General features: G+C 38.5%; 1 protein-coding gene across 7 annotated transcripts; it reads right to left on the reverse strand.

The window, feature by feature from the left end:
* Window positions 1-32,282: 32,282 nt before the first annotated feature.
* On the reverse strand, window positions 32,283-100,248 carry RNASEH2B (ribonuclease H2 subunit B). Of its 7 annotated transcripts, XM_054586298.1 has the most exons (13): window positions 99,944-100,243; window positions 98,427-98,548; window positions 97,123-97,255; window positions 73,457-73,528; window positions 71,331-71,438; window positions 69,715-69,791; window positions 65,364-65,478; window positions 51,197-51,261; window positions 49,327-49,432; window positions 47,683-47,764; window positions 45,640-45,682; window positions 34,815-34,895; window positions 32,283-32,708 (listed from the first exon to the last, which is right to left on the reverse strand). In XM_054586298.1, the coding sequence occupies exons 4-13, from the start codon at window positions 73,500-73,502 to the stop codon at window positions 32,610-32,612; spliced, it is 822 nt and encodes a 273-aa protein (XP_054442273.1). In that variant the 5' UTR covers window positions 73,503-73,528; window positions 97,123-97,255; window positions 98,427-98,548; window positions 99,944-100,243; the 3' UTR covers window positions 32,283-32,609. The 7 variants fall into 7 exon arrangements, with proteins under 7 accessions (XP_054442273.1, XP_054442274.1, XP_054442272.1 ...); XM_054586299.1 differs by lacking the exon at window positions 98,427-98,548 and having other exon boundaries at window positions 97,123-97,252; XM_054586297.1 differs by lacking the exon at window positions 98,427-98,548.
* Between the last annotated feature and the right edge of the window lie 43,931 nt (window positions 100,249-144,179).

Below are 144,179 nucleotides of genomic sequence, written 5' to 3' on the forward strand. Positions count from 1 at the left end.
GAGCCCTCATTGTAGCTGAGAAGCAGTCTCCTTAACCTTTGGTGGTTCCCGCCCTCACCTGGCTCAGGCTTGAAACAGTGTAGGAAAAACAGCCCTAAGTCAGATATGGCGGGTCCCAGGGTAATCAGGCCTAAAATTAAATTCTTTAGAGTGTGCTCTGTTCCTCCCTCAGATCTCTGGTCAACTCTTGCTGAGAAGGACCTTTATTTACACCCCTTACCTGGTATCGTTAAGACATTTACTTTATTTACACCTTTTACCCTATATCTTTAAGTCTGCTTTCCCCTTATCTATAGTCTCTATTGTTGATTCTAGTCTCCTCTGGGACCCACGTAAATCAGCTTACTCCTGTCACTTGTCTTGTTAAAAGCATCATATATTCACTGTGAAACTTATCATACTGATGTAATGAGATAACATACGCATTCCTGTTACATACCCCACTGATAAGATTTCCAATAAAATCCTTGGAACAAAGGACAACGGGGCCATCCCCATTAAAGGGATGTGGCACGACCTTCTCTGGTAAGAGGGAAATGCCCCATCTGCTCTCCCGGCAAACAGGGAAGTGTTTGCGATGTTTTGTGTTTATTCCCCTTCGTCCGTGACAACCCCAGGATGGGTTTTGCGGGTTTTAGAGCCCTGCTGCCACCTCAGCTGGCCCCAGCTGGTTTGCCTCAGGTTTCAGGGAGGGCTGTGCTCTCTGCGGTGCTCCTCTGCGGAGGCATGCTCCCTATAGTCGCCGCACAATGTGACACATGAGCAAAGTGGGGGATTGCTGGAGGGAATGGGGGTACTGGGTGGAGGTGGGCAAAGGAGGAAAAATTGGGACAACTGTAATAGCATAATGAATAAAATATATTTGAAAAAATAAACAATTACTTGATTACTTGCAGTATTTGGTAAGCATTCACTTGAATACTAATCTTGGAATAGTAAAACATAGATTCTTCCTCCAAGAAACTTACTAAATGAGATGTAAGATTTTTTTAAATTATACTTTACAGAAAAACATTTTAAAAATGGTAAAAATTAATTGAGTATATTTATGGTTATTGTTTTTGTATTAATGGTAATGTGTTTATCATGGAAGAATTCTAACATGAGAGAGAGAGACAGAAGAGGGTCAAGACATAGTTGATAAATGGAGCCTACAGAAGATGCAGGATTGTTCCAACCACACTTTCTCAAATTGGCAAAGCCACACACATGTGGAAGCACAGTACTCACACAGAGGTTTCCCAGAGGTAAGTCCTTCTGGAGGAGGGAAAGATGAGGGACGGCTATCACACTAGCCAGTTCTCTTGCTGAGAGGCTAACCAGTTAGCTTAAGGACATACAACATACACAGCAGGAAAACTCCAGTGTTGGCAGTTGCTTTGGGCCAAAATATAAGCAGTGACCTAGAAGGGCAGCGTTTGGAATTGTACAAGGCAGAATAAGCCAAATTTTAACTCCACAACTGTATATTGAACTATGTATCAGGCCAAATGGCCTAGATTTCAAACAGATAATTCACATGGAGTGCTATGCAGAATTCCACAGCTGACTTCTGACAACTGGGTTTTAGAAAGGAGAATTCACTTATCAGCTACAGAAGCACAGAATGTTAAAATTCCTTCCTAACTGATAAAAATGTCCATGTGAAGTGAGGCGTGTAAAAAATTAAGAGTACTTTCCAAAACGAGGTTCTACTTAGCTGTGGTGTTAGAGAATCAGAAACAAAATTATTTCCTGAAGAAGAGGTTGGGGATCCTTTCTGAATGTAGGAAGATCACCTAAGAACCTTCTACTCTATTCCTTTTGCATGTCAAGTGTATGAGCCAGTTCAAACCCCTGGACATTTTTGCACAAAACCCCTTAAAATATGTTCACTATGTTTCAGAATGCCCCACATTAAATTACTTTTTGGCATCTATTTCCAACTTTCCCCCATATCTTATGCCCTCACTCTAAAAAATGATACACATACTGGACAAATCTTTAAAATACGAAGCAATGTTTATAACTCCAGTACATCATAAAATGCACATACTCAGGTATTATTATGAATTAGAAGCAGCCATTTAAAATAAAAAAAAAAGGGGGGTAGAAAATCAGTTCACCAAAGCTTTTAGTGTAGAATATAATACTTAAAATCACCACCTGGTCACCACATACCTAACACATGCTTGCTTAAACCCAGGAATACAGAACAGCTCACTTGGTCATACTTACAAGACAACCTGAATTCCACAATAAGCCTTCTCCTCCCAATGTTTTGAAATCTGAAAACACTCTCCTGTAAAAATCCATATCTTTATGGTGCTAGGCCTGGAGCAGAGGGATGATATGGCTTGAATTCCTCAGGTTCACACTCTGAGGGTGCATTCAAGTTCCATGACAGAATCTCCTCCAGGGAGATAGGCCGCTGGCCACCACACCAGTGCAAGTGATCAAAAACAACGAGCATTTGTAGTTAGTTCTTTAATATACATCTTTTGGCATTGGGTGATTTTCCAGAAAGTACAGAAGTAAAAGCCACAGCCCTTTGGGAGAGTCTTAAATTACATGAGAAGCAACCAAGCCTTGAGTGGACCAGCTGTCATGCGTTTCTTTTCTGTCTTTGTGCTCCCACCTAAGGAAAAAAGGAAAAAATATTGTAACCTGCAGAAGAGGAGTCACCTGAAATGCCAAGCATCATCTATACCTTCTGGAACAGAAAAGCGATGCTGGTTGGTTTAGTGCTCTGAGGATCAGCAGCTGTGCATTTTTGCTTCTGAGAGAAGACCTCTGGTGAAGCAAAGGGTTTTGGTGGTGGCTATTCTTAGAGACCTTATTCTAGGCTCCTGGAGAATGCATGGGGAAGAAGCATATTTTCTTTCTAGTGTTCAAAGGGAGTGAAATACAAAATAATGCTAAAGTTGCCCAAACTTATGGAATGGAAACCATAATCTGAGAAAAAAATGAAAATACATAAAAAAAAACCAAGGGTCTAACATATGTAATTCTTAAACCATTTTTTTCTTTTAAAAGTGAATCATTTTTTTAAAAGTAGGAAGCCTTATGCAGACTTCCAATGTATTAAAAACAGAAAATAGATAAATAAGAGATTTGCTGGTGGAAGTAGTCCCTAATATCCTTTTGAAGAATGTTACTGAACAAGGTTAACCATTATAAGCTGGTTTCTTACTGAGTTCAAAGTCAATTACACTTTATTCTGGAGCTATAAGTTACCAGGAAAAAAGGTGATGGAAATCAGATTTCTATTCCATATTGTGGATAAGATATGACAGAGGTTGGACCCTCCCTCACCACCCACCTGCCTAGGTAGACAGAGTACACCTTCCTGGCCCAGCTTTTCCTACAGCTCCCAGTGCTACCTGGCATGTCTATCTGCTCCATAGGACAGAAACTTATTGAGGGCAAATATTTTGTGTGACATGTTGATAGCTGCATTTCTAGTGCCTAGAACAACATTTGGCACATAGCAGGTGTTCTAAGGAATAAATGAATCTAGGCTTCTTCCTTGGCTTCTTTTTTATTTTGAAAGAACTAGTAACATGTCTAATTTTAATTTTTCACATATTCTGATTAAAACATGTGTATGGGAGCAATTCTTTTAACGTCTGTGAAGAAGCTATTTCCTCTGTGAATCACATTTGGTGCTCTTCCCCTTCTCAAATAGACTTGATTAGTGTGAAGCCATCAAAATAACATTTATTTACAGAAGTACAGTAAATACAAAAATGCTGACAGCTGAATTAAAGACCTGGCATGCAAATATGCCAGCCAAGTAGAAGCTTTACTTAAATTCTCACCACTGCTAAGGATAAGTTGACCTGCCATATTCATTGTGAATAGAGTAAGATAAAACAAAATAAATCTGATTTTTCCTTTCTTATATAAAATTAAAAATTAAACTAGATTACTGAAGGGTAAAGAACCATAAAGCCACACAAGCAATGGTATGGATAAGAATCTTGGGGAGGCAAAAAGAAAGAGGCCAGGGCTTGAAGAGGATGAACAACACTGCTCTGCCACCTTGAATGTGTGCAACCTCACTTTGACTATCTGTAAACAGAATACCACTTTCTGGTCTGCCTTAGGGGTTGTTGTGAAGAGTAATTTAACTGCTGATATGGGACTGCTATTGACACTATAAAGTACTACTAGACACAAGAAAACCTTTTTTTTTTCAGTTGACCCTGAGGAGTATGTAAATGTAATCATTTCTTCCCATTATATAGACATGGTCAAGCATGTGGTCATCTTCCAAAAACACTAAGGAAATAACCCTGCACTTTTCGTCTTCTAGACAGGGAGCTCTTTGTCTTCCATGGAGCGGTTTGATGTAGTTCATTCTGGAGATCTCCAAATTTTGGATTAGTCCTGGAGAAAAAGGGCTATTTGGAAGAAAATATGTGATACATGACAACTATTCAAGTGAGATCAACCTTAAGAACAGAGAAAGTCAAACCTAACCTACATGAAGAAGCTGTCTTTCAAATCTGGTGAGGGCTGACTTCCCAGGATATAAGCAATTCAGTTAGAGCCTCTGAAAAAAACAGAATTTCACTCAGAGACTCTGGGAGTCTGAGGTCCTGAGTTTAAGTACTGGCTCATTTCTTTATTAGCTTTGTGACCTTGGGCACATAAGCTGACTTTACCTTTTCAACTACAAAATAAACTAAGTGTGCCATATGGTTTCTGGAAATATTAAACACATAAATTCATGGGAAAATGTCTTAAACACTGTAAAGCATTGTCAGTCTTTATTACTTTCCAATAATTGTGCTGTTTGCATTTGTTTCTTCTGCAAAGTAATATAATGTATGGGAAATGAAGAAAAAATTACATATACCCTGAAAACCACAAGAGGCAGTATGAGTATGTTGGTGTATTTCCTTCCAGACTTTCTCCCAGAGAAACAGATGAAATAATCCATCTAGAGTTAGTGGAGTACCTACCTGATGCATAGGAAGCACTGGATGAATGCTAACTCTAAAAGTATTTTCCTCACAGGTATAAAGAAGATGAGGCTCCCAGGCAGCAGTGAACTGGGAAGGACATAAACAATTCAGTGGTCTAGTGTCATCTCACACAGAAGACGTGATTGTGGGCCAGCAGTGCTGGTGATCTGTCCATGGATCACAGAACTAAGGCAGGACTGGGACTACCATGAGGTATAATCCAACTACTTTATATTGATCTTTTTAAACCAATTACTTTTACTTTTTAAAGGTAAAATTTTTAGGTTGGTTTGAAACATTATTGGTCATTTTTCTCAACTTACATTTTTAAAGATTAGGATATCCATTTACTGTTATTGTCATAATTTGCATACAATATTGACAACACTGTATATTTAGTAAGTAAATGGGTACATTTTAGTTTACTTCCAAATTGCCTTTCTGCTTTGCTAAGGCCCCCAAGTCAGAGAAGTAAGATCTCAGGAATGGGCTGTAGCATATTAGAAATAGATCCTGACCAACAAAACACAATTCCACTTAACACTCGCATTAAACCTGATGGGGGAGTATGTCCTTGGGAGTGTGGAAGTGTAAATCTTTGAAGATGAAGGAACCTGACCCAAAATATAAAATAAAATTATATGTTTCACGTGTAAAGTTCTATAATACGTCATTTGTATATTGTAATGCATGTTCGTCACCCCAAGTCAAGTCTCCTTCCATCACCATTTATCCTTCCTTTACCGTCTTCTACCTACCCCTACCCTTCTTTCCTTCTGGTAATCAATATACTGTTGTCTGTGCCTATGAGGGTGTTTTGTTTTTGTTTTGTTTTGTTTGTTTTTTGCTTAATCTCTTCACATTTTGAAAGACCAAGGCAGATCAAGGTCCTGACTTTGACCCTTGTGAAAAAAGTTAAGTCTCAACTAGTGAAGACACCAGTCAGATTATTTCAACCTACCCGCCTAGCATGTACTCAACATTTATCAATTGTACATTTTGTGTCCAGTACTGGGTAAGACCCAAAATTGAATAGCACAGAGTTCCTGTTGTTAAATAGCTTACCTTAAATACTGGTGATAATTCAAATGTTTAATTAGCTGTTCTTTTCATCCTTTGCCCTTTTGGTTGGATGTCACTACCCTGGCTCTTACAGCATATACTGCTCTAAAACTATAGCTGTTTTGGAAATTAAATGAGTTTTTATATGTAAAGAGCTCATAATGGTGCCAAACATATAAATGCAATATAGTGTTTGTTGTTAGTAGTATCATTTGTTACTGATATCATGAAATCACATGAAAAATAGGAAATTAGCATAGTTTCAAAGTATCTTAAAAACTGAGGAGCATTTTACAAAATAACTCGCCTGTGCACTCAAAATGTGAAGGTCATTTAAAGACAAAGAAAGATTAATAGACTCTTACACAATTATTAAAAAACAAAGGAGACATGACAAATAAATGCAATATAGGGTAAGGGATTAGATTATGGAACAGAAAAATAATGTTAATGTAAAAACAAGTGAAACTCATATAAGGTGGTATCTTAAATAATATTGTATTATTGTAAATTTCCTGTTTTGATCATTGTACTATGGTTATGTAAGGTGTTAATGTTAAAGGAAGCTGGATGAAGGGTTTATGTAAACTCTAAATTGTTTTTGCAACTGTTCTGTTAAGTCTAAAAATATTTCAAAATGAAAAAGTAAAGAAAGAAAAGAGAGAAATAGACCCAGAAATCATAGAGATGATAAAACTAGCAGACAAGGACATTTAAGCAGCTGCTATAGCTACAGTGAAGTATTTAAAAGAAAACATGAAAGAGAGAAGATGGTGGTGACGACGATGGGAGCTGAGCCCATTTGCTCATACACCCAACTGGGACATTTAGCTCATCTTTTGAAACCCGAAGTGAACAGCCAACAGTTCTTGGCTGATAGGAAGTTTGGAAGCCAAAGTGTGTAGAGGATGCTTCAAAATGGGTGGTAAGGAGGTTTTGTAGGAGGACGGGGAAGGATCCTGGGTGTGGCACCAGAAACCACAGCTGCCATGAGGACATCAGAGGAGACGCAGGTCAGTGACAGCAGTCTAGTGGCTCCTTCTCATCCCAGGGCAGGGAAATCCCAGACCCACACCATGAGGAGACTTGAATGTGTTAAGTCACTGGAGGAAAAAAAAAAAAAAGGCAGCAAGTGGATGCACAGTGGTGGCATATCCAAGCTGGGCGGCAGTCATCAGCCAGAACAGTGCCAGGGAGTGGGAGTGATCCTGGCAGTACCTAGGGCTGGGAGAAGATGTGGGCTGCTACTGGCTGTGACCCAGATAGACTCTGGCCTTGTCAGAGAGTTGGAGGGTGTGGAAAGCTGGGCAGTGGCCTGGAGTGGCAGCAGTGCCCAAGTGACTTTTTTCAAAGGAGAACAGAGACGCACAGTGCAGAGACCTCCCATGGTCAGGGCCTGGCTATCAAAAAGGGAGAAGAGTGCATGAGCTTTGCTCACACTCAGCACACTTCAAGACTGATCAAAGGGGTACAAAGTGAGGTGGCTTATTGGCACTGGCCTGGGGCAAATGCGCAGAGTAGACAGTGCAGGCCACGCAGTGCTCTGAGGGCGAGGGCTAGAAATTGGGCACCTGTGACTACTGAAGCCCAGGCTGAGCCCACATCCTTACCCAACCACAGAAAAGAAAAAACAAAGCCCAGTCTCCCACTTCCTGAGGAAACCAGGAATATCTGCAAAACTTGCTGGGCATGCGTAACAATCAGCAGGTGGCTTCCCCCGCCCTTCCCCAAAGTGAGACAGTAAGACCAGGAGCTGAGAAAAAAACAGAGAACAGAGACAGATCTGGAAAGAAGTCAGAAGGCAAACACCAACACCTGAAACAAATTTCACTTTGCTTTTCATTAGAACTTGCATTTTTTTGAATTTAATTTTCTTTCATTTACTTAGCTTTTTTTAGTTTGCTTGTTTGTTTTGTTTTGCTTTTTTCTCTTCTCTCTTTCATACTGCATTTTAATTTTTCTTCTTTCATTTCACTCGTATTCTAAATAACTCACTACTCTTGGTCTTTTACTTTTTATTATTTTTATTCAGATTATATATTTCTTATAGCAGCATTGTTATTCTCCCACACAGCAACCTTCCCTGGTCTTAATCCATTTTGCCATCTTCCTGAGCTTTATTACTGTTGTTGTAAACTTTAATTTTCTCTTACACTGCCAAGTTTCTATCCCTTACTCTCGCTATTTCTCCTCCATCAAACCTCACATAAGCACTCTTCTTTCTTAGTCAGCTCATATTCTTTTCCCCTCTTGTAAGAGTCTTATTTCTTTTCCACTTTTATAAACAGTGGCTAGTTGGGCAAAATACCAGGGTTATTGCTGTACTTCTCCAATGGAACTACTATTTGTAGTTTAAATCCCATTGAATAGTCTCCCCCTGTCTTACTCCATTTCACTTTCCCCCTCACCTGATCAGCTGAGTGAGGGACTTTATTTCATTGTTTTCTCTTTGTTTCTTTTTTTGCCCCTCTCTCAACCTGGGCTTTACTCCTTACTCTTATTAGTTTGCTTCCCCCATCCTCTCAAAGTCATTTTTTTTTTTTTACTGTAGCCATATTTACTTTTCACTTCGGTAGAATATCCTTATTCCCATTCCACCTTTATTAAACTTCATTCAGCTGTCATTCCTATTGGCCTGCTGCAGTTTTTCTCTTTGCACTTGATACCTTTTCAATTTTAATTCAAACCTCAGAGTATACTCTTCCCTTTTCTTACCCTATTGTTCCCCTTGCTCTTTCACGTTTTATTCATGTTTCAAATTTTGTTCTCTCACATTCTTTGCTCAGTTCTGTTCCAACTGTTATCAATCCTCCTCTCACTTACTACTCAATGAAATTTTCCCTGCTTTTAGTCATCTCATATTCCTGTTGTCAAATCTCATAATATCCATAATCTCCCTTCTCTTTTATTAATCTTAGCACAACTGCGGTTGAGATTGATGATGTGGTAGCGTTCTTTTTGCTGGCCCAGGTTTGGTTATATGGTAATATTCCTTTGTTAATGAACACCAGTACAACAGCATACAAAACGAAGTGGGAGGTGTGATTACCAGTGAGCCCACTGAAGGGAAGAAGCCACCAACAAGTAAAGCCAAAGTACAACAAGAGAGCGCACACCAATGGAATAAAGGGCAACTCTAGAGAATCCAGACAAGGAGATCAAAAAGACTGCACCACTGAGTCCCACAGAACTGCTATCACAGAAGTCCACCCCATGAAGACAGCTGGCAAAGCAGAGCACCCTGAAATGCAGAAGCAAACAAAAAGAATCACTTCAAATAGAGAGACAAAGAACCACCAATCGAAAGGAATAGAAGAACCCCCAGTAAAAGACCTAAATGAAATGGAGGCAAGCAAACTAACAAAGAATTCAAAAGAATGATTATAAGGATGCTAAAGGAGCTCAGTGACAACCAAAAGGAACTCAGTGAGAACTACAACAGTATGAAAAGAGAAATAGAAACTATACACAAGAACCAGGAAGAAATAAAGAATTCAGTATCTGAAATAAAAAATACACTAGAAGGAATTACAAAGAGGCTGGATGAAGCAGAGGACCAAATTAGTGAGCCAGAAGACATGTACGTAGAAAGAAATAGCCAGGTAGAGCAGCTGCACAAAAAATGACTAAAAAAATATAAGGATAGCTTAAGGGAACTTCTGGAAACATGAAACACAACTACATCAAATCAGGAATACCAGAGGGAGAAGAAAAGAGAAAGGGATAGAAAACCTATCTGAAAAATAATGACAAAAACATTCCCTAACCTGGAGAGGGGAAAGCCATTCAAGATCAGGAAGCACAGAGGGTCCCAATAAAGATGAACGAAAAGAGGACTACCCAAAGACATGTCATAATTAAAATGTCAAATTTGAAATACAAAGAGATAATCTTAAAAAGCAGCAAGGGAGAAACAGATAACACACAAGGGAGCTCTGATAAGGCTAGCAGCTGATTTCTCAACAGAAACACTACAAGCCAGATGGAATGGCAAGAAGTATTCCAAGTAATAAAAGGCAAAGGCCTGCAACCAAGATTACTCTACCCAGCAAGGCTCTAACTTGAAACAGAAGGCTAAATAAGGAGTTCTCAAGACAAAAGAAGACTGAAAGAATATACTTCCACCAAACCAGCATTACAGAACATGCTAAAGGAAAGAATCTATCAAGAAGATAGAAGAATTGTAAACATATATGCACCATACATAGGAGCACCCAAATATATGAGGAAAATCTTGGAGGACTTCAAGAAAGAGATAGACAGCAAAATACTTATAATAGGTGATTTTAACACTCCCTGTCAACGATGGTTAGAGATTTCAAACAAAATGTCAAGAAGGATATTGTAGCACAGAAGGACACACTAAGATCAAATGGACTGATACATATAGACCTTTCATTCCAAAGAAGCAAAATACACATTCTTTTCAAATGCATATGGAGCATTTTCAAAGATAGGCCACATGATAGGACATAAAATGAGCTTCCATAAAATCAAGAAAATTGAAATCATAGCAAGCTTTTTCTTGGAGGAAAAGGGCTTGAAACTAGAAACCAACCTCAAGGAAAAAAAATTAAAAACCTTCAAATTCATGGAGACTGAATAGCATTTTATTCATTAAACAATGAATGGGTTAATAACAAGATCAAGCAAGTAATCAAAAGGTTTCTGGAAACAAATGAAAGTGAACATTTTGTCCAAAACCTAAGGGACCCAGTGAAGGCAGTCCTGAGAAGGAAGTTCATAGCAATACAGGCCTACGAAAAAAGACAGAAACATGTCAAATGAACAACTTAACACTACAATTACAAGAAATGGAGGAACAACAAACAAAGCCCAGGTGAGAAGAAGGAAGGAAATAATCAAGATGAGAGCAGAATTAAATGACCTACAAACTAAAAGAACAATTCAAAATATCAATAAATCCAGGAGTTGCTTCTTTGAAATGATAAAATCCACAAACCTTTAACCAGGCTCATTGAGAAGAAAAAAGAGAGGGCTCAAATAAATAAAATCAGAAATGAAAGAGGAAAAATTACAGCTGATACCACAGAAATACAAAGGATTGTAAGAAATTACTACACCAAGGCCAAGAAATTTGAATACCTGAATGAGACAGACAAATTTATAGACACATATAATCTTCCAAAGCTGATTCAGGATGAAGCAGAAAATCTGAACAGACTGACAACAGCTGGTGAAATTGAACCAGTAATCAAAAAACTCCTGATAAACAAAAGCCCTCAACCAAAACATTTAAGGAAAAGCTAACCTCTACCCTTCTCAGACTATTCCAAAAAATCCGAGAAGAGGGAAGCCTCCCAAATTCTTTTCATGAGGCCAGCATCATCCTAATCCCAAAACCAGATAAAGATACAAGAAAGAAAGAAAAATACAGGGCAATATTACTCATGAACAAAGATGCTAAAATCCTCAACAAAATATTGGTAAATGGCATCCAGCAATACATTAAAAAGATCATCCACCATGATCAAGCAGGATTCATCCCAGGGATGCTAGGATGGTACAATATTTGTAAATCAATAAATGTAATATGTCACATAAACAAAGAAAAGACAAAAATCACATGATCATATCAGCAGATGGGAAAAAAGCATTTGATACGGTACAGCACCCAGTTATAATAAAAACACTCAGCAAAGTGGGATAGAGGAAAAATGCCTCAACATAATAAAGGCCATATATGAGAAACCTATCACCATCATCATACTCAAGGGGAAAAGCTGAAAGATTTACCAGTAAGATCAGGAACAAGACAAGGCTGTCAGCTTTCACCACTCATATTCAACATAGTATTGGAAGTACTAGCCACAGCGTTCACACAAGAAAAGAAAATAAAAGGCAACCAAACTGAATAGGAGAAAGTAAAAGTCTTTGTTTGCAGATGACATGATAGTGTACATAGAAAACCCTGTAGACTCCACCAAAAAAATATTCAACCTAATAAATGAATTTGGCAAAATAGCAAGATATAAAGTCAATATTCAGAAATCAAAGATATTTTTGTACACTAGCAACAAAATACCAGAAACAAAAATTAGGGGAAAAAAATCTCACTTGCTATAGCAACAGCAAAAATAAAGTGCCTAGGAATAAACCTAATGTAGGAGATGAAAGACTGGTACTCAGAGAACTATACAACACTGAAGAAATAAATTAAGGAAGGCACAAGTAAATGGTAGCATAATCCATGTTCATGGATTGGAAGAATTAGTATCATCAAAAAGTCCATACTACCCAAAGCAATTTACAGATTCAACACAATCCCTATTAAAACACCAATGGCGTATTTCACAGATATAGAACAAATATTTCAAAAATTTATATAGAACCATAAATGACCCTTAATAGTCTCATCAATTATGATAAAAAAGAACAAAGTAGGAGGGATCACAACACCTGATATCAAATTATATTACAAGGCCAATTATAATTTGATATACAAATTATATATCAAAGCAGTCTGGTACTGTCACATAGAGACACATGTGACAGTACAAGAACAGACACATAGATCAATGGATAAGAATAGAGAGCTCAAAAATAAACCCATGACTCTATGGCCAATTAATATTCAACAAAGGGGGCCAATTAAAAAATGGCAAAGGACCTGAATAGACACTTCTCCAAGGAGGTCATACGCAGGGCCCAGAGACATATGAAAGGATGCTCATCATCACTAGCTATCAGAGAATTGCAACTCAAAACCACAAGGTACCACTTCACACTGGTTAGAATGGCCACCATAAACAAATCGGCAAACAACAAGTGTTGATGAGGCTGTAGAGAAAAAGGAACCTTAGTATACTGTTGGTGGGAATTCATCCTGGTGCAGCCACTGTGGAAAAAGAGTATGAAATTGCCTCAGAAAACTAAAAATGGAACTAACTTTTGACCCAGCAATTTCACTGCTGGGATTATACCCTAAGAATGCTGAAACACCAATTCAAAAGAATCTATACACCCCAATGTTCATAGCAGTGCTATTTACAATAGCCAAGTGCTGGAAACAGCCTAAGTGTCATCAGTATGAGTGGATCAAAACACTATGCCTTTGATCTTGCCCTGGATGGTGTGGCTCAGTTCACTGAGCACCAGACTGCGAACCAAAGTGTTGCTGGTTTGATTCCCAGTCAGGGCACATGCTGAGGTTGTGAGCCAAGTCTCCAGTAGGGGGCACAAGAAGGACAACCACACATTGATATATCTCTCACCCTTTTTCTCCCTCTGTTTCCCTCTGTCTAAAAATAAGTAAATACAATCTTTTAAAAAACCCTATGGTACATTTACACAATGTAATACTATACAGCAGAAAGAACGAACTCCTGCACTTCATGACAGCATGGATCAAACTAGAGAGTATTATGCTAAGTGAAATAAGCAAGGAGGTGAAAGACAAATATCATATGATCTCACCTATAAGTAGAACCTAATCAACAAAACAAAGAAGGGAGCAAAATAGAACCAGAGACATTAAAAGAAAGAACACATTGACAGTAATCAGAGGGGAGGGGGGAGGCGGTTAACGGGGTAAAGAGGTGGAAGGCTCAAGTCAAGGAACATGTGTAAATGTCCAAAGGACAAAGACAACAAGGGGCACGAATTGAATTTGGGCATTGGGGGGTGGGTACAGCAGGGAAAATAATGGGGGGAAAATGAGAACAACTGTAATTGAACAACAATAAAAAAAGAGATGTGTATAATAAGAAGTAGGAAGAGAGGAAAAAAAAACAACATAACACCTAGAAATTAAAATTATGACTTTTGAAATAAAATTCACTGAGGTTAACAAAAGATAAAACATTATGAAACAAAGTAACCTAAGTATCCATCGACAGATGAATGGATAAAGACGAGTGTTATAAATATACAATGGAATACTACACAGGCATAAAAATGATTAAATATTGGCATTTGCAAGAACATTGGATGAATCTTAAGGGTATTCTGCTAAGTGAAATAAGTCAGATGGGAAAGTACAAAAAAATACGATTCACTCATATGTGGAATATCAAACAAAATGCAGTAACAAAAGAAACAAAACAAACTAACAGATACTGGCAACAGAATGGTGATTACCAGAGGGAAATGGGGCTGGGGGGGGGTGTATAAATTGAGTAGCGGACATCAAATACATGGTGACAGATGGAGACTGGACATTTGGTGGTAACATGCAATAGACTATACAGATATTGCAATATAATGTACAACTTAAATTTATAATGTTATTAACCACTGTTACCTCAATAAATTAAAGCAAAGCAAAAGGAAATGACATCAATAAGAAAATAAACTTGAATATATAGCAAGAGAAACTGTTTAGAATGGAATAGAAAAATAAAGACAGAAAGTCAGTGAAAGAACATGTGGGACATCAAGTGGTGTAGGGTACGTGTAACTTAAGTCCCAGAAGCAGAGGGGGTGAGGAAAAAAGAGGGAGAGAACAGGAAAATATTTAAAGACTATGGTCAGAAATTTTCTAAATTTTATGAAAATTATAAACTGAAACATTCAAGAAGCTCAACAGATCCACAAACCAGATAAGCACAAAGAAAACCACATTGAGAAATCATAATCATCTTGCTAGACATTAATAATAAAGAAAAACTTTAAAGAAACCAGAGAGGGGACATATTATACAAACTGGAAGAAATATCACAGATACCTCATGGGATATTATACAAGCCAGAAGACAATGATTCTTTAAAAGCGTCAAAGAAATTAATATATCTTTAGCTGGATTAATTAAAAAAAAAAAAGGAAGACCCCAATGACCATTATCAGATATAAAAGAGAGAACTTTACTATAGAGCCACATACTACAGAGCCACAGATAATAAAAGGACATTAAAAATAGAAGGAACAACTCATGGCAATAAATTTGACAATCTAAATGAAACAGACTTATTTTTTGGAAGTTACTAAAACTGGAATAAGAAAAAGAAGAAAATTAGAATAGTTCAGTATATATTTAAAAGTTGAAGTATTAATTAAAAAATTTCCCAGAAAAAAAATTCCAGGCTCAAATAGCTTCACTGGTGAATTAATTACACCATAAAAGGAAGAAATAACACCAATCTCCCACAAACTTTCAGAAAAGAGTTGCTGAGGGAATACTTCCCAGGTCATTTTATGAGGTTAATTTTACTTTGATACCACAACTAACAAAGCATTAAAAGTAAGGAAAATTATAGACCAATATATCCCTTGTAAACAGGTGTGAAAACCCTTAACAAAATAGTAGAAAATAAAACACAATACCATATAAGAAAATAATACACTGTGAACAAGTAGGGTTTATCTCAGGAATGTAAAGTTAGTTTCACATTCAAAAATCAATAATTAGACTGTGCATATTAAAATATATTCCTTTATTAAAACTACATTATCATCTCAATGGATGGAAAAAAATTATTTGACAAAATTCAATATCCATTCATGATAAATATTCTCAGTGACTGGGGAACAGAACTGCCTTAACATGATAAAAGAAAATCTATAAAAACCCACATATAGAGATCAATAGTACCAATGAGCAAACCTAGGCTTTGGTTTCTAAATACCATTCTCTACCAAAAGCAAACCTGGCTTCTCAGAAAAAGGCAATTCAAGGGTTTGGGCAGGGAACATACAAGAGGAGCCTAAAACAACCTGTTACAGAACAAGTAAGGGAGTATTAAAGAATATTAAAAAAATACCAAAAAGATACAGGAGTCAACTTGAAGAGGCCCCACTGGCCCTTTTTGGACAATAAAAACATCAAAATAAGTAACAAAATAATGTAATGTAACTCACTAGGTAAAATAAAAATTTCAAGTCCATATTGATATAAGTTTGTATTTGAACAAATAAATGGAGAAGGGAAAACTCTCCCTTACAGAAAAAGATGACAAATGATCAGTAAACATGAATATACAAGAAATAAAAATAGAAGAAATGATCAAAAAGTCATCAGTAGATTCTAAAACATGTAAGTGAATGTTTGATGAAGAATAATTCTTCCAAATTAAAGACTACAACATCAACAAAAACAATGAGAAGGCTTAGTGCTAAATAATTTTACCACTTAAATTCTTTAAAACTTTCCAGAAATTATTACTATGAAATATTATTTCTTCGAGGACACTGGGGAAGATGGACACATAGAATAGTTCTGATGCTAAAACCTAACAGCAATATTGCTTTTCAATATAGATGAAAAAAATCCTAAATAAAAGTCTTGAAAAGCAGATTTGACAATGACTAAACCAAATAGGGAACATCTATGCTGTCCTTTATCTATTGTCAGGTACAAACTCAGGTACAATTTAACAGTGATAAATACTCCATCGTCCTAGGTACCAAAGAAAGAACTGATATAACACACGCACACCAATGACCAATTTAAACTATAAACTGTAAGTATGAAAGGAAGTATTTTAAAAATTGGTATTTTTATCACCTTAATAATAATTAGGGTCAGAATGAACGGTAAACTGCATTTAAAAAATCCAAATTAGGAGATTGGAAAGATGACGGAGGAGTGAAAGGGAGTCACGCTGACCTCCTCCCAAAACCAAACTGGAATTGCAACTAAATAATGGAGTAATCACCTGGAAAGCAGTGGAGCGACAGTGGGAGAGGAGCCTTGGTGCCGCGGACAGTGGATTCTACTCTCACACATCCCAATGGGTGAGAATTGCGGTGGAGGCTCAAGAGGGTGGGCTGGGTGCACACGGGCGCTGGCACCAGAGGGACATTGAAATGGCCATTTAGCGTTCCCCCCGAGAAAAACGGGGTCTGAATCATAAACAGGAACCCCTAAACTACAGCAGCTAAAGCCGAGAAAATACAGACAAAACACAACCCCAAAAAGCTTAGGGGTGCTCTCTGCCAGAGACAGGTGGCTGGGGATGCAAAAAGACATTTAAAGGGCAAACGCAAAAGTTGCAGTGGCAGCCACCCTCCTTGATCGCTGGGTAGAGGCGGCAGCAGGGTGGGCTGGTGCCTGGGAAAAGACTGGTGAGGAAAACTTTGTGAAGAGAACTGACACGGTGGCCGGTGGAGCCCGGGTGATAACGCACTTCCCACTCTGCAGCTACCATCTCGCTCAGGCATAAGGGAATCAACTAACCTGCCTTTTGTGCGCTCCACACACAGCTTGTACGCGTGTGAGCTACGGGGCTGAGTGCAGACTGGCTGGGAGAGCCTTGAGGAGAGACTGGAGACAGAGGCGTTGGGGAAAGAACGGGAGGAGGAACCGGGGAGTCCCGACTCCCTCCCCGTTCTGTAGTCTCCACTGTGGGCTGGAAAGGCGCGACCCCAAAGAGGCAGAAGCGGGACGCGCATGAACCAGACTGCCTGCGATTGAAACGCAGTCCGCACAGGGGTTGGATCCCTGGCCGAAGGGGTCAAAGAACTGCCCGGAGGCCCCTGAGGGGATACTAAAAAAGGAGGCATTGGGAAAAGAACGGGAGGAGGAACGGGGGAGTCCCAACTCCTTCTCCTTGCCATAGTCTCCATTGCGCGGGAAGAGGCCACAACCCCAAAGAGCCAAAAGCTGAAAAGTAAACATAGACACCCCCAAAACACCCAGAGAAGGCGCGCACACTTGCGCCGAGTGACCAGCGAGGGTTGGGGAGCGTGTGTGTGACCCACGCTGGCTGGCGAACGCTTGCACCTGCCAGCAAGGCCTCACACAGACTGGCACCCATACGGCCTGTGAGGGAGTGCACAGAGGGGCAAGGGCAGGCGTAAACTGACCTACCCACCGCGATTGCGGAGCGGCCCACTAAATAAGTAGAGCTGCCCAGATTCCCTGGAGGAGAGACCAGAAACAGGATTAACCGGAGAGTCCTAGAGCTGATTTCCTCCCATTTCCGTAGTCCCCATTTGGCAAGGGCAAGCAACGCACCCAAAGAGCCAAAACCGGGGAAAACACACAATAGAAGACCCTAAACTGACCAGTGCCGCGAAGCTCGCGTGCCAGGGAGGCCAGATGAGTACGGGAGGTCACGAATAAGCCCCCTGGTCTGGGGCAAGCACATGTGAGCCCAGGCAGGTGGGGGACCCTGCCGCGCTGGGAACGCGCTCAAGGAGCCCACGTGAGAGTGCAGAGAGATCCCAAAAAATAGCTCGGCCCTGACCGAAGGGGTCACAGAGCTGCTCCAAGCAGGAGTCAGACACAGGCATTAGACTCCTGAAAGATTCAAACAAACAACCCAAGGCTGTATAGGGTCAACAACTGACATCATCAGAGGCAAGCCCAGAAAGAAAATAAAGGACAAAAATACTTAACAGACTCTCATAAAAATGGAAAGAAAAAGAAGTTCCCCTCAAATGAGTGGAAAGGGGACTCCCCACAGAGAGAGCTAAATGAAATAGAGGCAAGGGAATTATCAGATATGGAATTCAAAACAATAGTTCTAAGGAAGCTCAATGAGCTCAGCCAGCTCAAAGAGAACTATGAGAAACTGCAGAGAAACTATCAGGATCTTACAGCAAACTATATCAGCCTGGAAAAGGACATAGAAACTATCAAGAAGACACAAGAGGATATGAAGAATACCATTTCTGAATTGAAGAACACAGTAGAAGGAATCCAAAGCAGGCTGGATGAAGCTGAGGATCGAATCAGTGAGATGGAGGACAAGGTAGAAAAAAGCTCCCAGAAAGAACAAGAAATGGAAAAACGACTCAAAAAGAATGAAGAAGCATTTAGGGAAATGTAGGACAACCTGAAACGCAATAATATCCATATAATAGGGATACCAGAAGGAGGAGAAGATGAGAAAGGAATAGAGAACCTCCTCGAAAAAGTAATGATGGAAAATTTCCCTAATTTGAGGAGAGAAAGGCTCTCATCGATCCAGGAGGCACAGAGGACCCCACTCAAGAGTGACCCAAGGAAGTCCACTCCAAGACACATCATCATTAAAATGGCAAATGTCAAAGACAAAGAGAGAATCCTCAAGGCAGCAAGGGAGAAGGAGAAAGTAACATACAAGGGGGCCCCGATACGCCTAGGAGCTGACTTCTCAACAGAAACACTACAAGCCAGAAGGGAATGGCAACAAATATTCCAAGCCATGAAAAGCAAGGGCCTACAGCCAAGGATGCTCTACCCAGCTAGGCTCTCCATTAAAATAGAAGGAGAAATACGGAGTTTCCGAGACAAAAGAAAGCTAAAAGAATACATCTCTACCAAACCAGCACTCCAAGATATGCTAAGGGGACTGGTTTAAGCAGATGAAGGAAAAGAATGAGACAGAGAGGAACACAAGTACAAGAGAAAAGATGAGTAACTTTCTATCAGTAATATCTCTCAATGAGAATGGACTAAATGCCCCAATCAAAAGACACAGGGTAGCTGAATGGATAAGAAAACAGGACCCACACATATGCTGCCTACAAGAGACACACCTCAGAGCAAAAGACCTACATAGATTGAAATTAAAGGGATGGAAAATAATATTCCAAGCAAATGGACATGAGAAAAAGGCTAGCGTTGCCATACTTGTATCAGACAAAGTAGATTTCAAAACAAAGGCCATAAAGAGAGACCCAGAGGGGCACTTTATCATACTTAAAGGAAGAATCTATCAAGAAGACATCAACATTGTAAACCTATATGCTCCCAATATAGGAGCCCCCAAGTTTATAAGGAAATTGTTGGATGACTTCAAAAAAGATATAGACAGCAACACACTGATAGTAGGGGATTTCAACACCCCACTGTCAAAAATGGACAGATCTTCCAAACAAAACATTAATAAACATATCATGGCGCTGAATGAAACATTGAATCAAGGAGACTTAACTGACATATATAGAACCTTACATCCCAAAGAAGAAAAATACACATTCTTTTCAAATGCTCATGGCAGTTTTTCAAAGATAGACCACATGATAGGACACAAAGCAAGCCTCAGCAAATTCAGGGAAATTGAAATAATACCAAACTTTTTCTCAGACCACAAGGGCTTGAAACTCGAAATCAACCTCAAAGAGAAACTTCAAAAGCTTGCAAACTCATGGAGACTGAACAGTACACTATTAAACAATGAATCGGTCAATAATGAGATAAGAGAAGAAATCAAAAAATTTCTGGAATCAAATGAAAATGAACAGACAACTGTCCAAAACCTATGGGACACAGCAAAGGCGGTCCTGAGAGGGAAGTTCATAGCAATACAGGCTTACCTTAAAAAGACAGAAACATTTCAAGTAAAAGACCTAACACTACAACTTGAAGAACTGGAGAAACAACAACAAATAAATCCCAGAGCAAGTAGAAGGAAGGAAATAGTCAAGATTAGAGCAGAACTGAATGACATAGAGACAAAAAGAACAATTCAGAGGATCAACCAATTCAGAAGCTGGTTCTTTGAAAAGATTAATAAAATTGACAAGCCATTAAGCAGAATCATCAAGACAAAAAGGGAGAGGACCGAAATTAATAATATCAGAAGTGAGAGAGGAGAATTAACAACTGATACCACAGAAATACAAATGATCATCAGAAACTATTATGAACAATTATATGCCAAGAAATTTGAAAATCTTGATGAAATGGACAAATTTTTAGAAAAGTATAATCTTCCAACACTGAAGGAGGAAGAAACAGAAAGCTTGAACACACCAATAACAGCTGGGGAAATTGAAGCAGTCATCAAGAAACTCCCAGCACACAAAAGCCCAGGGCCAGATGGTTTCCCAGGAGAATTTTACAAAACATTTCAGGAAGAGCTACCCCCTGTCCTTCTCAGACTATTCCAAAAAATCCAAGAGGAGGGAAGACTCCCAGACTCCTTCTATGAGGCCAGCATCACCCTGATCCCAAAACCAGATAAAGACCCTACAAAGAAAGAAAACTACAGGCCAATTTCGCTGATGAACATGGATGCTAAAATCCTCAACAAAATATTGACAAACGGCATCCAGCAATACATTCAAAAGATTATCCACCACGATAAAGTGGGATTCATCCCAGGGATGCAGGGATGGTTCAATATACGCAAATCAGTAAACGTGATACAGCACATCAATAAAAGACAAGACAAAAACCACATGATCATCTCGATAGATGCAGAAAAAGCATTTGACAAGGTACAGCACCCATTTATGATCAAAACACTCAGCAAAATGGGAATAAATGGGGCATTCCTCAACATAATAAAGGCCATATATGAAAAACCTACAGCTAGTATCATACTCAATGGGCAAAAACTGAAAGCTTTCCCACTAAGATCGGGAACACGACAAGGATGTCCGCTCTCACCGCTTCTTTTCAACATCGTATTGGAAGTCCTAGCCACAGCAGTCAGACAAGAGAAAGAGATAAAAGGCATCCAAATAGGAAAGGAGGAAGTAAAGCTATCATTGTTTGCAGATGACATGATAGTGTACATGAGAACCCTGTAGACTCTACCAAAAAACTCCTCAACCTAATAAGTGAATTTGGCAAAACAGCAGGATACAAAGTCAACATTCAGAAATCAAAGGCGTTTTTGTACACCAGCAATGCAATAGAAGAAGAAGAAATCAGGAAAAATATACCATTTGATATAGCACGAAAAAAGATAAAGTACCTAGGGATAAATTTAACCAAAGACACAAAAGACCTGTATGCAGAAAACTATACAACATTGAAAAAAGAAATTAAGGAAGACACAAATAAATGGAAGCATATACCGTGCTCATGGATTGGAAGAATTAATATCCTCAAAATGTCCATACTACCCAAAGCAATTGATAGATTCAATGCAATCCCTATTAAGATACCAATGACGTATTTCACAGAAATAGAACAGACATTTCAAAAATTTATATGGAACCATAAACGACCCTGAATAGCCACAGCAATTTTGAGAAAGAAACACAAAGTAGGAGGGATCACAATACCAGGCATCAAACTCTACTACAAAGCCACCATACTGAAAACAATCTGGTACTGGCACAAGAACAGACCCATAGACCAGTGGAACAGAATAGAAAGCCCAGAAATAAGCCCAGGTCTCTATGGACATCTCATATTTGACAAAGGGGGCAGAAGCATAAAATGGAGCAATAACAGCCTCTTCAACAAATGGTGTTGGGAGAGCTGGACGGCTACAAGCAAAAAATTGAAATTGGATCATCAGCTGACACCATACACAAAAATAAACTCAAGATGGATAAAAGACTTAAATATAAGTCGCAACACCATCAAAGTCCTAGAGGAGAACATTGGCAGGAAACTCTCAGATATCCCACGCAGCAATTTTTTCACTGATATGTCTCCTAAGGCAAGGGACATAAAGGAAAGAATAAACAAGTGGGACCTCATCAAAATAAGAAGCTTCTGCACGGCAAAAGAAAACATCAGCAAACTGAAAAGGGAGCCAACCGTATGGGAAAATATATTTGCTAATGATACATCAGATAGAGGTTTGATCTCCAAGATATATAAAGAACTCACTCGACTCTACTCCAAGAAGACAAACGATCCAATCAAAAAATGGGCAAAGGACCTGGGCAGATGCTTTTCCAAGGAGGAGATACAGAGGGCCCAGAGGCATTTGAAAGGATGCTCAGCATCACTAGCCATCAGAGAAATGCCGATCAAAACCACCATGAGGTACCACCTCACACCGGTCAGAATGGCCATCATAAACAGATCCACAAACAACAGGTGCTGGCGAGGCTGTGGAGAAAAGGGAACCCTAGTCTACTGTTGGTGGGAATGCAGACTGGTGCAGCCACTATGGAAAGCAGTGTGGGATTTCCTCAGAAAGCTGAAAATGGAACTGCCTTTTGATCCAGTGATTCCCCTGCTGGGACTATACCCTGAGAACACCAAAACGCCAATACAAAAGAACCTATGCACCCCAATGTTCATAGCAGCACAATTTACAATAGCCAAGTCTTGGAAGCAACCTAAATGCCCATTAGTAGATGATTGGATCAAAAAATTATGGTACATATACACAATGGAGTACTACGCAGCAGAAAGAGAAAAAGAAGTACTAAACTTTGCGACAGCATGGATGGAACTGGAGAGCATTATGCTAAGCGAAATAAGCCAGGGGGCGAAAGACAAATACCATATGATCTTACCTATAAGCGGAACCTAACCAACAGTGCAAAGATGCAAGGAAAATATGACCAGCAACACTGAAAGGAAAAGAAATCAACAGAGACAAGAGAGAAGGGGGCGGTAGGGAAAGGGAAGGGAAGGGGAAAGTCAAGGAACATATAGCAAGGACTCATGGACAAAACCAAAGGGGAAGGGCTGAGGGAGGGAAGGTGGGAGGGGGCAAGGGAAAGAGGTGGGGGGGGGAGGCAGAGACAAATGTATTTAAAAAGTAAATAAATAAAAAAAAATCCAAATTAGACAGAGATGACCAATATTATTACTCTACAACACTATTATAGATATTCTTGTCTGTGGTAATTAAAGAGTGGAATATTGTAACCCACCCACCCATTCTTTTGACGTTGTTTCTGTAAGGGCTGACTCTAATATGTAGTGTGTAGATGAAGAATCATTTTTTTATAAGAATCCTAGGAACTAACGTCAGAAGATACAGACCCCAACCTTCAGGCATCTCAGCTCCGGGAGACTTGCTGACCTTCAACCATGTAGCAGGATGACATGAAGGTGGGATAACTAAACTAGGGTGATGCCCACTGAATCATCACTTTCCTTATCAGCATACGCTGTGCTCGTCTGCATGTAGAGAATTTTGCAACCCTCTCCCTTGATCTCTTTGCTCTGTTCTCCTCTCCTTCCTTATAAAAAAACCTGTCTCCAATGAGAGGTGGAGAGCGGCTTTGTGACACAAGTCCCCTAACTTCCCAGAGACGGGCTTTGAGACCTAAGTCCCCCATCTTTCAGATAGCCTGCGTCTGCAAATAAACCACTTTCTTTTATATCAGCACCTGCCTCTTCAGTATTCCAAGCAGCAGGCAGCTGGATGTGCATTAGGTTACAGTAATATGATATAAAACACATAAAAGAGGTAACGATTAGAAGGAATTGCACACTTTTTCAGAGTACGATTACATACCTTATTATGTATTGCAAACCCAATATGAATATGAAAATATTTAGATTAAAAGTTTAGTAAATTATTTAAAATGTAAATATTTAAAAATCGAACACTTAACCACCAAATAGCCAGTTAGAAGAACTAAAAAAGTCAATTATAGCAATAAAAATACCCAGAAAAAAGAAGTATCTAGAACCTATATGAAGAACCAAATGTTTGTGAAAGGTATGATTAGAGTTTTAGTAAATATAGAGAAATAATATAGTCCTAAATGAGAACACTGAATTTAGTAAAGATGTCTTTTTTCCCCAAAATTTTATGGAACTAACAATAATATCAATGAAAATCCAATTGGAATTTACTCTTAGAAACTGACAAAATAATCCTACAGAACTAATGGAAAACTAAACAGGTAAGAAAATAACAAAATTAGATCTTTTCTCACAGCCTATTTAAATATAAATTTTCTAGATGAATTATTAAGTGTAAAACAAAAATTAACTTAAAAAATTGGAAGATTATGTTACAAGTAATCTTCCTTGTACAGGAAAGTATCTAAGTAAGACAGGATAGTAAGAAGCCAAGAAAATCCCTTGGCAAGTGAAGCAGGAAAACTGAGACAGACAACTGAACACAATGGCTAAGCAATTTACAGCCATATACAAAAGGTCACCTCCCGAGTAAAAATTGACAATCAAGATGGCGGAGGAGCGAGTGGAAATCACACTGACCTCCTCCCGGGACCAGTCTGGAATTACAACTAAATTGTGGAGAAATCACTTGGAACAAATTACTAAACACTAACAAGAGAGGAGCCTTATAACCTCAGACAGACAGAAGAATCAGCTTCAGCACAACCTAACTGGTAAGGAGTGTGGAGGAGACTCCAGAAGGAGGGTGGGGTGCCCACGGGTGGCAGCACCAGAAGTATATTGAAACAGCCAGCCGGATCCCTCTGAGAGGGGCGGGGTCTAAACCACAATCCAGGGTCTCCAGACTATAGCATCAGAGCCCAAAAAGTACATAGATAACAACCATCTGTAAAAAGCAGCAGGGTTGCTCTCTACCAGAGAGGTGGCTGGACACACAAAGAGCCGTTTAAAGGGCCAACACATACATTTTTATTTGCAGCCACTTACCCTGGTCTCTGGCAAAAGCAGGGGCAAAGAGGGCTGGAGGCACTTTGCGGGAGACTGGGTAAGGAAGCTTTGAGGAGAGGACTGTGAGAGTGGCTGGCGGGATCCGAGAGCTGACTCCTGCCCCATGCAGCAGCAGCAATCTTGATCAGGCAGAACACACCCCTGAGTAGCAACAGCATGAGGACACAATAGCCCCACACCCAGGAGGGGCTTGGTCCTGGCCTGGTAGTATTAAAGCCTGAGAGCTGAGTACCAAGTGGCAGCCACAGATAGATCCCAGGCTAAAGGGGGCACAGAGTGGTCTAGGGACACTTGAGGAGAGACTAGAGACAGAGGCTTTGGGGAGAGAACAGAGGGAGTAGCTGGTGGGATCCCGGTGCTTACTCCTCCCCCTTGCCACAGCAGCCATCTGGCTCAAGCAGAACCCTCCTGAGAGGCAGCAGAGAGGACCCAATAGCCCAGCCCCCAGGAGGGACTCTGCCCCACCCTGTGGTGTCCAAGCCAGCCTGCTGAATGCAGTGTGGCTAGATTAACAGCTGAAGGAGACAACACAAAGAGCAGATTCCTGGAAGCCTCAAACAGACTGCCTAAGGTCTGACAGGGTCAACATCTGACATCGTCAGAGCAGATCCACAAAGAAAAAAAGTGGCCACCTACCATAGATGTTCAGGAAGGCCACACCATAAAGTCAGGAAATCAAGACAGATCAATTTAAGAAGCAGAAGCAAAAAAGAAGTGTCTCACAAATAATGGGAAGACAAAGAAACACCACTCCAGTCAAAAAGAAAGGAGAAATCCCCACAAAGAGAACTAAATGAAATAGAGGCAAGTAATCTATCAGACATTGAGTTCAAAACAATGGTTTTAGGGAAGCTCAGTGAGCTCAGTGAGCTCAGACAGAATTACAAAAAAAAAAAAAAAAAAAAAAAAACTACAGGGAAACTACAAAGAACTTACTGCAAAAATATCAGCATGAAAAAGGACATAGAAACTATCAGTAAGAGACAAGAGGAAATGAAGAATACAATTTATGAATTGAAGAACATAGTACAAGGGATCTAAAGCAGGCTAGATGAAGCAGAGAAACAAAATCAACGAACTGGAGGGTAAGATTAAAAAAGCTCCCAGAAAGAGAAAATGAAAAAAGGCTCAAAAAGAATGAAGAGATGTTTAGGGAAATGCAGGACAACCTGAAAAGTAGTAATATCTGTATAATAGGGATACCAGAAGGAGAAGAGGATGAGGAAGGTATAGAGAACCTGTTTGAAAAAGTCACACAATTCCAGGAAGCACACAGAGTCCCATTCAAGAGGAACCCAATGAGGCCCACTCCAAGATGCATCATCATTAAAATGGTAAATATCAAGGACAAAAAGAGAATCCTAAAGGAAGCAAGGGACAAAGAGACAGTAACATATAAGGGAGCCCCATTATGGCTAGCTGCTGACTTCTCAACAAAAACACTACAAGCCAGAAGGGAATTGCAAGAACTATTCCAAGGGATGAAAGCAAAGGCCTGAAACCAAGACTGTTCTACCCAGCAAGGCTCTCAATTAAAATGGAAGGTGTAATGAGGAGTTTCTCAGACAAAAGAAGGCCAGAAGAATACACTTCTACCATACCAGCATTGCAAGATATGTTAAAGGGACTACTTCAAGAAGATTAAAAAGAAGAGTTTATGAATACTCAGTTCCTCTCACAGTCACCGATACTTGATATTGCCAATATTTTTAATACTTATTAATCTGATTGTCACAATGATGTTATCTTACTTTATTTGTTGAAACTAAAACTGTTTTTGTGTATGTCTTGCCTATTTCTATTAGTTTTAAAAAGCTTAAATGACTTTTTGGTATTCTTCATCCACTTTTTGATTAAATGTTTGTAGAATTTTTCCCTACCAAAAATACAAAATAATGATAAACCCTTTTTCAGATATGTTGCAAATCCTTTCCTATTTTATTACTTGTTCTTTTTATTATATGTATATTACTACATAGTCTTAAGTGTTTAATAAGTCCTATAGTCAATATTTTACTTCATAGTTTCTCGGTCTGAATATTTTACTTCAGGGTAAGAAAAATATTATTTTGTATTTTCTCCCAAAACTCCTTAAACTTTACATATTGAATTTTAAATCACCTGAATATTTTTTGTCTAATGTGTGAAACAGGGTTCTATATTTGTTTCAAGTAATAGTGGTCCATGCACCTTATCTGTTGAATAAGCCTTATTTTCCCCCTCGATTTGAAATATCAATTTAATCATATATTATTGTTGGACAGATACATACATTTGTTTCTACTATGCTCATTTTATTGCATTGATCTACTTAATTATCTGTGCTGGTATCATGTTTTTTTAATTGCTGAGATTTTATAATGGATTTAAACTTTTTAATATTTTATAATGGATTTTGATAACAAAATAAGTAAAAAAATCTGCACTTAAAAAAAAGGAACTCTTCCTTTTTGCAACAACATGAATGGAACTGGAGAATACTGTGCTACGTGAAATAAGCCAGTTGTGAAAAACAAATACCATATGATCTCACCTATAAGCAGAATCTATTCAACAAAATAAACTAACGAACAAAATAAACCACAGGCATGGAAACATGGAGCAGACTGAAAGTGACCATAGGGGATGGGGAAAGAGGACAATGGTAGAAAGGAGAAGGTACTAAACAAAGAACATGTATGAATAACCCATGTACATACACAACAGAGTAGGAACTGACTGTGGGAGCAGGGTGCAGGGTGGGATAGGTGGAGGGAAAAGGGGGAAAAATTGAGACAACTGTAATAGAATAAATATGATTTAAAAAAATGGTCACCTCCCTAGAGATAACATCTAGGCCTCATTTGTATTTCAGTTCAAGGCCTAGAAAAGCAGCAAAACCAGGTGGGATAATCAGAACTAACTGACCAATCACTGGAGACCATGGCCTTGAAAGGGCTCACAATGGTGAATATTCTACTGAAACCCTCCCCTGAGATCTACCCTAAGATTCCTGCCTGCAAGAGATAACATCCTCAAGACCAAGGATCCAGTACTGTGTTACCCTCTGGGGAACAGCCTGGACTATTCCATTTCCCTTCTTCTACCCCACCCCACTTCTTCACCCACAGGCCTAAGTCTTCTAAACTCTACAGGTCCCCACGACACTTGCAATTAGGTGAGCAATGGACAGTGGCAGCTGGTCCCAGGTAATCCCCTGAACCTGTCTCCAAAGCCCCCTTTTCTCTGACTTCCCAGTGAGCTAAGGGCACCCAGCATAGGCTCTTCTATTGCTTCTTCTATGCAAAGCCCTTCCTGTTTTGTTGTGCCCGGCTTTAATAAATGTACTCTTGTCACCTGGACTTGTGTTGTGAAGTCTTTCCTACAAAGTCAAGAACCAACACCTTACCAACAGGCCCTGCGTATACCTACTCAGATGCAGGCTCTGGTCCAGTAACATAAGTATAACACTGGAAGATTGTGGAAGAAAAGGGGCCACATATTAACCAGACCAACTCAGGGGAGGCCAGCAAGGCAGCCTTACAAAAACTTAAGAGACCTGAAGTAACCACAAAAGATGGTCTAAAATTAAAACTGTATTTTACAATGTATAATGAGCTTCTGTGTATACTACACACCCGTTTTTGGCCCAAACTTTCAGGAAGAAAATCTTATTCCAGTTATTTATTTATTTATTGAAACAAAACTGATTATTGTATTCCAGGGTATTATTTTGCATTCGGATATCACTATTGCTTTCTAGAATTACACTTTTAATACATAAGCGTAAATAAAAGAATTTTAAACATTTATATACAGAATTGTAATGCGGTGTAGCCAGGACCCCCGGGGGTATTTGTGATGGGGTCCTGAGATTGGGGTGTCCAAGAAAAATATGTTCTCCCCACACCAGGGCGGACATCATGGGTGATGGGAGCCTTGAGCAGGGCCATTGAGTCACTTTACATGTCAATAACAGGATAGTTTCATTCCTCATATGCAAAGAGGGTTATTGTGCAAATCACCAAGGCTAATCAGGAAGGTTTGAAAGACTTAATGCAGAATGTAACTGGGAGAGGAAGGAGAGACAGGGGCCTGTAGGAGAGACAAAGAGACACGGACTCAGGAACAGTGTGAAGACCACGTGGGAAGAAAGAGGGGAGAAAGGACTCTTGCTAGTGCACCATGAGAATGTGCCACATGGGTATGGATTAAGAGCTGGAGATCGTGGCAAAGCAGCGGATGGTGCTGAAAACTGCGAGAGGCCTGCCTAGCTGAGCCCTGGACTTCTGTTCTTTTTCTTCTGAAGGATGGTATCCCTGACAGGCCTGACTGGCCTGGTTGGGCAAAGTGGGGAAGGCAGGACTGTGTGTGTGCTGGTGGTTGTTTTAAGGGGATTCTGAGATTTAGGAGCGACATTTAGCCATTAATTAAACCTGTATAACTTTTGCATAAATAGTTCCTTTCCTTTTCACCAAATTCTGCCATTCAGAGTCATAATTCCAAGGGCGGCGGGCAAAGGACCCACAACCGAGGGACCCCAGGGAAGGGGAGGTTGTTGTTTCAGTAATAGCATCTGGGCAATGCTCCCCCATGGGTCCATTTGTTCGGTAACAGAATTAGTACTACCCATGGATAATGCACATCCTTATTTTTCCCTCAAAAATTCACACAAAAAAGTGCACATTATAAATGGCAAAATAGGGTATTAACTAAAAGCAGTTCATGATGGGTAGTCCTGTCCTAGGTCAGTGTTTTTCCCTAACAAAGGTCAATCTTTACCTTAACTGAGCCTGTCTACTGTCTTTTTGCATCTATGATAATACACCTTTGGAGTATCAAAGCAACTTCTCTTTTTCCCAAACCCCTTTGGGCACACCCTGAGACCACCAATCCCATCACTGTTATTGTTATGTTCATTGTTGACTGTTAACTATCCCTTACGCACCTGCACCTACGTAAAAAAAATGTCTATCATTTTACCTTTTATCCAACCCTAGAGATATCCCCCACTTAGCTTTCTCCTGCCTCCCTAATCTATCAACAATGGACTTCTTACAACCCTCTTATGGATCCTTCCTTTGATTCTAATGCATACAATAAGGTGCTAAACTGCCATCCAACTGAGCATTTCTCAATCTGATGAGATATCGCTTCCCGGCCGTTGTCGTCAGTTTGGCTCAATTAACTCACCAAAAATTCTCTATAGGTTTGAATGTTTATGTTGGCAAGATACTTTTAGAGTCAATCAGAAAAATTCTGGCACTCCAACAATTTAATACAGGGGTGTAAACAGATAATTCTATGAGATGATAAATGATCAGTAAACATGAAAAAACATTTACTGTTGTTATCATTAATTGTTGGGAAATGCCCGGCCTGGTTTGAGGACTGTAACCCAGCCAACAAGCTGGAGGGCCCCAAGGCTGGAAATATCCAGGAGGCCCTGGGAAAGCAGGTTCCCGAGGAAACTTGGCCTGTCCTCCCCTGGCAGGGGCGTAGTCCCTGCCTCTCTGCTTTATCATGGATGATCAATGGCCAGAGACGGGTAAGTTACCTCGTGCTGAGGTATACGACCTGAGACAGGTATTGGCCAATATTGGCAGCAGACCAGAAATTGGGGGACACAGAGAAGGGGCAAAAAGGCCCCTGCACCTCTCGGCTTAGCTTGGACATGGCCGGAGTCCTCATTGTAGCTGAGAAGCAGTGTCCTTAACCCTTGGTGGCTGGGTTAGGCTTGGCTCAACCTTCCTGCCTGGCTCAGGCTTGAAACAGTGCAGGAGAAACAGCCTTAATTCAGATCTGGCGGGTCCTGGGGTAATCAGGCCTAAAGGTAAATTCTTTGGAGTGTGCTCTGTTCCTCCCTCAAATCTCTGGTCACCTCATGCTGCAAAGGACCTTTATTTACATCCCTTACCTTGTTAAGACATTTGCTTTATTTACACATTTTACCCTATATCTTTAAGGTGCCTTTAAGTCTACTTTCCTCGTATCTATAGTCTCTATTGTTGATTCTAGCCTCCTCTTGGACCCATGTAAATCAGTGTACTCCTGTCACTTGTCTTGTTAAAAGCATCATATATTCACTGTGAAACTTACCATACTGATGTAATGAGATAACGTTTGCATTCCTGTTACATACCCCACTGATAAGATTTTCAATAAAAGCCTTGGCACAAAGGACAATGGGGCCTTCCCCATTAGGGGGATGTGCCACGGCCTTCTCTAGTAAGAGGGAAGTGCCCCCGTCTGCTCTCCTGGCAAACAGAGAAGTGTTTGAGATGTTTTGTGTTTGTCCCCCTCATCCGTGACAACCCGGGACGGGCTCTGCAGGTTTTAGAGCCCTGCTCCCACTTTAGCTGGCCCCAGACGGTTTCCCTCAAGTTTCAGGGAGCGCTATGCTCTCTGCGGCACTCCCCTGTGGCTGCGTGCCCCCTATAGCCGCTGTGCAGTGCGACAATTAATCAGAAAATATGAATTAAAACTACAATAAAATGCTTTTTCCCACTTATTTGAAAACACAACACTTAAAATGAACATAGTGGCATTTACTAAGAATTCACGCTACCATTTGTTAGAGTGCAAGATATTATAAACTTTCTGTGAAATATATTCCAATAAATATATATTTGGAGAATTTAGTTATGAACCAGAAAGCCTACATCTAAAGATCCGTTCTAAGAAAAGAATAAAAGATGTGGACAAATATTTATATATAATCTGATTCTTCAAATAATGAATACTTGAAAATAATCTAACCCAAAACAGGGTCATGGTTATTAAATAATATCCAAATAATTAAAAATTATTGTCATTAAAAAAGTATATTGTCTGGATAAATGCTCACAAAATGATGTTGTCAAGAAAAAAAAGGTTATAAAATTATAATTCTTTTTAAAAATTATAAAATGCACATTATCTCTGGATAATGAAAAGTTGGGAGACTACAATTTTTATTATACTTTTCTCTATTTCCTACAAAACATCTATTCATAAAAAAGAAAAAAAACTGAAGTCAAAACTCTCTCAGCATATTGAAAACCATATTGCTATAGTTACCATTTGGTTGCACAAAATAACACGCATACACTCACATATTGTCACATGTCAGTTTATTGAGGAAATTGAGATGCTAGAGGTTAATTCTAGTCACTTGATTACTTTTCAGTATGTCAAAGATGACTCCAAAGTCCACAAGTCATTTAGTTACACAATTACTTTCCCATATTTTGTTTAGGAACATAAAATTCAAGTATAACAAAATGTTCAAGTGAATCTAAAAACTGCCTTCCCCACCCTCCCCAAAGAGTAGTGACTGAGGGTCAGAAAGTACGGTGATATGGAGGAAGGACAAAACTATAACATGTAAAAGACAAATATTTTTGCTGGATTTCATTTTCAAAGTTCCAAATCTTTCCAATTTTTTAAAAAAGTTTTGCCCCAAAAAAGGAATCAATGCTTTTCATTCCAGTCTTGTCAACTTTAGCCAAAGCCTTTTGAGCTGCAGTCATTTTGCTATTTTTCTGTTAATGAAAATAAGAGAAAATTTGTTTCAAATGCAACATTTATAAATCACACATGCAAATCAAACCAGACCATGCAAGTCTCAAAAGTTCTTTAAGGGAGGTAAACATTTGCTAACATGCTTCATTAGGGAGTGATTATTTAAAAAAAGTTCTGATTTCTATTCAGAATTCAGACCTAAGAGACAAAAATATGTTAAAAGAGGGAGGAGACAAATTGCTGCCTTCTAAGAAAGGATATTTTACAAACAAGGGTTTACTTTAGGGGGAAATAATCCTGGAGTGTACATTAAGTGCTATAACACAAACAATGGAACTGACACAGCCAGCAATTGTCAGAGGGAGGAATTACAGCCTCATGCATGATGAATAATTCACAGTGACAGTCTCTGAGGTAAGTCATCCCCTGCATTTAACTGACATCTTGGTCCAGCCCCTTACCTTAATGGTGCTGTGCCCAAGGAGATATAATGGGCAGTTAGAAGGGTGTGGCAGAATTACTTCTCACAGAGAAACTCAAAAGTGCCCCTGCTTACAGAAACCATAGAGATAACTAGCTATTTAGTCACATCTCTAGTTGGATTATCTCCTGATATCACATGCCCAGATAAATTACATATAGATTAAAGAATGAAATGTATTTAAAAACTTTGAACTATAAGGGGAGTAAATGTTGTTAAAATCTAAGTGGAAATTAAATCATCTTGGGATGTGCAAGGTCCTTCTAAGCATAAAAATGAGAAAATCGAGAAAAGAACAAATTCTATAATCCTCAGAAAAACTTAAAACAATGTATCAAATGAAAAGTTTAAACAAAATTGGAAAATTCTTTGTGGCTTGTATGTCATGAAAAGTGTTAACAGCCCTAGCTGGTGTGATTCAGTGGATTGAACTCTGACCTGCGAACCAAATGGTCACCGGTTTGATTCCCAGTGTAGGGCACATGCTTGGGTTGCAGGCCAGGTCTCCAGCAGGTGGTGCATAAAATGTAACCACACACTAATGTTCCTCTCCCTCTCTTTCTCCCTCTCTTTCCCTCTCTAGAAATAAAAAAAACTTTTTTTAAAAAAGAAAAGTGTTAATATCCTTATTTTAAAATGAGCTCTTACAAATCAACAAGAAAAACATTACTATCCCAATATAAAAACAGGAGATATGAACGGAGAATTTGCCAAAATGCAAATGGCTGATAAGCATTTGAAAAACAACTAACTGCAGTTAAAGGAATGTAGCCTAATTACACAGGCAAACATTTTGAAGAATAAATAATACTAAAGTTGTCAAAGATGTAAGATTAATACTCACTAAGAATAATGGTTGAGAGTATACATTTCTTCTACATTTCTGGAAAGCATTTTATATGTACATATCAATAATTATGGAAGGAGATCATGTTTTCTAAGCTTTTACTCTTAATTCTAAATTCTGTCTAATGAAATAATCAGAGATGCAGACTATAAATGTGTATCATTTCATAAAAACAAAAGTTAAGCTGTGTCAAAAATAAGGGAATGATTCAATAAATTATATTTCATATGGTGAAATAACATGAATGAATACAATAAAAAGTTAATATATTTTCAAAGAATGTTCAATGACATATGAACATTTTCACAATATAGTGATGAAAAGGGCAGAACCACACACACACCCGCACACACACACACATCCACCAATGCCAATTTAAAAACAGATATAAATTTATAATGCATGTATAAGATAAAACTTAGTAAGAAATGTTACAAAATTATTTGTTGGAGTGATTAGTAAATTGTGGGGTTATTAACAATTATAATTTCTGGGAAGCTTCTGGGCCACAAAGTTGGAAAAACATTACCCGTGGCAGCTCCCTCCCTCTGTCCCAAACTATCACTCTGAACATAGACAAAGTTTAAGCACACTCTTGCTAAGTATATTGCTTTTCTTTGATTCCTAAAGGCTTCCTAGAGTGACATTTTCACTGTCATTCACAATTTGTCACAAGTTAATAATTCTTCATGGTTAAAACTGTAAAATTACAATCAAGCATGCAATCATTTTTGTATGTCCCCAGGCAACACACCCACTGAGTCTTAAGAGCATGCCACTACATCTGGACACACGTACCTTTTCAGTCTTCAAATCTTTAGTATTAAACTTAGTGTAATCTTCTTTTGCTTCTATAGGTTCATCTGATAACTTTACTTTCTGCAATGTTAGAGCAGTAAAGCAGTATAAACGTCAACTTGACATATCAATCCATTAGAAAGAACCAATATGAAATCTGGACCTACAATGAGTCCAAATGAAGCAGCTGACCCTGCAGAGCACTTATTTTTTACAAGTTCCTTTACATTTTGCTGATTTTCTAGGGAACTAAGCCACACAGCCCTTTGAGGCAAGTCCCACCCCCAGCCTCTCGGCAGTCTAGTAGTACTGAAAACATACTTTGCATGCACAGGGACAGTGACTGCTGACTTTTAGGACAGTTTAAAGGGGTCAATGTAGGGGAAAAAAAGCAAAGATGAGAATTTCCTTTCAGGGGGCCAGCTGTCCAGCCAGAACCTCCTCTTCATTCACCTTATGGGCAAGTGTAATGTCCATTTAGGAATAGCACTTATTATTGTCTTTGTATAGCTTCATGTTGTTATATCCTTTCAATTCAATAATCTCATTTCATCCACATAAGAACAACTTTGCAAAAGCAAGCAGGCAGCAGGAAAAGGAAGGACAGAGATGTTAAGCAAATAACTTAAGGCCGCCTAGGAGAAGATTTAGAGAGAGATATCAATTTTTGTACAAACACTCTTTCTATTAGGCCCAATACAACTAAGTTAACCTTTACTTCATATTTTCACCTTTCACATAAGCATTTTGCATCCATGTACGTGGGAATCTTGTCAAGAAGTAGACTTAACCTCAATATTCCCATTAGAGAAGGAACTGTGCCACGTTTATGATGTAAAAGGCACAGAGCAGGGCAGATATAAATAGAGCACTGACTACACACTGATCCCAACTGGAATTTTGCAGATTTTCAAGCTCTTTGTGGATACCAGAGTGACAAGACCCAATATGAAGTTACCCTGGGAAACAGAGATTTGTTCCCAGCTTCAACTCTCCATACCCAAGCTTTTGCCAAACAAAAAACTGGTAGAGTTGGTACTAAAAAGATGCCACAGCACATGTATAACAAGAGATAAAACAACATGTCTTGAAATTCTTCACTGAACAAACAGAAGGGAAACTGGGGCTATATCACATAATGGGGAAAACCTCTTGGCCACAGAGCAACCTCCAGCAAATCAGTCTTCAAAAGAAAAAGACTACTTTATCATGTATGAACTATGTACCAGCAAAATGAATTTAGGTGAACAACCAACTTTCTTAAGACCACATGTTTCTACTAAAATTAAGAAAAGTGCTTAGATGATACATATTTTTTACTAGGAAAGTATCTTCAACAGGGAGAGGAGAACTCAAAGGCAATGATGAAGACTGTAATAGTTTCACACTGCAAAACGCTTTAAGTTATGGGGATAGTTGCCTTCCTCCTGTGGAAAAATGCTCTAATACAGGTGTCACAGTAAAAACATAGGCATAGTCACTTTTCACTGAGAAGTAAAATTAAAAAATGTTAATGACAAGAGCTTAAGAAAAAAGATGTTACTTATAAATATTAAACATTTAATAAGATGACTGACCAGTTCAAGTGCTTTACTGGCTCACTATCAAACAAGAGACCAATTATAAAGTACTTGCAAAAAAGAAAATGATTGTAGTTGCTTCTGTACATAACTAGGCTTTATGTTATTTCAAGCCTGCTGTTTGGATATGTTGGAAGAAAAACATAATTGTTCGGTGGAGAGAAGATGGCGGAGGAGTGAATGGGAGTCACGCTGATCTCCTCCCAAAACCAAACTGGAACTGCAACTAAATAATGGAGTAATCACCTGGAAAGCAGTGGAGCGATAGTGGGAGAGGAGCCTCGGTGCCGCGGACAGTGGATTCTACTCTCACACATCCCAACGGGTGAGAATTGTGGTGGAGGCTCGAGAGGGTGGGCTGGGTGCGCACGGGCACTGGCACCAGAGGGACATTGAAACGGCCAGTTAGTGTCCCCCCGAGAAGAACGGGGTCTGAATCATAAACAGGAACCCCTAAACTACAGCAGCTAAAGCCGAGAAAATACAGACAAAACGCAACCCCAAAAAGCTTAGGGGTGCTCTCTGCCACAGACAGGTGGCTGGGGATGCAAAAAGACATTTAAAGGGCAAACGCAAAAGTTGCAGCGGCAGCCACCCTCCTTGATCGCTGGGTAGAGGCGGCAGCAGGGTGGGCTGGTGCCTGGGAAAAGACTGGTGAGGAAAACTTTGTGAAGAGAACTGACACGGCGGCCGGTGGAGCCCAGGTGATGGCGCGCCTCCCACTCTGCAGATACCATCTCGCTCTGGCATAAGGGAATCAATCAACCTGCCTTTTGTGCGCTCCGCACACAGCTTGTATGCGTGTGAGCTACGGGGCTGAGTGCAGACTGGCTGGGAGAGCCTTGAGGAGAGACTGGAGACGGAGGTGTTGGGGAAAGAACTGGAAGAGGAACTGGGGAGTCCCGACTCCCTCCCCGTTCTGTAGTCTCCACTGTGGGCTGGAAAGGCGCGACCCCAAAGAGGCAGAAGCGGGGCACGCATGAAACAGACTGCCTGCGATTGAAATGCAGTCCGCACAGGGGGTGGATCCTTGGCCAAAGGGGTCACAGAACTGCCCAGAGACCCCTGAGGAGAGACTAGAAACGGAGGCGTTGGGGAAAGAACGTGAGGAGTAACCGGGGAGTCCGACTCCTTCTCCTTGTCGTAGTCTCCATTGCACGGGAAGAGGCCACATCCCCAAAGAGCCAATTGCTGAAAAGCACACACAGACACCCCCAATACCCCTAGAGCAGTCGCGCACACTTGCGCCAAGTCACCCGCGAGGGCTGGCGAGCGTGTGTGTGACCCGCGCGGACTGGCCAACGCTTGCACCACGCGGACTGGCGAACGCTTGCACCGGCTGGCAAGGCCTCCCACAGACAGGCACCGATAAGGCCTGCGAGGGAGTGCAGAGAGCAGCAAGGGCAGGCGTAAATTGACCTCCCGCCCGTGATTGCGGAGCAGCCCACAAAAATAGTAGAGCTGCCCAGAATGCCCAGAGGAGAGACCAGAGACAGGATTAACCAGAGAGTCCTAGAGCTGACTTCCTCCCATTTCCGTATTCCCCAATTGGCGAAGGCAAGCAACGCACCCAAAGAGCCAAAAGTGGGGACTCTATGCAATAGAAGACCCTAAACTGACCAGTGCTGGGGAGCTGGCAGGCCAGCGGGGCCAGATGAGTACGAGAAGTCGAGAATAAGCCCCCTGGTCTGGGGCAAGCACATGCGAGCCCAGGGAGGCGGGGGACCCTGCCGCGCTGGGAGCACACTCAAGGACCCCACGTGAGAGTGCAGAGAGATCCCAAAAAATAGCCCAGCCCTGACCGAAGGGGTCACAGAGCTGCTCCAAGCAGGAGTCAGACACAGGCATTAGACTCCTGAAAGGCTCAAACAAACAACCCAAGGACCTATAGGGTCAACAACTGAACCTTACTGTTTCTGGCAGGCCCAGAAAGAAAAGTAAAGACAAAAATACTTAACAGACTCTCACAAAAATGGGAAGAAAAAGAAGTTCCCCCCAAATGAGTGGAAAAGGAGACTGCCCACAGACAGAGCTAAATGAAATAGAGGCAAGGGAACTATCAGATACTGAATTCAAAACAATGGTTCTAAGGAAGCTCAATGAGCTTAGCCAGCTCAAAGAGAACTATGAGAAACTGCAGAGAAACTATCAGGATCTTACAGCAAACTATATCAGCCTGGAAAAGGACATAGAAACTATCAAGAAGACACAAGAGGATATGAAGAATACCGTTTCTGAATTGAAGAACACAGTAGAAGGAATTCAAAGCAGGTTGGATGAAGCCGGGGATCGAATCAGTGAGATGTAGGAGAAGGTAGAAAGAAGCTCCCAGAAAGAACAAGAAATGGAAAAAAGACTCACAAAGAATGAAGAGGCATTTAGGGAAATGCAGGACAACCTAAAATGCAAAAATATCCGTATAATAGGGGTACCAGAAGGAGAAGAAGAGGAGCAAGGGATAGAGAATATCCTCGAAAAAGTAATGATGGAAAATTTCCCTAATTTGAGGAGAGAAAGGCTCTCATGGATCCAGGTGGCACAGAGGACCCCACTCAAGAGGGACCCAAGGAAGTCCACTCCAAGACACATCATCATTAAAATGGCAAATGTCAAAGACAAAGAGAGAATCCTCAAGGCAGCAAGGGAGAAGGAGAAAGTAACATACAAGGGGGCCCCAATACGCCTAGGAGCTGACTTCTCAACAGAAACACTACAAGCCAGAAGGGAATGGCAACAAATATTCCAAGCCATGAAAAGCAAGGGCCTACAGCCAAGGCTGCTCTACCCAGCTAGGCTCTCCATTAAAATAGAAGCGGAAATACGGAGTTTCCCAGACAAGAGAAGACTAAAAGAATACATCTCTACCAAACCAGCACTCCAAGATATGCTAAGGGGACTGGTTTAAGCAGATGAAGGAAAAAAATGAGACAGAGAGGAACACAAGTACAAAGAGAAAAGATGAGTAACTTTCTATCAATAATATCTCTCAATGTGAATGGACTAAATGCCCCAATCAAAAGACACAGGGTAGCTGAATGGATAAGAAAACATGACCCACACATATGCTGCCTACAAGAGACCCACCTCAGAGCAAGAGACCTACACAGATTGAAAGTAAAGGGATGGAAAAACCTATTCCAAGCAAATGGGCATGAGAAAAAGGCCAGGATTGCCATACTTCTAACAGACAAAGTAGATTTCAAGCAAAGGCCATAAAGAGAGACCCAGAGGGGCACTTTATACTAGTTAAAGGAAGAATCTATCAAGAAGACATCAACATTGTAAACTTATATGCTCCCAATATAGGAGCCCCCAAGTTTATAAGGAAATTGTTGGATGACTTCAAAAAAGATATAGACAGCAACACACTGATAGTAGGGGATTTTCAACACCCCACTGTCAAAAATGGACAGATCTTCCAAACAAAACATTAATAAACATATTATGGCACTGAATGACACACTGAATCAAAGAGACTTAACTGACATTATAGAACCTTACATCCCAAAGAAGAAAAATACACATACTTTTCAAATGCTCATGGCAGTTTTTCAAGGATAGACCCCATGATAGGACACAAAGCAAGCCTCAGCAAATTCAGGAAAACTGAAATACTACCAAACTTTTTCTCGGACCACAAGGCCTTGAAACTGGAAGTCAACCTCAAAGAGAAACTTCAAAAGCTTGCAAACTCATGGAGACTGAACAGTACACTATTAAACAATGAATCGGTCAATAATGAGATAAGAGAAGAAATCAAAAAATTTCTAGAAACAAATAAAAACGAAGAGACAATGGTCCGAAACCTATCGGACACAGCAAAGGCGGTCCTGAGAGGGAAGTTCATAGCAATACAGGCTTACCTAAATATGATAGAAACTTTTCAAATAAAAGACCTAACACTACAACTTCAAGAACTGCAGAAACAACAACAAATAAATCCCAGAGCAAGGAGAGGGAAGGAAATAGTCATGATTAGAGCAGAACTGAATGACATAGAGACAAAAAGAACAATTCAGAGGATCAACCAATCCAGAAGCTGGTTCTTTGAAAAGATAAATTGACAAGCCTTTAAGCAGACTCATCAAGAAAAAAAGGGAGAGGACCGAAATTAATAATATCAGAAATGAAAGAGGAGAAATAACAACTGATACCACAGAAATACAAAGGATCATCAGAAACTATTATGAACAATTATATGCCAAGAAATTTGAAAATCTTGATGAAATGGACAAATTTTTAGAAAAGTATAATCTTCCAACACTGAAGGAGGAAGAAACAGAAAGCTTGAACAGACCGATAACAGTTGGGGAAATTGAAGCAGTCATCAAGAAACTCCTGGCACACCAAAGCCCAGGGCCGGATGGTTTCCCAGGAGAATTATACAAAAAATTTAAGGAAGAGCTAACCCCTGTCCTTCTCAGACTATTCCAAAAAATCCAAGAGGAGGGAAGACTCCCAGACTCCTTCTAAGAGGCCAGCATCACCCTGATCCCAAAACCAGATAAAGACCCTACAAAGAAAGAAAACTACAGGCCAATTTCGCTGATGAACATAGATGCTAAAATCCTCAACAAAATATTGACAAACCACATCCAGCAATACATTCAAAAGATTATCCACCACGATCAAGTGGGATTCATCCCAGGGATGCAGGGGTGGTTCAATATACGCAAATCAGTAAACGTGATACATCGCATAAACAAAAGAAAAGACAAAAACCACATGATCATCTCGATAGATGCAGAAAAAGCATTCGAATAAGGTGCAGCACACATTTATGATCAAAACACTCAGCAAAATGGGAATCAATGGGGCATTCCTCAACATAGTAAAGGCCATACATGAAAAACCTACAGCCAATATCATACTCAACGGGCAAAAACTGAAAGCTTTCCCAGTAAGATCGGGAACAAGACAAGGATGTCCGCTCTCACCACTTCTTTTCAACATCGTATTGGAAGTCCTAGCCACAGTGTCAGACAAGAGAAAGAGATAAAAGACATCCAAAAAGGAAAGGAGGAAGTAAAGCTATCATTGTTTGCAGATGACATGATAGTGTACATAGACCACCCTGTAGACTCTACCAAAAAACTCCTCAACCTAATAAGTGCATTTGGCAAAACAGCAGGATACAAAGTCAACATTCAGAAATCAAAGGCATTTTTGTACACCAGCAATGCAACAGAAGAAGAAGAAATCAGAGAAAAAATACCATTCAATATAGCAAGGAGAAAAATAAAGTACCTAGGCATAAATTTAACCAAAGACGTAAAAGACCTGCACGCAGAAAACTATACAACATTGAAAAAGAAATTAAGGAAGACACAAATACATGGAAGTATATACCATGCTCATGGATTGGAAGAATTAATATCATCAAAATGTCCCTACTACCCAAAGCAATTTATAGATTCAACGCAATCCGTATTAAGATACCAATGACGTACTTCTCAGAAACAGAACAGACATTTCAAAAATTTATATGGAACCATAAAAGACCCCGAGTAGCCGCAGCAATTTTGAGAAAGAAAAACAAAGTAAGAGGGATCACAATACCAGACATCAAACTCTACTACAAAGCCACTATACTCAAAACAATCCGGTACTGGCACAAGAACAGACCCATAGACCAGTGGAACAGAATAGAAAGCCCAGAAATAAGCCCAGGTCTCTATGGGAATCTAGTATTTGACAAAGGGGGCACAATCCTAAAATGGAGCAATAATAGCCTCTTCAACAAATGGTGTTGGGAGAGCTGGACGGCTACAAGCAAAAAATTGAAATTGGATCATCAGCTGACACCATACACAAAAATAAACTCAAGATGGATAAAAGACTTAAATATAAGTCGCAACACCATCAAAGTCCTAGAGGAGAACATTGGCATGAAACTCTCAGATATCCCACGCAGCATTTTTTCACTGATATGTCTCCTAAAGCAAGGGACGTAAAGGAAATAATAAACAAGTGGCACCTCATCAAAATAAGAAGCTTCTGCACGGCAAAAGAAAACATCAGCAAACTGAAAAGGGAGCCAACCATATGGGAAAATATATTCGCTAATGATACATCAGATAGAGGTTTGATCTCCAAAATATATAAAGAACTCACTGGACTCCACTCCAAGAAGACAAATGATCCAATCAAAAAATGGGCAAAGGTCCTGGGCAGACGCTTTTCCAAGGAGGAGTACAGAGGGCCCAGAGGCATTTGAAAGGATGCTCAGCATCACTAGCCATCAGAGAAATGCAGATCAAAACCACCATGAGGTACCACCTCACACCAGTCAGAATGGCCATCATAAACAGATCAACAAACAACAGGTGCTGGCGAGGCTGTGGAGAAAAGGGAATACTAGTTGGTGGGAATGCAGACTGGTGCAGCCACTATGGAAAGCAGTGTGGAATTTCCTCAAAAAGCTGAGAATGGAACTGCCTTTTGATCCAGTGATTCCCCTGCTGGGACTATACCCTAAGAACACCAAAACGCCAATACAATAGAATCTATGCACCCCAATGTTCATAGCAGCACAATTTACAATAGCCAAGTGTTGGAAGCAACCTAAATGCTCATCAGTAGATGCTTGGATCAAAAAATTATGGTATATATACACAGTGGAATACTACGCAGCAAAAAGAAAAAAAGAACTACTAAACTCGCAACAGCATGGATGGAACTGGAGAGCATCATGCTAAGCGAAATAAGCTAGGGGGCAAAAGAGAAATATCATATGATCTCACGTATAAGTGGAACCTAACCAACAATACAAAGATGCAAGGAAAATAAGACCAGCAACACTGAAAGGAAAAGAAATCAACAGAGACAAGAGGGAAGTAGGGAGGGGGTGGCAGGGAAAGGGAAGGGAAAAGGAACGTCAAGGAACATATAGCAGGGACTCATGGACAAAAACCAAAGGGGAAGATCTGAGGGAGGGAAGGAGGGAGAGGGCAAGGGAAAGTGGTGGGGGCTAGGCAGAGACAAATGCATTTGAAAAAATAAATAAATTTAAAAAAATAAAAGGAAAACATAATTGTTATATTTACTTATATTTTTTGTTATAATAAACTGAATCACTATGGATTTGAGGACTCGTTTCAGAAGAAATAGAAATGTGGTTCAAAAAGACATTAACAAAGGGTATGACTAAATGGCTATAGTTCTGGAAAGAGAAGACTAAATGACAGAGTAACAACGGAATTAATGCTGGGATGGATTGGTCTTATAATTCTTACAAATGATTTACAAGAACAAATTCAGGAACATCTCCAAATCCATTGACTGCATTCAGCTCTGCTGACAGTCATAAATTCAAAAGATGGAAGGGTGTGAGGGTTAGATGCTGAGTTTCAACTTAGGCAAACATATGATAGTAAGAAAATAATTCAGAATGTATTAAGGATGCCAGGCTCCATACTATCAATTACAACACAGATACAAAGATGAGCCACTGGAATGTACTTCCTAAAAACAGTCAACTAAATATTGTAAAAATCAATCAAATCCTGGACACAGACAGGAAAGCTAGCAAAAGTCACTGTCCTATGCTCATTTAAACTGTGGTACATCATCTAGTGCAGTTTGCAATGTGTACACTGGAGCTCCAGGAAGACACAGTAGAATAGGAGACCCTGAAAAGCAACTAAAATAATCCAGGGGGCAAGGCTGAGATTTAGGAGAACAAGATGCTGAGATTTAAATCAGGACTTGGCAAACAACTGTCCATGGACCAAATCCAGTTGGTCGCCTACTTTCATAAATGAAGTTTTTCTGGAACACAGCTGCACAGGTGCATTTATAAGTTGTTTGTGGTAGTCTTTGCATTACAACAGTGGATTTGAGTAGTTGTGACAGAGACCATCTACTTCAAGAAGCCTAAAGTATTTGCTATCTAGCCTTTACAAAATAATTTTGTTCAGCCCTCATCTAAATCATAAATGAAGAAATCACAAACAACTGAAAGTTTGGAAATGAAAATAAGAAAACAGAAAACTGGGTCCCAGAAAAAAAACCTTCAAAACAGGTTTAGATCCATTCATGAATGACCCTTAAGTTGTGTAGGAAGACAGATATTTGAGAGGAAGAAACATGGTTTCTGGAGAGAAATAAGTAAGGATCAAATATGCCTATCCTCTTAGACAATTATGTCTCTGTCCTCTAGTGCCACTCTCAGAGGCAGGAGACTACTTGGACTGGAAGAAGTGTGGGCCTGACTTCCTGGCCCAGTGCTATTCCTCCAGAGAGTGCAGATGAACCTCCTTTGACAATCAGCTGAAGATGGCCCACAGCTCACGCTGATGTACTGAAAATTTTCCATCTTTTTCTAGAGGTCAATGTAATAAATTTTTTTGGAGTTACCACCACCTCCAAATAGGACATAACACACACACACACACACACAGACACACACACACACACACACACAGACACAGACACACACACACACACACACACACACACCCACCCCCCCCCCCAAGAATAGTGGCCAACTTGAAGTCAGGAAAAAAAAGAAGTTGTTTAACATCCATAACATGTCCACCTCGCATTCTAAGGCTTCTATTATTTTCCTGGCAGGAGAATGACCTCACTGACAAACTGGTACATGTATTTATTTCTCTGTCTCGGAGGTCAAGCCTGGACTGAGGGACACTATACTTTATGCCTGGCTTCTCTACTCTTGGGAGTAGAACTGGGAGACAAACACAAGACGCAAGCCCATGGCACAGAGGAGCTACTGGTGGCTGTTTGAGAACATCTGAAAGAAGAAAAGGCTTTCCACTCATAGATAAATATTGTATACAAATTGTGTCGATCACTTCAAGTCAGAAAAAAAGTGTGGCTATCCTTGCTCAAAGGATTCCTTGTGTTACAAAAACCATGCTCTATGTATCTCTGTGCCAGTGACAACTAGATTTAGCAAAATGTTAATATTCCTGGAGATTAATAAAGTTAATTACAGGGGCTGGCTAACAAGAATATTTAACTATAATTCTATATCTATTATATTTTTATACAGTTATCTGGCTAACCAACTCTTACTGGGTTTTCACCGTATTTTATTATTCAGGTAAAATCTACAAAAATAAAAAATATTGATGGAGAGCCCATTACAACCTCTATTCCATTTAGCATCACTCCATGCAATGTGGATTAAGTGTGCTTTAAAATACACTTCAACAAACTAATGTGGTAAAAGTGTAACATTTTTCCAGGTCCCCCAAGATATCTTAGTCACTGCTTCTTACCTTTGATGGAGGGTTTGGCAATGAAGCTGAAGGTTCTGGAAGCCTACAGAGTAAAAAAATAAAAATTACAGTCACAGTTTTTCCATACATAAGCAAACAGAAAGGCTGGGCCAACTTAAGACTCAGTAAGCCCTACTTTTTCCTGACAGCTTTAATCATCTCAGTGTAAATAATAAAATTTAACTAAATGAATAAATCTTCATTTCACTACTTAATAGCTTGTATTGGAATTGTGTGAACTAAAAAACAAAATTAAAACTCATTTGTTGAAATTGAATTGCTTTTCTTTAGCCTCTATAAATGTGTGTTTTGGCATTGTAGTATTTTTTCTTCATAAATAATTACTCTAGCATATATTTAAAAGTTAAAATTATGGAAGGAGGGGGACCAAAGAAACCCAGAATTATCTTGGAGGGCAAGTGTCTTGTAGTACAGGCTTCCCCAACAGGTGAGTGTTCTAGTGATCATCTGAATCAGTATACCAGCTGGTGGTGTTGCGAGAGGCTGTGTTCGGCTTCAGTGAATTTTTTTCAAGGCTCAATCAACACATTTGCCCATTTCATGATGGGTGATTTAACGAGGCCACCTGCCCACACTGTGCTGAGTATTCAGAAGTTTTTGACCAAAAATGGCATGACCCCTATGCCCACCCTCCCTACTCACACAATCTTGCCCCGAGAAAGTTCCCTATCACACCCCACCCCCAATGAAAAAAATTCTCAAAGGAAAACATTTTGCTGATGTGGAAGAAGTGAAACAAAAAATGGCAGAATCACTAAAAGTTACCAAAATCAACAAGTTCAAAAACTGTTGTGAGCAGTGGGAAAAAATGTCTCAATAGGTATGCTGCATCAAATGGAGAGTAATTTCAAGGTGATTGAAGTTTAAACAATAAATACACAATTTTTATAAATTCCATTTTTTTGGAGTCCCTCCTCAGATTATCCCTCCTCCTATTAACCGTTGACAAAAAGCCACACAAAATTTACTTTCTTCCATCAGAGAGAAGTTTAATTGATATGTCTTTCTCCCCAGATATTTAACCAAAACTTAAACCAGTTTATGCTGGTTATTTTTTAAAAGACCTAAGCAATTTGCTAAAAACAGCAATTACATCTATTAAAAAGTCATTTTATCTTCATGTACCAGAGCAAAAAATTTCTAAGGATAAGGAAGGCTACTAAATCATCACTCATATAAATTCTGAACATTTACTAAAATCTAGAAGAAACATTTTTTTTCAGCCTAAGGTAAAATCTTTATATCGTATCAAAGATCTTTACGAAGGAACAAAAATCAAGTCATTCTTAAACCCTTCTGCCCTCAAAGACACAGACTGTGTTTTTTCTTTTCTTGAATTCCAAGTTCTGGATGTAATAAAAGTACTTAGTGCATATCTGTCCTGGCTGCTGTGGCTCAGTGGATTAAGTGCCAGCCTGTAAACCAAAAGCTCGCCTGTAAAACAATCTGGTTGGATTCCCAGTGAGGGCACATGCCTGGGTTGTAGACCAGGTCCCCAGTAGGGGGGCGCTTGAGAGGCAACCACACACTGATGTTTCCCTCCCTCTTTTTCTCCCTTCTTTAACCCTCTCTAAAAATAAAAATTATAAAACTTTATAAAAAGTACTTAGTGAATACCTAATAACAGTGAAAATGGTACAAAACTTTTAAATATAACTTTCAAAAATATTCTACATGCCATCCACTCTTTCTTTTCCACCCTCATTCATTTGGGTCTAAAAGAAAGACCCAAATTTGTTAAGTCTAACTTGGGATAAAATTTTAACATAGTTTACTGTCTAAAACCATACCAACCCATAATTAGTATCCTAACACAAGTGCCTGCAATCACTATCCACTACATCAATTCATTTCAATCAATGAATGTCCACTAAAGATCACCTCCAAACTATAGTCTATTACATAACTCAAAAATAATTTATCAGAAACAGTGATATGACAAGCCATAAAGAAACCTTATTGCTAGAACATAGGAATTAAAAAGGTACTTATTAATTATGACTGAAGATGAACAATACTTACTTTAAATATTTAGATAAGTCATCATTTAATTCTTTAGGGATGTAATCAGATATCAGACCACAGGCATAACAAATATAGTCCTCTGAAATAGAATAAAGAATGAAGGAAAAAATAGTAATAATTATGACAGATTTAGAGTCAACCAAAGTTCAGATTCTGGCTCTATCTTGCCTTGGAAACTCAAGCTTCTCATCCATTTGCTCATTTATAAAATGGGGATGCTAATATTACCAAAGTATTGAAGTGATATGATAGATGACAATATGAGACTATCAAAGATATGATCATATAATACAACACAGTAGATGACCACTAAATGATAGTTAAAACCAAAAATGCAGGGTTCTTTTCTTAGTTGAGGCCCTTGAATACAAATAAAGTTCAAAAACCAGCTGTAACAATCTGAGATATTCATGTCCTTTGAAAAAGACTAATTGTTTCTAGGACTGTTTCAAAATAGAAAAAATCTAATTATCAAATAATAATGAATATGCTCATTTAGGAGAAATAATGCCTATCAAGTTCTTGCTATACCATGTCCTGAACATTATATATATCCAAACTAATAAAATGCTTTAATATGTAAAAAATTAAACTCAGTAGAGTGTATAATCACTAATTCAAAAGCATCTGGATCCTTAGTACTGAGTATTAATTAAACACAGTTATATAAAACAATGATCTGTTTTAAATCCCTGTTCCTTAATTCAGTATTTTAGGCAGAATAGTAGGAGATAATCAAATTTAATCATAAAATGAGATAATCACATGAGATTATAAAGTATCAATAATAACAATCCCAGGTTTGTTGCTGGGATATTTATTTGTTTCTCTTTTTTTCTTCCTCTTCTGCCTTCAAGTTAAGATAACAATTTGCCTCAGTATTTTTTTTTTTTTTAAAGACTTATTTTTGCCTTGGCTGGGTAGCTCAGTTGGCTGGAGAACCCTCCCATGCACCAGGAGGTTGCAGGTTTCATTTCTGGAAAGGGCACATATGTAGGTTGCATGTTCGAGCCCCCATTGTGGCCTTATGGGAGGCAAGCAATCTCTCTCTCTCTCTCTAAAATCAATGAACATATCCTCAGGTGAGGATTAAAAATGAAAGAAGGCAGGAAGGAAGAAAAGAAAAAAGGGAGGGAGGAAAGAAAAGACAGAAAAGGAAAAAAGAAAAGAAAGGGAAGGGAAGGAAGTAAGCAAGGAAGGCAGGGAGGGAGGGAAGGAGGAAGGGAGGAAGAAGCTTAGTTTTACCATTTACTAGTGGTGAGAGTTTGAACACAACCTCAAGAATCTCATTGTAAAATGAGATTCACTGGGGTCAGGTGAGATAATGTGTGTACACTCACAGTTTTTAGTAAAAGGCTTGGCACACAACATACCCTCACAAATGAAAGCCAGAGTTCTTACTCTTGTTATTATTAGTGCAAAATAAATATTTGCTCAATGAATGGTTTAACTATCAATTAGTGACAGAAGTGACAGAAATATTACTTGGTTCGGAAAAAAATGCACACCTGCCACAAGGCGAGAAGACAATGACAACAATGTGAGGCTTCTGAGACATTAAGATTTTAAAATAATATAACAGGCATTTATACATAAGCAACATACTCTAGACAAAAATCACTTAAGAGATTATTCACTTACCTTCTTTGTCACTGGAAATCTGGTGCCTGGGGAAAAAAGCAGCTGACTGTACCCGACAGTGCACATTTATGTTGTTGGTTTTTAATGCTGCCATAGTCTGATTAACCTATGAAATAACCAAAAGGGAATTATTAGGCTATTTTAAACTAACCCTACAAATCCACAACTTTCCAGAGAGTCCTCAATGCATTTAATATTCAGGAAGAATTATTTCTTCAGCAGATATCAGAAGATGACAGGTGGCTGCACATTTGGATAAAGTCTGAGCAGCAGCTATAGCATTTCTGGATAATCTCAACACACGGACTTCCTAATGGCTACACAATTTGAGAGTACTGACTCTGGAATTGGTCTGCTTGGATTTGCTCTGTGACCATGGGCTAATTACTTAACCTCTCAGTGAAATGGGGATAAAAATGCTACCTACCTCAGAGGATTGTATGAAGATTACATGAGTTAATATACAAGGTGGGACAAAAGTAGGTTTACAGTTGATCATATGGAAAATGTTACAGTAATAATAATACAAGAATAAACTCTGTGTTTTGTGTACTCACAACTGTAAACCTACTTTTCCCCCATCCTATAATATAAGGCCCTTAGAACAGAACCTGGCATAAAGTTTATATGTAATAATTTTCTAAACAAAATAATGTAAATTTACCAAATCCTAGAGATTTAAGAAAGAAAACCCAATAAACGTAAACTTCACTTTGCTATTCATGTCATTATCATTTGCTAAGGGTAAAAACTAAATGTCAGTATTCTGTTCAGTACATACACTCATTCTTCGCCTACAAAGACTAATACTAAGGTGAATGAAAAGTGAAACATGGGGTCCCTTTTAAAGTCTTTTCACTACTGTGTACAGTAGGAGCTTAATTCTACAAGGTTCGTTTCCATGCTCCCAGGCTTCTAATGTGCCCAGTAACATATGACATACAAACACATTTTTCATAAAATTAAATAAGAGAATCCTAGAAATCAGTAGCGTAGCTACTGGTATCACTGATTTGCAAAAACTTTTGTCAGCTATATACCTCTCCTAGTGAGAGTCTTAATCAATGTGAAAATACTATATCCTTAGACCAATGGTTTTCAAAGTATTCTTTGTGTTGTTCTTTTTTTAGCTACAGTCCACAGTAAGAAATATAGAGCAAGTCAATACTGAAACATATATAAAGATGTTTTACAGAGCCATACTTAATACTTGCTCTTCCTCTGTTAAATTTTCATATATCCTATCCTATCCTATCCTATCCTATCCTATTCTATCCATCATATCCTGTTCAATCTCATTAAAAGATAAATACTATTTGTAACTTACTAAATCAATTTGAAAACACCGCCAGAACTTATATACAGTCTACTTCTTAGGGTCACTAAGGTACAGGATGTGCCTGGAAGATGATCTCTCTTCAGTATCCAGACACAGAGTAGGACACACTGCCTCTAAGCCTGAATCCAGTCTGTCTCAGGCCCTTGCCTGGCTGTGTGTGAGCAACATTCAACTGTGAGACACCTGCAGGACCAACCACAGCAAATGCACATCAAGCCTGGAAAATTCAAATGTACACCAACAAAGAGTAAGGACTTCCTTCATTCAGTGGTAAAGACCACAAGGAAATGAGGATGCAGGTCAAAAAAAAAAAAAAGAAAAAGAAAAACTATATCTAGCAAACTCCAGAGACACACAAATTTAGGATGATGAAAAGGAAAAGGTTTCTTTTTGTATCGGGTATCTTTATACAGTTTTCCTCCCTTAGTTGGAAATACAAGATAGTCTCTGGATTAAGACTTAACAAATTCTTTAGAATTTTAAAAAGGAACATTGAAATTTTTTGCCATAGGCACTGGAGAGGTACTATACCTTTTTTCCCAGCCACTTTAATGTCTTCTCTTTGCTGTACTTGTAATATTTCTTTTTGTCTATTTCTGGATTAAATGAAAAGAAAGAAAAAGACTGAGCTCAGTAAGCTCATAAGGTTATACCATATACAAGATAATTTTAAAATTTTAAATATTTTAAATTGAAAAACTTAAAGTGTAAACCTGAGAGTACACTTGAGACATTAACAAATTCAAAAACAGAATTTGGGTACCTCAGGTTTCACCTAACCATTAAATGAGTGGGAATTTAAGCAAATCATCAGATTATACAAACAAACATGTAGAAAAGGTAATTTTTAAATAGAAAATTAACAAGCAAAGAAAATTTCATTTTTCTACATAACTTTAAGCTCACCTCAATGTTTTCAATGAAAGACTACTTTTCTAAAATAAAAATGAAAATTCCAGAAAAGAAAATTGAAATTAAATGTAGATGCCTAAGAACTTCATACCATAAAATATATATATTTAACTACTCAGTGCTGTCATGGTGGGATTAGTGAAGAAAAAAGATAGGCTTTATACATAAGCAATATACTCCATACAGAAATCATTTCTGATGAAATTATTTACTTTTTTTTCTTTCACAGTATTATAGTATAACCATTACTATTTCAGGGTAATAGATTTATGATATACTCAACCTGGCCCTTTTATAGGGATAAAAATTTCATAAATTATGAATTATGAATTCATACTTATAAATTATACTTCCTATTCTCAAAATCCTCCTACTATGTCAATGAACCACTTTCCTCAGTTAACACTTCATTCAGGGGGTTTCTTGGTTTCTGTACAATCACTGGAGGTGGCACTTCCACTACCAGCTTCCTATTTCCACACAGGAGTTATCCTGTAACCACTGGAAATCCTAAAGGCAGATGCAAACACTCACATATGACTCTGTGAGCCATCCTAGATTATACAGAATGACATTTTCTCTTTCTCCCTTCTGTAATAGTAGTGGGAAATGGAAACAGCTTATTCAGGGATCATTTCTCTGCAGTCTGTTAAACTGTTGAGTTCACTAAATGGTTTGCATGGAAGAGAGGCTGACAGGTCCCTGACCCTATCCTCTGTACATTTCCTCCCCATTTCAGCCTGTGGCTGTCAACGTTGTGGGCAATGGAAGGTAAGTTGGAGTGATTGCTGGACCTATGCACCTCATTCATCAGGACCTGCCACTAAATAACAAAAAGGAGACACTTTTGCAAATGGCATCCTGTCAGAAGTTTGAGAATTCCAAGGTGCGAGGTCTGCTATCTCTTGGACTGCCTAGGCAAACAGCCTGCTGCAGAACATGGCAGAGGAAACTGGACTCAAAATCCCTGGAGACAATGTCCCACTCCACATACATCTGGGGAATTCTAAGAGCATTCAGCAATCACTCAAAAAAAATGTACACTGTTCAATGGATTTTTATAAGTGCTGTTCACTGAATGGGCAAAGGACCTGAGTAGACACTTTTCCAAGGAGGACATCAGATGGCCCATAGACATACGAAAAGATACTCAGCATCACTAGCCATCAGAGAGGTGCAAATTAAAACCACAATGAGACACCACCACACACCTGTCAGAATGGCTATCATTAATCAATCAACAAACATCAGGTGCTGGAGAGGCTGTGGAGAAAAGAGAATCCTACTACACTGTTGGCGGCATGTAGACTGGTGCAGCTAACTGTGGAAAACAGTATGGAATTTCTTCAAATAACTAAAATCAAACTGCCTTTTGACCCAGCAATTCCACTGCTGGGAATGTACCCTAAGAATCCTGAAACACCAGTTCAATAGGACTTACACACCCCTATGTTCACAGCAGCACTACTTATCATAGCCAAGTGTTGGAAAAAGCCAAAGTGCCCACCACTAGGTGAGTGGATCAAAAAACTGTGGTACATTTACACAATGGAATACTACGCAGCAGAGAGAAAAAAGGAACTCCTACCTTTTGCGAAAGCATGGACGGAACTGGGGGATATGCTAAGTGAAATAAGCCAGTTGCTGAAAGACAAGTATCATATGCTCTCACTTAAAAGAGGAATCTAATGAACAAAATAAACTAACAAGCCAAATAGGACCAGAGACACAGAAACATTGAACAGACTGACAGAGGGGAGGGAGGAGGATAATAATGGTAGAAAGAAGGCAGAGCCTAGTCAAAGAACATGTATAAATGACCCATGGACATGGACAAAGGTGTGGGGATTGACTGTGGGAATGGGGGGGTGGGTTGGGAAGAGGAGGGCAAAGGTGGAAAAACTGGGACAACTGTAATAGAATAACAATAAAAAAATTTAAAAAATAAAAGAAGTGCTGTTCATTACCTAAGACAAATAATCTCCAAAGGAGCTCAGATCTCTCCTAGGAAATCCTGCCTTGACTACTCACTTCCCTCTTGTCTCTACCTCTAAATTCCCTGAAATAACATTCTATAGTCTGCCAGTTTCCTTCTCTCCCACTCCCTGAGCTTCTTGCAAGCTACTCCTTTCCCTCTTGAAAATACTCTGTCAGAAGAAGAGACACAGGCTTTGAACCACACTTCTTTGATTCCTATATACACACAGTGTATGATGTCACCTTGGGAAGTCACTATTAAATGGGATGATCGATACAAATCCGATAGCATGACACCACGATACCTGGCACATTACAAATACTTAGTTAAGAAGAAATGAGAATGAACATGTTTACAATAATAGCATCAGAAACTAATACACTTTCAGGCTTGTGCTACATTCTTTATACACATTTTCTCACTGAATGTTCATAATGAATGGCTGATGAAAAGCATTATCTGTTGCCATCCTAAAGGACTGGGTGTGAGTAAAGTTCAATAAATTGTCCAAAGTCACTGTGCTAGTAAATAGGATCAGTGGGATTCCTTCTCAGGCTGATTGCAAAGCTGTGGATCTGATGTTCATTTTACGAAAGTTAATTAGCTATTCATCTGCCTCAGTACTTCTGACTCTGTTATTTGTGGGTAAAATGTCTCCTCCATGGTTTGGTAAAACCTTTCTCTCAGTTTTCCTGTATCTCTAATGACTTTCTCAGAGTTCTTTCTAGCTCTACCTTTTCCTCCTCTGCGGCCAATCCTATGTTTCTCCTGGGGTGACTTCATCCTGTCTCAACAAGACTAAAGAAATCCAATTAAGAAGCCCACAGCCCTGAGGCAAGGGCCTCTGTGCCTAAAGCCAAACTTTTCACCTCCTCCCAAACTGCCCTCTTAGATGCCCAGGCCTAAATCTAAGAGTCATTACTCACTCCTGCCTTGCTCCCCATATTCCATTGCTGGACTCCACATGAGATGGGGAAGGGCCAACATCATCTTGTAGGGGACAATGTGGGAGGAAAAAAAGCAAATAAATCTGTGTCAGAAATCAGGAGGCTTATATTTTTGTGATGGAAAAGTAACCAGTTCACTTTTTTAATCAAGTTTATTTAGTAATAATGTTCATATGATAAACCCTTATTTAGTGTACAATTTTCAGAGTATGGACAAATGTATACTCATGTAACCACTGCCCAGAAAGTTCCTTAAGCCCTTTTGGCGTCGATTCTCCCATCCCTACCTAGACCTCAGGGGACCACTGATCTGCTATCATTACAGCTTAGTTTTTACTTTATTCTAGAACTTCATAGAAATGGAATCACACAGTGTATACTTTTTTGTGACCACCCTTCTTTGCTCAACATCATTTCTTTGAGATTCTTCCATTCTGTTGCAGTTAGCAATAGTTTCTTACTTTGTATTATGGAGTAATATCCTGTGTATGTATTCCCACATTTTGTTTACCCACACACCTACTAAAAAACATTTAGGTTGTTTCCAGTTTTTAGTTATTTTGAAAAAGTTGCTCTGAAATCAAAAGGCTGTTCTGAGTATTCTTGTGTAAGTCTTTGCACAGATCTATGTTGTAAGTCCTGTATAAATATCTAGGAAGACAATTACTGAGTCATAAAAATTTTCCAAGTAGTATATCATTTTATGCTTCCACTAGCCACGTAGGGGAGTCTCAACTGTTCCACAACTTATCATCTGCCACTTTCTTCTAGCCACTCTTATGGATACTAATGATATTTCCTTGTGGTTTTAATTTACATCTCCCTGGTGACTAATTATATTGAACAGCTTTTCATGGGCTTATTGAACTATTCATAATCTTTCCGGAAGTGTCTGTTCCAACTGCTTGCTGATTTTTTACTGGGTTGTATAGCATCTTATTATTGTGTTAACGGAGTTCTTTATATATTTGAGATACATATCTTTTATCAGATATAAGCCATGTAAATATTTTCTTCCAACGGTGGCTTTAACTTCTTTTTTTCTTAATGGTGTCTTTTAAAAAACAGAAGCTATTAATTTTGATGAAATGCAATTTATATATATTTTTTCATTTTATTTTGTATTGGCTTCAGGTGTACAGCTTAGTTGTTAAGACAATCATATACTTTACAGTGTTCCCCTCGATATTCGCAGATTCCAACTGGTACCATACGTAGTTACCGCAATGTTATATAGACTACAGAATTTTTTTTATGGTTAGTAGTTTTAGTGCCCTAAGAAACCTTTGCCTATCAACACAAAGATTTTCTGTTTTCTTTTTTAGAAGTTTAAGTTTTCATTTTTTCATCTGAGTTAGTGATCCATTTTGAGTTAATTCTTCTTCATGAATGTGAACAGAGGGGAGAGTCAACGTTAACTGTTTTTCATACAGAGATTCAATTTTTCCAGGCCATTTGTTGAAAAGACTATCCTTTTGCTCACTGAATTATCTTGATATTTTAAGTGTGGCTCTGCTTCTGGATTCTCTATTCTGTTCCATTTTTCTATAAATTTGTCCTTATATCAATGATATGCTTTCTTAATTATTTTAGCTTTAAAGTTAAAATCAGGTTGTGTAAGTTCTCCAACCTCTTTCTTCTTCAAAATTGTTTTGGCTAGTGTAAGTCCAATTTCTGCTAGGAGAAATGAATGTCATAACAATGTTGAGTTGCTTAATTCATAAATATGGTATATCTATTTTTTTAATTCTTCTTTAATTTCTCTCAGCAATGTTTTGTGATGTTCAGTGAACTGGTCCTACACATATTGTGTTATATTTATTCCTGGAACTTCATGATTTTTGATGACATTATAAATGGTATGTTTTTATTCCATCGTCCAATTATTCACTGCTAGTATATAGAAATACAATTAATTTTTGCATATTGCCCTTGTATCCCGGGACCTTGTCTGTTAGTTCTAATGATCTTTTCTGTAGATTCTTTTGAGTTTTTTATATACATGAACATACTGTTTATGAGTAAATGCTTCATTATTTACTTTCCAACCTGTACACCTTTTATATTTCTTCTCTTATTGGAACTGTTAGGACTTCCACTTCAATTGTGAAGAGAAGGGGTAGGAGCAGACAGTCTTACCTTGTCCCCAATCTGAGGGGAAAAGTGTATTGTTTTTTATAATGAAGTATGATGTTAGCTTAGGCTTGTCATAGATGTCCCTTATCAGACTGAGGAAGCTCCCTTCTATTTCTAAGTTGCTGAGAATTGATATTATGACTGAATTTTGTCAAATGCTTTTTTCTGCATCTACTGAGATGCTCAGGTTTCCTTTTACAATGTGTAAATATGGTGAGTTGTACTGATTTTTCTAATATTTAACCAACTTTTCATTATTGTGATAAACTCAATTTTTTTGTTTTTAAAAAAATTATAGACATATAGCTGTAGATATAAATACATAAAACAGACACACCACAAGCAGACATTGCTGTGTGCTTGTTCTCAGGTCCCCGGTACAAGGCAGAATTCTGATCCCCACCCCACGTGTTTCCCAGAGACCCCGTCTCCGCATGCCTTGGGGTAGGGAACCTCATTTGGCAAGTAAAGAACTCCTGGTCTCAGAGGCCAATGTCTGCTACCATTCACCCCCATTGCTTTCCACAAGGGAATAATGCAGAGGTTTAGGCTTTAACAATAGCAAGTTTCCCAGTTGTGGAGGGGGGCAGGGGTGTACAGCATTGTCTGAGCTTGGTTATAATGCTATTATCCTTTTATATGTTTCATTTATTAATATTTTGTTAATTATTTTGGATCTATTATTGTAAGGAATATTGGCCTAATTTTCTTTGTGTAATAATTCTGATTTTGGTATGGGGTAATTCTGGCTTCATAAAATTAAATAGGTGGAAAATATTCCTGCTTCATCTAATTTCTGAAAGAGTTTAAATATCTTACTTTTTTTGTGAGCATTATTTCTTCCTCAAAGAATAGCAGAATTCACAAACGAAACCAGCTGGGCGTGGTGTATGTGTTTTTTTTTCCCCTAGCGAGTTTTTAAATTAAAATTTATTGTAAATGAAACATTCCCTGGACAAGGCAATCATTAAGAAATATTAAACTTGAATATCCCATAATGTTACACAGAGGAAGAACAAGTGTCTAAACTACTGCTAAACTTTAAGATTTACAAATCTTTATAAGTAAGCAGATTTAAAATACTGATGAAGGCTACATATTCCTCATAATTATGAAAAATATAAAACATGTTCATCCATGTCCTAAATGTAGTATTTGCAAGTTAGTGAGTTAGATAATATGCACACATGCTGGAAAGTTTTCTGTCTCCAACGTGTCTAGTGCCTATGAAACTGGTTTCAAACATCTGGAGAGATTGGGTTTACAAAACAGAGATGGAATAAAAGTGAGTCCACAATTAAATAGTATGTTCAGTAACTAAATAATGTTTACAAAATTGTATTTCCCTGATGGATTGTTGAACAAACAGCTTAGAGCATATTTTCACATCTACTTTCTCAATATTTTCCACAACTGAGAAATTCATGTTATCTTTTTTTCTTTGCCTCCTGGGAACAGAAACTTGGTAAATATATTTGGGACATTTTAATCAGGTAAGTTCTCCTGGCTCTTCCAGTTAATCACACTAGACAGCACAACATAAGTTTTTGCTTGCAATATGAAACACAGTGTTACACTCAAGTGAAGTTCATAACCATTTTTCAGTCCTTTCTCCTGTCATCCTTCCACTAAATGAACTTCTCTGGCAAGAAACATTCTGAGCCCCACAGCTATCAAACAAAGACACATCATTTCCTTCACTACTAAAGTTGTCAGTGCTAAGGTCGCCACCATCATTATTCAGGATAGCCATGCAGTGCTGTTTAGCCATGGCTGGGTTTACTTGGTGGTAAGAAAACAAGGGGGGTAAAGTTTTCATAAACCTAGCAGGCTTTAATGCCATAGATTTTTAAGACATCTGGAGTCTAATATCGAAATAGCTGGCTGGGAAATTAGAGAGTATACGAGGTTTTACTCTATCTGCACCATTCCTGTGGAGGAGATGGAAGTTAAAAAGTAGCAGCTTTCTTCTTTATCTTTGTTTCCTGTCATTGATAGTACATGACCACTCTTTAACAATCTTCTTTGTTTCTTATTTAAAAATCCTAGCAATAAAATATAAAGAATGGAACCAAATGCTAAATTATAAATGGACAATAATACCAAATCAAATAAGCAGCCAGCACCCATGGCAATCACTAAAACAGGATAATACAGTGCCTGGAAAACAGGAAAGTTCATTGCCAGGATGAGAAAAATTGCCTTTCCTTAGGCTGTTGAAATTGTCTCATTTCCTGTCCCTTTCTTTTCGCCTCACAAAGGGAAAAATTATTAAGAGGTAATATAAGATTTTTTTTTAAATCCTTACCCAAGGACATGTTTATTGGTTTTAGAGGGAGGAGAGGGCGGGGGGTGAGAGAGAGACACACACTGATGTAAGAGAGAAACACTGAGCAGCTACCTCTCATATGCACTTTGACCAGGGACAGAACCTGCAACCTAGGTATGTGCCCTGACTGGGAATTGATGCTATGACTTTTCCGATTATGGAATGATGCTCCAGCCAATGGAACCACAAAGCCAGGGCAAGATTATTAAAAAGTTTCAATTTTTACATGTGACATGTGTTACAGTTGTAAGAAGGAAAGAAAAGAATAGCTATCAGAGAGACAGACATGAGTTCAAATCTTGATTCTACCCGTTCAAGTTCTTTGATGTTAGTTAACTTAAACTCTTTGAGCCTGTTTCCTCATTTAAAAAAAATGCAGGTTAGAGTGTTAGCCAGGTTGATGTAGTGTCAGACATGGCACCAGTTTGCTGGCTCTTGTGTGGGTGGCGGGGGGTGGGGGGTTTAGAAAATGGACAATGACTTCTGCTCACCTTGATGCCAGACACTTTAGTTTCTTCCTGTATACCACTGGTGCCTTTCAAGCTGCTACCCCAGTGCTGGAGCTCAGATGGAGTAAGTCTGAGTAGAATGTAAAGAGAGCGTGGTGTAAAGAAGTTCATTTTGATGACTAAAGATTTGTGTGACCAGGCTATAGGGAAGACACTTATAATACCACATATAAAATTCTAGAACTTCCAGCCAAGATGGAGACATAGGTAGATACACTTCACCCTGTTGTACAACCAAAAGAAGGGTAACAACAAATTTAAAAACAAAAAACCACAACTGCCAGAAAATCAAACTGTATGGAAGTCCGACAGCCAAGGACTTAAAGAAGAAACATTCGTTCAGACTGGTAGGAGGGGCAGAGATGGGCAGCCGGGGTGGAGATGACACAAGGCAAGGTGATGGCTGGAGACTGGACAGGCAAGGAGGTGGTTGGCAGACTGGGTGGCCTCACATTTGCTTGTGGATAAAACCAGGAAGAACAAATGGGGAACAAGACAGACCTTGCAACCCACGGTTACAGCGAAGGGAAATAAGGCTCTAAAACTTCTGGTTGTAAAAACTTGTGGGGGTTGCGGTGGTGGGAGAAACTCCCAGCCTCTCAGGAGAGTTCACTGGAGAGACCCACAGGATCCTAGAATGTACACAAACCCACTCACCTGGGAATCAGCACAGGAAGGGTCCAATTTGCTTATGGGTATCAGGGGAAGTGACTGAAAGCCGGCAGAGAGTCAAGCAAGTGCCATTTTCCCCCCTCTCTGACCCCACCCACATATACAGTGTCACTACGCAGAGATGTGATTTGCCCCAACCAGGTGAATACCTAAGGTTCTGCCCCTCACAAAGTAAGAGGGGCTCTGAGACCAAAAAAAAAAAAATTAATTACACGTGCGCGCGCGCGCACACACACACACATATACATACATACACACATATATACACTCCAAATGAAAGAATAGATCAAAAGTTCCAAAAACAAAACTAAGTGACGAAAAGATAGCCAACCTATCAGATGCACAGTTCAAAACACTGGTAATCAGGATGCTCGCAGAAATGGTTGAGTATAGTTGCAAAATGGAGGAAAAAGTGAAGGCTATGCAAATTGAGATAAAGAAAAATAACAGAGAACCAACAGTAAAGGGAAGGAAACTGGGACTCAAATCAACGATTTGGAGCAGAAGGAAGAGATAAACATTCAACAAGAACAGAATGAAGAAACAAGAATTCAAAAACATGAGGAGAGGTTTAGGAACCTCTGGGACAACTTTTAAACATTCCAATATCTGAATCATAGGAGTGCCAGAAGGAGAAGAAGAGCAAAAAATTGAAAACTTATTTGAAAAAACAATGAAGGAGAACTTCCCCAAGCTGACAAAGGAAACAGACTTCTAGAAAGTCCAGGAAGCTGAGAGAGTCCCAAGGAATTTGGACTCAAGGAAGTACACACCAAGACACATCATAATTTCATTACCCAAGTCGAAAGATAAGGAGAGAATCTTAAAAGCAGCAAGAAAAAAGAAGACAGTTGCCTACGAAGGAGTTCCCATAAGACTATCAGCTGATTCCTGAAGAGAAACTTTGCAGGCAAGAAGGGGCTGGAAAGAAGTAGTCAAAGTCAGGAAAGGCAAGGACCTACGTCCAAGATTCTTCTCTCCAGCAAAGCTATCATTTAGAGTGGTAGGGCAAATAAGCTAAAGTTAAAGGGGTTCATCATCACCAAGCCCTTATGTGAAATGTTAAAGGGACTTATTTAAGAAAAAGTAGTTCAAAAACTATGAACAGTAAAATGACAACAAACACAATTAGCAACAACTGAACCAAAAACAAACACACAAAACAAACTAAGCACAACTGGAACAAGAACAGAATCACAGAAATGGAGATCACATGGATGGTTATCAGTTGGGAGGGGGTAGGGGAGGCTGGGGAAAAAGGTACAGGGAATAAAAAGCATAAATTATAGGCACAAAATAGACAGGGGGAGGTTAAGAGCAGTTTAGGAAATGAAGCAGCCAAAGAACTCATTGTGTATGACCCATGGATATGAACTAAGGCGGTGGGGAGGGGAATGCTAGAGGGAGGGGTGGGAGGGGAATGCTAGTGGGTACAGGGTGGAGGGGAACAAAGGGGAGAAAAATATGGGAAAACTGTAACAGCATAATCAATAAAATATATATTTAAAAAATGCAGGTTATAATAACAATGAAAAGAAATTCAACTGCCAGGATTCAACAATATATGTAAAACAGTAAGTATAGAGATGATGTAGAACAGCTTCTCAATATACAGAAGATAGTTTTATTATCTGATTATCTACACTCTCCTGTAAACCACTTGAATATATATTAATAAATGGACCATCAAAGAAATGCATATTAGTCACCACTGTGTACCTAATACTTAAACATCAGCAAATAATTAAAAATTTCTAATTTAGAAGCCTTAAGAGTACTAACATTTACTGAGCATTTACTATATACCCAGCACTTTCTAGGCATCAATTTACTTGTATTATTTCATTTAATTCCTGAATCATCTCTTTGTAGTAGATTCTAAATACTATTAATTGCAACACTTAAATAATGTTCAGATGCTGGTCATTCAGAAATCCCAACATCATGAAGCTAACAGAATGAAAGTTTTATGAGTTAGAAGAACTTTGTAGAATATTAATTATAATGTTTGACAAGATATAGGGCATACTTTCAACCCTTCAAACTCTTCATCTGACAGATAAAGGATGCTGAAAAGTTTGATTTGGCCAAAACCATATAGCAAATACATTTTTAATTTTCCTTGCAGACTATCAGATCCTGAGATCAGATTACCAGACTGTCCTTAAAGAATTTCTTTCGCCAAAAGAAATATGAAGCAAATATAACAAAATATTAAAATTTTTTATTATTGAGGTTGGTACAAATAATAGTTGTAGTTTTTTCCTCTGAGTTTTCCTCTACGGTTTTTCTGTACCTTTATATTTTTAATTTAAAAATTGCTTTATCTGCTTATGTACTTTCATTTTCAAAGTAGATGTATTATCAACCTTTATATACAAGGTTTCTAAATACTCTAGGTTTATATTTTTCTTTCTTTCTTTTTTAATGATAGTATGGTGAAGTGCAAAGTAATTTGGATTAAATCTCACACAGTAAAGTATGTATGTAATTCTCTAGAAGTTTTGGCAGTTTTCTTCATAATCAAATTCTTCCCCTAATGAAGTACAGTCTGTAAATCTTAAAATAATGGAAGATTTAAACACAATATCAAAACAATAAAGTATCATTTTGCACACCTCATTCTCAAAAAGGCTTCTTTATCAAAATACACACAAGCAATTCCACATTACTTGCTTCACCCCTTGACCCAAAACACAAATATGTACACTGTTTTTCTTTATGTCAATTCTATATACAAGCAAAGGATGAAGCTCCAAGGGAAATGCACAGTATTTTGAAGTGTATTACTGGTTATTTAGAGCCAAACGAAGTAAGTATAGTGTATGTAGTTCTAGTACAGCAGAACTTCAGAAACTAGGCAATGCTGAGAAGTGAAAAAGATTAAGACAGGAATTCAGATGACTCAATAAGAGATCAGGGCCCTGGCTAGTGTGGCTCAGTGGCCTGAGTGCCAGCCTGTGAAACAAAGGGTCGCTGGTTCAATTACCAGTCAGGGCACATGTCTGGGTTGCGGGCCAGGTCCCAAGCAGGGGGCACATGAGAGGCAACCACACATTGATGTTTTCCTCCCTCTCTTTCTCCCTTCCTCTCTCTCTAAAAATAAATAAAATCTTAAAAAAAAAAAAGAGGTCGGGGATTTGGTGTGCGAGGAGGAAGAAATGAGGGAGGGGGAAGCTCTGGCTTTGAACCTGAGGCTGCAAGCTAAGAAATGCCAATGTATTAACACCGGTTCTGATTCGTCCCTGGGTTTGTGTTTAACTGTTCTTATACAGCTAATTTAAGAATTTTGAAAATGAGTTAATTGCATTTTCAACTGTGTTAACTTGACAATTAAAATGAATTATAATTATTCCTCATTAGTTTAGCTTTCAGAAATGGTTATGAGCTACTCACTCATTTGTCACCAGAAAAAGATAGCTTACTCCTGCCAAGCTCAGCATCAGGGAATACCTTTAATGGACTGTTTTGATAAAACCTTGACACCACGCACCCTTTAGATACAAAATGGGGCATTACGTGTAGCCAAGTGTGAATTTAGTACACCCCTCAAATGTAAAATGCAATCATGAGGTTCTCCCCTTTCCCACTATAAGCTTATACTTCCCGGAATCGCCACTTGCTTGGTCACAGAACTGTCATAGTTGGCCAAACTGTGTGTAATCCTGAACAACCACAACTTATTAGCCTATTGTTTTGATTCCAGCACTGTTTCCATTTTAACCCTGAAACTACTTGGATGATTTTTTGAGACACTGATGCTAAGTTTGTTTAGTGCTTCTAACTGGTCAAAATATAATCACACATACTGCCTCACTTCCTCCTCTCAAAATTCAAAGGAGTAACATCTAATATTCATCTCTTTTTTACCCTCAATCTGTTCTTCTCACTCATGTTTCCTGTCTCCAGGATGCTACCACTACAGATACTATTGGTCAAAGCACAAGCCCAGAACTCCTCCTTCTCAATTACCATCCAATCACTAAACGAGACTGGTTCTACCTCCAAATCACTACTTCGTCCTAGTTGCATCTCCTAAGGTCATTTCCTGCTTAAACCACTGCTACAGCTCTGGGAATCTGGCCTCAGCTTCTCCAACATACTCCACACTATCGACTTTTCTGCTTAAACCTTTGCTGACATTCCAGTATCATTAGGTGAAGTCCAGACAAAAATAATGTTCTTCAGCCCTGGCTGGTGTGGCTTAGTGGATTGAGTGCTGGCTTGGGAACCAATGGGTCACCAGTTCAATTCCCAGTCAGGGCACATGCCTGGGTTGCGGGCCAGGTCCCCAGTAGGCAAGAGGCAACCACACATTGACGTTTCTCTCCTCTCTTTCTCCCTCCCTTCCCCATGTCTAAAAATAAATAAATAAAATCTTAAAAAAAAAAAAAAAAAACCCCGTCCACCATCCAAACCGTTGCCCAGCATTCTTGTCATTTTTCTTCCTACAAACTTAAATCCATCCCTGGCATCCTATATTTGGGCCACACTGAACTCCTTGGAATTTCTTAACGTGACAAACTTTTCCACACATCCAAACCTCTGTGATGCTGCTACTCTGATGTCTTTTCAGGACTCCACTTAGAGGTCATTTCCCTCTAAAGAGAGCAAAACAATACTGACTGACTTGTACTTCCATTCAACCCAGGTCAGGTTATAAACCTGTCCCGTGCAGCCCCAGAAAACCCTGAGTTCATTTCTATTAGTCTCTATTGTTTGTTTGCCCTAATTGTCATTTGTTCCTATTCGACTCAAAGTTAAGTGAGAGAAAAGAATGACTTATTTATATAAGCAGTGCCAAAACCTAGCACTAGTGCTCAAAATATGCTTCTTAGTAGCCACTCAGTAAGTGCTTCTTTAATCAATAAAGGTATAGATTTTATGTAATCTTACAAATGAGAAATCTGAGGCAGAAAGCAGTTAAAGTCATGGACTAATTCAAAGAAGAAGTGAGACTAAAGCCCGAGACTTGTGGACCCTTGCGCTGCTGGGTTCACAAACTACCACATTTCACTGGCTGGAATGTCAAAGACTGAACAACTCAAAACAGAGAACTAGAATTGACAAGAGGGAGCAAAATCAGAACTACTGTTTCCCCAATGACCCACGAAGAATAAGTATGACATTCAGCAGCCTTCAAGCAGCTGCATTCTCAGACAGATGCTCAGCCTTTGCAGCAGCCGTCAGCCTGATTTCAAATGCTGTATACTACCTTTTTCCTCTGTCACGTGTCGAAGTAACTTCTCAAGTTCAGGAAGTTTCAGCAACAAGATGCAATTTGGAAACATGTCATCCACCACGACCTGATCTAGAGGCTGAAACTTTCCCTGAAAAAAAACACTTTAGTCAGTCAGAAAGCAAGCATGACAGTCAACAAACTGATATATTTTAAAAAGAGAGAAAAAGATACATTACCTCATAGCTGGAGTTTTTAATTAAGTTCAGAGCCACTTGTTCCACCTAAGGAATCCCCAAACTGAGATACTCTCTAGAACTGACTCTCAGCTGGATTCCAACTTCAGGAGTACAGTTATGGGATAAAATAACACAGCAAAATTCTGGGAAAGCATTGGAAGTTATGGAAACTTTCAAAGATGGGTAAGATTGCCTAGGGCTGATCCAATCCATTTAATTTGAAAAAGAACCAGCTGAGGTCACAGGAGTCCTGACCATCACCCAGGAATAAGACTAATCAAGCCCACAGTGTACATCTCCTCTTCCCTTCTCACTGTTCCAGGCTTTCAAACACCACAAGAAAAAGAAAAATGTCAAAAGTGAATCTATTCTTGTTGGAGCTAATAATGCTTCCAAATTTAGACTATAATAAAATAAAAGATGGTTAGGAAGATAAGTACAATGAAGCTGCAGATACATTAAATCATGCTAAGCTAGATAAACGTATATGGCCTCGTGGCCATTGGCCAGAAGTGCAGAACACAGAAATTCAGGACATTCTTCTTCTCAGTTAGGTTTAGTTTTTTTTTAACTTTAACAGTAGTGTGGAAATACCTGAATTTGCAAAGGTGTATAGTTTTGCCCATGTCCCACTTCTAGCTCTCTCTACTTTTCTGTTAGTGACAATTCCATTTGAAGACAGGAAACTTGAGTCTGATCAGTTTTCTCTCTGTAAATACAGCTTTGTTTGTTTTCAGAGTGAAATCTTAATCATTCATTCAGTAGCATGCGTGACAACTTGCCACACTGTCTGTCAGTTTAATAAGTGGCAAGAAATGCCTCAAATTAAATATTCTCTTTTTGCTTGAGATAGTAAAAACAGATTTCCCAAATCTTATTATCTTTAGATTTCTACCTTAATCTATATTCTTCCATGATCAACCAATATTTTAAATATTTACTTTTGAAACAATATTCTACATAAATATATATATATAAATAAAAAGGACTACCACACAATTGTAATAATGTAATTTCATAATTAACATTTTATTTTTGATTTCTTTACCATATATACATAAAAAGAAAATGTAATAAGCAACTTGCTTTGAATCTAGTTAATAACTGTTGGGGTTGCGAGAATAAAAATTTATTTCTTCTGATGTTAAAAATAAACCTTATGATTAAAAAAGAATAAGTCAACATTTCAAAGGTATGTACTAATATACTTTTTAACTAAATAGGAAAAGATAATGTCTAAAATGTAGGGAAGGAAATACATAAACATCTCATTGGTTATTTTAAAGGGCATTTTTAGTATCTGAGAAGAGAAAGATGGTTTACAATGAAAGACAACTACCACCTTGATTTCTGCTTTACTCTGTATCTGTTAACATGAATGAGCTATAGCATCCTCAGAGATTCCCAGAAAATCAGGGTGAGAGTTAATTCACCAGTCATTGTCTTAATGCAAAATAGGGAAACATTGCCAAAGCATGGGGGTGGAGGGCTTTAAATGTCCATCAATGCAGGTACTAAGGCTGGTTGGTGGCTTTCTCCTTGTTAATGTATAGTAGAAAACAAATGAGAGCCAACTGAGGTTTTCAGCCTCGTTGTTGAATACTGCCAGCCCTTCCTGGTGGTGACTAAAACCAAATGTATTCACCAGAGACCCATGGGTTACTAGCCTCATTGCTGGTATGCTCTAATTATATTGTCTACAAAGGTAGCTTACAGATAATGTGAAACAATTAAACTGAGGAATAAAATTTCATTAATCCACACAAAAAGACAGAGGATATAGGAAAGAAGGAAAATAAAAGAAGTTAAGCTGCATCAGGAGAAAGCATGACTTAAAAGTTTAGTCACTTTCATTACTTTCAGTATTTATAGGAAACTCAACTGATATTCCCACAAAACAGAAGTTTTAGAAATTTGGTATAAGAAGTAAATGAAATGAGACAAACTGGTATTTAAATTACATGTAAATATTAGAGCGCAAAATAACAGATTTTTCTGAGCAGTTTAAGTAAAACTTATCCCTTAAATTTGTTCAAAGATTTTTAAACTGTGGTTGGTAGATCCCTAGGAGTCCTCAATATCCTTGCAGGGCCCATAAGCTCGAAACTAGTTTTATAATAATGCTAATATGCTATTTGCATGTCCACTGTGTTCACATTTGCACTAAAGCTTCCAAAAAACAGGTGGGTAGAACCATTGGCTCCTCAGCATCCATTGGTCAGAACCGTGACAACAAACTGTCCTGGTAGCCACTGAATTCTTCACTACCATGCACAGTTAAAAAAAAAAAAACTGGCCTGTTTCACTTAAGGATATGCTTGATCAAAATTAGGAGCAATTACTTTTATTTAAATCTTGACTCTTCGAGTGTGACTCTTTTAAATACTCTGTGCGACGAAAGTCAAGTGTTGCTAAAGTGCTTCTGCCACCTGTGAAGGCAGAGGACTGTCTCAAGAAAAACTTTTGTGTTGAGTTGCAACCTGAACTAGCTGCTTTTTCCATAGATGCCATTTTTACCTGAAGAAAAAAAAGAAAAAACAAAAAACGCTATGAACTGTGGTGATTCAGATATGGATATGTGGCAGAACATAAATAAAGTGAACCTGTCCCTTCAAGGGAAAGACTGACAGTACTTGTAGCCAATAATAAAATTTTAACTTTCAAGCAAATATTAAAATTGTAGAAAATTTGTATATGCCATTATGACAGCTCTCCAATACTTAATGAGTTTTCTGATAAGAGATGATATCAACAAAGGTCAGTGTGTATGTTTATGTAATGAGGTGTGTCAACATTTAGAAAATCAGCATAATTCAGTGAAACAGTACTTTCCAAAGTTACACCTGGATAAAAGATCCATTCTCAGTGTAAGATAGATAAATAGATTTTAATGTAACAGAGCATGGAGAGTTCATTAACAAACAGGGTTTCAGATACCACACTGCAACTGAATTTTAAGAAACTATGCCTTGTTGACTTTTCAACTACTATCAAAAAATAGTATCTATAATTGCCTGAAAAGGATACTATACTATTCCTCCCTTTTCTGACTATATATTGCATATTCTTCATACATTTGCACCAAAATATATGGAAACAGACTGAATGGAGCAGCAGATATGAGAAGCCAGTTGTTAAGTCACACATCAAGAAGACTTTTTATTGTTTCACTGAAAATGTGTTATTTATGGTAGTATGTACTGTGCTTGTTATTTTTATTTTAAAATAAATTAATAAAATTATTTCCTAAATTTCTCAGTTTTAATTTCTAATGCGGTAAATATTGATAAAGCCCATAGGAACAAAAAACTCTTTGGGGTCCTTCATAATTTTCAGGAGTGTAAAGGTATCCTGAGACCAAAATGTTTCAGAACCTCTGTTGAAATTATCACTATTAATAAAGTGTCTTTATATTACAAAGAAAATTTTTATCGACCTGGAGTTCATTAAGACTCAACTTGAGCTTCCTCATTAATGAGCTTTTTACTAGATGTGCCCCCAGTTTACTTATTTTATGGTCTCTCACCAATAAGAAAATTTAAAAAAATATTATCTTCTTTCTTCTCTTAAAACCTGAGGTCAATTTCTTAAAGTACGTATTGTATTTCAAAACCAATGAGTACTTAATGATAAAACCTTTCATTGCAAGGTTGTGTCAAATTAGCAAAGAACATAGACAGAATAGAGGGTTAGATAATTTTCAGGCATCACAAGTAAAATAGTCCACAATTCAGGTGTTAGTTCTCAGGTCTCACTAATCCATACCAGCTCATCTGACACAGGTGTTCTATACCAACCAATTAAAATCTGAATTGTGGGGAATCTACATTTGGATCACTGAAAGGAGATAGAAGAGATCAAGCAAAAACCAACATATTCTGGTTCTTCACAGTTATTATCCCAAACTAGGAAACTCACCCCTTTTAAAAAAAGAATTTTGAAAATATGTTTACTGATTTGAGAGAGGAAAAGAGGGAAAAACATCAATGTGAGAAACATTTATTAGTTGCCTCCCATATGTGCCCCAACTGGAGATGGAACCTGCAACCTAGGTATGTGCCCTGACTGGGAACTGAATCTGTAACTTTTTGGTATATGGAGACAATTCTCCAACCAGCTGAGCCATACCAGCCAGGGTAGAAACTCACCTCTTTGTCAGCCTTTATAAGGTAGTGAAGGAGCAGAAAAACAGGGTCCATGGGTGTGGCGAAGAGGAGAAGACCTCCTACAAATTAAAAGGAGAACAAAGGGAATTAACGTCTGAAAAGACAATTTAGTCATCTCATCTTAGTCCCAATGTAGAAACAATCTGTTGAAAACTATGCGAATTTTCAAATATGGAAGTTCTTCTTACACAGGCCCAAGCTTCTATGTGATTATCCAGGGACAGAATCCACAACCTATGTGTGTACCCTGACTAGTAATCAAACCTGCAACCTTTCATGGGATGATGCTCCAACCCACTGAATCACAAGAGCCAGGGTGACTCTTTTTTTTAAAGTAGAAGAGAAGTGTATAAAAACAACCTGTTAGGTTGTCTAAGTTAATTTTATATAAGGCATCCATTACATTCAGAAATTAGAATAGGTTTCTAGGTTTGAAAACAATATCCTGGTGGTCATTCTTAAAAACAGCTCTTTAAGGTTAAATTTTACAAAAAGACAATAATTAAAAAAGCCGGTACCTTTGCTGTGAACCTAAAACTACTCTCCAAAAAAAAAAAAAAAAAAAAAAAAAAACCACCAAAAAAGCAGGTATCTACACAGTCTAGTCCAGGAGAGATGATCAATATTTTCCAGTTCCATCTGGATATTACTATGTTTTTCTACCTAGACCCAACTACAAGTGTACATATTACATTAAAAGTTGGAACTCATATACTGCCAAACAAGCAAGCATAATAGCAATAACAGAAGGGAATACCAGATTATACCTAGACTACCACTGCACTTTGGCAACTAAACACCACTTTAATTCTTCTCATACACACAGGTATAAAAAATGTATCAGTAGTCTGAAACCCTTCTTCTGGAATGTCTTAGAAGAAAGGCAAAGCGACCTTTGTACTTTAGCACAAAGTAGCCAAATACACAGTCAAAGGAAAACAGCATCCTCTGGAAACAGTGAGAACAGTAATAGGGAATGCAGAGTACCTCAACTATCCCATGACACCTACCCTCACCTCAACACCCTCTCCTTCAGAACCATCAGAAAAACATGTGGTATTCTTTTTCCACTACTCCATAATTTGGAGTCAACACTACTCCAAATTAAAGGGATATTAAAAGAAATAAAACTTCAGTGTTGGGAGGGTGTTTGGGGAGAGGACAGCAGCATTAATTTATATAACAAAACATTAAAAACCTGTGTCATATTCTATTTTAGAAGCTATATCAGTATCTATTTTAAAGGAAATAAGATGTTAAAAACTTGAAAATCCTCAAACGCAGCTAATAGAAGAGCAAAGAGTTTCTACTCAAGACAATGGGCATTTCATGGTACAAAGATCACCTGCCTTCTGAAAACAATGTTCAGTGTTGAAAGTCATTAGTTAAAAATTTCCTACTATCTAAGATACATAGGTATTGATATAAACTTGCTCAAATTATCTTTCCTTTCTCCTTGATTAAACCCTGCAGTGATTCCAAGGAAGAAAAAACCATTGTCCAGGCTCCAAACCAGGAGAAGACTGGTATGCCTGCGAAGGATGGAAAAGCTAGAGTATGTTGTTCAGTTAATGGAAATATATACACTAGTCACTTACCTGATTGAATTGATTGATTTATAAACCAAGAATGGTGTTTTTCCTTGAAAACTTTTATTTCAAACAGCTGCTGTAGACACATATTGAACAAGTAAAGGGCTCCTTCCCCTGTTAAGACAAATCTGTTTTTTATTTGTAAGTTTTCATACACAAAAAATCAAAACGCTATCCAATAGTTCTGAGGAATGCTCCAAATACAAACATTAATATACATAGATATATATTCTATACAAACTGACTTCAACAAAAACTCACAGCTATTATATTACAGATGCTTGTTTTCCAGCTCTATAATAAAGGGGAAATTACTTATCTTAACTGTTTGAAAGCCTCTTACTGAATCCTTCAGCAGACCAGGAGGGATAACACATTTTTAAACTACCCAAACCTAATGGTTCAGCCAGATGAATTGAGGTGGCATGATGATCCCAGACTCCATGATAGTATGTGGCTACCCACACACAGGGACCAAGATAGAGACAGAGCCTAAAGACCCTAAAGGCCAATTCAGAGTGAGAAAGGCAAGGGCTCTAACGCATGAAATATTTTTTCTAAACATAGAGAAATCAAGGACTTTGAATTTATCTCTACCACACGCTGGGCTTATGCCCTTGGGGAAGTTATATAACCCTTTCTGTATCTGTTTTCATATCTGTAAAATGGAAGCAACAGTGAACCTACTTCCTGTTCATGGGGTTTTTGTAAGGATTAAAGAGAATACCTGCAAAGTTCTTAAAACAGTATTTGGCATAATGTAAATGCAAATATTAGTCTATTTTTTCCACAGTTAATGTAGCAAATACAAACATTTGTTTGAACTTCTGTTGTCCATGGACATTTAGATAAAAAAGACATTTTCAAAAACCCTGAAATCTCTGTACTTTTACTTTTGTTAAATGCTTTAGACCCTTGGCTGCTACCTAAAACTTGCCTTGAAGAAACATTTCTCATCTCAACTTAGTCTTACGTATAAGTAGGAGCTCCACATAATATAGTGGACAAATCACATTTAATTATATTTTGAGAACAAGAAAACTAGAGGAAGCTGAATTTTTTTCCCTTTTGCTACTTCTATTGTATATGTTTCCTAACAACCAGAACAAGCAGGCACCATCCACTAGCTTCGTCTTGCTTTTACTATTCAGCATTAGTCACTAGGAGAATGCTCTAATTTTCTAAATATCTACTCAAAACCTTATAAAACTAACAAAAACCTTTTAACATAAATCTTATAAAATAATTTAATGAAAAAACAATTCCATATTCAGATAAATATTACTAATATTGCTACATATTTATACTATATTTTAATAATTCTTGCCTATAACTTAGAAGACATAACAGAAAATACAGTGAATATAAAGTTAAAATAAAATTACTTCTGAAAAAATATCTCCTTAATATACAATGCTTTTAATACAAAAAAAAATTTCATCCCTTGACAGGAAAAAAACTACTATTTTTTGGTTAGCTAAAAGGCACAGCTAAAAATGAAACCACTCATAATCTTGGCATCTCATATAAAAGCCTTCTTTATTTTTCTTTTACTCCCCTGTCACTGTTTATATTACTTTATAGGAGGCTAACTACTCTAAGAAAAGTTGGGTTAAGTAAGCTAAAGAAAGTTAATGTTTTCAGAGAGAAATCAAACATGCTACTTTGCTTTGCCATCATTTCTGTTGAATAAGCAGGTCTATGGATTAAAATTATAAGAATAAATAGAAAATGTTTAGGTCAAGTGAATCAGCTGAGATGATCAGTAACGTCATTAGCTTACTTTTGTCACCTTTTAATACCATTTTACATTTATTTATCTTATTTTTTATTTAATTTTCATTGTATTTTTTTTTACATTACCTTTTAGTCCCCTTATACCTCCTCCCCTCAGCAATCACCACACTGTTGTCCATGTCCATGAGTCCCTTTTCCTTTTTGCACAATCCCTCCACCCCCAACCTCCCACCTGCCCCACTAGCTGTCATCCTGCTCTCCCTCTATGTATCTGTCCCCATTTTCAAAGTTATTCAGTCAGAACAAACATACAAAGGTAAATTAGCCACAGCATTCCAAAAATGTTCAAGTTACTATTACCAGAAGGGAGGGAAGAGGAGTGGAAAACAGCTTACCTGAACATGGGTTAACTAATTTTAAAAACATAAGCCCAGTTTTCATTTTCTTTGAAGCATCTTTTAAATATTCTGAAAGAAAATGATGAATTTGTAAAATTAAGACATTTGCTTTGTTTTTCTCCTAATTTATCCCGATTTTTTTTCTTCTATTTATATGATTTTTCTTCCTAAAATTTTTAACTCAATTCTATTGCACAGGAGCTGTGTAATTTGGAGCAAATTAGCAGTTTCTCTGTAAAGTGCAGTGGGGTTTTAGGTCATTTTAATTTATTTCTTTGAGAAGTGATGAGGAACAGAACTCTATGGCCTGAGTTATAACTTTGGTTCAATCAACTATTTGGCAGTTTTGTTGCCTTGGGCAAGGTTCTTCATGTCCTGTCTCAGTTGTCACATTAATAAAATGATGGTAACATATATACTTGCCTTTCAAAGGATTAAGTTAGCTAATTGCTGAAAGCTCTTAGACAATGGGGGGGTGGAGGAGAGTGGTGGGAAGAGAATGGAGACAATTTTACTTGAACAATTTTTTTTAAAAGTACAAAAAAAAATTTTTAAATAAAAAATAGAGCAGCACTGACAAATCCAAGGAAAAGAGAAACATTAATATAGTTACAATTACTAGTATTATATTATCATCACTGAAATAGAATATTTTAAAAACAAATATTTCTCATTTATATTTTTGCCCCTAATTGTGATGATCTAACCTTGCCCCCTCCCCATATTTTAGTGGGATATTCACTTTCTCTTACTACTTTATGAGGAGTCTTTCTACAGTAACAATATGAATTCTGTGCCATACTTAGAAAGGCCTTCTCTTTCTCAATATTATATTTTCTTCTAATACCTTTAGATTTTATCTTTAACCTATCTGGAATATGTGTGGGTATAATATAAGGATAAGATCCAACTTTAATTTTTTTTCAGTGAGCTGTCTATCCAGTGGTACCAACACCATCTACTACATGACTCATTAAAATAATTCCTTTATGCTAAATGTTTAAAATACATTTATAAGTCTGTCAATGGACATTCTATTTTGATCCATTTATATCTACATTAACATTAGTACTTCAATATTTTAATTATAGCTTTAAAATACATTTTAATATATTATCAGGTAAATCCCTTCATAATGTTTCCTCTATAATATTCCACTGGCAAAATTTTAATCATATACTTTAAAACATAAAGACCATGACAATTTTATTTATAACATCCTCTATACATTTTGAGTGGCACATTCATATAACTCATTTAAAGAATGTCTCTCGAAAGAAACTGGGGACTTTGACAAATAAGGGAAGAGAACAACAACCTACCAAAGAGCAAATCAAAGCTTCTGGAAAGGAAGAGAATTTTTAGTCACTTTTATTTTCTATGGCCCCCACTCTCTTCTCCCCACTTCAGATCTTCTTAAACTTATTTATATAGTGCAAGCATGTTTAGAAATTGGCTTACTTATAAATGGTTAAAATACAACTTTTTCCCTGAAAAGAGTGACATTAAATATATAAAGAAACATACCATAATTTTAAGTTCCTACTTGCAGTCAAGTGGAATAACAGGAACCTAATTTACCCTCCCACCCAATGCAACTAAAAATAAAAAGACAAAAATATACGAAACAACTCCTAGACAATGGACATTAAGCCATGCAGAACAGTGATCTCTGAGAGATGGAAAACAAAACAGGTAAGCCCTGTGGCCATGGAGTTGAATGGGAGAATCCAGGTGAAGCCTGGCAGATTCCTTGAGTTGAACACAAGCTGAGAGTTCTGAGACACCATGGCTAGAGTTCACAGGTTAGCATAAAAGAAAGGAGAGAGATACAAAGAAAGAAAACTCCAGAGATCTGCAACAGGTATATCAGTGCATGGATATGATAAAACTTCCTGAAGCTGGGAGAAAATCCATCTGAACATATTATATAGAACAGTACCTCAAATTCACTCAGGATCTTGAATTGGGCCTATTCACAGACATACTGGAAAACTTCATAATTCAGAGGTATTGGGTTAAGTCCTAAGAAAGGGTCTTGTCTCAATAATAGGAACAAATAATTCTATACTAAAAGCTGCTCTGATTCCACTGAACTAATTTTAAAAGTAAGACCTAAAAGGATCAGGCTATGTCTTAGTACCTTCACTGTGTCCCAGAAAGAAGCTCAAGATTACTTATAGGAATACAAAAATATTCATCAGCCTAAGTAAAATTCACAATGCCTGGCATCCAATCAATTATTACTAGGCATTCAAAGAAGCAATAAAAGATGGCCTATAATAGGAAAAATAAATCAATTATTGAGAAACAGATATTGATATTAGACATACATGTTAGAATGAACAGATTAAGAGCATTAAAAACAGTGTTCCTCATATACAAAAAGTTAAGTAGAAAAACAACATTTTTTCAAAAGACCCATGTTGAGATGGGATTAATGGCAGAAGATTAATGAATTTGAAGGCACAGCAACAGAAACTTTCTAAAATGAAAACACATTTAAATTAAAAATAAAAATAAAAGAGTGAACTGTGGGACTTAAGCTTCCTAATAATGTATATGTAACTGGAGTTTCTGAAAGACAGAGACAGGGAAAGAAAATATATTTGAAGGAAAGCATAGATGAATATTTTCATATTTGATGAAAGCTGTATACCCACACATCCAGGGAAGTTCAATACACCCAAAGAAACAGGAATAAAACTATACATCAGAATTAATAGTTCAAAACCATCAATAAAGAGAAAATCTTAAAAATGAAGTGGAAAAAAAGACATTATGTATGAGGCACAAGGCTAAAAATGACAGTAAATTTCTTGTTGGAAACAATGCAAATCAGAAAACAACAGAAAAACATCTGTAAAGTACTGAAAGAAAACATGATGAACACAGAGAAATTACCCTTTAAAAATGAAGGTGATAAATAAATTTTTTTCAGACATATAAGAGCTGAAAGAAAGGATATCAATAGACTTACATTACAAGGAATGTTAAGGGAAGCCTTCCAGCAGAAGCAACATGACATCAGATGAAAATATGAATCTAAACACAGGAATGAGGAACACTGGTAATGGTGACTGAAGGAATAAATAAATAAGAATTTTATTATTATTTAAGTCTCTTCAAAGATCAAAGACTAAACAAAAATAGCAATAATTTAGTGGTTTTATAACATATGTATAAATAAAATATATGACAACAATAGTATAAAAGCCAGGAGGAATGAAATAAAAGCATTTTAAGTTTCTAATGCAATATGTGAAATGATGTATAATCACTTGAAGGTAGATGTGATTTAAATATGCATAAAATAAACCCTACAACAGCCACTAAAATTACAAAACAAAAAAATTCTGTCACTAACAAGACAACAAAGGAGATGTAATACAATCATAAAAAATATGTAATCCAAAAGAAAGCAGAAAGGGGGTAGCATAAGTACAAAATAATGATGAAACAAATAGAAAACAACCTGCAAGATAACAGAATCAGGATGTGAGGGTCATCTGGCTGCAACATCTGTCACCCCATTTATCACCAGGGTTGATCTGGGTGATCTGGCTGACTAGACGGGTGTCTCCTTCCTCCCTCACCAATCAGAGTGCATCCCTCCCAAAGCTGCAGGCTTGGTCAAGAGGATGATCTTCCCAGCTAAAGGAGAGGCTTTGTCTCTGGTCAAGGGTATACCAACAGCTGTGTCCCCCTGCTAGAGCCTCCAAACAAGCTCTCAAGATAACAGAATCAAACCTATCCATGTCAATGAACACCCATTGTCCTGTACACCCAATTAAAAGGCAGTTATTGGCCCTGGCCAGGTAGCTCAGTTGGATGTATACCCCAAAGTTGCAGGTTTGATCCTAGTCAGGGTACATACAAGAAGCAAACAATAAATGCATAAATAAGTGGAACAACAAGTCAGTGTTTCTCTCTCTCTCAAATCAATAAATAATTTTTCTTAAAGCAGTAACTGTCAGATGTGATAAAAAAGGAAAAATGTTTAAAAGATAAAACTACACAGTAGGGCAAAAGTAGGTTTACAGTTGTTCCTATAGAAAGTTCCTATAGTAATTGAAGAATAAACTGTGTACTCACAACTATAAACCTACTTTTGCCCAGCCCTGTTTATTCTGCCTATAAGAAACGCACTTTGAATATAAAGATTAAAAGTAAAATGAAGTAACAAGATATGTTGTGCTTCTCATGCTAACACTAATTAAAAGAAAGATGAAATTACTATTAATAACAAAGAGTATTTGCAGGGATAAAGAAAGTCATTTCATAATGATAGAAGGCTCAAGAAGAAATAATCCTAAATGTTTATGCTCACAAATACAGAGCTTCAAGATGTACAAAGTTAAAACTGATAGAACCCTTTGCTCCATGGCTAGCCTCTGGCAACCACTAATCTGTTCTACATCTCTGTAACTGTCAACTTGAGAATGTAATAAATCATACAGATTCAATTTTAAGACTGTTCTAAGACTTCCATTCCTGCAACTTGTAAGAAAATGTAAAGGATAAAGTTTAACACTGTTAAGGACTTTCCCCCCAAATTAAAACAGGTTACGGTTTTCTCTCCCTTTCTCCTTAGCTGTTTTTTACTTTTCCGGCATCACATAGCTTCACCATTCAAATCTTTTAACTTTAAACTGGTAAATTATTGATCTTTTTTTTGTTTCCTATTACTTATTTCTGTAGAAAACCTGCCAGTTCTCCTTTAGCATTCCCATTCCTCTGGAGCTTAAAATAATTAAAATTTACAAACAGCAAGTCTAAAAAAAATTTATAATAACAAGGAAAACAGTGTTTGCACTTTTTCCAGGAACAGCAGCAAATCAAGATTAGATATAGCCTAAAATATCAAATTATAAGAACTTTGTAATTACTAAGTACAAATAAATACTGACATTAATGTGTTCTGTTGTAAATGCCAGTGTTCTCTGAAATACACTTTGAGACATATCAGTGTAGGTAACATTGAAATATCAATTTAGTAGGGGGAAAAAGTCATCTTTTCTCACACTGCCAACAAAAGAACTTGCTTTGGACTGATTCTTTCAACACAGAATTCCTAGTGAGATACTATACTCAAGTTTGTTTGGCCTCTCTTTCTTCCTTTTTTTTAAAATTATTGATTTTTTATAGATAGGCAGGGACGGGGAGAGAGAGATTGATTTGTTGCTCCACCTATTTGTGCATTCATCAGTTGTTTCTTTTATGTGTCCTGACCAGTGATCAAACCCACAGCCCTACTATATCAGGATGATGCTCTGGCTCACTTTAACTACAGAATGCATTTCAAAATTAACCTCCCCTGCTTACTTTGTTCATTTATTAATTACTAATTAAAAAATGTAGATCCGGCCATTACCCATGCGGAGCTTTTGGATATTCCAGACTCAGATACTGAATCAAATAATCACACAAATGTAGACTAAAAATGCAACAACTGCTATAAGAAGAAATACATGAAATATAAGACCTTCAGTTAGAGACTATAACTTACATAAGAAAGTCTGGAAATGCTCCCTATGCCTACCATTGGTTCTTTGTTTCGATGGTTAAGGATTCAAAGGAATTATGCATTCATTTCACTCCTGAGCCAAACCCAGTCGTTTAAGTATACTTTATTGATTATGCTATTAGAGTTTTCCAATTTTTCTCTCCCCTTTCTCCCCCTCAACCCTGCAACCCCTTCCCACCAGCATTCCCCCCAAACTTAGTTTATGTCCGTGGGTCATACATGTAAGTTCTTTGGCTTCTCCATTTTCTATACTATTCCTAACCTCCCCCTGTCTCTTTTGTACCTACAATTTATGCTTCTTATTCCCTGTACCTTTCCCCCCATCCTCTCCTCTCTCCGTCCTCTCTGATAACCCTCCATGTGATCTCCATTTCTATGATTACTGTTCTAGTTGTTTGCTTAGTTTGTTTGTTTGTTTTAAGACACAGTTGTTGCTAGTTGTCAGTTTGCTGTCATTTTACTGTTCATAGTTTTAATTTTTTTCTTGAATAAGTCCCTTTAACAATTCACATAAGAGCATGGTGATGATGAACTCTTTTAACTTGACCTTATATGAGAAGCATTTTATCTGCCGTTCCATTCTAAATGATAGTTCTGCTGGAGAGAATAATCCTGGATGTAGGTCCTACTCTTTCATGACTTTAAATACTTCTTTCTAGCATGTTCTTGCCTGTAATGGAGGCGAATGTAGATACACTTTGCTTCCTTGCACAACCAAAAGAAGGAAAACAACAAACTTAAAAAACAACCAGAACTGCCAGAAAATTGAACTGTATGGAAATCCAACGACCAAGGAGTTAAAGAAGAAACATTCATCCAAACTGGAAGGAGGGGCGGAAACCGGAAGTGAGGGCAGAGAGGCTGCACAGCAAGGCAAGGGCTGGCAGACTGGACTTTCCCACATTTGTGTGCGGATAAGCTGGGAGGAACGACTGAGGGGTGAGACAGACCACGCAACCCATGGTTCCAGCACCAGAAACTAAAACCTCAAAACCTCTGGCTGTTAAAACCTGTGAGGGTTGCTTTGGCAGAAGAAACTCCCAGTCTCACAGGAGAGTCTGTTGGAGGAGTCTACCAGATCCTAGAACGGACACAAGTCCACCCACACAGGAATCAGCGCCTGAAAGGGCATAGTGCCCTTGTGGGAAGCAAGGGAAATGAGTGAAAGCAAGGTCAAGAGCCCAGCAAGTGGCACTGTTTCCTCTCTTACCCGTCCCCCACACACAGCACCACAAAGTAGCAAAATGGATTGCCCCGCTCTGGCAAATACCTAATGCCTTGCCCCTTATAAGTTAACAAGTGCACCAAGACAAAGAAATAGGACCCAAATGAAAGAACAGGTCAAAATACCAGGAAAAGAACTAAGCGAAAAGGAGATAGCCAGTCTACCAGATGCAGATTTCAAAACATTGATAATCAGAATGCTCACAGAAATGACGGACTATGTACTCAAAATAGAGGAAGAAGTCAAGGCTATGCAAAGTGAAATAAAAACATACAGGGAACCAACAGAGAAGAGAAGGAAACAGGGACTCAAATCAACAATCTGAATGAAAGGAAGAAATAAACATTTGACTGGAACAGAATGAAAAAACAAGAGTTCAAAAACATTAAGAGAGGCTAAGGAACTTCTAGGACAACTTTAAACGTTCCAACATCCAAATTATATGAGTGCAAAAAGGAGAATAGGAAGAGAAAGAAATTGAAAACTTATCTGAAAAAATAATGAAGGAGAACTTTCCCAATCTGGCAAGGAAACAGACTTCCAGGCAGTCCAGTAAGCTCAGAGAGCCCCCAAAGAAACTGGACCCAACGAGGAAGACATCTAGACAAGTCATAATTAAACTACCCAAGATTAAAGATAAGGAGAAAATGTTAAAAGCAGCAAGAGGAAAGGACACATTACCTACAAAGGAGTTCTCATAAGACTATCAGATGAAAAGCATATTTTTAAAATCTGAATTAGGCACCAATATTTGAAAATCAGGTGATTTTATATAAAGTGCAGCCTTCAAGTATATTTCCCTAAATATGAAAATCAACTAGGTAGAGACTGTGCTTGAACTATCAAAACACCTAGCAACAACAAACCAACAAACTCACTTTGTCAGACTGCAACTACCACTCTCTAGTTGCTCTTAGACCTCTGCAGTATTTTGTACACGCATCTTATGGTTGGATGATTATCAAATGCCATGTCTGTCCTTTGTAAACTGCCTTCTCACTTGCTAAATTTTATGTACCCAGAGCAGGATCTAAGAAATACTAGGTGCTAAATAAATAACCATTTAGTAATAAACAACACCCTCTTATTGAATCTTTTTTTATATTACCAACTTTCTCTTACTATTCTTGGCACTGAAAATACAGCTATGAATTGAAGTTCCTGTACTCAAAGAAAAAGTGCCTTCCAATCCCTTCACCTTCCCCTGTCTACTTCTTCTCCATGCTAATCCATCAATCCCTATGCTCTGCCCTCACCTCTCAATCATCCAGTCTTACGTGACGGGGAGTAAGACCAAGATCTGCCAGAACATGTAGGCCCTTGGTCCGAAATTGTGGTGTCCAAAAGAAATAAAATGCATTCCACAAATGTGAACCACAATGTGACTTAAAATTTCCTAGAAGACACACTACAAATAGGTCAAAAAAATTTCAGTGGCATTCTTCTTAAACAAATATACCTAAAATATTTCCATTTCAACATGTAAAATTTTCATATGAAATGTGTTAGCATGTTGGCTAGGTTTTCATAGATGCCTTTTATCAGACTGGGAGAGTTCTCTATTCCTACTTTTTTGCAATATATATATGTATTTTTTTATCATGAAAGAGTATTAGGTTTTTTCAAATGTTTTTTTCTCTGGCTATTGAGATACTCATATGGCTTGGGCCTTTATTTTATTAAAATGTATATTTACATTGATTATGGTTATGTTGAATCAACCTTACATCCCTAGGATAAATTCCACTTGATCAGGGTTTATAATTGTGGATTTGGTTTACTAGTTGTTGAGGATATTTTTATCTATGTTCAGAAAAGATATTGGTCTGTAGTTTTCTTTTCTTATGCTGTCTTTGGGTTTGGGGTAAGGATAATACTGGCCACATAGAATGAGTTGTGAAGTTTTCTCTCTTTTTCTATTTTTTTGAGAAAATTTGGAAAGGATTGACACTAATTTGTTCAATGTTGAGCAGAATTCACCAGTGCAAACTATCTGGGATTAGGCTTTTTCTTTTTTTAAATGGGAAGATTTAAATTTACTAATGTAATTTCTTTAATTGTTATAGATCTATACAGAGTGTCTATTTCTTATTGAGTCAATTTTGGTAGTTTATGCCTTTCTAAAAATTTGTCCATTTCATCAAAGTTCTTTATTTTGCTGGCTATCCAATTGTTCATAGTATGCCCTATGATACTCTTTCATTTCTGTATAATCAGTAGCAATGCCTCCGCTGTCATTCCTGATTTCACTACTTTGAGTCTTCTCTTATTGTTATTCAATTACAGTTGTCCCAATATTTTCCTCTTTGCCCTCCTCTGCCCAGCCCAACTCTGCGCCTACAGTCAATCCTCACATCAGTGTCCATGTCCACAGGTCATTCATACATGTTCTTTGACTAGCACTTCCCCTTCTTTCAACCATTATCCCCACCACCACTTCTGGTCACTGTCAGCCTGTTCCGTGTCTCTGGTTCTATTTTGCTTCATTAGTCTCTTTTGTTCATTAGATTCCTCTTATAAATGAGATCATATGGTATTTGTGCTTCACCACCTGGTTTATTATTAGCATAATGTTCTCCAGTTCCATCCATGTTGTTGCAAAAGACAGGAGTTCCTTCTTTCTTTCTGCTGCATAGTATTCGACTGTGTAAATGTACCACAGTTTCTGATCTACTCATCTACTGATGGGCACTTAAGCTGTTTCCAACACTTGGCTATTATAAATAGTGCTGCTATGAACATAGGGGTGCTTAAGTTCTTTTGAGTTGGTGTTTCAGGATTCTTAGGGTATATTCCCAGCAGTGGAATTGCTGGGTCAAAAGGCAGTTCCATTTTTAATTTTTTGAGGAAATTCCATACTGTTTTCCATAGTGGCTGCACCAGTCTACATCCCACCAACAGTGCAGTAGGGTTCTCTTTTCTCCACATCCTCACCAGCAATGTTGTTTGTTGACTTATTAATGATAGACATCATGACAGGTGTGAGGTGATATCTCATTGTGTTTTTAATTTGCACCTCTCTGATGGCTAGTGATGTTGAGCATCTTTTCATATGTCTATGGGCCACAAGAAAAATAAAGTACCTAGGAATAAATTTAACCAAGGAAGTAAAAGACCTGTACTTGGAAACTATAGTACACTGAAGAAACTGAGGAAGATACAAATAAATAGAAGCATATACCGTGTTCATGGATTGGAAGAAGTAACATCATTAAAATGTCCATACTACCCAAAGCAATTCATAGTTTCAATGCAATCCCTATTAAAATACCAGTGACATTATTTCACTGATCTACAACAAATAAAACAAAAATTTATATGGAACCAAAAAAAGACCCCAAATAGCCTCAGCAATCTTGAGAAAGAAGAAACTTGGAGGGATCACAATACCTGATATAAGACACTACTACAAGTCCACTGTAATCAAACAGTCTGGTACTGGCTTAAGAACAGACAAACAGATCAATGAAACAGAATAGAGAGCCCAGAAATAAACCCACCTCTATGGTCAATTAATATTTGATAAAGGGGGCACAAGCATACAATGGATTAAAAACAGTTTCTTCAATAAATAGTGTTGGGAGAACTGGACTGGTACATGTCAAAAAAAAAAAAAAAAAAAAAAAGAAACTAGACCACTGATTCATAGCATTCATCAGAATAAACTTAAAATGGATAAAAGACTTAAATATAAATTGTGATACCATAAAAATCCTAGTGGAAAACATAGGCAGTAAAATTTCAGATATACCACATGGCAATATTTTTGCTGACATTAACTCCTAGGGCAAGAGAAATAAATGAAAAAAATAAACAAATGGGACTGAAGAAACCATCATCAAAATGAAAAGGGTACCAACTGTATGGGAGAAAGTATTTGCCAATGATACATTAGACAAGGGTTTAATCTCCAAAATATATGAAGAACTTAGTATGACTCAAAACCAGGAAGATGAATAATCCAATCAAAAAATGGGCAAAGGACACCTCTCCAAGGAGGACACAGAGATGGCTCACAGACATATGAGTGGTCTCTCTTTATTCAACAAAAATAAAATGCATTCCACAAATGTGAGCCATATGTCACTTAAAATTTTCTTGATATTACAAATAAGTCAAATAAATTTCAATGATCTATTTCTTAACCCAATGATATATTGCTTGAAAATTTGTCAATTTTGTTCATCTTTTCAAAAGAGTCAACATTGGTTTCACTAATTTTTCTCTGTTGTTTTACTATTCTTAACTTTCTTTATTTCTGCTCTAATCTTTATTTCCTTCCTTCTACGTGTTTTGGATTTGGTTTTTCTTCTTTTTCTCGTTGCTTAATAAAGATTAGGTTATTGATTTGAGATCTTTTTTTTAACACAGAGCTATATATATTGCTCTAAACAGTGCTTTACCTGTATCCCTTAGGTTTTTGATATACTGTGTTTCATTTTCATTCATTCCAAAGCACTTTCTAGTTTCTGCTGTAATTTCTTCTTTGATCCATTGGTTATTTAGGAATATATTGTTTCATTTCCACATATCTGCGAATTCCCCAAATATTCTTTTGTCATTGCCTTCTGTTTTTATTTCACTATTTTTGGAAAACATAGTTTGTATATTTCATTGCTTTAAAATTTATTGAGGTTTGTTTTATGATCTAGAATACGGTGTGTTCTGGAGAATGTTTCATGTTCACTTGAGAAGAATATGTAGTCTACTATTGTTGAGGTCTAGTTGGTTTTTATAGTGTTGGTCAAGTGTTCTGTTCCCTTAATAATCTTTTCTTTAATTTTTTACCCATTTTGAAAATGGGTTATTAAAATCTCTCACTATTACTGTTCAATTGTCTTTATCTCCCTTGAATTCTGTCAGTTTTTGATTCATGTATTTTTGGACTCTGTCATGAGGTATATACATGTTTATAATTGTTCTATCTTCTTAATAGACTAACCTTGTTATCATTATATCTCGATGTTCAATAGCAATTTTTGTCTTAAAGTTTATTTCATCTGATATTAGCCATTCTAAATCTCCTTTGATTACTGTTTGCATAGTATATGTTTTTCCATCTGTTTATTTTCAACCTATTTGCCTCTGAATCTAAAATGTTTATCTTATAAGTATCACACAGTTGGATCATGCCCCCTGCCCCATCATTCTGCCAATTTCTGCATTTAACAAGAATGGTTAAGGCATTTACATTCCATGTATTTACTGAAAAGCTAGAATTTCCATCTGCCATTTATTTGTTCTCTATATGTCATATAGTTTAGTTCTTCTAGTCCTCTACTAATGTGTTCTTTTGTATTAAAAACATATTTTCTAGTGTACCATTTTAATTCCCTTATTTCTTTGATTATATTTTTGGGGAGAGTTCTTTTCTTAGTGGTTATCCTGGGAATTACAATTAGCACCTTAACTTCCAACAGTGTAGTTCAGATGAATAACAACTTAAAAATTTCAGTAACATATAGAAATTACCTACAATATATTTATTTTCATCCTTACCCTTTGTGCTATTATTATATAAGTTACCTCTTTATGTAAGCCCATTAATAGTCTATTATTGTTATGATGTATTTTAAATCAAATAGAAGAGTTACAAACAAAAATACATTGTACTATTTCTTATATTTATCTATGTCTTTATCTTTTCCAATGCTCTGTATTCTTCATGTGGATTAAAGTACCATCTGGTGTCTTTTCCTTTCTATCTGAAGGATTCACTTTATGATTTTTATCGGTCAAGTCTACTAGTGATGAATTCTCTCAATGTTTATCTGAGAATGTCTTAGGTCTCCATTAGTTGTGAAGGAGATTTTTATAATATACAGGATTCTGGGTTAAAAGTGTTTTTCTTTCAGCATCTTGAATATGTCATACCACTAACTTCTGGCTGCAATGGTTTCAAATGAGAAGTCAGCTGTTCGTGTTCCTGAACATCCTTTAGTTGATACACCATTTTCCATTGCTATTTTCAAGATTCTCTCATTTGTCTTTGGCTTTTGACAGTCTGAGTGTGATATGTGAAGGCATGGATCTCTTTTAGTTTATCCAACTTAAAGTTTGGTGAGCTTCCCAGATGTGTATATTAATATTTCTTGTCAAATTTGGGAAGTATTTGGCCATTAATTCTTCAAATATTCTATCTGTCCCCTTCTATCTTCTCCTTTCAGGACCCGTTATACTTATGCTAGGATGTTTGATGTTGTACTACAGGTCTCTGAACTGTGTTCACTTTTCTTAATTCTATCTGTTCCTCAGGTTAGATAATCTCAATTAATCTGTCTTCAAGTTTGCTGTTTCTTTTCTCTGTTAGTTCTTGAGCATAATAGTAAATTTTTTATTTCAGTTATTATAATTTTCAACTCCAGAATTTAAATATTCTTTCACAATTTCTCTCTTTATTGATATATCTATTTTATGAGACATGAGTGTCATGTTTTAATTCTTTCAACATAGTTTCCTTTAGTTCTTTGAGTATATGTATAATATCTGATTAAAATCTTTATACAATAGGTCCAACATCTGCACCTCTTCAGTAAGTTGCTATTGTCTCTTTCCCCTGCACCTTTCTGAGCCACACTTTCCTGTTTCTCTATGTATCTCATACTTCTTATTTGAAAACTGAACATTTTAGATAGAATAATAATTAATGTACAGTTCTGGATATCACACTCCCCTCCCCCAACTCACCTATATTTGTTGTTGTTGCTGCTTTTTGTCATCATTGCAGTTTTTGCTATTTGTTTAGTGACTTGCCTGGACTAATCCTCCAAAGTAGGTATTCTCTGTAGTAAGCAACCACTGATGTCTCAGTTAAGTTAATGGTAAGCTAATTATAGAACTAAGATTTCTTTAAGAATTGTGAAGCAGTAAGTTTCCCATCATTTGCCAGTGCGTTGGGGTATAACTTCAATACTTAAGCACTTTAATCTTCTGGCTTAGCTTTTAATTATTGCTTGCCTAGGGCCTCAAAGTCAGTCAGAGGTGAGATGTTAAGGTACTTTCAGCCCTTTGCTGGGCATGCACACAGCTGTGAATATGTGCACAGCTTTCTAATTCCTTAGGAATATGTCAGAGCTCTTTAAAGACCCTAACTAGTATTTTATTGGCTTACCTTCCTTTTAAGCATTGTCCCCTCAAAGGATGATAAACAACTGGCACTGATTATTTCTGATCAAGACCCTGGGGATAGGGCCTTTCCTGCAGAGCAAGTTCTGAGCTCCATCATGTCCAAGTGATAGCAATGCCCTGTGAACGGGACTTTTCAAGGTAGCCATGAAACAGGTCAAATAGTGAAAATATTCCAAGAATGAAATTTTTGAGGAGTTCCAAATGAGGCCTGCCCTATCCAGTGGTTGCAAGGCAGCTGGTTTTTTACAAGTACCATGTTTTCAACACTGCTGGTTTTCAAGGCTACTGCAGTCCTGAGCAGAGGGAGATGGGAACAATGTAAGTTACAATGCCACAAATTATACTTAATGAGATTCCGCAGTTTTTTCTTGAATAAACACTTATTTTAAGAGTTCTGAAAAAGTTGATTTTGGCCATCTTTTTCAATGTTTTCATTACTTTTATGAATTTACCCTCGCCAGATTTTGAAAGCTTAGTATAAAAAAAGAAATCCTGTTGCTTTAACACTTCTGATAAATTTCTTAGTCTATAAATTTACTGGCCTACCTTAGTCCATAAATTTACCTGGCCTAAGACACACAAAATTACCCATCACTATAAATTAAAGGTTCTATCAAAGTTAGAGTTTTTAATTTTCATTTACATTTGGAAAACCCTGGCTCATCTTTGGGCTGCTAGTTCCTTACCCTCCAGACTTGGAAGCATTTTTTTTTTCCTAATTTTTACTAGCATCTAGCACAGCTGAAGGATAACTAAATTAATTAGGGGGAAATCTGCTTTTAGGATAATGGGAATCAGAAAAGGAAGAGAGCAGGAATGTGGAAAAAGGTTCTCCTCTATAAACTACTTTGAGCTGTTGCTTATTTCTTTTAACAATATCAGCGTAGGAAGTGTACAATATCTGGAGTCAGGCAGGTGCATAATCCAATCTCAGCTCCTCTTCTTACTCGGCAGTGTGACCTTGAGCAAGATAGTCAGTCTTTCTGTGCCTCAGTTGTTTCACTTATAATATAGGTATAACACTAATTATTTTACAGGTTTCTGTTAGGCTTTAATAAAATATAGTAAAAGAACCTAGAACATGCAAGAAGCACTCAATTGGGAATCAATGTTCTTTCTCTCAAGTACATGGAAATGTTAAGAGTATGCAGAGAATAATAAGATCAACATATAGAAGTCAAAAAATCCCAAGTGCAGAATTACCTAAGGGCCTAACAATTAGCTTTTAAAGAAGAGATAACTTAGGACCAGTATATCCTTTTTAAAAATCTAAAACACAATGCATTTTATGTGCAAAAATTAAGGTAACATAGCAAAGTACCCAGCAGAGTTTCTGGTACATGGAATACACTCCATAAATGTTACATAAATGTGTTGTTCAATTTTAGAAAAAGCAAGTTTTGATACTTGAGGAACAGAACTTCATTTATCTAGAAAATTTACTCACGTGAATCACTTTTTCTGAAACTCTGCTGAGTAACATAAGACTTCACCTTATTTTTTTTTAAAGAGTAAGCTTTACGCTTTTTTTTTTTACTGTTTTCTCTTACGTAACAGATGACATAAACCATGATGGCTAAAAGAGTGTTTTTACAAAAACAGAAAAAATTAAGACCAATCAGAAGCAGGTACTCAGTCTTCGGAGCCACTTCAAATTCAGTATCTTAAACTTCCCAATTACCTCAAGCCCTGCCCCTCTAGTTTCTTGTCAAACCAGGTCCACATCAGTTTTCTTATAGTCTCTATGTTCTCTGTAAAGATTACATTTTGTGTCCCACTGGTCAGCATTAATTCTTGCAGCAAATCTTCCATCTGTTCATTATCCTGATCTAATTACCTCAACAAAACTGATTGCTACTTTCCTGACCTTTGAACATCAAAGAAAATGTACCGTGACAAAGATGTAACTGTGTTTAATGAACGTAAACAACAAACAACTACTAATATTTATCAGGCATTTACTATACACAGTCAAACTTTAGTTCTCGAATGTCTCCCATCTCGAACAATTTGGTTCTCAACCAAGTTGTTCACAGAAAAAAATGTCTTGGTTGTTGAACAAAACTTCTGTTCTTTACCCAACAACCCTTTCATACTGATACTTGTATGATCAGTCACATATCTCAGGCGACAAATGCAGGAAAGAATTCAGGAGTATGAGTCAGTTTACCACTAATATTCCTGTTGTTTCATACTTGGTTTTTTTTTTGCTCTTGTTGCGGCTTATTATTATTGAATACGTACAGTACAGTAAGTCAGCATGGGTCCTAAGAAGGTTAGTGATAGAAGCAAAGTGAAAAGTTATGAAAACAATGATAGAACTTAAAAAATAAATTGTAGATTGTATGATAGATGTGTTCACATGTCTGATCTGGCTACTGAGTATGGCACGGCAAGATCAATGATTAATACAATTTTAAAACATAAAGAAGTCATCGAGTGCTAATGTTGCTAAGGATGTGAAAGTGCTCACGAAACAAGTCACATGTAATTGAAGAGGTAGAAAAATTGCTAATTTGGATAAATGAAAAGCAATTAGTTGGCGAAGCAGAGCCCTGGAAGGAATGCTGAAAAGTGATTCATTTCAGACTAGTAGGGGGTGGTTTGATAAATTTAAGAAAAGAAGTGGCATTCATAGTATAGTGAGGCGTGGGGAGGCTGCCAGTTTTAGCAATGTAGCTGCTGCTAATTTCGTGACAAGATTTCAAGAGTACATAGAGGCCGAGGGATTTGTTCCCCAACAAGGTTTTAATTATGATGAGAGAGGAAAAAGGTTCTCCTTTCTGGAAGAAAATGCCAAAGAGGACATACATCACACACAAGAAGTCACTGCCAGGACACAAGCCAACGGAGGACACGTTGATATTATTGTTGTATGGGAATGCAAGTGGGGACTTTAAATTGAAGCCTCTATTCATCTACCATTCAAGAAAAATAATGTCATTAAAAACAAGATGAATGCAATGTGGTGGGTAATAGCAAAGCTTGGGTAACCAGGCAATTTTTTTATTCAGTGGATTCATGAAGTGTTTGCCCCAGGAACAAAGAAGTAGCTCCAGGAAAAACAGCTGTCACTCAGAGTACTTCTTGTAAGGGACAATGCCCCTGCCCACTCTCCAGGCTTCAAGGCCAATTTGGTGGAGTAGTACAGCTTTATCACAGTTAGGTTCTTGCCACTTAATAATACAACTCCTCTCATCCAGCCCATGGACCAGCAGGTCATTTCTAATTCTAAGAAACTCACAAAGGCACTGTTTCAGTGGTGTTTTGAGGTGACTCCTGAAACTAATTTAACCCTCAGGGAGTTCTGGAAGGAATATTTTAATATTCTCACTTGCTTACGGCTCACAGACAAAGCTGTGGACAGGGAGGGAGAAGTATCCTCCAGGACCATGCAATCAACCTGGAAGAAACTGTGATCTGAGTCTGTTGCTGAAAGAGACTCTTAGGGCTTTGATGGTGATGTCTGTTGTGGGGGATATTGTGTCTCTGGGCAAGTCAGTGGGTTTGGACGTGGATGATGATGATATGGAGGAGCTGGTGGAGGCCCACAACACTGAGCTGACAATAGAGAAACTCCTAGGCCTTCAGAGGGAGCAGAAGCATACAAGAGCTGAGGGGCTCTCTTCAGAGGAGGAAGAAGGAAGGGAGGATATTTCTACTTCACTCATCAAGGAAATGCTTGGGAAACAGGGAGAAATGCAAAATTGTATTGAGAAATATCACCCTGACAAAGAAGTAGCAAACCATGCAATAAAGTTGTGCAATGACAATGCAAGGTTTCACTTCAGGCAACTGTTAAAACACAGGGAAAAACAAACATCATTGGATAGGTTTTTAGTGAGACAGAGGTCCAGTAAGCCTGAAGGAAGTTCTAGTGGAACAGACAAAAGAAAGAACCCCAGAGAAATAGCTACCTGTTTCTATGGAAGGGGGCTCCCCTTCCAAACAATAATATCCCTCCTCTCCATATTCATTCATCAACAGCTCTCAACGTTAAATTAAGTTCTAGTATATGTAAATTTTCATTACATAGTGAATCAAAAATATATACATCACTATATATTTGATTCCCCTTTTGTTAAGTTTTCATTTACATTTCATGTCCTTTTTGTTTTTAAAGTATTTATTTATAGATTAAATAGTACATTAGACATGTACTGTATATAAAAAAGGTTAAAACAGGAAATCATTTGGGGATCTGGAACAGATTAATTCAATTTATATTATTTTGAATGGGAAAAAATGATTCAGTTTTCAATTAAATTTCTTTTCAAAGTCTCCTGAAACAAATTAAGTTTGAGAACCAAGGTTCCACTGTACCAGGCAATGTCCTATATATGTTATATACGTAATCCTCATATTTCTATAAGGTAGGTACTATTTTAATTCCCATTTTTTTGGATGAGAAACTTGTCCAAAGTTAAGAAGCCTATCTAAGGTCACAGAGCTGTTCCAATATGTATTTTTATCTCTCTCTCTCTATATATATATATAAATATTGAGAGAAAGAGAGAGAGATATCTCTATCTCCACACACACACACATCTCTAAGATTTAATATCAGGCAACCAACATTATAAACTATAACACTTACAGACACTCTTAATCTTAAATCCCATCCTTCTTAACTGAAAAAAAATGAACTGCAGTTCTGAAGCACAGTATGTATCTTGGTCTGACTGTTCTATGACACAAATATCTCAAATTCATCTTTCCTCCTTGTTCTGTCCTCCTCAGCCTTGAGTACCAGAGCATAATCTAATCAGCTGCCCCAACTTCAGTCCAGGCAGTATTCCACACTGCCAGAGCTGTAGCAGAAGAAAAAGGAAGGAGGCGGGGCACTGTGGAGTACGAGAAAGAGACAAATGCAGGATCAAAAAATATGTAAAGGATGAGAGAAATTCGTTGTGGAATACAAGAAACATCTAGTGATAAAAACAGATAAAGTTTGACCAATGATAAGAAAACTCATCTTCCTATTAAAAATTGCAATATCCTATATATAGCTGCATACACCCCCAAATTATCTATGATGTTGTAATGCTTCAAAATTAGGGTACATAGCATGTATCAGCACATAGACTTAACCATTCTATCCTTTTCAAAGTTAGTCATGAAGTACATGCCAAATTAGGATAGTATTTATCAACTACATACTATAATATGGGCTGTTGTACAGCTGATATGAAGTTGTTTATCAACTAGCTTTTAAACTTGGTAGCTCTCCCATTTCCTTCTCTTAGTTAAAACAAGTTTCTCCATGTCACTTAAAATTCACAGACTAAAGACAGGAGAGAGAGCATCACCTTTTTGCCAAGTGCTCCTATGACTTAAAAGCGATAGATTTGTTCATGACCCTGTCTGATTTTTGGCATGCAGCAGATAAACTCTGAGAACACACACCACATGGAGAAGAACAAACACCAAAGCACCATTCACTTTATATTTTTAAATACCATATCAAGGCTACTCAAAAGATCTAACAGGAAAAGAAAAAAAATGATGAGAGTATCATTGTCATGTTCTGTGTCATAAATAGGTCCCAGTTCATCTTCTTTAGACATCAGCCATTAGCATATACTCAGAATCCCTGGTTCCTTTCTGCCTGATCACCAGATATCTCCTTGGAACCACTCTGCTAAGACACAAAAATAATACATGGAAGACATAGCACCATAATGCTCGAGTTCTTTGCCATTTCTGGAAATGCTAATTTCAGTAATAACTACATGCCTTCTCTTCCTAAAATGTTAGCACTGCCATATAATCTGAGTCATTGTCCTGACTTTGAAGCTCTCAGCTTCCCCAAACACTACAGGAGGCACACCAAGAAAGCTAGACAAAGGCATGCACTAGAATGATAATTCCCAAGTAATAGGTTCCTCTAAGCGTATCTTTTTATTCTGAAGCCTTGAAGAAAAAATTAAAACTGGCCTTAACCAAGACCATAGAAGATAAAAATCTCCATTCTTCTAGGGTTGCCCCTATCAACAGCGTTGTTTCTAGGAATGCCCTATACACCAAAGAATGAACTGACAAAAAAAAACTTCAGGCTTGTAGCAACTCAGAGCCACAAAGACCAGCAATATAGACAGATGGCACAAAGGCCTTGAAATATCTGTGAAGCAGGAAAATTCTGGACAGGTAGAAAGAACAGACCTAAATGGCATGTCAACAACAATGAGACTGGGTCCAGGAAAGGTGTGCCCAGTCCCTGGTCATCAAACAGCAGGAACTCCTGTCCTTCCTGGTCTTCCAAACTCTGTAACTGACAGCTACCACCATTCAGTCAGCAGAATGGCCTTTGGCACATAGGAAGGGTCCTGGAGGTCACAGGAAAGCCAGCAGCCTATGCCACTTAACTCCCACTGAATTTTGGACAGATTATTTTACTTCTCTGAGTCTTGCAAAATGGTGATAATAAAGCTTGCCTTGACTACTTCCCAATGTCACTGTGAGGGTCAAATACAGTAACATACATTGAAGTGTATTATAAAAGTATAAGAGCTTTTAAGAGGATGGGCTTCCTACAGTTACATAAACCTTAGCTAAATGAAAGAAAGTATAAATTATAGCCAAAATAAAACTCTCCTTACAAATAAACCTCTACCATAATGGTATGCCACCCAGTCAAAGAAACCACCTACAGCTGAGGAACTCAGAATGTTAAGACTGAAACAGGCCAAGTCACAAGTGGCTCAGGCTTCTGACCAGAGCTCAGTCACACTAGTCAGTGATGGAAGCAGCTGGCTCTTGTACCATCTTCACTCTTTCCTTCTTCCAAGAAAGCACTCTCTACTCTCATGTATAGCTCTGTCCACCCTCTCTGCTACCTTGTGCTTGTCATGGAGACTGCTGTTCCCTGGCTACAGCTAATACAGGACTGTGGGGTGGGGTTCATGTGATCACAGCAGGGCCAGTCACAAGGCTATTCTCAAAACTTTAAAACTAGAACTAAGAGGAGCAGCTGCTCCCAGCAGACACCAGGGAATCTGAAGCTTGGGTGCAGTGTGCAGCCAGTTTCCCACTAAATAGAAGAAGCTGGTTTGAGAAGATGTTAACTCTCAGAAAGGCAGCTGTTGCTGCAACACCTGAGTTCTACATGTCTTATGTATATAGACCACCCCACCATCCCTGCCCCCAACACACAGCTGCCCCTTCTAGAAATATGTGAACTCTCTAGGAACTCCTAACAAAATGTTAAATCAGGTTTTGTAACACAATTAGGATGCACTGCCCCACGTTAAAGAAATAGTATGCAGATGCATGGTCCATTCAAACTGGCATCTCCTTCATGCCAAAGGATATTTGCAGGGGACCGTGATTATCCTAAGTAAATTCAACCTAGAATGGCTTTTAAAACATCTTAGCTTGCCATCGTATCCATTATGGCTCTGTGAATTTACCTTTACCTCTCCTGCATCTGTTTGTATTTTCAGTCTTTATCTATTCTTAAAGATAATTCAATCAAAATATACAGTCTACCTTGTGAAAGCAATGCTTATTTGGTATATTTGTTATAATTTAAATAAATTCATAATAAGCCTTTTCAATGCTCAAGGTATGACCTACAAATTCTGTCAATTTTGTTTGTGTGGCTTATGAGTTTCTATCTTTACTAAAATTAAGAGAAAAGATATCTCAGCCTCTTATCTCTCCGTCAAATCAATTTAACTGTCTTTCTCTAATTCTATGATTAAGTTCAGTGAATAAAACCATAACATTCTTGTATAACTCCAATATCCCTGAGAGTTTTAATGAATGTTACAGAAAATAAGTAGAAAGAGTAAATAGTGAAATAGAGGTAGAAATAGAAAAATTGGAAAGAATTAAGAACACTGAATTCATCCTGTGATAAATACAACATAAAAAGACTGGGAAAAATATTTTCAAATTGTTATTTCTGGGCGGTAAAATGATGGACAAATTCTTTTCTCCCTTTTTATTTTTCTGCATTACTAAAATTTCTTTTTTTTTCTTTTTAGGATTTTATTTATTTTTTAAGGAAGGGAAAGGAGAAAGAGAGGGAGAGAAACATCAATGTGTGGTTGCCTTTGGTGCATCCCCTACTAGGGGGAAGTGGCCTGCAACCCAGGCATGTGCCCTAACTGGGAATTGAACCAGCGACCCTTTGGTTGGCAGGCCGGCACTCAATCCACTGAGCCACACCACCTAGGGCAAAATTTATTTACTGGGTAGGTATTACTATTCTAAAAAAAATAAATAACTAAAAATATACTCTGAAAAAATGTGTAATGAAAAGATAATTGGTCAAAACTGAGCAATGGATCATGGCAGAGCCTTACTAAATGTTGTTGGGACTCTAGACCGTTGCAGGAAAATCAGCTCTGGCTAGAGACCTCAGCCAGTTCGCAACCCTCCTTGTTTCAGAGGTAGACAACAAAACATAAAGTTCTGACCCTTTCACCAGGAAGCCCATTCCACTTTAGTAGGCACACATACCTAAAAAAGAAAGCCACTTTTAAAAGATATTTTTAAAACAAATATAAAGGATCTCTGAACAAAAAGGCTGAAAGTCCGAAGTAGCATGCTCTGATTTCAAAGAAACTGAGCAAGGTTGGGCTCTGAAGCTTATGGCCAAAGTTCCCAACAGTAAGAAGCTAAGTGGCTACTCAGGGAAAATGGACCTGGATCCTCCCCAACTACTAGCATGTATTTAGTGTTCAACACATATTTATATAAAAATGATAGTGAACTGAGCAATCACAAGGAAATGTGTAGGTGACTGAAGAGGTACCATTAACTTACTAATGGGGAAGAGGCCCACAGGGGAGGCTTCCTGGAGAAGGTGACACTTGCACTTCTTTAAATGATAAGTAGGCATTTGGCAGACAGAGAACATGGAGAAGAGCAGGCCAGGGTCCAGGCATACATAAAGTCAAGAGTATTCAAAAAAAGAGAACTTGGACTGGGGCAAATGGCTTAGCTTCTCAGAAACTAAAGTGCAACTGAACCTCGAAGACAGGGTAGTTGGACAGAAGTGAAAGAAAAAGACTGTGTAAGCAGAGATCATTGCAGGAAGAAATAAAATGTAAGACATTCATTCTTTCATTAAGCGTTTATTAAATGCTTACTCTTTCCCAGACCCCGGCTAAGAACTTCGGGTGCAAAAGAGAGCTCCCATGTAACTCAAACCAACAGAGAGTAACCCCATGAGACTGGCACTGCTCTCCCCAATTTAGAGATGAGGAAATTGATGCTTGACAATGAGCACACTATTTCTCCAAGAACACAAAGCTAATCAATAGCACAAATCTAGTTTTAGGTGTGTTTTATTATAGTCATGCTTTAGCTATTTGTTTCTTAACATCATGATTAAAGCTTAGAGGATATGGGGAAAACTCACATAGCTCCTACTCCGCTCTTCAAAGAAAAAGTTATGAACACTGCTTACTTTCTTTTTATGATTTTTTTTCCTGCCCTGGAGGATAAATATGCAGGACTCATGAGTTCTTACTTATAAAATGTCCCAGGTCTTTGGAACAATTACTAGTAGGACAAGACTGGGCTCTGGAAACAACCTGATTACACTAACTGGCAGCTGATTAAGTCCATCCACTTCAGAATGTGCTCAAATAGCAAAGGGAGTATATCAGTGGCCAGTGAGAAAGGTAAGTCAGGTTCCCACCAAAAAACATTTCATAAAGACAAAGCCAGATTCAGGAGTTGTGCAGAAATATTACACATGCTTTATGCTAGAAAACTCAGACTCCCACACTGCTGAAGGCCTGTAGACGACTACTCAGTAAATGACATTACCTTCCAAGAAGCTGAGATTAATTATTCAGAGGTTGTCTAAAATCAGCACTTGAACTGGCCAGGTCTGCCCACAACTTCCTGCCCAAGGGCTGGTCAAGCTAAGTGCAGGTTCCTCCCATGTGAATAAGCTCTTCTGAAAGTAAGGAAGGAAAGTAAGGAAGGAAAGTAAGGAAGTCCACAAGGTATATTTCTAAACACAAACAGACATACATGCATACAGTTTGACGGAAAAAAAACTGCTTAAATATTCTTTCTAAGATTAACCATGTACACTTATGTAAAGGAAGAAAAACGTTTTTTGCTTTGTTTTGTTTTAGGGTCACTGAAACGTCATTTCTGTCTACTGCAATTCTTCTTGTGCCACATATTTTTACTTTTGTTCAAATAAGAGATCTTCTTGGGGACTTATTAAAAAGCTACAAGACTCTAATCAATAATAGTGCTGATATAAATGTTCTCCATCATTAAATAGGAAAATTAGTTTTTCCTTTTAAGCTTTAACTATTTAATCAGAACATAATTCTCAAGCTTGCATTCCTATAATGCTTTCAAATATATTTTCGCATTCCATTTGGAGAGGCTCTGATATCATTATTTGTAATTGTTATGGCACTTCATATAAAGGCTCATTACTGTATTTGGAGTGTTTAAGGTAGGCAGGCAAGTCTGGGATTCTTATTTCCCAAAAAGTAACCCATCCTCTATCCCCTCAAAACTTGCATTACTTATGCTGTATGTAGGGAAATAAGTATCAAATACAACCCATCCTAAAATACTTTTAAACATGTATTTGCATGAAATAAAGGGCAATTACTTTATTGCAAAATTCGTCTACAGTCCAGTTTGATCAGGGGGATGATTAAAGAACATTTTCAGCCTTAATGGACCTAAATGAGTTTTGTTTTTTTGGTTTGTTTGTTTGTTTTTGCATTGTAAGCTGTCCTGAGTTCATTTCTGTCCTTGCTTTCTTTTATTCCTCATACATTAGGGTTTCCCAATATTTTAATAGTTCCTTTGAGATGGCTAAGTAACAGGATTCAGTCTCTGTTCTGAGCTGGCTTTCCACATTAGATTCCACTCCAACTTAGTAGAACTGACAAACATACAAAACTTAAACTACAGAAAAATATTTAAAATACGACCTAAACATTTAATTGTAGGGCAGAAAAGAGGGATGGAAACTTCTATCGTATTTCAAAGAGTAGAGATATTATCTTATACAAACTAAACCTGCAAAATGCTAGTATTCCCAGGGCATTTCTGAGAAACATTTAAGACCATTCTAAATTACAAGAAATGCTTACCCTGCTGGGGAAAAAAAGCAGTTATGTCTCCACTGGCCTATGAAAATCAAGGCCCCAGGTCTGACCACCTCACAAGTATCCGTTCTAAGCTTCAGCTTTTGCTGTCCTGGGATATTTGAGTTCTTCAGGCAAATGGAAAACAAGAGGCAAAAGGAAAACAAGAGGCAAAAGGACCTAAATAGTACTTTTTAAAATTTACCCTTCAAGTTATAATACAATGCTATGGTAGGCAACTCAATAAATAAAGTAAATTAAGTGTTGGGAAAAAAAGTGTCATCTCAAGGTTCAGTGGCTTTACATTTGTCTCATGGGTAGATCTCTAAATTTCTGTTAGCTGTTGGTTAATGTGCTCACTTTTCAGTATATAGAGTAAGCTTTTCAGATTCTCCTTCCAGAAGTTTTCTGAAACTGAGCACAAACTGCGCCCATCAAATAATTTTAATATAAAATACTTCTCATATAATTTTTGTTTACTAAGGACCCAACTTTACTGTAGCTGTGGTGCTCATTCAGCCGAGGAAGGGTACAGTCTCCTCCCCTCAAACGCATAATTTACTGGAGTTGATTTCTTAACAAATACATGTGTAGCCTCCAATGTTATGTCGTCATATTAACGTATCATTCTACAGAAGGGCCAAGCCTCTCTGGCTTTCACTCCCTAGTCCCAAACTCCTTTTATTCTGCCACTTAACGGGGCCCACCATGTATGGCAACTGACTGGTCATCCCAAACTACTATAGGCTCTGGACAGCTGATCATGAGGGACGGGGCTGAAAGACCCGACTTCAGCAGTTCTGTCATTACTTAATGACCTGAACCTGTCTAAACCACCCCATATCCTAAACCCTACCACCATCCTGCTTCCCTCCCTCCTCGGCAGCCAAGGCTTGTCCAGGGCAGAGGCCGTGTTTCCCCTGCCATTTCGGGATTACTGAATCCTAGCTTCTAATCCAGTAGAAGCCCAGACGCAGGGCCCAAAGCCGAGGGGGGAAGAGAACACCAAACTACATCTCCTTAGGGCAAGACCTCCGGGCATCACAGCGCACCCCAAGTCCTTGAACCCACTCTGCGCTCCACTGGCTGAAGGCCGCTCCCAACAGCCCACCAGAGTCACAAAGAATGGAAACGAAGCCGGATCGGGAAGCGGGGGGAGGGGGACGGGGTACTCGGTTTCTGCACTTTCAGCTTTGTGTTTTAAAACCGCAACTGGCTGTAACGTGTGACCAAGAAAAGGAACAATGTGTTCAGGAAAAGAATCTGGTTCAGCACTCGGGGCCCAGGGGCGCGCAGAGCCTGGGCGGGCTGTGCCTAGTCTCAGTGAAGGCGGTAGGAACCGCAGGGGTGCACACGGGGTTGAAGGCTGCAGGAGCCAAGGACCCGCTGGGAGCGCGCCTGAAAGCCCCTAAAAGAAACCAGCTCTGGCGCCTCCCTAGAGGCACGACCTGCGCGCTCTCGAGCAAGCCGCGCAAGGCAGAGGGCGGGGGACCCAGCATGCTGCCCTAGGCGGGCGTGTTTACCTGGAAGCAGGATCACGTGCTGCTGGGCGCCAGGGCCTTCCCGGTAGTCCACGGGGCTAGCCATGCAGCCTGCCTAATCCCGAAGCCGAGCACGGTGCCTGCGGGCCCGGAAGTCGCCGGCCTTAGCTCTGGAAAGACCGGGTTTAGCGGCAACCCGCCGGAAAACGACGAGAGCAGGGTCTCTTCCGGGTGGCGCGGTGCGTTGACGGCCTAGAGAGGCCCAGGAGGAGGCCAGCCGTATGAATTCGGTTTTGTTTCCGGAGCCATCGTGTTTTTAACTTCCGGAGCCGGATGCGTTTATTAACGTGAAAATTTTGCGCCAAGCAGGAAGTGGTCTGAGTGCTGGCGCCTAACCGTTGGCAGGGGTTATGGTCGCGACCTACCCCCTCCACCTTCTCCGCTAGTGGTAGCTGCTCACCCAGGATGCGGAGTGACGCTGCACCCACCCGCGGCGGCGGCGGGGTCACCTAGAGCCAGGTCATTGCACCCAAGGGCCCTCCTACCAAGGTGGTGGCGAGGCCGAGGGACAGCCAAGCGCGGTAGCAAATGAGGCCGGACTCGGGGGAGGGGATTGGGGCCCCAAGATGGAGGGGAGCGTTCGAACACACCTGGCAAGGGAGGAAAAGCATCGAGCGAGTCCGAGTTAATGACAACTGCTATCATATCTGAATCCTTACGTACTCTTGGTTTTCAAGGTATCTTGATCACCAATTGTATTCTACGTAGGAATTAATGTCAGAATAGTGTGTGCTTTGTGATTCATAACACATGTAATCAATTCTCAAATTGGGCTGATTCCTTATCACTAAAAAGAGATTTTACAATTTGAGGCTCAAAATATGAATTTGCTCTTTTGGAAGACTTTGTAATGAGTTTAAAATTAAGACTTTTTAAAGCAATGTTTTAAAAAGGTAGGGTTATTAAATTGAGGGACTTAAACTTTTAAAAATAAAATTGTAATTGGAAAGGTGATGTTTGGTGTACATGGTTTTAAAAAACATAATACATATTTCTCCTATATTTTAAAGAAAAAGTATGTCTTCCTCTGACAGATCCCCCAACTACCTTTACCTGGTCAATTACTGTTTACTATTTCTTTTCTACCAGAAATTTTCCATGCACTTAAAAATTCTTATGTTTTGCTTTTTGAACAAATGGAAGAATAATATATATATATAACTTTTTATGCACTTTGCTTTTTTGGTGTAACCTTGAAAATAGTTAAATTTGGCAGCACTTTCTCAGCCTTCTGAAAAGATCTAGTTTCAATCCTGTTTCTCCCTCAGAGGGAGACAGCTGAAGTTGACTGCAGGTGATGGAGAGAAAGAGGAGGTTTCTGGCCAAGGAGGGGGTAGACATCAGATTGATCTTGTCCTGATCTCTTCCATCCCCTAAAATTATATTTGGGTAAAGCTGTCGTGTAGACCAAATCTGCAGGCACACCATAATGGTGACTAACACCTACAAGAGAAATGCTACACACAGTTCCCGTGCTCTGACATACAGAACTGTTTTTATTTTCCTCTGATCCTTTCCAGCCATTGGCTGTATGAATATGTGTTTATATGTGGTTGTTTTCACAGGGTAAAGCAAATTTTGTCTACTTTTCTCCCTTTACGTCATCATAAACATGTTTCCCATGGCATCCAAAACTGTCATTGTTAATGGAGGCATGGTATTTCACACTGCTAATATACCAAGATTACTTAACAATTTCCCACTGTGCAAGATTTAGGTTATTTCTTATAAATAACCTAACTATAGTAGTAGTATAAATAATGCTACAAAGTATACTATATACAGGCTATGCAGCAGTTAGAAACAATGAACTAGCTGTACACAAAATGAACTAGATGTACACATGAGTCCTTTATATCAAGAAAAAAAGTTAGGCACAGGAAGAGATTTATAACAGTACCATGTAGGTAAATTTAAAAAAAAAAACATTGAAAAACTAAGTGTTATAAGGATACACGCACATTTAAGGCCATGTATCAAACATATAAGAAATGGGTGTCTTCAAAATGGAAGAGAATGAGATAAGAGATGGATAAGGAATGAGGGGACAAGGAAAATCAAATGAGAGGGCCCAGGAAGCATATGGATACTTGTCACTGTGTCCTATTAATGAGGGTATTAGGGTAAAAGTAGTTATGAGGGCTTTCTCACGTTTAGATCCAAGAGCAAATACATTTTTAAAAAATGTGTTGCAACGAATACCTCTGAACAATTTCCTTTATCAATTTTTTTGAAAAGTACTTTGGAAGGGTGACTAGTAATGATATTAGAAACTGTAGATCCCTATTGTCTTCAGGGTAAAGTCCAAGGTACTATGCTTTGAACGCATGGACCTTGAAATCTGGTCCTCACTTGCCCCTCCAACCACAGCTCCCACTACCTCTCTCCTCAATCTGTCCATTGTGGCCATGAGGAAGTGCCTTCTGTCACATTAGTACTTGACACTGTCCCAAACTAGGACTGCTCTCCTCTCTACTAGCCTTGTTCCTCTGCCTTCTCCCTTACCCTCCACTCTTGCCTGGACAACTTTTACTCATCCCTCAGCTCTTAGACAATGCCTTCTCCATAGCATTCCTCTTCCTGCCTTCCAGCACCCTTCCCAAGAATGAGTGAGATGCTTCCAACCTTCCCAGTTATCTCACCAGGTAGTGGAGCCTGATTCTTGTCAGTTCCTTAAGGAAGGGCAGCATCTAGTAATTCACCACTTTATCCTCAAAAGATAACAATAGCTTTAACTGAGTACTGTGACAAGCTCTTTCAGTCCTCCAGTAGCTTAAGGGGAGGAATAAGTATGATCCTAACATTTTACAAAGGAAGAATGTAAATTTAGAGAAGTCAACTAATTGCACAACCAGCAAGTGGCAGAGCAGGAACTCCAACCGAGAAATTGGACTCCTAACCTCCCCAGTTGCCTTCCCCAGTGTCTCAGTGCCTAGGACAAAGCTGTACAGATATATCATGAGCTCAGCAAATATTTTCTGAATAAACACATACAGAGATAGGCAGTTATGGTAACAGTCAATGTGACGTGTGGTATCCTAAGTTTTATAAACAACAAATCGATTACATCTAGTATATCATAAAATATATAAATTAATTTTTATTTAGTCCAACTAACATGCAAAATAATAAGCAAGTCATTGCAACCTTGATATCTGTAAGCACAGAATCACAGAAACTTTTCTAAAGGCAGAAGCAAGAGATATTCATTTTCTAGTAAAAACCAAAAAAGGAACTAAGAAAAAAGAATTCAGAGTCAAAATACCTTTAGCCATGCTTAGTGATCAGGTCAGTGAGAATTTCAACTAAAAGTAGTAAAAACCTTTTTTTTTCCTAATACAACAGATTATTAAAAACATATGAGAATTCCTCTCTGATAACAAAATAAAAAAATGAAAATCCACCCTATCATCACATTTATCCTGAGAAAAGATTGTTGCCTTGTTTTTGTCTTGTTTCTGAATGTTTATCTAGGGACAACCGAGAGGCAAAATGATACTCAAGCATAATCTTTAGGAAGGAGGAAAGATCAGCTCCTGAAAGGACCAACTGTTTAGAAAGGGGATGAATGGGTAGTACTGAACCACTCTTTCCAGGACATAATTTCTTTTCTGTTCACTCTCTTATTTAACCCAGCCTGAAATAGGATTGCACTTGTTGCAAAAGGAGCAGTGTGATACATACCCACAAATAAATTTGTGAGATCTGGCAGTTACAGAATAGGAATAACTGAAGCTTTTGAGAAAGAAAGAACAGCTCCAGATGGGGAGAAACTGACCCAGTGCTCAGAACCAGACCATGTCTTTACCAATTAGAAAGTGTCCCAGAATACCAGTCTCAGACGATCATGCTCTGAGACCACAAAAAAAAAAAAAAAAAAAAAAATGAGACAAAGCAGTTCACTTCATGATTTTGGCAAAGTACAGAAGAAAACAGGTCACTGTGTCTCCCATAAAATACCAAGCATGCACTCTTATGGCCAAAATAAGTGACCACTACTTCTTTATTAATTACAGCTCTATCCACCTTTTCAGCTTCGCCTTTCTGTAGGCAAAATGCATTGAGATATGCAATCACAGAATTGCCCGATTTCTAACGGCACCCAATCTAGAGTGAATCCCTGCTCCCTCAGATCCTACCCCAGTCACCCAACTAAAGCTTAAATCCTCTAACATTTCCTTCTAGCACCCTCTTACTGAGACCCCCATGATTTCCTATGGCCTGTGTTCTCCTTCCCTGTAATGAGAAACAAACCCAACTTGTTCAACATGTGTGTTCCAGGTTGTCTTAGGCTAAAGCATGTTGACACTGAGTTTACACATTTTCATGTGTGTATGTACATTTTCTTGCATATATATCAAGGTAGCAAGAAAATTCAGGTAATTCAGGCTCCAAAGTATACTTTTGTGTGCCTACACTCTCTGTAGAGATACCATGATCGGATAGTCAGATAACCATATATTTTCCCTCATGTCAGCCTATGTGATCACCATATACTTCAAATATTTTGATAACTTTCATTCTCACTTGAATCACTTTAGAAATGTTATTAATATTTCCTACAGTACTTTTGAGATGTGTTTTTAAAACAATGCATTACCTAACAAGTTAATAAATTGAAAAATGCCAAAATATTGGTTAATTAAAATTACTTTCCAAAATCAGGATACAAACTTATGTAAAGTATGAACACAATTAAGAAGAAGAATAAAACCTGGGATAATGGTAGACTCCCATCTCAGTCTTCCTCCTCAATCCCTCAGTTCTTATAGGGATAGGGAAGAAAGGACCTTTTTTCCTATCCAATTGGCTTTCTAGCTTTTGGTTGCTTGGGGCCCTATCTATTCATCTTTATAGCTTTTGGCAAACTCAGGCAGTATCCATTCATCTTCTGAACTTTTGGCATGGTTGGACCCTAACCATTCATATTTCTAGCTTTAGCGTGCCCAGTGTAAGAACCTCACCCTACTGCCATCTTGACCAATGGAGATTTCTGAGCACTCTGGCTGTCTATGGTAACAACTCCTCTCTTCAAAACTCTGGATTCTTTAATCTTACAAGGTTAAATGGATGAAGGTCTCATCTTCTGTAGTTTCTTATTTCTGTCAAATGGCATAGTTTTATCTATCCTCAAGTCCAGAGATACTTACTATCTACTAAAAGGGGGGGTCAAGAATGAAGGGAAGGCTTTATGTGAGGTGTAAGCATTGCTGTCTTTGGAGGGTGGCATATGTGGTGTCTAGTGGATGACTTGCTGAAGAAGTAAAGCCAGTAGACTGCTTCATGTTTCAACATGTGGTGTTGCAGATGTGCTTCCAAAGTGAGACCTATTGTGCAAATAATCAAATGTGTAGTAGGGAGTATACTTAGTAGTGCAGGGGAATTGTGGTGAAATGAAAAAACTGAGGAGACTAAATGATATCCATGATATAATCCTGATCAGGGCTTTGGTTGGCACATCCAACAGCAGAATAAATTTGCCGAGGAAGCCATTGACTGGGAAATCCAGACTAAAATAAAAAGTAACATTGTCACTTAGCTTGGGGAGATGCTGTCCCTTTCTGAAAGAGGAATTTTAATCTCATTCTGAAGTGCAGGTCCAACTTTCCCTTGCAGTATGAACAGCAGCAGCAAGATTCTAGTCTTCCGCAGGTGGTGCCCATTTATCCGCGTGTGGTGTATACAAGGCTTGATTCCCGTGAGCTTTAATGAAGAGTGTGTTGACAGCAGAACATCATAGGGACCAGTTCATTGCTCACTGCTCAGCTAACTGCTGTTCAGGATCTAAGTCTTCCAGGTATTCAGTAAGATTCTGTCTCCCAGTTGGTACAGGTCTAAGGGTTTGTCAGATAGGTTGATGAACCTTCACTGAGCAAACTCATGCAAAGTTGTCAGTGTTTGCCCTAAATGTTGTACATATTGTTTGATTTTTTAATTTATGTTCTAAGTCTAAAGGGGGTGCTCCTAAAACAGAAAATTGGAAGATTCTCCCATAAACTATTTCAAAAGGACTTAATTTAAGCCAGCTTCAGGGTGCTACCCTAATTTGGAGCAAGGCAATAGGGAATGTTTTTTCCCATTTTAAATGTGTTTCCTGGCATATTTTCACCAGTGTGTTCTTTATTGTGTGGTTCATTTTATCAGTCTTCCCCAAAGATTGAGTTCTCCAAGCTGCAAGTAGTTTCCATCGAATCTGAAGTGACTGTTCTATCTTCTGGGAGATTTCTAAAGTGAACAATAGTCTATGATCACTTTGAATGCTGTAAATAAGTCCAAATCCAGGGATTATTTCTTTGAATAAAACTTTTGCTACCTTAGTTACCTTCTAGTGAGCTATGCTTTTACCCATCCAGAGAAACTCTACAAACTAATAAAAATTTAAAAGTTTCCTATGGTTTTAGGCATCTGTGTAAAGTCAACTTGCCAGTCCTCAAATGGGCATATCCCTTTATATTGTACTCCCTTTCCTGTTGGAGAACATTCTCTCAGAATTATTTTTGGTGCATATCTGACAGGCTTGAATAATCTGAATGGTCCTTTGTAAAAGAGGGCTCTTAAAATGCGGTCTAATGAAGTCCATTAAAACATGCCTCCCATAATGTGTCCCTTCAGGTAAGTGTTTGAAGATGGGATACACTAGAGCTTTAGGGAGTAAGATCACATTATGTGTTGATCTTCCATATAGAATTAGAGCCAATGTTAGAGAATCCCCATTCATGGCCTTGTTTCTCATCTAATTCTGTGTAATGGGGTTTAAATTCTGGCAAGTCCAGGTGGGTAATTAAAGCCTCAAGAAATGGTGACCTTCAGGCAGTTTGCCTTGCTGCTTTATAGGCAGTTTGGTTTCCTTGGCTTGTTTGGGCACTGTTCTTCTGGTGTCCAGAGCAGTGCATTACGGCAATCTGGTTCAGTAGATTCACTGCTTCTAGGACTTTTAAAATCTCTTTTTCATGTTTGAAGCCCTTATTCTCAAATGTTAAGAGCACTTTTTCTTTCCATGTTGCCTCATGGGCATAGACTGCCATGAATGCATATTTAGAGTCTGTATAGATGTTAACATTCTTTCCCTGGGATACTTTTAAGGCTCTGGTGAGGACTATCAGTTGAGCCTTTTGTGCTGAGGTTCCTACAAGAAGGGCTTGGGTTTTTATTACCTGGTCCATGGGGACTACTCTGTACCTGATTCTTCATTTAGCATTCTCCATGAAGCTGCTCGCATCTGTATATAATTCCCAGTCAGGTTCTGTCAGTGACCTGGTCCAGTAGATCCAGTCTGCTGGAATAAACTTTGTTAATGATTTTTAAACAATCATGCTGTGGGTATAAGCCTCCCTGTGAGTCCATAAGCAGGGAGGCCAGGTTTAAGATAATGGTGGTTTGCAAGGCAGCATTTGCCCATTTTGGATGATGAGTGGTAAAAATGGAGATGATTAGGTCTGCCGTTTTCTGAGGATCCTCCCAATATGAGGAGTTGGAATTCTTCCAGTTCATTAAGTCTGAAGGTGGAAAACAGGATATGGGTTCAATACTAGCCAGTGAGCTAGCTTTCCTGTTTATTCTGCCTAAAGGATATTGCCTCAAAGGAAATTATCCTTCAGATATAGATACTCCCTGGATAAATTGGGTGCCTTGCCAGGTCTTCAAAGGGAAGACCATTCCTTCATCATACAAGGGTGTGGCTATTGACCCTCTGGGCCCCATTTCAGAGATATTTAGTAGCAGAGGTGGTGGAAGGGAAATCTTTCTGCTGCTAATCCTGGGTTCCCTGGGTTCTGGGCATTAAAGAGACTCATACCTCATTTCCCCTTTTGCTGTGCCTTACTATCAGGGAGCAGTTTTGAAGCCAATTTCCTTCTCTTCATCATTAGTTTATCTTCCTTTTCTTTGCCAAATTCTTATTGTGTAAAGGCACAAATGCTTAGATATAAGGGATTTCATCCCATTTACCTGATCTTTGGCAAAACAATTTCAATTGTATGATGGTTTAGTAATTTAGGGGACAATTTCGGGGCCATTTTACCCCATAGTCTAAAGTATACATAGACCAAGCAGTGTTACAATAGTAAACCAATTCCATTTTAGTCAATGCATGATAGCTGTACATGGACCAATATGCTAAAATTTGACTCGGTGGGCTCCCTGCAGGAGTCGGAACAGAGCAACCCATGATGGAATGAAAGTACAAACCCCAAACCATAACCATAACAAGACCCCAGAGGATGTGAGAACATATACACAAAACTTGGATCCATAATTCCATTATTCCAAATGAGTGCTCAAAGACAAGTCTTAGTGTCTCTTTTCTTTTAGGATTTAATTTATTTAATTTTAGACCAAGGGGAAAGGAGGGAGAAGAGGGAGAGAAACATCAAACTGTGGTTGCCGCTCACACACCTGCTACTGGGCACCCGGCCTACAACCCAGGCATGTGTCCTGACTGAGAATCAAACCAGCGAGCCTTTGGTTCACAGGATGGTGCTCAAGCCACTGAGCCACACCAGCCAGAGCACACATCTTAATGTCTTATCTCCTGTTAACCGATACTGCAAGCAGTCCTAACTGGACCCTAATGGCATGAAGCATAAGCTGCAGGGATAGCCTGCCAACCAGTACAATGAATGGTCCTAACTAGACCCAAGTGACACAAAGCCCAAGCAGCATGCATAGCGTGCCTTCTGATACTGCAAATGGTCCTAACTGGCTCCAAGTGACACAAAGCCCAAGCAGCAAGGATAGAAGACCCCAGTGTGCCTGTATGTTTGACATGCCCAGTATTGGAATTAAGCTCCTCTCCGTACCTGTTTCCTTTAATCAGCTAGGCATTTCAGGAAGCTGACATCTCGAGCAGGAGTACAGGAAAATAGACTAAGAAAAGTTCTTGGTAGCTGCTGGGATATCTCCACAGCAGCTCTTCTGGAATTGGCCTGCAACAGGCAGGTGAGATCACATCCCAGGCCCTCCAGGACTTACTGAGGTCCATGGTATCCCACCTGAGTTGCAAAAAACTATAACTGAACATAATGGAAGCTTGGCTTTCTGTCACCATAAAAGCCAAACTTGTGAGGCAGATGCTGGTGCAAAAGGAAAGAGGTTTTATTTAGGTGGCACACAACCTGGGAGAATGGTGGACTCCCATCTCAAGGGCCATCACAATCTTCCTGCTTAAGCCCTCATTTCTTAAAGGGATCGGTAGTGGAGGGCTTTTTCTCCCTATACAATTATCTTTCAAGCTTTTGGTGTACTTGGGGCCTTATCAATTCATCTTTTTAGCTTTCAACGCACTGGAGCCCTACCCATTCATCTTTCAAGCCTTTGGCATGCTCGGGTCCTATACATTCATCTCTCTAGGTTTCTGTGCACACTCAGGACTTATGCATTCATATTTCTAGCTTTTGGTGCACCGAGTGCAAGAACTTTCCGAAGCTGCCATCTTGGCCAAAGAGGGAGATTGTCTACAGTAACAATTGTGGTTCTTTGTTTCTTTGTACTTTAACATATACCCCAAAATTGCTCAGTTAATATTTTTACTCTGATAATAGAAATATTAATTTCTAGTTTGATTTTACTCTGTGTTTACCCCAGGTGCTTAAACAATAATATTCTGGTTTTCTTTTGGTAAGTTCTGATTACTTTTACCTATAGTCTCACAATTAAGAGGCTTAACAATACTCACTCATTTATAACATCCTTTTTTAAAATCATTTTTTATTTTTCAATTACAGTGACATACAATATTATATTATTTTCAGGTGTAAACCACAGTGATAAGATATTATATAACTTACTAAGTGATCATCTCGATAAATTTCACATCCATCTGACACCATACATTGTTATTAGAATATTATTGACTATATTCCTTATGCTGTATTTTACTTCCCATAACTATTCTCTTGCTACCAATTTGTATCTTTTAATCCCTTCAGCTTTTTCACCCAACACCCCTCCAATCTGGCAACCATCAAAATGTTCTCGTATCTATGTCTGTTTCTGTTCTGCTTCTTCATTTATTTTGCTTTCAAGGGTTTTCGAAAGATGGCGGAGGAGTGAAAGGGAGTCACGCTGACCTCCTCCCAAAACCAAACTGGAATTGCAACTAAATAATGGAGTAATCACCTGGAAAGCAGTGGAGCGATAGTGGGAGAGGAGCCTTGGTGCCGCGGACAGCGGATTCGACTCTCACACATCCCAACGGGTGAGAATTGCGGTGGAGGCTCGAGAGGGTGGGTTGGGTGCGCACGGGGATGGCACCAGAGTGACATTGAAACGGCCAGTTAGCGTCCCCCCGAGAAGAACGGGGTCTGAATCATAAACAGGAACGTCTAAACTACAGCAGCTAAACCCGAGAAAATACAGACAAAACGCAACCCCAAAAAGCTTAGGGGCGCTCTCTGCCAGAGACAGGTGGCTGGGGATGCAAAAAGACATTTAAAGGGCAAACGCAAAAGTTGCAGCGGCAGCCACCCTCCTTGATCGCTGGGTACAGGCGGCAGCAGGGTGGGCTGGTGCCTGGGAAAAGACTGGTGAGGAAAACTTTGTGAAGAGAACTGACACTGCAGCCGGTGGAGCCTGGGTGATAACGCACTTCCCACTCTGCAGCTACCATCTCGCTCAGGCATAAGGGAATCAATTAACCTGCCTTTTGTGCGCTCCACACACAGCTTGTACGCCTGTAAGCTACGGGGCTGAGTGCAGACTGGCTGGGAGAGCCTTGAGGAGAGACTGGAGACGGAGGCATTGGGGAAAGAATGGGAGGAGGAACTGGGGAGTCCCGACTCCTTCTCCTTGCCGAAGTCTCCATTGCGCTGGAAGAGGCCACACCCCCAAAGAGCCAAAAGCCGAAAAGCACACACAGACACCCCCAAAACACCCAGAGCAGGCGCGCACACTTGCGCCGAGTGACTGGCGAGGGTTGGCGAGCGTGTGTGTGACCCACGCGGGCTGGCAAACGCTTGCACCTGCCGGAAAGGCCTCACACAGACCAGCACCCATACGGCCTGTGAGGGATTGCACAGAGGGGCAAGGGCAGGCGTAAATTGACCTCCCTGCCGCGATTGCGGAGTGGCCCACAAAATTAGTAGAGCTTCCCAGAGTCCCTGGAGGAGAGACCAGAAACAGGATTAACCGGAGAGTCCTAGAGCTGATTTCTTCCCATTTCCATAGTCCCCATTTGGCGAGGGCAAGCGACGCACCCAAAGAGCCAAAACCGGGGAAAACACACAATAGAAGACCCTAAACTGACCAGTGCCGCGAAGCTCGCGTGCCAGGGAGGCCAGATGAGCACGGGAGGTCGCGAATAAGCCCCCTGGTCTGGGGCAAACACATGCGAGCCCAGGCAGGTGGGGGACCCTGCCGCGCTGGGAACGCGCTCAAGGAGCTCTCTTGAGAGCGCAGAGAGATCCCAAAAAATAGCCCAGCCCTGACCGAAGGGGTCACAGAGCTGCTCCAAGCAGGAGTCAGACACAGGCATTAGACTCCTGAAAGGCTCAAACAAACAACCCAAGGCCCTATAGGGTCAACAACTGACTTCATCAGAGGCAAGCCCAGAAAGAAAAGTAAAGGACAAAAATACTTAACAGACTCTCACAAAAATGGGAAGATAAAGAAGTTCCCCACAAATGAGTGGAAAAGGGGACTCCCCACAGAGAGAGCTCAATGAAATAGAGGCAAGGGAACTATCAGATATTGAATTCAAAACAATAGTTCTACGGAAGCTCAATGAGCTCAGCCAGCTCAAAGATAACTATGAGAAACTGCAGGGAAACTATCAGGATCTTACAGCAAACTATATCAGCCTGGAAAAGGACATAGAAACTATCAAGAAGACACAAGAGGATATGAAGAATACCATTTCTGAATTGAAGAACACAGTAGAAGGAATCCAAAGCAGGCTGGATGAAGCTGAGGATCGAATCAGTGAGATGGAGGAGAAGGTAGAAAAAAGCTCCCAGAAAGAACAAGAAATGGAAAAACGGCTCAAAAAGAACGAAGAAGCATTTAGGGAAATGCAGGACAACCTGAAACGCAATAATATCCGTATAATAGGGGTACCAGAAGGAGAAGAAGAGGAGCAAGGGATAGAGAATATCCTCGAAAAAGTAATGATGGAAAATTTCCCTAATTTGAGGAGAGAAAGGCTCTCATGGATCCAGGAGGCACAGAGGACCCTCCAAGACACATCATCATTAAAATGGCAAATGTCAAAGACAAAGAGAGAATCCTCAAGGCAGCAAGGGAGAAGGAGAAAGTAACATACAAGGGGGCCCCGATACGCCTAGGAGCTGACTTCTCAACAGAAACACTACAAGCCAGAAGGGAATGGCAACAAATATTCCAAGCCATGAAAAGCAAGGGCCTACAGCCAAGGCTGCTCTACCCAGGTAGGCTCGCCATTAAAATAGAAGCGGAAATACGGAGTTTCCCAGACAAAAGAAAGCTAAAAGAATACATCTCTACCAAACCAGCACTCCAAGATATGCTAAGGGGACTGGTTTAAGCAGATGAAGGAAAAAAATGAGACAGAGGAACACAAGTACAAAGAGAAAAGATGAGTAACTTTCTATCAATAATATCTCTCAATGTGAATGGACTAAATGCCCCAATTAAAAGACACAGGGTAGCTGAATGGATAAGAAAACAGGACCCACACATATGCTGCCTACAAGAGACCCACCTCAGAGCAAGAGACCTACACAGATTGAAAGTAAAGGGATGGAAAACAGTATTCCAAGCAAATGGACATGAGAAAAAGGCTGGTGTTGCCATACTTGTATCAGACAAAGTAGATTTCAAAGCAAAGGCCATAAAGAGAGACCCAGAGGGGCACTTTATCATACTTAAAGGAACAATCTATCGAGAAGACATCAACATTGTAAACTTATATGCTCCCAATATAGGAGCCCCCAAGTTTATAAGGAAATTGTTGGATGACTTCAAAAAAGATATAGATAGCAACACACTGATAATAGGGGATTTCAACACCCCACTGTCAAAATTGGACAGATCTTCCAAACAAAACATTAATAAACATATTGTGGCGCTGAATGACACACTGAATCAAAGAGACTTAACTGACATATATAGAACCTTACATCCAAAAGAAGAAAAATACACATTCTTTTCAAATGCTCATGGCAGTTTTTCAAAGATAGACCACATGATAGGACACAAAGCAAGCCTCAGTAAATTCAGGAAAATTGAAATAATACCAAACTTTTTCTCAGACCACAAGGCCTTGAAACTCGAAATCAAACTCAAAGAGAAACTTCAAAAACTGGAAACTCATGGAGACTGAACACTACACTATTAAACAATGAATCGGTCAATAATGAGATAAGAGAAGAAATCAAAAAATTTCTGGAAACAAATGAAAATGAACAGACAACTGTCCAAAACCTATGGGACACAACAAAGGTGGTCCTGAGAGGGAAGTTCATAGCAATGCAGGCTTACCTTAAAAAGATAAAAACATTTCAAATAAAAGACCTAACACTACAACTTGAAGAACTGGAGAAACAACAACAAATAAATCCCAGAGCAAGTAGAAGGAAGGAAATAGTCAAGATTAGAGCAGAACTGAATGACATAGAGACAAAAAGGACAATTCAGAGGATCAACCAATCCAGAAGCTGGTTCTTTGAAAAGATTCATAAAGTTGACAAGCCTTTAAGCAGACTCAAAAGAAAAAAAGGGAGAGGACCCAAATTAATCATATCAGAAATGAAAGAGGAGAAATAACAACTGATACCACAGAAATACAAATGATCGTCAGAAACTATTATGAACAATTATATGCCAAGAAATTTGAAAATCTTGATGAAATGGACAAATTTTTAGAAAAGTATAGTCTTCCAACACTGAAGGAGGAAGAAACAGAAAGCTTGAACAGACCGATAACAGTTGGGGAAATTGAAGCAGTCATCAAGAAACTCCCAGCACACAAAAGCCCAGGGCCAGTTTCCCAGGAGAATTTTACAAAACATTTCAGGAAGAGCTACCCCCTGTCCTTCTCAGACTATTCCAAAAAATCCAAGAGGAGGGAAGACTCCCAGACTCCTTCTATGAGGCCAGCATCACCCTGATCCCAAAACCAGATAAAGACCCTACAAAGAAAAACTACAGGCCAATTTTGCTGATGAACATAGATGCTAAAATCCTCAACAAAATATTGGCAAACCGCATCCAGCAATACATTCAAAAGATTATCCACCACGATCAAGTGGGATTCATCCCAGGGATGCAGGGATGGTTCAATATACGCAAATCAGTAAACGTGATACACCACATCAATAAAAGACAAGACAAAAACCACATGATCATCTCGATAGATGCAGAAAAAGCATTTGACAAGGTACAGCACCCATTTATGATCAAAACACTCAGCAAAATGGGAATAAATGGGGCATTCCTCAACATAATAAAGGCCATATATGAAAAACCGACAGCCAATATCATACTCAACGGGCAAAAACTGAAAGCTTTCCCAGTAAGATCGGGAACACGACAAGGATGTCCGCTCTCACCGCTTCTTTTCAACATCGTATTGGAAGTCCTAGCCACAGCGGTCAGACACGAGAAAGAGATAAAAGGCATCCAAATAGGAAAGGAGGAAGTCAAACTATCATTGTTTGCAGATGACATGATAGTGTACATAGAGAACCCTATAGACTCTACCAAAAAACTCCTCAACCTAATAAGTGAAGTTGGCAAAACAGCAGGATACAAAGTCAACATTCAGAAATCAAAGGCATTTTTGTACACCAACAATGCAATAGAAGAAGAAGAAATCAGGAAAAATATACCATTCGATACAGCACGAAAAAAGATAAAGTACCTAGGGATAATTTTAACCAAAGACACAAAAGACCTGTATGCTAAAACTATACAACATTGAAAAAAGAAATTAAGGAAGACACAATAAAATGGAAGCATATACCGTGCACATGGATTGGAAGAATTAATATCCTTAAAATGTCCATACTACCCAAAGCAATTTATAGATTCAACGCAATCCCTATTAAAATACCAATGATGTATTTCACAGAAATAGAACAGACATTTCAAAAATTTATATGGAACCATAAACGACCTCGAATAGCCGCAGCAATTCTGAGAAAGAAACACAAAGTAGGAGGGATCACAATACCGGACATCAAACTCTACTACAAAGCCACTATACTCAAAACAATCTGGTACTGGCACAAGAATAGACCCATAGACCAGTGGAATAGAATAGAAAGCCCAGAAATAAGCCCAGGTCTCTATGGACATCTAATATTCGACAAAGGGGGCAGAAGCATAAAATGGAGCAATAACAGCCTCTTCAACAAATGGTGTTGGGAGAGCTGGATGGCTACATGCAAAAAATTGAAATTGGATCATCAGCTGACACCATACACAAAAATAAACTCAAGATGAATAAACGACTTAAATATATGTCGCAACACCATCAAAGTCCTCGAGGAGAACATTGGCAGGAAACTCTCAGATATCCCACGCAGCAATTTTTTCACTGATATGTCTCCTAAAGCAAGGGACATAAAGGAAAGAATAAACAAGTGGGACCTCATCAAAATAAGAAGCTTCTGCACGGCTAAAGAAAACATCAGCAAACTGAAAAGTGAGCCAACCATTTGGGGAAATATATTTGCTAATGATACATCAGATGGAGGTTTGATCTCCAAGATATACAAAGAACTCACTCGACTTGACTCCAAGAAGACAAACGATCCAATCAAAAAATGGGCAAAGGACCTGGGCAGATGCTTTTCTAAGGAAGAGATACAGAGGGCCCAGAGACATTTGAAAGGATGCTCTGCATCACTAGCCATCAGAGAAATGCAGATCAAAACCACCATGAGGTACCACCTCACACCGGTCAGAATGGCCATCATAAACAGATCCACAAACAACAGGTGCTGGCGAGGGTGTGGAGAAAAGGGAACCCTAGTACACTGTTGCTGGGAATGCAGACTGGTGCAGCCACTATGGAAAGCAGTGTGGAATTTCCTCAGAAAGCTGAAAATGGAACTGCCTTTTGATCCAGTGATTCCCCTGCTGGGACTATACCCTGAGAACACCAAAACGCCAATACAAAAGAACCTATGCACCCCAATGTTCATAGCAGCATAATTTACAATAGCCAAGTGTTGGAAGCAACCTAAATGCCCATCAGTAGATGATTGGATCAAAAAGTGATGGTACATATACACAATGGAATACTACACAGCAGAAAGAAAAAAAGAAGTACTAAACTTTGCGACAGCATGGATGGAACTGGAGAGCATCATGCTAAGCAAAATAAGCCAGGGGGCGAAAGACAAATACCATATGATCTCACCTATATGCGGAACCTATTTTGCTTTCAAGATTCAATTTTTAATTGTACTTTATTGTTTGTGCTATAACAGTTGTCCCTGCGTTTTCTCCCTTTGCCAACCACCACCCACCATCCCACCTCAGGTAATCCCTTTGACATTGTATATGTCCATGGGTCATGCATATTTGCATATGTTCTTTGACTAATCCCTTTACCTTTTTCATTCAGTCGCTCCCTCCCCTCTGACAGCTGTTAGTCTGTTAATGTTTCTGAGCTTCTGTTTTGTTTGTTATGTTATTTTGTTCATTAGATTCTGCATATAGGTGAGATCATATGTATTTTTCTTTTACTGACTGGCTTATTTTACTTAGCATAATAGTCTCTTTGTCCATCATTGCTCTCACAAAAGATAAGAGTTCCTTTTTTACAGCTGCATAGTATTCTATTGTGTAAATGTACTATTACTTTACATGCATCTACTCATGGTCACCTAGGCTGTTTCCAGATCTTGGCTAATATAAATAATGCTGCTGTGAACAAAAAGGTGAATATATAATTTTGTGTTGGTGTTTCAGGATTCTTAAAATATATTCCCAGAGTGGAAACACTGGGTCAAAAAGGTGTTCCACTTTTAATTTTTTCAGGAAACTCCATATTCCTTTCCACTGCAGCTGCACAAGTCTGCATTCCCACCAATAGTTTACTAGGGTTCCTATTCCTCCACTTCCTCACCAATACTTATTATCTGTTAATTTATTGATGGTAGCCATTAGACAGGTGCAAGGTGATATCTCATTGTGGTTTTAATTTGCACCTCTCTGATGATTGGTGATGTTGAGCATTATTTCATATGTCTATGGGTCATCTGTATGTCCTCTTAGGACATGTGTCTATTGTGGTCCTTTGCCCATTTTTAAACTGGATTGTTTGTCTTTCTTAAGCTGAGTTGTATGAATTCTTTGTAAAATACATTTTGGAAATTAAACCCTTATCGGATGTATCATTGGCTACATGTGCTCCCATACAGTGGCTTCCCTTTTCATTTTGATCATGGTTTCTTTGAATGTGCAGAAGCTTTTTAATTTGATGTACTCCCATTTGCTTATTTTTTTCCTTTGTATCTTTTGCCCTACAATATATATTGGAAAAAATATTGCTACATGAGATAGCTCAAATTTTACTGCCTAGCTTTTATTCTAGAATTCTTAGAGTTTTGCAACTTCATTTAAATCTTTTATTTATTTTGAGTTAATTACTGGGCATGGTATAAGATGACGGTCTAGTGTCATTTTTTATTTTTTGCATGTACCAGTCCAGTTTTCCCAACAACACTTATTGAAGAGGCTCTCTTTGCTCTATTGTATGTTTTTGCTTCTGTCAATTATTAATTGACCATAAAAGTGTGGGTTTATTTATGGACTTTCTGTTCTCTTCCATTTATCTATATGTCTGTTCTTGTGCCAGTACTAGGCTGTTTTGTTTACAGTGACCGTAATCAAAGACCGTAATTTGTCTTTCACTGACTGGCTTATGTCACTTAGCATAATATTCTCTAGCTCCATTTATGTTGTTGCAAAAGGTAGGAGTTCCTTCTTCCTTTCTTTCTTTAAATGCAGATTTATTTTATTTATTTATTTTTCAATGTCAAAACCCATTATAAAATATTAAAACATTTAAATCCATTATACGGTTTCAGCAATTAAAGCAACATCACCCCAGCACAGAAATACTCAAGTAGATCAATGAAATAAAATGAGCATTCTATATCTGTCCAACAATGTAATATATTATTAAATTGATATTTCAGATCAATGGGGGAAAATAAGGCATATTCAACAAATAAGGTGCATAGACTACTATTACTTGAAATAAGACAAATATAGAGCCCTATTTCACACATTATATTAAAAAATATTCAGGTGAGTTAAAAATCAATATATAAAATCTAAGGAGTTTTAGGAGAAAATACAAAATGATATTTTTCTTACCCTGAAATAAAATATTCAAATCCAAAAGCTATAAAGTAAAATATTGACAATATGACTATTTAAACATTTAAGACTATAGTGTAATATACATATAAAAAAGCTAAAAGACAAGTAATAGAATAGGAATGTATTTGCAACACATCTAAAAAAAAGGTTAGTAGGTTTGGGTTTTTTTTATTTTTAGAGCAAAAATTCTAGAAACATTTAGTCAAAAAATGGATAAAGAATACCAAAATGTCATTTAAAGTTTCTTTAAAAAACAATAGAAACAGGCAAGAAATATACAAAAAAAAAAAAACAGGCTTAGCTTCAATAAATAAAAAAGTAACAATTAATATAATACACCATTGTAACAATCAGATTCGTAAGTATTTAAAATATTGGTACTACCAAGTATTGGTGACTATGAAAGGAACTGGGTATTCATAGACTCTCTTTCCTCATCTTCTTAAAGCAGTCCCTTTAGCATATTTTGCAAAGCTGGCTTGGTGAAAATGTATTCTTTTAGCCTTCTTTTTCCAGGGAAACCCCTTATTTCACTTTCCATTTGAGTTGAGAGCCTTGCTGGGTAGGGTAGTCTTGGTTGCAGGCTTTTGCTTTCCATTACTTGAAATAGTTCTTGCCATTCCCTTCTGGCTTGTAGTGTTTCTGTTGAGAAGTCAGCTGCTAGCCGTATCAGGGCTCCCTTGAATGTTACTACCTGTTTCTCCCTTGCTTCCTTTAGGATTCTCTGTCTGTCTTTGATATTTTCCATTTTAATGTCTTAGCATGGGCCTCATTGGATTCCTCTTGAATGGGACTCTCCATGCTTCTTGGACTTGTGTGACTTTCTCCTCAGATTAGGGAAGTTTTTCATCATTATTTTTACTCTATCAGGTTCTCTATCCCTTGCTCCTCTTCTTCTCCTTCTGGTACCCCTGTTATATGGATATGATTATGTCCCAGGTTGTCCTGCATTTCCCTCAATGCCTCTTCATTCCTTTTGAATCTTTTTTCATTTTCTTCCTCTTTCTGGGAGCTTTTTTCTACCTTGTACTACAGCACACTGATTTGGTCCTCAGCTTCATCAAGCCTGCTCTTGATTCCTTCTACTGTGTTCTTCAATTCAGAAATTGTATTCTTCATGTCCTCTTGTCTCTTACTGATAATTTCCATGTCTTTATTCATGCTGATATATTTTACAGTAAGTTCCTTGTAGTTTCCCTGTAATTTTTTTGTATTCTCTCTGAGCTCAGAGACCTCATTGAACTTCCCTAGAATCATTGTTTTGCACTCAGTATCTGACAGTTTACTTGCCTCTATTTCATTTATTCTTTATGGGGATTCCTCCTTTCCCTTTGAGTGGGGTGTATTTCTTTGTCATCCCATTATTTGAAAGACTCTTCTCTTTTGCTTCTGATTCTTAAATTGATCTGTCTTGATTTTCTGACTTTGTGGTGTAAACTTCTATGGTAGGAGACTGCTGTTTTTTTCTTTCTGGATCTGCATCTGATGACGTCAGATGTTGATCTTGTCTGACTTTAGGCAGTCAGTCGAGACTTTCAGGAATCTACGGTCTGTGGTTGTCTCCTTGAGCTGTTAATCTAGTCACTCTGCACTCAGCAGGCCAGCTTATAGACACTACAGTGTGGGGCAGAGTCCTGCCTGGGGACAAGGTTATTGGGTCCTTTCATGCTGCTGCTGCTCAGGGAGTTGGTCTGCCTGAATGAGATGGCCTCTGCCATATGGGGGAGGAGTCAGCACTGGAATCCTGCTGGCTATTCTCTCAATTCTCTCCCCAAAGCCTCCTTCCCCAGTCTCTCCTCAGGCATCTCTAGCCCACTCCACCCCCTCCTTTGCTGGAGCCCAGGGTAAGTGGCTGCAAATAAAAATTTATGCATTGGCCCATTAAACAGGTCTTTGCATCTCCAGGTCTTCATCCCTGGGAGAGAGCAACCCTGCTGCTTTTCGCAGCTGGCTGTTTTCTGTGTACTTTTTGAGCTCTGGTGCTGTAGGCTGGAGATCCCCACTTATGGTTTAGACCCCGCTCTTTACATGGGATCCAACTGGCCATTTCAATATCCTTCTGGTGCTGATGCCCGTGGGCACCCGACCCACCTTCTTGAGTCTCTACCACACTCCTTTTCAGTTAGGTTGTGCTAAAGCTTATTATTCTGCTTGTCTGAGGTTTTAAGGTTCCTCTCTCACTATTTTTCAATTGTTTGTTCCAGGTGATTTCTCCCTAATTTTGTTGTAATTCCAGGGTGGTCCTGGGAGGAGGTCAGTGTAACTTTCACTCACTCCTCTGCCATCTTGATTCCTTTATTCTGAGGTCTTGCTTTGTGGTTTGCTTCCTTTGGGAATTTTCCCTGACCATATGGAACCTACTCCACATACCCTGCTTGTATTCCAGTGGCCTCCTGCACTTCCTTAGTCATATACACACTATCATTTACATTTTAATTATGATATATCTTGGTTTGGGCCTCTTTGGATTCATCGTGTTTGGGAATGCTCTGAGTTTTTTGAACCTGTGTGTCTATTTCCATCACCAAGTTAAGTAAATTTTCTGTCATTATTTTTTTAAATAGGTTTTCAATTTCATGCTCTGTCTTTCCTTTCAGCTCTGCCACGATACAAATGTTAGTATGCTTGAACTTTTCCCAAAAGTTTCTTACACGCTCTTCACTTTTTTTATTTTTTTCTCCTTTTGCTGTTTTTATTGGGTGTTTTATGTTTCCTTATCTGCCAAGTTGCTGTTTTGATTTTTGGTGTCATTTTCTCTACTGTTGAGACCCTATAAAAATTATTCATTTCAATTAGTATATACTTTATTTCTGACCAGTTCTTTTTTATGGTTTCCCTGTATTTTTTATGTTGTTAAAGTTCTCTCTAAGTTCATCTACTCTTCTCCTTAGTTTATTGGGCATGCTTGCTATGAGTGTTTTAAACTCTGCATCTCAGAGATTGCTTGTCTCCATTTTGTTTATTTTTTCTGGAGTTATGTTCTCTTATTTGGAACAGATTACTTTGTTTCTTCATTTTGGCAGGCTCTCTGTGTTTGTTTCTATATATTAGATAGAGCTGCTACATCTTCCAGGCTTGGCAGAGTGACCTAATATAGGAGGTGTCTATAGAGTCCAGCGGTACAACCTCGCCATTCATCCAGGCTTGGCACTTCAGGTGCACCCCAGCAGGTGTGCTATGCACACACTTCTGTTGTATTTGAGCATTGACTGCTGTTGACATGTCAATGGGAGTGTTTTATTACCAGGCCGATTGGTCGCAAGGACTGGCTGTGGCCACTGAGGAGGATCGGCTGTGCAGAGGTCCACTCCACAGAGCAAAACTTACTTTAAAGGGGCTCTGGTGCCTGCTGAGTTCACACCTTAGGTGTGTCACTTGTGAAGGTGGTTGAGTGGTGTTTGGTGTTGTCTGAAGCTGTCTACCATGTATGCTGGATCAAGAGACTTCTGGAAATTGCAGGATAAGTTCAGCTGTCAGCTGAGCCCTGGCTGGAGTCACCTGGCATGAGCTAAAAGGTAACCTGCAGATGTCTTCTATTGTGGGGGGCTTGGAGGTGTCGAGGAGAGACCAAGCTGCAAAACAAGATCAGCTGCTGCTAGTGCTAGGCCTGAGGCCACTTAGCATTAGGTGCAGGGAATGCCAAAGCCAGATGCTGTTGTTTTGGACAGGTTTTAGGAAAGCAAAGCCTGCATGAAGAAAGGTGATTTGTATGGAAAAGCCACTGGAAACAGCTGGGTATGCCAGCAATTTGGGTGGAATGGGATCTCAGGGAATCATCAGGGTAGACCAAACAGTGTGAGCCAGGTTGATGAAAAGTCAGATCCATTACCTGCTTGCTGGCTCTGTTGGAGGAGGGAGTAGAAAAGGAACAATGACCTCTTCCAGCACTTCTGTCTGGGAGAAAGCCCCCCTTCCAGAACTTGCCTTGATTCCAGACAGTTCAGCTCCTCCCCATATGTCCCTGGTGTCTTTCAAGCTACTGCCTCAGAACTGGAGCTCAGAAGGCATGAGTCCAAGTAAGTCCATGCATGGGCCCTTTAAAAGAAACAATTGAGACCCCAGAAACCCTCTGTCTCCCTCAGCCTCAATATCCTCTGGTTTTTACAGCCAGGAATAATAGGGACTTCTCTTTCTCACACTGGAACCCTGGACAGGGCAGGCTGGTGTGGGGCTGGAACCACTAATTTCTCAGGGGGACCTCTGCACCTGAAATATCCCTCCTGTTTTTCATCTGTCACATGTGGGCATGAGACCAGACTCTTTTATGTCTAGCCCCTCATACCATTTTTGATGTAGCTTCTTCTTTACATCCTTAGGTGTAGAACTTATGCTCAGCTACAATTCAGGCTGTTCTGAATGATGGTTGCTACGTAATTAAGTTGTATTTTTTATGTGATAGCTGTAGGATACTAGTACCACATTTACATATCTCACCATCTTGACTGGGTCTCTAGAATTTCCTAGGGGTACATTTCAGCTCCTCTCTGCCTCTGAGTAAAACACTTTCAATATTATAAAGATATTTTATTAACTAATTCTGTTGAGCAATCTGGAAGTAGGAACCGCAACTACTGATATAAGACAGAAGTTTATAAAATTTTTCAGGTTATGTGAATTCCACCCAATATTTTAATCGACAGTCAAAGAAGATCAAGAAGCAATATTGATTATTTAAAGTGGAACTGCTACATATTCTACAGATAATATTCAATTCAATTTAGTAATTTAATTTCATATTGATTTTCAGAATTATAGTGACCATGTAACATTTTTGAAAACTTAGTCCTCATTATTTCAAAAAATATCTGTAATTTTTCTTTTTTTTCTTTTTTTTTCTTTTTTTTCTCTTTTTTTTGATTTTTTTAATTTTTTTATTTTTAATTACTTTATTTACTTTTTAAATACATTTGTCTCTGCCTTCCCCCCACCTCTTTCCCTTCCCCCTCCCACCTTCCCTCCTTCAGCTCTTCCCCTTTGGTTTTGTCCATGAGTCCTTGCTATATGTTCCTTGACTTTCCCCTTCCCTTCCCTTTCCCTGCCCCCCCTTCCCTCTTGTCTCTGTTGATTTCTTTTCCTTTCAGTGTTGCTGGTCATATTTTCCTTGCTTCTTTGCATTGTTGGTTAGGTTCCGCTTATAGGTGAGATCATATGGTATTTGTCTTTCGCCCCCTGGCTTATTTCTATGCACCCCAATGTTCATAGCAGCACAATTTACAATAGCCAAGTGTTGGAAGCAACCTAAATGCCCATCAGTAGATGACTGGATCAAAAAGTGATGGTACATATACACAATGGAATACTACGCAGCAGAAAGAAAAAAAGAAGTACTAAACTTTGCGACAGCATGAATGGAACTGGAGAGCATCATGCTAAGCGAAATATCTGTAATTTTTAAAGAACATATATCAAAAATAAGATTTCCTATAAAACTTTATTATTTCCCTGCTTTTAGCATAAACATGAAACACACTTTTTGAAAAAAAGTTATTTTTTATTATTGTTTATGCTGATACAGTTGTCCCAATTTTCTCTCTTTACCCCCTTCTGCCAAGCCCTCCCCCCAACTTCCATAGTCAGTCCTCACACTGTTGTCCATGGGTCTTCATGTATGTCTTTTGACTAATAACTTCACACTTTCAAACAGTCCCCACTTCCCTGCTCCCCTCTTACCACTGTCAGTTTATTTTATGATTTCATGCCTCTGGTTCTATTTTGCTCATTAGTTTATGTTGTTTATTATATTCCTTTTATAGTGAGATCATATAGCATTTGTCTTTCACTGACTTGCTTATTTCACTTAGCATAATGGTCTCCAGTTCAATCGAAGCTGTTGTAAAAGGTAGGAATTCCTTCTTTTTTCTGCTGTATAATATTTCATTGTATAAATGTACTATGGTTTTTTATTAAAATTTTTTTATCAAAATCTCTTGATAGAACAAGTAAGTCTTAGTTGATAAATGTCTCTAATTCTTTAAGAACTTAATTAAAGAATTATTTTTTTTAACATTTAAAAAATATTTTATTTTTAGAGAGAGGGGAAGGAAAGGAGAAAGAGGGAAAGAAACATAAATATGTGGTTGCTTCTTGCATGTCCCCCACTGGAGACCTGGCCACCAGCCCAGGCATGTGCTCTAGACTGAGAATCGAATGACGACCCTTTGGTTTGCAGGCTAGCACTCAGGGCACTGAGCAACACCAGGGCTAAAAGAATTGTTCTTTAAAAGCGCTTTTAATTTATTAACCCAAGATTATGGCCTAGTAAATGGAAATAGCCCATGTGCTCTTGCCCCCAGCTTGGACTTTTGGGTGATCTCCTGACAACCTGAACAACCAATGAAATTTTAGTTAATATGAAGTTTTGAAGCCAAGGAGTACAGAAAATGCCCCATACCATTCAGTAAGGAGATGTTATAAATTGAAGGGGAAGTATGCTGTGTGTGGTATCTATAGCAGTGGAAAGACAAGACAGAAATCACAGCTTTGTAGCTCCCTCCTGTCTTGGAGCAGGAGGCCTATCCCACACAGGGATCCCCACACCTCACCCTGACAGGCTCAGGAGGTATTCGGAGTCTGGGAGACCCAGGCTACACACACACACAATGAGCAGTATGTCCATAACAGTAGCACCAATCTGAAGAGTTCCAAATAGGGACTCAAGCTTATAAAATGATCAGATTGTCATACCTATGTCTGTCAGAGAAACTGGCAGGCTAGAGCCAGCTGTGACTGTGAGAGACATTTTGCTTTTTGGAAAGGGGGTATGCACAGAGAACCAGACAGCAACTCAGTGCTATAATATGGGTATCACACACAGAATTTTTGAAAAGGAGCTGAAACATGGCTGAACAAAGACCCACATGCAGCTGCCCTTCGAGCAAGGAGACCAGATTGAAAGCACAGTTCATTTCCACTGAATCCTGCTGGGTAGGGGGATCAGAGAGTTGCACAGGGGGTGTTCTGGGCCCTGCCTAGGTTGGCTGGCACGCTGAGGGCTGCGCAGAACACAGGGTTCTGGACTGCAAAGATAGTGGGCTGAAAGTTGGATGGGCAAGAGTTGTGCACCAGTGATTCTTTGTGGCAAGGCAAACCTCCCCCAACACACCTGCAGAGTAAAAAAATCTAGGAAGGGAAAGCCATGCTCATTTCCCTCCTGCAGAACAGTTCAGCCAAACTCAGGAACACCCTGCTGGCTGTCTATCTGCAGGGGAAAGAAAGGGAGGCAACAAGGGTAACCTTTCTGAAATTTTCTCAGCCATAACAAAATACAAGTGGTTCCTTTGGTCCTATTCCACTAACACCAGTTGGGCAGAGAGTTCAGAACTTGCAAGGGGAATTTAGGGCCCTGCCCAGCCTTGGCTCTTTTCCAGAACTGACTCTTAAACAGTTGGTCCCTCATATGAAACAGACAGCTAACTCATCAGGAACTATACATTATTGGAAATAATCTGGGACAAGCCAAGATATGTGGTATAGGGGTGGCGGAACACACCCACCATCTTCCTTGAATTCTGAACAGCACCTCCAAGGGGATGTCTAGGAGCTCTGTCCTTCATATGGCACCAGGGGCCTCTCATAAACAGATGGGTCAGCAGAAAAACTAAGACTAATGGCAGGACCACAAATAGAGGCAGGTGGATGTGGTAACTGCAGTGCATTTGGACATTGATGACTTACACCTGGGTCTTGTGCTGATTAAAAGCTAGCAGAGCAGCGAGGACCATCCCAGATGCAGCCAAGTCTGAGAGGAGACACCCACAGAATGTGGATCACTTGTATCCTAGAGAAAGCTGCCTAGAAGTATATGGGGATGGCTTCTGACATTGCCAGAATTGGATCCAGAAAGAGACCTGCAGGCAAGCACTGGACTGTGCTGAGCTGCATTATACCTTGTTCTTTTTTACTGTTTGTGGTATTTTTTCTTCTGGATAGCTTTTTAACATTTTTTTTCTTTTTCTTCAATTTTATTCAGAATCATTTTTATATTTAAAATCTCATGTTTTACTCTTCTCTTTTCTTACTCCATATTGTCTTCTTCCTTCCCTTTCCTATTTTCTTATTTTCAAAATTTACTTTTCTCCTTTCTTTGTCTCCTGTTTCTTACTCATTATTCTACCCCCCTGCATCCTAAAAATCATTTTTTTTCTTTTAGTAATCTCATATTCTTTTTCTCTTCCTTAAATAATTGTGTTCTCATTCCACCTTTATTAATATTTGCTCATTTGTTGTTTATATTGCTGTTGTAGTTAATTATTCTTCAATTTTGATTGTTTCTGTTCAATATTTTTTTATAGTGTAACTAAACAACTAGTGGGGACATACTACCTGCCACCCATAGGAAATAACTCTGAAGAAGGAGTCCTGTGGAAAGGAAAATAGAAATATTTTTTACTACTCAGTATCCACAGGAGGAGACATCAAGATGGCAGAGAAGTAAATGGAAGACACATTGACCTCCTCTCAGGGCCAATCAGGAATTACAATGAAATTGTGAAGAAATAACCTGGAACTAAAAACTGAACAATAGAGATAGAGGAGCCTTATAATGTTAGACAGGTAGAAGAATCAGCTTTAGCACAACCTAACTGGAAAGGAGTGCTGTAGAGACTCGAGAAGGGGGGCTGGACGCCCATGGGTGACAGTGCCAGAGAAATATTTAAATGGCCAGTTGGATCCCCCTGGGAAGAGTGGGTCTAAACCATAAGCAGGGATCTCCAGCCTACAGCACAAGAGCCAAAAAATACACAGATAACACCCAGCTGTGAAAAGCGGTATGGTTTCTCTCTGCCAGAGATGGGTGGCTAGAGAAGCAAAGAGCCATTTAAAGGATAAACACAGAAAACCAAGATGGCAGAGGAATGAGTGGAAGTCACACTGACCTCCTCCCAGAACCAACCTGGCATTACAACTAAATTGGGGAGAAATCACCTGGAACAAACAACTGAGCAACAGGGAGAGGAGCTATGTAACTTTGGAGACAGAAGAATCAGCTTTAGTGCAATCTGACTGGTAGGGAGTGTGGTACAGACCTGAGAAGGTGGGCAGGTCATCCACGGGCGGCAGCACTAGAAGGATTTTGAAATGGCCAGTTGGATCCCCCTGAGAAGAGCGGGGTATAAACCAAAAGTGGGGATCTCTAGCCCACAGCACGAGAGAGCAAAAAGTACACAGAAAACAGCCAGCTGTGAAGAATGGCAGGGTGGCTTTCTGCCAGAGACAGGCAGCTGGAGATGCGAAGAACCGTCTAAAGGGCCAAAGCATGAATTTTTATTTGCAGCCACTTACCCTGGTCTCTGACAAAGGCGGGGGCAGAGTTGGCCAGAGACACCTGAGGAGAGACTGGGGAAGGAGGCTTTGGGGAGAGAATTGAGAGAGTAGCCGGCAGGATCCCAGTGTAGACTCCTCCCCCATAAGGCAGCAGCATGAAAGGACCCAATAACCCCACCCCCAGGAAGGACTCTGTCCTGCTCTGAGCTGTCTAAGGTGTCCTGCTGGGTGCAGAGTGGATAGATTAACAGCTGAAGGAGACAGGCACAAACAGTAGATTAGTGGAATTCTGAAACAGATTGCCTAAAGTCAGACAGGGTCAACATCTGACATCATCAGATGCAGATCCAGAAAGGAAAAACAGCGGTCTCCAACCATAGAAGTTCACACTACAAAGTCAGGAAATCAAGACAGATCAACTTAAGAATCAGAAGCAAAAGAAGAGTTTTGCAAATAATGGGATGACAAAGAAATATACCCCACTCGAAGGGAAAGGAGGAATCCCCAGAAAGAGAACTAAGTGAAATAGAGGCAAGTCAAACAGGCAACAATCAGATATTGAGTTCCAAACAACGCTTCTAAGGAAGTTCAATGAGCTCAGTGAGCTCAGAGAGAGTTACCAAAAACTACAGGGAAACTACGAGGAACTTACTGCAAACTATATCAGCATGAATAAGGACATAGAAGCTATCAATAAGAGACAAGAGGAAATGGAGAATACAATTTCTGAATTGAAGAACACAGCACAAGGAATCAAAGGCGGGCTCAATGAAGCTGAGGACCGAATCAGCGAGCTGGAGGACAAGGTATTAAAAAGCTCCCAGAAAGAGCAAGAAAATGAAAAAAGACTCAAAAAACACGAAGAGGCATTGAGGGAAACACAGGACAACCTGAAACATAATAATGTCTGTATAATAGGGATAACCGAAGAAGAGGATGAGCAAGTGATAGAGAACCTGTTTGAAAAAGTAATGATGGAAAACTTCCCTAATTGGAGGAGAGAAACAGTCACACAAGTCCAGGAAGCAAAGAGGGTCTCGTTCAACAGGAACCCAATGAGGACCACTCCAAGGCATATCATCATTAAAATGGCAAATAGCAAAAACAAACAGAGAATCCTAAAGCAAGCAAGGGAGAAAGAAGTAGGAACATACACGGAAGTCCCAATAGGGCTAGCAGCTGACTTCTCAACAGAAACCTAGCAAGCCAGAAAGGAATGACAAGAAATATTCCAAGTCATGAAAAGCAAAGGCCTGCAACCAAGACTGCTCTACCCAGCAAGGCTCTCAATTAAAATGGAAGGCAAAATAAGGAGTTTCCCAGACAAAAGAAAGCTAAAAGGCTACACCTCTACCAAACCAGCACTGCAAAATATGCTAAAGGGACTGCTTTAAGATGCAGAAAAAGTTTCTGTGACTACCCAGTTCCTTTCAGAGTTGCCAATACTTGATATTACCAATATTTTTAATATTCATTAATCTGATTGTGACAACGATGTTATTTTAATTGTTCCTTTACTATTTGTTGAAACTAAACCTTTTAGTATATTTCTTGCCTATTTCTACTATTAAAAAAAAACTTTAAATGACTCTTTGGCATTCTTTATCCATTTATTTATTGAAGGTTTGTATCACTTTTTTCCCCTAAAAAAACAAAAACAAAAACAAAAGAATCCTATTAACCATGTTTTAGTGTGTTGCAAATACTTTTCTATTCTATTCCTTGTCCTTTAACCTTTTTATATGTATATTACTATATAGTTAAATGTTTAATATAATCATTTTGTCAATATTTATATTTTCTGGGTTTGAATATTTTACTTCAGGTCATGAAAAATATTATATTTTCTTCTAAAACTCCTTAGATTCTACATATTGATATTTAACACATCTGAATATTTCTTGTATAATGTGTGAAATGGGGCTCTATATTTGTTTTATTTCATGTAATAGTGGTCCATGCACCTTATTTGTTGAATAAGCCTTATTTTACCCATTGACTTGAAATATCAACTTAATCATATATTATATTGTTAGATATATACATTTGTCTCTAGAATGCTCATTTTATTTCATTGATCTACTTGATTATTTCTGTGCTGGTGTCATGTTGCTTTAATTGCTGAGACTTTATAATAGTTTTAAAATTTTTTACTATTTTATACTTAATTTTGACATTTAAAATAAATAAATAAAATCAATTTGCATTTAAGAAAGAGAGAAAGAGAGAGATGGAACTCTTACCTTTTGCGACAACATGGGTGGAACTGAAGAATATTAAGCTAAGTGAAATAAGCCAGCAGATGAAAGACAAATACCATATGATCTCACCTATAAGTGGACTCTGTTCAACAAAATATACCAACGAACAAAATAAACCATAGGTACAGAGACATGGAGCAAACTGAAAATGACCAGAGGGGATGGGGAAAAAGGATAGTGTGGAAAGGAGAAGGGACTAGACAAAGAACATGTATGAATGACCCATGGACATGGACAACAGAGTGGGAATTGACTGTGCGAGTGGGGGGTGAGGGTGGGATTGATGGAGGGGGGTAAAGGGGTAGAAATTGAGACAACTGTAATAGAATAAACATGATTTATAAGTTAAAAAAATAAAGGATCAACGTATAAATTTTTATTAGCAGCCACATACCCTGGGCTCTTGCAAAGGCAGGGGAGAGTGGACAAGAGACTCCTGAGGAGAGACTGGGGAAGGAGAGTTTCGGGAGAGAACTGAGAGAGTAGCCATCAGGATCCCAGTGCTGATTCCTACCCCATACAGCAGCATTCACCTCATTCAAGCAGACTACTCCCCTGAGCAGCAGGAGCATAAGAGAACGCAATAGTCCCATCCCCAGGAGGGATTCTACCCAAATAGGAGCACCCAAATATATAAGTAAAATCTTGGAGGACTTCAAGAAAGATATAGGCAGGAACACATTGATAGTAGGGAATTTTAAAACAGCACTGTCAAAAATGGAGAGATCTTCCAAACAAAATGTCAACAAGGATATTGTACAACTCAATGATGCATTAGATCAAATATACTTAACTGATGTATTTAGAACCCTTCTTCCAAAGAAGCAAAATACACATTTTTTTCAATAACACATGGAACATTTTAAAAGGTAGACCAACATGATAGGACAAAAGACAAGCTTCAATAAATTCAAGAACAGTGAAATTATAACAAGCATTTTCTTGGACCACAAGGGTTTGAAACTAGAAACCAACATCAAGGAAAAAATTCAAAAACATTCAAATTCATGGAGACAGAATAGCATGTTATTAAACAACAACTGGGTCATAACGAGATGAAAGAAGAAATTGAAAAGTTTCCCGAAACAAATGAAAATGAACACATGGCAGTCTAAAACCTATGGGACACAGCGAAAGCCGTCCTCAGAGGGAAGTTCATAGCAATACAATCCTATCTAAAAGAAATAGAAACAGTTAAATAAAGGATCTAACCCCACATTTTTAAGAACTGGAGAAAGAATGACAAACAAAACCCAGAACAATAGAAGGAAGGAAAGAATCAAGATCAGAGCAGAATTGAGTGATATAGAGACTAAAAGAACAGTTCAAAGGATCAACCAATCCAGGAGCTGGTTCTCTGAAAAGATAAACAAAATTGACAAACCTTCAAGCAGACTCATCAAGAAAATAAGGGAGAGGACCCAAATAAATAATACCAGCAATGAAAGAGGAGAAAGAACAACAGATACACAGAAATACAAAGGATTGTAACAAATTACCATGAACAACTATATGCAAAGAAATTTGAAAATCTTGATGAAATGGACAAATTTCTAGAAAACTATAACCTTCCAACACTGAATGAAGAAAAAGCAGAAAGCCTTAACAGACCAATAACAGCTGGTGAAATTGAAGTAGTAATCAAAAAACTCCCGGTAGCAAAAGCTCTCAACCAGATGGTTTCACAGGAGAATTTTACAAAACGTTTAAGGAAAAGCTAAACCCTATCCTTCTCAGACTATTCCAAAAAATCCAAGAGGAAGGAAGACTCCCAAACTCTTTTCATGAGGCCAGCATCATCCTAATCCCAAAACCAGATAAAGACACAACAAAGAAAGAACACTACAGGCCAATATTGCTGATGAAGATAGATGCTAAAATCCTCTACAAAACATTGACAAACAGCTTCCAGAAATACATTAAAAAGATCATCCACTGTGATCAAGCAGGATCCATCCCAGGGGGGCAAGGATGGTTCAATATTTGCAAATCAATAAATGTAATACATCATATATAAAAAAGGAAAAACAGACACCAAAGGTATATATCAATGGGCCCACAGTAAGTATTTGATAATGTACAGCATTCATTTATGATAAAAACACTCAGCAAAGTGGGAATAAAGGGGGCTACATCTACATAATAAAGGTCATATACAAACCTACAGCCAACATCATAGTCATTGGGCAAAACCAAAAATTTTTCTGACTAAGATTGGGAACGGGACAAGGTGGTCCACTTTCACCACTTCTATTCAACATAGTATTTTAAGTCCTTGCCACAGCAATCAGACAGGAGAAAGAAATAAAAAGCATCCAAATTGGAAAGGGGGAAGTGAATTTGGAAAAGCAGAGGGATACAAAGTCAATATTCAGAAATATAAGGCATTTTTGTACGCTGACAATGAAATATCAGAATCAAAAGTCAGAAAAAAATCCCATTTTCTATAGGAACAAGAAAAATAAAGTACCCAAAATAAACTTAACCTAGGAGGTAAAATACCTGTACACAGAATACTATACAACACTGAAGAAATTAAGGAAGATACAAATAAATAGAAGCATGTACCATGTCCATGGATTGGAAGAATTAACATCATCAAATTTCCATACTACACCAAGAAATTTATAGATTCAACTCAATCTTTATAAAATACCAAAGATGTATTTCACAGACATAGGACAAACATTTAAAAATATATATGGAACCATAAATACTCCTGAATATCTGAAACAATTTTGAGAAAGAAGAACAGGTGGAGTGATCATAATACCTGACATCAAATTATATTACAAGACCACTGTAATCAAAGTAGCCTGGTACTGGTATAAGAACAGACATATATATCAATGGACTAGAATAGAGAGACCAGAAATAAACCCATGTCTCTATGGTCAATTAATATTTGACAAAGGGTACAGAAGCATAAAATGGAGTGAAAATATCCTCTTAAAAATGGTGTTGGGAGAGCTGGTTAGCTACATGCAAAAAATTGAAATTAGATCACCAACTTACACCATAAACAAAAATAAACTCAAGATGGATAAAAGACTTAAATATAAGTCATGAAACTGTAAAAGTCCCAGAAGAGAACATAAGTAGGAAACTGTCAGATGTTCCATGTGGCAATGTTTTCGCCAATATGTCCCCTAGATCAAGGGACATAAAGGAAAGATTAAACAAATAGCACTTCATCAAATTAGAAGCTTCTGCATGGCTAAAGAAAACATGAGCAAAATGAAAATGGAACCAACCATATCGGAAAGTATATTTGTCAATGATACCTTGGACAAGGGTTTGATCTCCAAAATATAGAAAGAAGTCACTCAACTGCAAGGCAGGAAAACAAACAATCCAATTAAAAATTTGGCAAAGGACCTGAACAGACATTTCTCCAAGGAGGACATACAGATGGCCCAGAGACACATGAAAGGATGTTCAGCCTCACAAGCCATCAGAGAAATGCAAAATAAAATCACAGTGAGATATCACTTCACACTAGTCAGAATAGCCATCATAAACAAATCAGCAAACAACGGGTGCTGGCGAGGTTGTGGAGAATAGGGAACCCTACAGCGCTGTTGGTGGGAATGCAGACTGGTGCAGCCACTGTGGAAAACAGTTTGGAATCTCCTCAAAAAGCTAAAAATGGAACTGCCTTTTGACTAAGTGCTCTCACTGCTGAGATTATACCCTAAGAATCCCCAAAAACCAATTCGAAATAACCTATGCATCCCAATGTTCATAGCAGCACAATTTACAATAGCCAAATGTGGAAGCAACCTAAGTGCCCATCAATAAATGAGTGGATCAAAAAGCTGTGGTACATTTACACAATGGAATACTACACAGCAGAAAGAAGGAAAGAGCTAGTACCCTTCATGACAGCATGGATCGAACTGGAGAGCATTATGCTAAGTCAAACAGCCAGGAATTGAAAGAAAAATACCACATGATCTCACCTGTAAGTGAAACCTAATCAGCAAAACAAACAAGCAAGAAAAACATAATGAGCAACATTGAAAGAAAAAAAAAAAACACCAGCATTAATGAGCGTGGAGGAGGGATAGGAGTAATGGGGAAAGGAAGTGGAAGGGTCAAGTCAAGGAGCATGTATTAAGGACCTATGGTCAAAGCCAAAGTAGGGAAGGATTGAGGGTGGGAAGTGGGGGTGGGAAAAATTGTGACAAATGTATTTGAACAATAAAATAAAAAGATATACACAGCAGATTTCTCATTTCCAGTCTCTTTTGAAGGTTTGCAGGTGGCTGAGGTGGGGGTTTCACGGTGACTTTCCATGACTTTGCATGTAGAGAATGGGTACAGGTGTTGTAGCCTGGTTGCATCTCCTCTCAGGACCTGCCTCCCAGAAACTGCCAGACCCTTTTCTTACCATCCGTGTACCCAGCACCCTCAGTTCTGCTCATCAGGCTCAGAGTGCTCAGAGAGGGGCGCAGGGCCTGACGTGACCCTGGTTAGGCTAGGGCCATAGCTGAGAGGCCTGCACTGGAATGGTCTTCAGGCGGGTGGCAATCACCATGGCTTTTTAACTGGGAAGGGGTGTAGGGCTTGCCAGGCCTATGTTGGAGTGTGGAGTGTTTTTATTACAGTGGCCTTGTAATATAGTTTGATGTCAGGTAATGTGATCCCTCCTACTTTGTCCTTCTTTCTCAGAATTGCTGAGGCTATTCAGGGTTGTTTATGGTTTCATATAAATTTTTGAAATGTTTGTTTTATATCTGTTAAATACGGTGTTGGTATTTTAATAGGGATTGTATTGATTCTTCAAATTGATTGGGGTAGAATGGACATTTTGATGATGTTAATTCTTCCAATGCATGAACATGGTATATGCTTCCATTTATTTGTGTCTTCCTTAATTTCTTTCTTTGGTGTTGTATAGTTTTCTGAGTATAGACCCTTTACCTCCTTTGTTACGTTTTTTTTGCTTGGTGCTTTATTTTTCTTGTTGTTGTAGCAAATGACATTTTTTCTAATTTATGTTTCTAATATTTCATTTTTGGTGTACAAAAATGCCATGCATTTCTGAATATTGATTTTGTATCCCTCTGTTTTACCAAATTCACTTATTAGGTTATATAGTGTTTTGGAGAAGTCTGTAGTGTTTTCTACGTACACTCTCATGCCTTCTGCTACAGTGACAGTTTTACTTCCTCCTTTCCAATTTGGATGCCTTTTACTTCTTTTTTTTGTCTGATTGCTGTGTCTTCCAATCAGACAAAAAAAAGAAGTAAACTTCCAATATTATGTTGAATAGAAGTGGTGAAAATGGACACCCTTGTTATTTTCCTAATCTTAGGGGAAAAGCTTTTAGTGTTTGCCAATTGAGTGTGCATTGGCTATATGTCTTGCATACTGCTTTTATTATGTTTTTGTTTTTTTTTAAATTTATTTACTTTTTAAATATATTTGTCTCTGCCTCCCTCCCACCACTTTCCCTTGTCCCCTCCCTCCTTCCCTCCTTCAGCTCTTCCCCTTTGGTTTTGTCCATGAGTCCTTGCTATATGTTCCTTGACTTTCCCCTTCCCTTCCCTTTCCCTGCCCCCCCATTCCCTCTTGTCTCTGTTGATTTCTTTTCCTTTCAGTGTTCCTGGTCATATTTTCCTTGCATCTTTGCATTGTTGGTTAGGTTCCGCTTATAGGTGAGATCATATGGTTTTTGTCTTTCACCCCCTGGCTTATATCTCTTAGTATAATTCTCTCGAGTTCCATCCATGCTGTCACGAAGTTTAGTAGTTCTTTTTTTCCTTCTACTGCTTAGTATTCCACTGTGTATATGTACCATCACTTTTTGATCCAATCATCTACTGATGGGCATTTAGGTTGCTTCCAACACTTGGCTATTGTAAATTGTGCTGCTATGAACATTGGGGTGCATAGGTTCTTTTGTATTGGCGTTTTGGTGTTCTTAGGGTATAGTCCCAGCAGGGGAATCACTGGATCAAAAGGCAGTTCCATTTTCAGCTTTTTGATGAAATTCCACACTGCTTTCCATAGTGGCTGCACCAGTCTGCATTCCCACCAACAGTGTACTAGGATTCCCTTTTCTCCACAGCCTCGCCAGCACCTGTTGTTTGTTGACCTGTTTATGATGGCCATTATGACTGGTGTGAGGTGGTACCTCATGGTGGTTTTATTATGTTGATATATACTCCCTCTACTTCTTCCACTAGGCTAAATGTTTTTATCATAAGTGGGTGATATACCTTTTCCCACATATTTTGACATAATCATGTGATTTTTATCCTTCCTTTGTTTATGTAATGTATTATGTTTATTTATTCATGAATATTCTACTGCCCTTGCATCCCTTGGGTGAATCCCACTTGATCATGGTATGTGGTTTTTTTAATGCATTGCTGGATGCCATTTGCCAATATTTTGTTGAGATTTTAGTACCTATGTTTGTCAGCGATATTGGCCTATTGTTCTCTTTCTTTGCTGTGTTTTTACCTGGTTTGCGGGTTAGGATGATGCTGGCCTCACAAAAAAGAGTTTGGGAGTCTTCCTTCTTTGATTTTTGGAATAATTTGAGAAGAAGAGGGGTTAGCGCTTCCTTAAATGTATTGTAAAATTCTGTGAAATGATCTGGTCCAGGGTTTTGTGTGCCAGGAGTTTTTGATTACTGCTTCAGTTTCATTAGCCTTTATCAGTCTGTTCAGGCTTTCTGTTTCTTGATTCAGTTTTGGAAGATTATAAGTTTCTAGAAATTTGTCCATTTCACCCAGGCTTTCAAATTTCTTGAGATATAGTTGTTCATAGTAATTTCTTATAATCTTTTGTAATCTGTGGTATCAATTGTAATTTCTGCTCTTTCATTTTTGGATTTTATGTATTTGCAATATTTTTTTTTCTTCTTGATGATTCTGGTTAAAAGCTTTTCTATTTTATTTGTCTTTTTAAGAACTTGCTCCTGGATTTATTGATCCTTTGAATTGTTCTTTTACTCTCTCTGTCATTCAGTTCTGCTCTGATCTTGATTATTTCTTTCCTTCTACTTACTCTGGGATTTATTTGTTGTTGTTCCTCCAGTAATTATAGGGTTAGGTGTTTTTAGTTTTTTTATTTAAAATTTTCTATCTTTTTAGGTAGGCCTGTATTGCTATGAACTTCCCCCTCAGGACTGCCTTCACTGTGTCCAGTAGGTTTTGGACTATTGTATGTTCATTTTCATTTGTTTCCAGAAAACTTTTGATTTCTTTTTTTTTTAATTTAATTTTAATTTTTTTCCAAATACATTTATCTATGCCTACCCCCCACCACTTTCCCTTGCCACCTCCCTCCTTCCCTCCCTCAGCTCTTCCTCTTTGGTTTTGTCCATGAGTCCTTGCTATATGTTCCTTGATTTTCCCCTTCCCTTCCTTTTCTCCACCCCCCCTCCCTCCTTCCCTCTTGTCTCTGTTCATTTCTTTTCCTTTCAGTGTTGCTGGTCTTATATTCCTTGCATCTTTGTATTGTTGGTTAGGTTCCACTTAGAGGTGAGATAATATGGTACTTGTCTTTCGCCTCCGGGCTTATTTCGCTTAGCATGATGCTCTCCACTTCCATACATGCTGTCGCGAAGTTGAGTAGTTCTCTTTTTCTTTCTCCTGCGTAGTATTCCATTGTGTATATGTACCGTTACTTTTCGATCCAATCATCTACTGATGGGCATTTAGGCTGCTTCCAACACTTGGCTATTGTAAATTGTGCTGCTATGAACATTGGGGTGTATAGGTTCTTTTGTATTGGCGTTTTGGGATTCTTAGGGTATAATCCCAGCAGGGGAATCATTGGATCAAAAGGCAGTTCCATTTTCAGCTTTTTGAGGAAATTCCACACTGCTTTCCACAGTGCTGCACCAGTCTGCATTCCCACCAACAGTGTACTAGGATTCCCTTTTCTCCACAGCCTCTCCAGCACCATTGTTTGTTGCTCTGTTTATGATGGCCATTCTGCCCGTTGTGAGGTGGTACCTCATGGTGGTTTTGATCTGCATTTCTCTGATGGCTAGTGATGCTGAGCATCCTTTCAAATGCCTCTGGGCCCTCTGTATCTCCTCCTTGGAAAAGCATGTGCCCAGGTCCTTTGCCCATTTTTTGATTGGATCGTTTGTCTTCTTGAGTAGAGTCGAGTGAGTTCTTTATATATCTTGGAGATCAAACCTCCATCTGATGTATCATTAGCAAATATATTTTCCCATAAGGTTGGCTCCCTTTTCATTTTGCTGATGTTTTCTTTTGCCATGCAGAAGCTTCTTATTTTGATGAGGTCCCACTTGTTTATTCGTTCCTTGATGTCCCTTACTTTAGGAGACATATCAGTGAAGAAATTGCTGCGTGGGATATCTGAGAGTTTCCTGCCAATGTTCTCCTCTAGGACTTTGATGGTATTGCGACTTATATTTAAGTCTTTTATCCATCTTGAGTTTATTTTTGTGTATGGTGTCAGCTGATGGCCCAATTTCAATTTTTTGCTTGTAGCCGTCCAGCTCTCCCAACACCATTTGTGGAAGAGTCTATTATGGCTCCATTTGATGCTTCTGCCCCCTTTGTCAAATATGAGATGCCCATAGAGACCTGGGCTTATTTCTGGGCTTTCTATTCTGTTCTACTAGTCTATGGATCTGTTCTTGTGCCAGTACCAGATTGTTTTGAGTATAGTGGCTTTGTAGTAGAGTTTAATGTCCGGTATTGTGATCCCTCGAACTTTGGTTTCTTTTCAAAATTGCTGCAGCTATTCAGGGTCATTTCTGGTTCCATATAAATTTTTGAAATGTCTGTTCTATTTCTGTGAAATATGTCATTGGTATCTTAATAGGGATTGCGTTGAATCTATAAATTGCTTTGGGTAGTATGGACATTTTGATGATATTAATTCTTCCAATCCATGAACACAGTATATGCTTCCATTTATTTGTGTCTTCCTTAATTTTTTTTCAATGTTGTATCGTTTTCTGCACACAGGTCTTTTACGTCTTTGGTTAAATTTATTCCTAGGTACTTTATTTTTCTTCTTGCTATATCGAATGGTATTTTTTCTCTGATTTCTTCTTCTTCTATTGCATTGTTGGTGTACAAAAATGCCTTTGATTTCTGAATGTTGACTTTGTATCCTGCTGTTTTGCCAAATTCACTTATTAGGTTGAGGAGTTTTTTGGTAGAGTCTACAGGGTTCTCTATGTACACTATCATGTCATCTGCAAACAATGATAGCTTTACTTCCTCCTTTCCTATTTGGATGCCTTTTATCTCTTTCTCTTGTTTGACCGCTGTGGCTAGGACTTCCAATACGATGTTGAAAAGAAGTGGTGAGAGCGGACATCCTTGTCGTGTTCCCGATCTTAGTGGGAAAGCTTTCAGTTTTTGCCCGTTGAGTATGATATTGGCTGTAGGTTTTTCATGTATGGCCTTTACTATGTTGAGGATTGCCTCATTGATTCCCATTTTGCTGAGTGTTTTGATCATAAATGGGTGCTGTACCTTATCGAATGCTTTTTCTGCATCTATTGAGATGATCTTGTGGATTTTGTCTTTTCTTTTATTTATATGATGTATCACGTTTACTGATTTGCGTATATTGAACCATCCCTGCATGACAGGATGAATGCTACTTGAGCATGGTGGATAATCTTTTGAATGTATTGCTGGATGTGGTTTGCCAATATGTTGTTGAGGATTTTAGCATCTGTGTTCATCAGCGATATTGTCCTGTAGTTTTCTTTCTTTGTAGGGTCTTTATCTGGTTTTGGGATCAGGGTGATGCTGGCCTCATAGAAAGAGTCTGGGAGTCTTCCCTCCTCTTGGATTTTTTGGAATAGTCTGAGAAGGACAGGGGTTAGATCCTCCTTAAATGTTTTGTAAAATTCTCCTGTGAAACCGTCCGGCCCTGGGCTTTTGTGTGCCGGGCATTTCTTGATGACTGCTTCAATTTCCCCAGGTATTATCGATCTGTTCAAGCTTTCTGTTTCTTCCTCCTTCAGTGTTGGAAGATTATACTTTTCTAAAAATTTGTCCATTTCATCAAGATTTTCAAATTTCTTGGCATATATTTGTTCATAGTAGTTTCTGATGATCCTTTGTATTTCTGTGGTATCAGTTGTTATTTCTCCTCTTTCATTTCTGATATTAATTTGGGTCCTCTCCCTTTTATTCTTGAGTCTGCTTAAAGGCTTGTCGATTTTATTTATCTTTTCAAAGAACCAGCTTCTGGATTGGTGGATCCTCTGAATTGTTCTTTTTGTCTCTATGTCATTCAGTTATGCTCTAATCCGAGTATTTCCTTCCTTCTCCTTGCTCTGGGATTTATTTGTTGTTGATTTCTTTCTTCATCTCATTATTACCCTATTCATTGTTTAATAGCATGCTATTCAGTCTCCATGAGTTTGAATGTTTTTGAGTTTTTTCATTGAGGTTGGTCTCTAGTTTCAAGCTCTGATGGTCCAATAAAAAGATTGATATTATTGAAATGTTTTTGAATGTATTGAGGCTTGGTTTTGTCTTATCATGTGGTCTATCTTTGAAAATGTTCCATATGCTTCTGAAAAGAATCTTGATTTGTTTTTTTGAGAATGAAAGATTTGATCTAGTGCATAATTCAGGTCCACAATATTCTTGTTAATATTTTGATTGGAAGATTTATCCCTTGTTTATAGTGGGGTGTTATAATCCTCTACTATAAGTGTGTTACAGTCTATGTTTTTCTTGAATCCCTCCAAGATTTTCCTCATATATTTAGATGCTCTTATTTTGGGTACATATATGTTTATAATATTTATGTGTTCTTGGTTGTTATCTTGGGTATTATGAAGTGTCCTTCAGTATCTCTTTTTATGGCCTTTGTTTTGATGTCTCTTTTGTCTGATATAAATATTGCTACCTTGGTTTCTTTTTCTTGTCGATTTGTTGGAATTGATTTTCCAACTTTTCACTTTCAGTCTCTGTAGGTCTTTTGTTCTGAGGTGAGTCTCTTGTCGGTAACATTTGTGCATATATTTTCCCTTTGATTTCTTTGTTTCCATTCCCTACTATTATTATTTCTCCTCTCTCTAATTTCTCAAAATCATTTATTTTTCTTTAGTCACCTCATATTCTTTTTTTCTGTTTCATAAAATATTCATATTCACTTTCCACCTTTATTAATTTCTACTCATTTGTCATTGTAATTGCTGTTGTTGCAGTGAGAGATGTATTTTTGCTGGTGTGGGTTTTGTTTTCTGCATAGGTTTGTTTTGTTTTGTCAGTCCCTGTACAACTACATAAGAGATCAGGAGACTGCACAACTGAGCCCACAATACTTCTATCACAGAAAGCCACTTCACAAAGGCACGGAGTCAATGCAGATCAATCTAGTAAATTGAAACAAACAAAATCACCTAAACAGGGAGACAGAGAAACAACCCTAATTGAAAGGAGAGGAGTCCACAGAAAAAAAGAGCTAAATGAAATTGAGGCAAGCAATTTAGCAAGCATACAGTTCAAAGTAATGGTTCTAATGATGCTCAAGGAACTTAGGGAGAACTACATCAGCATGAAAAAGAACATAGAACAAGTTATTCTTATATGAATAAGAACAAGGTGGAAATGAAGAATACAATGTTTGAAATGAATAATACACTAGAAGAAATTAAAACCAAGCCAGATGGAGCAGAGAATCAAATCAGTGAGTAGGAAGACAAGGTAGAAAAGAACACCTCGTAAGGGCAATAGAATGAAAAAAGACTAAGAAAGAACATATATAGTTTAAGAGAACTTTGGGACAATATGAAACATAATTATATTTACATCATAGGGATACCAGAAGAAGAAGCAAGGAAACAAGGGATAGAAAACTGTTTGAAAAGATAATAACAGAAAACTTCTCTAACTTGGTGAGGAGAAATGTCATGGAAATGCAAGTAGCAACAGAGAGTACCAATCAAGATGAACCCAAACATGCCCACTCCAAGACACATTACAATTTAAAGGCAGAATTTAAAAGCAAATAGAGGATCTTAAAAGCAGCGAGGAAGAAACAGCTAGTAACCTATAAGGGTGCACCAATAAGGCTATACCATGATTTCTCAACAGAACCACCACAAGCCAGACAGGGCTGGCACAAAACATTCCAAATAATTAAAGGGAAGGGCCTGCAACAAAGACAACTTTATGCAATAGAACTTTCATTCAAAATCAAAGGAGAAATAAAGAGCTCTCCTGACAAAAAAAAAAAAAAAAAAAAAGGCAAAAAGAGTGTTGCTCCAACAAACCAGTATTGCCAGAGATGCTAAAAGGACTGCTTTAAGAAGAAGAAATGAAAATAGTGAGAGAGGAACACAGCTACAAAGGGAAAAAAATGGCAATGAACAAACATCTATCTAATAATAACCTCACATGTAAATGAATTAAATGCTCTAATTAAAAGACAAGCTGAATGGATAAGAAAATATGACCCACGTATATGATGTCTACAAATATATTGTCCACATACATTTCCACTTCAGAACAAAAGATTCACACTGGATGAAAGGGAAGGAATGGAAAAAGTATTCCATGCAAATGGACATGAAACAATAACTGATGTCGCAATTCTATATCAGAAAAAAAAAGACTTCAAAACAAAGGCCATAACAAGAGACAAAAGAGGTCATTACATAATACTTAAAGGGGTAGTTCAACAAGAGGATATAATACCCAATATAGGAGCATCTAAATGCAGAGAGAAAATAATGAAAGACATTGGGAAAGACAGCAACAGCAATATAGTCATTGTAGGGAATTTTAACTTTCCACAGTCAATAATGGATAAATCTGCCAAACTAAAGCAACAAGGATATATTGTGACATTAAACAACACTCTAGATCAATGGACTTAATTGATATTTGCAGAACATTTCACCTCCAAAAAGCAAAATATACATTTTTTCCAAATGCACATGGATTCTTATATTTAGACACAATGTAGGACACAAATAAAAGCCTTAATAAACTCAAGAAAATTCAAATCATATCAATCATCTCAGATCACAATGACTTAAAACTAGAGACCACCCTCAAGAAGAAAAAAAACTAAAAATATTCAAGTACATTGAGGCTGAACATGTTATTAAATAATGAATGGGTTACCAATGAGATCAAGGAAGAAATCAAAAAGTACCTGGAAACAAATGAAAATGTACACACAACAAGCCAAAACCTATTGGACAAAGTGAATGTAACCCTGAGAGGGAAGTTCATAGCAGTATAAACATACCTAAAGAAGATGGAAAAATCTCAAAAAAAACCCCACAACCCAACATAACCCTACATCTAAAACAACTAGAGAGAGAACAACAAAGTCAAAGAGAGTAGAAGGAAGTAAATAATGAATATGAGAACAGAATTAAATGACATAGTTTTAACATTTCAAAAAACCAATGAATCCAGGAGCTGGTTCTTTGAAAAGATAAAGAAAACTGACAAACTTTTAACCAGATTCATCAAGAAAAAAAGAGAGAGGGTCCAAATAAATAAAATTAGAAATGAAAGAGAAGTACAACTGATACCCTAGAAATACAAAAATATTTTAAGAAATTACTATGAACAACCCTATGCCAAGAAATTGGACAAGCTGGTCAAAATAGATAAATATCTAGAAATATACAATCTTCCAAAGCTGAATCAAGATAAAGTAGAAAACCTGAATAGAGCGATAACAGCTAGTGAAATTGAAACAGTAATCAAAGAGCCCCATACACACAAATGCCCTGGACCAGATGGCTTAATAGGTGAATTTTACCAAACGTTCAAAGAAGAGCAAGAAGAGGGAAGACTCCCAAACTTTTTTTTACAAAGTTCACATTATCTTAATTCCAAAACCAGGTAGAAACACAACAAAGAAAGATAATTACAGCCAGTATCTCTGAAAAATTGATGGTACAATCCTCAAAAAAAATATTAACACATTGGATCCAGTAATACATTAAAATGGTCATACTCACAATCAAGTGGAATTTATTCCAAGTTTGTAAGGATGGTATAATATTCACAAATCAACAAACATAATACATGACATAAATTAAATTAAGGACAAAAATCACATGATCATATAAATAGATGCTGAAAAAGCATTTGATAAAATCTAGCACCAAATTATAATAAAAACATTCAGCAAAGTTGGAATTGAGGGAGCACAGCTACATATAATTAAGGCCATATACAAAAAACCTACTGTCAACATTATTCTCAATGGGAAGAAATTTGAATAGCTTCCCTTATGATCAGGAGCAAGACAAGAGTGCCGTTTTTTCCACTCTATTTGACATAGTTTTGAAAGTTCTAGTAACAATGTTCAGACAAGAAGAAAAAATAAAAGGCAACCACTTTGGAAATGAGGAAGTAAAACTGACATTTTTTGCAGATAAC

Source organism: Pteronotus mesoamericanus, unplaced genomic scaffold (genome assembly GCF_021234165.1).
Source record: "Pteronotus mesoamericanus isolate MK-2021 breed Mesoamerican mustached bat unplaced genomic scaffold, CSHL_Meso_final contig_94, whole genome shotgun sequence".
Lineage (NCBI taxonomy): Eukaryota > Metazoa > Chordata > Mammalia > Chiroptera > Mormoopidae > Pteronotus > Pteronotus mesoamericanus.

Bases quoted from the DNA above. Each gene is read 5' to 3' on its own strand.
- RNASEH2B (XM_054586296.1), bottom strand. From the start codon at position 100,007: ATGGCTAGCCCCGTGGACTACCGGGAAGGCCCTGGCGCCCAGCAGCAC. The intron at 69,792-71,330 runs GTAAGTGACTAG...TTTAATTTGTAG, and splicing joins AAATCAATCAATTCAATCAG to GAGGTCTTCTCCTCTTCGCC. The intron at 45,683-47,682 runs GTAAGTATTGTT...TTTACTCTGTAG, and splicing joins GACTTATCTAAATATTTAAA to GCTTCCAGAACCTTCAGCTT.